The following is a 127,248-nucleotide window of genomic DNA, read 5'->3' on the forward strand; positions in this document are numbered from 1 at the left end:
TTAGTGGTCTTGACTACAACACTACCAGCCACTACAAACTGGGGGTATCCCAGTTTTTTATTTTGAAAATCTGGTCACTCTATGTAACTCCATTTGTCTTTGTTCTCTCAAATGTCTTTTCCATTTGAGAGAAGAACTCAGCCTAAATATGAAGAATTTGCCTTTCAAATGTGTGAATGAAACAAAACATTGTTTGTGGAAACAACATTAGAACATTGATCAGAAAACCACGTAATAGGTGAACTTTAAATTGCACTGAAAGCAATATCTGGCAACTACCAAAATAACTGATAATGATAACAACAGCCCTATATTGTCCTTCCTTATGGTCTTTACAGTTGCAGGACCTTGAGAATGTCATGCTCGTCTATAATGGCGTCCGGTGGGTGCATGTCTCACCTTTGTGTTGGTGCGGGTCCATGCATTGGCAGTGCCTCAGGTGACTATGGCTTCAGTCCGTGTGTGATTCACAGTTACACGTGTAGAGGGCACCGGACAGCACCAGGCAAGGGCACACCTATTATATATGATATGTACGATCAGAGGCAGGGACAGGAGCCAAAACCGTACTCGAGTAAAAGTACAAAGTAATGGGCCGAGAAGTGCCTCAAGTACAGTCCTGTAATATGCAAAATTGACTCTTGTGAGCTTTAAACCATGTTAGAATGTTGTTACCTCCTCCAAAACAGACCTGGAGTTGTGTTTAGTTACAGTTATTTGTTTCGTTCATTTTTTATTATTAGTCTACATCTCAAAATGCTTTTAGTTGTAGTTTTAGTTCAAGTCAACAGCTTCCTTTTACCTTCTGTTCAGTAGCAATTGGCAGAGGTGGGACCAAGTCTTTGACCTCAAGCCCAAGTCAAGTCCCAAGTCAAATACAGACAAGTCCAAGTCGAATCATGAGTCACTGGCCCATAAGTCCAAGTCAAGTCCAAGTCGTCTGCATTGAGCTTCAAGTCATTTCAAGTCTTCAAACCAAAGTACCAAATTTAGCTTGGATTTTTATAAATTTATATGAATTTGAAGCTAAATTGTACTTTAAAAAATCATAGTGTAAAAAAATTATGAGTATTTATATAAAAGTTGTACAAATAAATTTAGTAAATTTTCCTTTTTAAATGTCTTGACAAGATCTTAGTGTGAATCACTGCAGTCAGAACAGAAAGAATTCAGATTTAAAAGTTTTCTCAAATTACAGTCCCAAGTCAAGTCCCAAGTCATTGACCTTCAAGTCCAAGTCGAGTCCCAAGTCTTAGTCCATTTTATCAAGTCAAGTCTCAAGTCCTAAAAATAGTGACTCAAGTCTGACTCGAGTCCAAGTCACAACTTGCAAATCCCCAACTCTGGCGATTGGCAACACCAGCGCTGAAATGATCATCCTGGTGAAGGTGTATGGAGTTTAAAAACACTTACTGTACTACCACATGACATCATAAGGTGGAACAGTGTTTTCAGGTTGCAAGTTGAGAGAAGAACCTAAAGAAGCCTAAATATGCAAGGTTTGTTTTTGATTTTGATAGATCATTATAACATAGAAAAAAAGGGTAATGTGAGCACTTTAAAGGCCATGTAAGTGATTATTCCCATGTATTTGATGAAATATATATTGTATAAGCGGCTCTTTAGATCTAATTAGAATGTGTATAATCAGGAAGTGTGCCTCAGCATGCTAGTTGCTGTTTTATGGCAGTAAAGATCAGGTAGTGTATTCATCCCACAGTTTCCTACTTTCAGGGTTCTATTTACAAAAGTATACACACATTATTAACGACTGCGGCCCCAACACTGCTGATTATTCATCGACAGCTTTATTCACAGAAGTTCTACACAACATTTGAATTCATACAGCTGAAAATGTCAACAAACTGTAACAGAATGTGATGTTCTACAGTTTGGTGAGTCAAATATGGACTATGTGTTTGGAAATGTTATGACACAGGTTCATGAAGTAAGACCATTTGTCGTCTTCTAGAAGTTTGGGTTCAGAAAGTATCAATACTTTTCATAATTCCGTTAGTATTGATAGTTACAATAGCCTTCTCATTCTACTTTAAAAAATTCATGTATTATTTGTCAAAGCGTTGGTCACTTGTAGACTTCCTCAGTCTCAATCAGTGGCTTTTATTTCAATGAACTGAACCATTCACCCATTCATACATTCATACATCAGTGCACATGCGAGTACTGGTGGTAGGGCAGGTCAAGGATCTTGCCCAAGGACACAACAACATGCAACGGTCAATGAACCTTCAGCCTTTGAATGAGTGGTCGCATAAGTGCAAGTGTTTGAAAAGACTCACCGGATTAAACCTGCTTTATGTTACTTTTTGTTTCCTTGAAGAGGTTATTGTTTTGTATAGAATGTTCCACAGTACGGCATTACAGTTAGCAGCTCAGTTAGTAGAGTGCTTGTCCGTTGATCTGAAGGTTGGCAGTATGAATCCAGCTCATAAACATAAACATGATTAGAGGTCATGGAAATCCTCGAAAAGTCATGGAAATTGAAAATGGCACTTTCTAGACCTCAAAAACTCATGGAATTTTAGTATCTGTTTCACACAACTATAGTGTTCTATTAAATTCTCATTAGGCTATTCTGATTATTTCTGAATGTCTGCGTTTTTTGTTTAAAAGAGACGACAGTAAATGCACTGACAGGATTTTGAATGTTCAAAAACTATAATCCGAAACCATAAGGTGAGTGGAAAAGGTTAACATCTCATATTTAGACCTAAAACATGATCAATTCTACACATGTAGGTACTGTAAAGTCAGGGAAAATTTGCTTTAGTTCAAGAAAAAGTCATGGAAAAGTTTTGAAATTTTGTCTGTGAAAAAGAGTGGGAACCTGTGGTCAGCTTGAAAAGTGTGTGTGTGTATGCATGTTTTCATTTTTTAGTAATAAAACAGCTGTAATTGTATAAATACTCAATAGATAGGTTTAATGCCATACTGCGGAACATTCCAGGAAAAATGAAAACATCTCCATGGAACCAAACAAGTGGCTGACTTTCCACCAAGGAAGCTACTCAGTGCACTTTCAAGCTTCTTCACCGTCCAGAATGTAGTAGTGTTGTCACAATACTCAAATTTCAAACTTGATATTGATACTATTGACTCAGTAACGATTTTGATACCCAAATGATTATCTGTTGTAAAAATCTATTGTAATTTTAAATTAAGAAATCTATTGTAATTTTCATCACAAAACAACAGTATTTGTTTATTACACCAAATCTTCAGCATCAGTACTTGTTTAAATGAGTATTTACTTTAGATACTAGTTTAAGCATTAATTAAGGATCTGAATTTCTACACTCAACTTCTATAATACAGCCCTAGTATGAAGTAAATAATATCAGAAATCCCATTGTGAAACAGATTTAAATGGAGTCTGTAAAAACAATCAAGTGCTTGAATGGCTAACTAGTCACGTGGCCCTAATGCTAAGAGACATCACCGCTTTTAAGCAGCGCACAAATGAATTCTAATTGTTATTTTCGCCTGAAGAAAATGTGTCTACAAGTAATTGCCCTATCGAGTAAATGGCATTAAAACCAGCCATTTGCAATTGTAACACATCTTGCGCTAATTTGCTAATGAAGTGCTCCGAACAGGCTAGGAGAGGACGCGCTAATGTAGCGACGCCGCGCTCCTTCTACCCGCACTATCTGCAGCACTTGGGGTCAAAAGAAGTCCGCCGTGTACTGTCCACATCTAATTAAAGAAAGTGTTACAATCAGGAAGTGCACATCAGCATGCTAGTTGTTGTTAGCTTTACAGTTACGGCAAACACTGGTCTCTGAAAGTTGTGCTTATAAACTCACTGTGGTGAATAATTAGGATGGTCAGAATGCGTCAAGTGAGGAATAACTTTGGAGTAGGTAGTTTTGATCGTTTTATTATCGATTAGTATCTGATTTATGATACTTTGATAATCCTAGAATGTAGTAAAAATACCAGAAGTAAAACTGATTTAAATGGAGTCACTAAAAACAACCAATTGCTTGAATGGCTAACTAGCTATGTTATATAATTAGAAAGTGTTATAATGGAGGTGCGCGTCAGCATGCTAGTTGTTGTTCCCTTAACATTCATGACAAACTCCGCACTGGTCTCTGAAAGTCGTGGAAAGTGCTTATAAACTCATTTCGGTGAATAATTAGGAGGATCAGAATTGGGGGTGTGCAAAAAAATCAAAATATCGATATATCGGATCATTTAATGTGATGATACAGTATCAATATCGTGGGCTGCTGTACCGATATATAGCAAAGAGTATTTTTTGGTATATTTTACTCAGTTTTGTTGCTTGTTCAGAGGAAGGAAACTTGTTTACGCGACACATTTGACATTTTCACTGTTTTGATGATTAAAATGTTTGTGTTTCATATGAACTTTGCACAAGAAGTGGTTTAACAAAGACTTTTAGTATCAGCCATGATTTAGCCATTATTTTTATTGAACTGTATCGAATTGTTTTGAATTGAAACTGTATCGCAACATGTATGTATCGTGGCCTATGTATCGAGGTATGTATTGTATTGGAAACTTCTTAATGATGCCCTGCCCTAGTCAGAATGCATAAGGTAATTGAGGAATAACTTTGGAGTATCTAGTTTTGCTCGTTTTATTATCGATTAGTATCTGATCTTCGATACTTCGATAACCCTAGAATGTAGTAAAAGTATCAGAAGTACCATAATGAAACTGATTTAAATGGAGTCACTAAAAACAACCAATTGCTTGAATGATCTAATTAGAAACTGTCATAATCCGGAGGTGCACGTCAGCATGCTGGTTGTTGTTCGCTTAACTCCGCACTGGTCTCTGAAAGTTGTGAAAAGCGCTTATAAACTCATTGTGGTTAATAATTACAATGATTAGAATGCATAAATGTTAGTCAGGTCTAGTTTTGGTCATTTTAGTATCGATAAGTATCTGATTTTCGATACTTTCTCAAAACTAGAATGTAGTAAATAAAATCAGAAGTGCCATAGCAAAACAGATTTTAAGGAAAATTGTGTAACTTTTTCCAGTGTAGGGTCCGTCAAATGCGTCAGATGTTATTGCTTTGCTGGAATGTTCCACAGTATGTTATTAAACCTTTCTAGTTCCATGGAGACCAAACCAGGCCAAGTTACAAGTCAGATCTGTGGAGAGACAACCCCCCTAACAGTCAGAATGCCTGTTTCTCTCTGTATTTTGAGGGTTACATGCTGCTATTTAGACATTGACGTCTAATTGTCAGAGTAACAGCATAAACATTATTTTTCAGTAACTACTTTGACTTTCTTTTTTTTTTTCATTGTAGTGTAGCGCTACTTTAACTTTACTACTTTTCAAACATTCCGCTTTTCCGCTTTTGAACACTTGGGCCACAGAGGATTTCAAACAGTGGGAAAATGTCCTAACTGATTGCTGTGGGAAACAGTGATGCATTTTAAAAAAGAGAATAGGCCAGCCGTCGAGAAAATATCTAATCTAAAACGAAGGCTTCAAGGGGCCTTTTATCATGTAGGCGATCTGTGGAGAACACCATACAGCCTAAAATAAATAACCAATCAAGTTCATTGCAGCTCAATGAGATGACTCTCTCACAGCCCAAAACACACATCTGACTACCTACATATGACGATGAAATAACAGCGAGAGATGCGGATGGGGAGACTATCACAAATCTCAAAACAAATATATGTATGATGTGTCGGAAGAGCGATAGTAAAAAGTCTTAATACGGGCACGTCTAAATAGAGGCATGTCGTAATGAAGGGATGTTGGAATAGACGGCCGACCCCGTTTTAGAGCTATAAAACCGACTATAATTAAATGTAATATAGTGATATCATATCCATAGAAACAAGCAGGTGAACGGTAGCCTGATTCATCAGCCAGTTTCACCTCATGGAAACCATCTGACATCGCAGCATTAGAATTTGTTCATTCGACCGAAGGCGGATACTTTTTTTTTCATTTAACCAATCGCAGATATTTGGTTGTGACGTATGTAATGCACTGCTATCGAGGTTAACTGGTATATGAAGCTTTTCCCAAATCTCATAGGAAGAAGGACAATAACGTCTTTCCTCTTCATTCTCTTTGTTCCGGCTTTCTCGGGAATCGTTGCCAACACAGAATGTATGGCTCTTCGCTGACTGGCTTCAGCCCGAATTCACACTTCCGGGGTTTTTGCGAACCGTCTAGTGTATTTTGATTCCTGACCTAGTCGCTGGAGAGAAATGAAATTGAGAGGAGGCACTAGGTGGCCCCAGCCTGGCTAGGTGATGGGCCCCCGAACAAAAACCTACGTAGTTCACCTTTAAATGGAGTCACGAAAAAACAACCAACTCCTTGAATGGCTAACTCGCTCTGTGGCCCTAATGCACACAGCCACTTGCAACTGTAACACATCTTGCTCTAATTTACTAATGAAATGCTCCTAACGGGCCAGGAGAGAACACTCTGATTTAGCAATGCCGCGCTCCTTGTACCCGCACTATCTGTAGAGAAATAAAACATCAAGTCTTTTTTTTTTTATTTATATATCTGTTTTACGTACTCGAGTTGGCCTTCGCTTTGAGAGTTCTCCTCAAGATGCTTGCACGATCCGTACTTCACCACTCACGTGTTGACAAAAATCAATGCCACAGTCTGAAGAAAAAAAAAAATGAAAGAAAGGAATGGAAAAAATGCATAGCTGCGATTCCTCCGCGTGGAAAAAAAAAAGAGCAAAAAGAATTCGAAGAGCGCGCGTAGGGCCAGATTGGAGCGGCGTTGACTCCTGGCGCACAATGGAGACGCGGTGACACCAAATCCGCCTCTTAAGGAGCAGATGCTGGCTTCCTCTTGACATATGCCCCGACAAGAGAGCATGAGGAGAGGGGAGCGGAGGGAGGGCCACGGAGCCGAGCAGAATGCCAACAGCTCGGGGTGGGTTTCTACGGCGCAACAAAGTGGTAGCGGAGGAGAAGAAAGAGTCAGTGCAAGGCCGTTTTTGTAGGACTCAGTGGGTTGAAGACGGGAATTAGGTGTCGTGATTTCAGATGAAGGGATGGGGTCTGGAGAACGCTACAGGAGATTCACAGCTTTGGAAAGAAAAATCCCGCACACTGTCTTACTTGCAAAATGTGAGATTTATTAGGACATACAGCGTTTCGGCACTACAAGGCCTTCATCAGACATGGCCATCTTAAATAGGGTGTGGCAAGCTCCCAAAAGTGACTGGTCATAAAGGAACCGTATACCCAAAATACATTCAATACATAATTCAAAATACCATAAAATACCAAATCATAACCGAGTTTCAATTAACTGCTGGGTCCCCTTTAAACTCGAGGTGCAGGTGTATAGTTTCCTAAATAACCGGCAGTTCCAAATAAACACCGGGTCTAATATAGTCTAGTCCAGCAGTCTTTCTGAACTTTGTGACAGTTTTTCTTTCATGTGGATAGGCATGAATACAGAGATATGAACCAAAAGACAGTGCTTTATGTAGAACAGGGGTGTGCCATTTTTCTCATCAAGGTCCGCATATAAAAAGCACAGACAAAGCAGACGGCCAATAGACCTTTTTCACAACAGCTGTAAATCCCGTCCAGTAAGGTTGCGAACTTCCAATTAATGCTTCTCTATGGCAAAATATCTGTGGAAATGTGTCGTGTATTCTCCACCAGCTTCATAAATCTGCCTAGCCAGGCTAGGCACACCTAGTGCCTCCACTCAATTTAATTTCTCTCCAGCGACTAGGTCAGGAATCAAAATACACTAGACAGTTCACAAAAACCTCAAGGTGCCCAAACAAGTGCGAGTTTGGACATCAGCCAATCAGCGAAGAGCCATAGATTCTGTGTTGGTAACGATTCCTGAGATTGAGGATTTAAAGCTGGAACAAAGAGAATGCTTGGTGAATTTTATCAAGGTGAAAGTCCTTCTTCCTAAGGGATTTAGGAAAAGCTTAATATACCAGTTAGCCCCGTTAACGGCGCATTACATACGTCATGACCAAATAGCAGCGATTGGTTAAATAATAAAAGTACCCACCTACTGTTGAGCGATTGAATTCTAATGCTATGAGGTCAGACGGTTTCATTGAAGTGAAAACTGCTGATGAATCAGGCTATAAATCTCACAAAGGATAAACATTCTTCCATGAAGAATTTACAACTATACATGCACAACTATCAAGGTAGAAAGACAAAAACTTAAAGGAGAACAATGACAATGCATTAGTGAACTACTGAACAAAACAAACATTATGGTCATGAATAAAATATAAGTAACTTGTTCACTCAGGCTGATTCTACAATTATTTAAAGTTAAAAATCGATATTATCATAGATGGATAGATCTGTGCAGTTTAAATACAAGACATATAATCTGTGAACATCTGTCGCATTCAAACTGCACAAATCTATTCCAATATCTACATCATGAAATAAATGTTTAATTTTAATTCTAGAATCAGTCTGACTTAACAAGTAATTAATTAATTAATTACTTATTACTTACATTATTTGTTATCATAATGTTTTGCTCAGTAGTTCACTAATGTGTCATTGTTGTTGCCTTTAAGCTTTCATCTTTCTTACCTTGGTAGTTGTGGATAAATTCTTCATGTTAGAATGTTTTCTTATCATCCTTTGTGGACCTTGTTGGTTGAAGATTTGATGATGCGGCAGATTTATGAAGCTGTTGCAAAATACGTGAGACATTTGCCACAGAAAAGCATTAACCAGAAGTTCCACAAACCTTACTAGGTGGGACCAGCTGTTGTGAAAAAGGTCTAGTGCAGTAAATACAATGAATCATTGAAATCTGTGCATTTATAACAGGTTACAGTGCACCACTAGACCTTTATTTATACTTAGATCATCAACAATACACACTAATTATTTGATACCGTCTTTATCAAAGTAGATTGTCAAAAACTTGCAGTAAAAAATGCTGATGATGATAAAATGGGCCAATTCACCCGGAAACCTGAGGGCCAAGAATTAACTGGTCTGAGCATATTACACCTACTTATCTCTATCACTAGGCCAGGTTACAGGTCAGATCTGTGGAGAAGCGACGCAGAACACGTGAATTATTATTTTTTCAGAGCAACAATAACACAAACAATTGAATTAATCCAATGTGGAGGAAATGAATGCCGAGCTGAGCAAAGAAAAAAAGATGCCCATAGTGTACCATCAGGTTTTCCCGTGGTCCGTTCAGGTGTAAGGAGCATTAAACAGACGGCGTTGTGGGTCTGGGGTCACATTAGAAGCTGTGAAGCGAGAGAGAGGATGCTTTGCTGGGCTAACGGAGCACAGATGGTTTCAGAGCGCGCCGAGGAAAAGGGCCCAGCGTAAACCTTGGCACTTTTCTATTTTCTTACCTCCTTTTATTCAAGTTAATGATAATTCCTGGTGCTCCTTACTTAGAGGTCTGATTTTTTTTTTCTTACGGACATTAAAGGCAGATATTAATAGTGTTTGAATGGATTTAGATATTTCTCAGGGACACGGCGAGGTGAAAGCAAGGGTCGTGATCTGTATTCACCAAGAGATAGGAGCTTATTTCAAAGATCCAATTCCACGGTTTTATGAAGTCGAGTCCATTCAGAGAAAAATGACAAGAATTCTCTTTCCTCGGCACTGAAAGACTGACTAATTCGGTAATTTTCTTGCTATTTCTTACAGGGTTGTCAATAGCGTTCGATATTAAAACTAGAATCAAAACTAGATACTCATTTAAGCAAATATCGATACCAAAAGAGCCACATTCACGAGACAGAAATGAACCTTTCGTGAATAGCTTTAGAATGATCTTGAGGTGTGTCAGAAGAAAAATAAGAGCACATAGACTAGTATACGCCCATGGACCACTACGGAACCTACCTGGACCACTGAGGATTTAGACAGATCAGAATCAGAAGTACGACCATGTAAGAATAGAAAAGAAAGTACCATTTTTTTAAAGGTCCTATATTATGTAAAGTTGACTCTTGTGTGCTTTACGTCATGTTAGAATGTTGTTACCTCCTCAAAACAGACCTGGAGTTGAATAACCCTTTAATATTAGTCTGTCTACATCTCCGAAGCTCAAAATGCTTTTTTGGTCTCTGTGGTCATGGTAGCAGTCATCTTGTCAGTGATTCACAAGGCATTCTGGGAAATTGCTTATACCCCTGTGTTTGGTATAAAGCCCTACCACTTTCCCCTACCCTTCTGCCATAAAGGTAACTGGGACACTCCTACCTCTACAAGTGAACGGACAAAACAGAGGGGTAGTTGGGGTTCAGGGTTCAATGGAATTCAGCTGAAGAAAACTGGGCCTGGGAAGTTGTAATCGCACCTTTCCAAACATCTTCCTGGTTTGTGATGTAAGCGTGAATAGACTCTATGTAAGTTAATGGGAGCCAGAGTCAGTACGAGCCGAAAGAGCTGAATGCGAACTTCATATTTGGAACTTGGTGGCTAGCTATGTCCATTTATATCATGGATCTATTAAAATAAGTGGATAGGGGGTTGCTGCTTGTAGCTGCCTCCAGTTGATGTAGTGACACTCACTGGAATTTCAGCAGAAAAAATCCCAAAATCCCATGGACTGAGAGAGGACTTTTTTCTCATAGAGGCAATGTAATCACAAACTGCTCGTGTGTTGGCTGACAGGACAACTACAACTTTCAAAAATTTTGGATTTTTAGATGATAAACTTTTTCTTGGCTCAAAACCCTTCAGATGTCTTAAAAAACATTTTACAATTGTTTGTTCTGGCTACGCTTTGCTCCGCTGTAGCTTCTCTCGCTCCAATTGGTCAAAGCAATCATGTGATACACGAGCAAGGAAAGAGCATTACTGCACACGCTCAGTTGGCCCAAAGCCACCGGAAGTACCTAGCCAGGCTAAACGCTAATCTGGAATCATACGCCATTGAGCTCGACCCATTGACTTGAATGGGCAGCCATTTTAAACCTCGGGGCTTGAATTATATATACAGTCTATGATTACCACATGACATCACAAGGTGGAACAGAGAGCTGTCTGAGATTAGATTTCATCCTAAAAATGCAGAAATTGTGTTAAACGTGTGAATGAAACAAAACACAACTCCAGGTCTGTTTGTGATGAAGAAATTGCATTATAATATAGACCAGGGGTGCTCAATACGTCGATCGCGATCTACCAGTCGATCGCCAAGGTCATGTGGGTAGATCGCCGTGTCTCGTCTCGGACTCGATCGTGTTTGGACTCGGTCTTGTCTCTCACTCAAGGTCTGACACTCAACAAGTGCGATCATATTTCATTACGGCCGCTGCTGTGGGCAATAAACTTGTAGCGGGTGCAGGAGCGTGTGGGGCGTCTCAGTGCAGCCTGTGCGCTCATTTGAAACCCGCGGAGACTCTACGGCACATCACAAACACACACGCTCCCTATGCACGGCTCGTCTGCAACAGCGTGTGCCCTCGTGTACCAGCGTGCATCACAGGGCAGGTTCAACTTCCTAAACATCCTACCTGTCCATCTGCCTCACGTCAGCACGCCGCCCCTCGCCTTTTCACGCTCTCGCTCCTTCCTGCGTACAGCGAACACAAGCCCCTCCCACAGTGCGGCTGATTAGAAGAGCAAGACCAAACGTGAAGCAAAAACCAGTCTAAATTTGTGTTCCAGTGTTGGCACAAAGCAGGTCTACAGCATAGAGCAGATCTACAGAACAGACCTACTGCCACATTTGGCTGAAGTTTGCCTAACAAAAGTGCACAAATGCATCTGTGTTTGTCACGATGTGCGTTTGGTTTGGTAAACGTGCAGAGGCTGGTAAATATCACTGCAAAACCAGAAAAGAATGAAACTCCAGTTTGAAACTTTAAAAAACAGGAAGGGGTTCTCAAACTGTGGGTGAGGGTCCAAAAAAGGGGCACAGAGTGTTTCAGTGCAGTTTGTTTGGCTTTGTATTCGGTAGATCATTTTGACTTGGTCATTTTGTAAGTAGCTCACATGCTGAAAAAGTGTCAGCACCCCGGATATAGACCAATGGATGGCGTAATATGAACTCTTTAATGCTGAACATCACATTAAGGTTTTTTTTTTTTTTTCTTTTAATCACTGGAATCACTATTGAGTCTATTCCTTAGTAATGAAATAGAGTTTGAAATTTTAACCCAAATTTCTTAAAAATAATTATGTTCTTTTAAAAAAACATAAACACATTAGATATACAGTTGTATGCACACACTTCTGTACCACGGTTGCAAGGTGAAATCTGTTCATTACGCCGAGCAAACATGGATCCTACGTCTCTTGTTAATAAACATAAGATTTTAATTAGCGTTAGCGTGCGATAAGCGCTGTCTTAAGGACGCTCTTGTTTGTGTATATGCAGATGTACGCGTGCAGTGTAAGGAGCCATTATACACAGATCTTGGGATTCGTGGAGCGTGAAGAGGAGATACACACACAAACACACACCTATGTTGGTGTTCCGTGCTTCTTGGGGACATTATATTGACTGCCATTCATGTCCTAACCTTCACCATAATACTATATACCACTACACTACCATACCATACTAAAATACCAAATAATAGCCTGGTTTTAATTAACCGCCAGATCCCCTTTAAACGCCCAGTGCAGGTGTATATTTTGATAAATAACGGCCAGTTCCAAATAAACGCCAAGTATGTACAGAAAGCAAACTCCCATTTTCAGTTTTTTTGTGCTTTATTTAACCAAGATATCATGATTAGTGCACTGATACCATAGAGAGCCTGATGTTTACAGCCGATACAGCAGCAGTTTGACTTCACTTCAGTCCTGCCTTTACCAGACTAGTTGTGTGACTGAATGGATAAGATATATTCTCTGCGCTGTGTTCAATCAGCCTCACCTTCACTGAAAAAGTGCGGGTGAAACAGTTGATGTTGCTGTGAAATCCCTTTTTCCAAGTGACGTAAAAAGGAAAGATGAAGCAACATAGCGGGCAGGAAATGGAAGCAGTTTTTAGGAGTTTTGGAAATATTACTTCAGTTTGGCAATTCGGAGAAAGCAGTATTGTCATCGTAGCTGCTGTGGCGTAAGAGGAAAGTTGTGGCAAAGCAGCAAGGAAAGGTAGGGGACGAGGCGGCAGGCAAAGTGGTCGCCAGGACATCGTATAACAGCGACACCTACTCTATGATGTAAAAACTGTAAATTATAGTCATACTGGTTAAAAGAATTTGAGTACCATATTTTCCCAGTTTTCCTGAGCAAGATTTTTGTGCAAGGAAGGAATTAATCTCCTGCCCCAAATTGCCACCTGGTCTCAAATAAATGCCTGGTCTGTTAAGTGATTGAAACAAATAAACGCCCCAGTTATTATTTGGTATTTTACGGTATCTTAATCTTAAACTATATTAAAAGGGTCGATGTTGTGCTGTTTTCTGATTTAGGTTATAATGTTGTTTCCTTGTCACAAATGTACTTGGAGTTGTGTTTTGATTGATTCATTTAACACACAAACCCTGCAGATTTAGACTGAGTTCTTCTCTCAAACAGAAAACGCTCTGTTCCACCTTGTGATGTCATGTGGATGGATCATTTCAGCCGTGGAATTGCTCATTTTTACTGAACAAAAGGTAAAAGGTGGCTGTTAACCTGAAAACTACCGCTTCGTGACATCACAAGTTGGAACAGAGCATTTTGAGCTTTGGAAATGTGAACACAAATAATAAAGAATTACTCAAACATGAATGAAACAAAACACAACTCCAGGTCTGTTTTTGTTGAGGTAACTACATTATAACACTTTTAACGCTCTCAAGAGTCCATTTTGTGTAATATGGGCCAATTAAATCACATCTGAATTTGAAACCATAAAGGATTTACATTATGGGGACCTGACATTTGTCCCCATAAGGGCAGCGGGTCCCCCATAATATGAGTTTGTGTACAGATCGTAGTCCCCACAGTGTGATAACTACACACCGACACAGTAGAGTACACAGTGAAGATAAAAACATAATGCTGGCGGATTATACGGACAGTCTAATCGTCTTCATTAAAGTGGATTGTTGTGTGTTGAATCTGTGGCATATATATGACGTTCAAGGGACACACAGGCAGATCGAGGGCTAATTAAATCTGAGGAGTCTCTAAAGGAACAAGAGGAAGAGACTGGAACAGGAGAAATGCAGCACGAGGAACATTTGAATCTCATTGTATAGATAAATGAACATAGCAAAAGTGCACATTTGTTTATGTTTTACAGAAACTAAACTTAAAACCACATGGCTCATTTGCATAAACTATAAGCACTGAAAAAAACTGCTCGCTCCTTGTGCGCTGATGCGGTTCAGCTTCTGTTGGACTAAAGGACATGACTCTGTTGAATATGAGTTTTGTTTCTGTGACAGAGGATGCGCTGCTGATGGTGAGTCTGTTCTCTATGTATATCGCGTTCAAGACATAGAAATATAATAAAATCATGTATGTTTGTCTTTTGGATGTATGCACACACCACAGTATCCGGGTTACTATTGGAATATCCCAGCTACAAAATACTGGCTTATTCTGGATACTGACAAGGGCAAAGCTCTTCCCTCTGTGTGTTTTTGAAATATAATAGTAGTCTGTAATAGAGCATGGAAACCTGCTCAAACAACAAACAAATATTTAGTTCAGGCTCAGGTTGGACTCGGATGCATGAGCACGTCAGCTGTTTCCTGTCTACAGTAAAACCATTCACTTTGAGACTCTTAAGTGTTCAAAAGATCAGAGCTCTGCACTTCTAGTTTAGTTTAGATACATGATTTTTAAAGCATAAAACACTGGCGATTGACAGGTTCTATGGATAATGTAGATGAGATGCTGCACTTAAAATTTACCACAGGTAAATGTGAAGAAGAGAGAGGTGAAGAATAAAGTTTTCACTATATCCCGAGTTTGTATTTTGCGTTGCTGTGTCCTGAGGCCACACAAACAATATCCTACGTATGTCATTAGTAGGCCTATGAAAATAGTGATTTGAATTGTGTCGGGTTCCATCAGCTTTGGACACAAATATCTTAATGCATGTCATTCTCGGGTCGGATTTGATCACTTCTCTGTCGGACACGGGCCGAGCTAGGACAGAAAAATAGCCTGAACCACGTCTGTTGCCGTGTTTGTTATGGTTCGTTCAGGAGCTTCACCTTCGGTGATGCCCAAACCACAGTGCTGTTCTGTGATTGGTCTGAACTACTGGTGGCTTAGGCCTGATAACAACATCGAGAGCAAAGCGAAGCGTATTTCTATTTCTAATTAGTGGGACCTCTCAAATATGTTGAGAATTCATCTTTTGGCCAGATTAAGAAAATATAACCATCATGGAACTAGGGATCCCTCTATCCCTCCATTAAGGCCTCATGACATCAGGACCCAATACTTTTGATGTTTTATGGTCACATTTGTGTAAAAGGAAGGAGGCCCCGAAGAAGACCCAGGATATGTTGGAGGGACTATGTCTCTTGGCTGACCTGGGAACGCTGGAGGAAGTGTCCGAGATGAAGAAAGTCCGGGAGTCCCTGCTTAGCCTGCTGCCCAAGTGAACGAAAGAAAAAGGATTGATGGATTTCTATGTAGCGCTTCAAGTCACTCAAAGCACTTTATATCAAGGAACCACTCACACACACATTCATACACCAGTGTACGCAGACACAAGGGGCGGGGTGGGTTAAGTGCCTTGCCCAAGTACCCAACGACAGCATTCATCTGTGGGAGCTGGAATCACACCGCCAACTTGTGGGTCAGTGGATTTGACCGCTCAAGCAATTATGTTTTTTTTACGCAGTTCGAGTGGAATTCGAACCGCCAACCTTTGGATCAGTGGACAAAAGCTCCACCAACTGAGTTACTGTTCCGTGTACTTGACCCCCTGGGGACCCATGTTCTGTTTTTGTAAGCCCAACATGAACATGTGTGTGCACGTGCCATGTTTGTAAGTTTGTACATAGTTTTTGGCAGAAGTTCTTGAGGCCTTCATACATGTTTAATCCAGACATGTTCAGCAGATTGTCAGTGCATGTCTCACAGGTGCTCCATTCCGAGCGTATCCTAACTCCTCCCCGTCCTCGTCCCCACAGATAAATAAAGTCTTCCACAGCTCGAGCATTAGCAGCGGGGAGAGGAGCAGATGCTGTTAGCTTTGGTCCAGACGTCGCCTCAGATGCTCCACTCGGAGAAGGAGAGGAGCGCGGGCACAGACGGAGATCCTCGGAGACAACAGGAGAGATTGTGGGACATGCATAATGAATGAGTGATCCTTAGAGAGCGTGTAAGACATTAAATATGAATGAGACTCAGCTGGAGGGTGAACGAGGAATCTCAGAGCGATTACCTGAGAAAAAAGACACGTGTAAGCAAGGACTTCAGGACTTGTTTTAAAAGAAGGCTGTAAACTAATGTATCAGCTTAGATATTAACTTCAACAATATGTTCAAATGACAAACACACCCAAATATGAAATTACATTTTGATGGGCTGTAAGTACTTTATTTTTCGGACTGTAAGTTGCACTTTTTTTCATGGTTTGGGTGTTTCCTGCGACTTATATCTTAATATTTTCACACTGAAGCCACGAGAGGCTCTAGTCTTGTGTGTGACTATCTGCTGCTCCTGTTCCTCCTGTACCACTGTCACTTCACTCTACTGCACATGTCTCCTGCAGAAAAAGCCATTGTTCTGCTGCAAGTAGTGAAATATTCAGCCGAAAATGGTCATCAAGAAGCAAAAAGAAAGTTTGGAGTGATCGAGAAACTTGTGAAGGACTGGAGGAAAGCGGGGATGGAGAACACAGCTTCACAGCAACCGAAGGAGGATGCACCATGTAACTTTCCTTGAAGTCACTGGATGGATGGACAAAGCCTGGACTTCAGTGACACCGAAACCATCCTGTCAGGATTCAAAAAGGGTGGAATAATTCTAACTGGAACTGATGCTGAGTCTGACGACAGCGACACAGAAGAGGAAGTGGCGCTCTGTTTAACTCCGGAGGTCAAGGCCGAGTTGTTCAGAAGTGACACAGAGGATGAAGAATTGAATGGATTTAGTGATTTGGAGTGAGATGGAGAGTTTGGTTAAACTTGTTTTGTTCTGTTGTTTATGTTATAGTTTATCTGAAGAACTGTTCATATGTGACGTTAACAGTCTGTTGTTCTCTCTTCTATTGTTATTACTATAGAACTTGACTTTACACAGGAAATGTTGGTTCCTGTTCTCTAATTTTATAAAATACATTTCTCCCAAAAAGTGTGACTTTAGTCCGGTGTGACTTATATATGTTTTTTTTTTCTTATTCATTAAGCAATTTTTGACTTAATCTCCGCAGTGACTTAAGAGTCCGGAAAATATGGTACATCTCCAAAGCTCAAAATCCTCAGGTCCACTTCGTGATATCATGAACTGCTAGTTTCTAAGTTAAGAACTACTGTTTAGGTTTAGTTCAGTAGAGATTGGGAATTCAAGGGTTAAAAAAAATTATCCAAGTGATTAAGAACACAGTGGAGCTCTTCATGTATTACCACATGACATCACAACGTGGAGAAAATAACTTTACCTAAAAAAGCAGGATTCAGGGTTCCCATTCTTTTTCACTGTTCAAAAGCTTTGATTGAATTTACAAAATTCCATGACCTTTTCTAGCCAGACTGGTGCCACCTAGTGCCTCTGCTCAATTTCATTTCTCTCCATTAGACGGTTTGCAAAAACCCTGGAAGTGGGAGTTCTGGCACCATCCAATCAGCAAAGAGCTAGACATTCTGGGTTGTCAATGATTCCCAAGATCGAGGATTTAAAGCCGGAACAAAGAGAATGTTCAGTGAATTTTATCAAGGGGAAAGACGTTATTGTCCTTCTTCCTACGGGATTTGGGAAAAGCTTAATATACCAGTTAGTCCCGTTAGCGGCGCATTACATACGTCACAACAAAATAGCAGAGATTGGTTAAATAAAAAAGTACCCACCTACTGTCAAGCGAACGAATCCTAATGCTGTGAGGTCAGACGGTTTCTACCAAGTGAAACCGGCTGATGAATTAGGCTAGACTTTTCCAGGGCTGGAAAATAAAAAAAAATTAATTTCCATGACTTTTCCAGGATTTCCATGACTGTGGGAACCCTGAGAATGTGAGTGCTAAAAGTGTGAATGAAACAAAAAACAACTCTTAGGTTTGTTTTTAAGAAGAAAACAACATTAAATAGATCAATAAATAGCGTAATATGGGCCCTTTAAAGCTCTAAAAAGTTGATTTTGTAGAACAGGATTGCTTTTCTAAACTATTTATTCATCAGGAAATCTTTGCTCATGTTTTATTAAAGCTAAAATGTAGTTATTCTACAGCGCCACCAAAAACTAAGCACAAATTCCCCAAAATATCACTGTGGCAGAAGCAGAAAAACACATAATGAACCCCGCACAAACCAGAACTTTTCCAACCACATTGCGGAAATCAAATTGAATCCATCCGAAAAGTTTGTGCCTGAGTGGAGCCGTGCGCAGGGGGCTAGGCTAACTACCACTTGCACGGCGATATGGATCCAAGCGTCTCTCCGCTCCCATTACCGATGCTAAGCGCAGAGTTAGCCGCTGCCAGGTCTTGAGTGAGATGTAGCGCGAGAAGATGCAGACGTCCTATTGGCCCGCGTGTAAACAAACATGGAACACTTAGCCCAAATGGAAGCCCGCTGGTGAATGACTATCATTTACTAACAAAGACCTCAGCTTGGCGTCCCCACTTCGCTCTGTCCCTGGCCAATGGCGCTGTGTAATTTCGGACACACGTGCGCGCATACACACACAAACGAGGACGCGTGTTTAATTACTAGGAGTGAAGCAGCACTAAGGAATAATTACAGAGGCGGGTGGATGTTGTTTTTGTTGTTGTGTGTGTTTTTTTTTTTCCTCCAACAAATAAAGCGGTACACAAACAAGATGGAGGGTGACAGGCGGGTCACGCTGTCTGCACAGTGGACACACAAAAATCCAAAACAAGAAGGACAGGCTGAAAAATGAGACTGTTAAATACAATCACCTGCTTGTCCCCACAAAGATGAATAAAAACTAAAATGTCGTACCCCTCCCCACAGATATAACACTTCAGACAAAGCAATAACTCTCCACCGAGATAAGCTGGTGATGGACCCTCTCATCAAAAAGTTAGTTTGTAGTTAGTCGTAATGATATCCAAGTCTCACGCCACGATATCGTCACGATATGAACCTCACGGTACAATAATTATTGGGATATCGTGGGAAAGCTCGCAATTAGGGATGTAACAATATCCAAATGTCTCTCAGTATTAAGTTTTCACGATATAATACATCTCACGGTACGATATTCACTGAAATATCGTGGGAAAGCTCATGATATAGTGGCGAGACTCACAGTTAGGGATGTAACAATATCCAAATCTCTCGGTACAATATTTTCACGATATACATTTCACGGTACGATATTTATTGTGATATTTTGTGGAGGTAACAAAACTGGTTACAATGCTACTTTTTCCTCTTAAAATGCCTTGACAAGACTTAATCCAAAGAACTAAGACTTAAAAGTGCTAGAATTGTTATTTCTTCTTGTAGTCTGCACAAAAATGGAGCAAAGGATCACGGGGGAGGCAGTAGCTCAGTTCGTAGAGCATTTGCCCACTGACCTGAAGGTTGGCGGTTTGATTCCAGCTCTTGACATAAAAAAATCTCAGGTTGAGCGGTCAGATCCACTGACCCACAGGTTTGCTGATGTGATTCCAGATCCCACAGATGAATGCTGTCGTTGTGTCCTTGGGCAAGGCACCCTTAACCCACCTTGCCCACAGTGTCTGTGTACACTGGTGTGTGAATGTGTGTGTGAATGGGTGAGTGGTTCCTTGTTGTAAAGCACTTTGAGTGCCTTGAAGGTGGAAAAGCGCTATAGAAAAATGTGACCATTTACCATCATCTATGTAGTTCCTTCTGTCTTTTTTTAGCTTTTGCTGCACCATAACTCTTCATTTGAGACTTGTAATTTGATATATTGTGATGGACCATGATATTATTGTGAGAACTTTGACGATATCAGGATATTCCAGTTATTGTTACATTCCTAGTTAGTAGTAGTACATGACTCTTGGTCTTTTGGTCGTCCATGAACAGCTTATAGAGAATTGTAAATGTCATTTGGATATCAGACTTTGGTGATTAGATATTACTGAAAATAAAAAAATCTTTCAACTTTAAATATTCCCTCTTAGACTGAGCAGAAATGCCTACACTTCCCTTTCTAGACTTTCTCTAGCTTCTGCAGGGGTCCCGAAGCTTTCCCAGAACAACCCAAAGACATAGTGTCCAGTGTGTCCAGTAAGGTCCTCCTGATGAGACATGAACACCTCTAGAGAGTCCAATGCACGAGGCCTCAACTTCTCCTCTCAATGTGGGGGAGCAGGGGTTCCACTCCAAGCTCCTCCTGTGTGACTGAACTCCTCACCATATTTCCAAAGGAGCACCCAGTCACTCTGTGGAGGAAACTCATTTGTACCGCTCGCATCCGCGATCTCATCCTTAATCATTACCCAAACATCACGACCACAGTGAGTGTACACTGCACCGATCCACCTGTCAATCTCACACTCCAACTTTCCCTCACTCGTGAACAAAACCCTGACATACTTGAAGCAGGGATTCTCCACCACCTGCAGAAAGTGGGAATGTGTGAGTAAAACAAAACAACTCCAGGTTTGTTTTTGAGGAGGCAACAGCGTCATAACATGGCTTAACGCTCACAAGAGTCAGTTCGACGTAATACAGGACCTTTAACATTCTGACAGACTAAAAACAACTTGTGGTTCATTTGATTAAAAAAAAGTCACTACTCTCTAAATCTGTATATCCTTTATGTACCAAAATTGTGCACAAAAAACAGGTGTGCACGAGCCTGAACTCTCCTCTTTCACTTTCTCTCCTTTAATACCTCTTTATTTCTCTCTTCCTCTGTTCTAAAACTCCCCTTTTCCTCTTTCTCTCCTCCTGCGTCTCTCACGGCTGCAGTGAATCGTCCAGGGCTAGCCGCTCACCTGTGCTAATGCCAAATGGAGTGTGTGTTTTTAGCGCTGCCGTGATTGTAGGGTAGAGCGGCGCACAGAAACAAACACTGGGTTTGTTAATGTGTGATGGGCTGCAGGTGGTCCACTGAGCATGGAGCTGTGTGACCGCAGAGAGGCAGGGAGGGAGGAGGGAAGAGGGGAGGCCAAAGCTGGACTAACTTTTTATACCACAGTGGGTTTTTTTTTTAATTCATCGACTTTTGGGGTTTGATTTTAGAATGTTGTGGAAATCAGGGTTTGGTTCATATTTTAAATACATCCAAAAGCATTACCATTTGAGAGAGAACTGAAATCTGAACCGTTAATAATAATCCAAGAAGCCCGTGCATTTCAGAACATGTTTGTAGAGGTAAAAGTACACAGTTTGCAGACTCTTGGAAACATGGATAAGTTCTATGTAGAGATACTTCGTGTATTGTACCAGCCTTTCCAGCAAGATGAATTCTCGTGGCTTTTTTATGAGTTCACAAATTCTTGATCTTGAACAGCTGATCTTGAATCATTTGTGTGTGATTGGTCCTGATTGGTAGTGTGAAAACTGACCAATCACAGAGCAGCACTGTGGTTTGTGGATATTTTGTGGATGGAGATATGTACTTATGTATTTCAGCCTATTTTAAAGGGTCCATCTCATGCAAAATCAACTTTTCAGAGCTTTCTACCTTCTAAGAGTGATGTGTGGGCCTTGTATATGTCGCCAAAGTGTTTTTTAGATTGGTTCGGCGTTTTTTTAACAAATTGCAGTGTATTTCTGCCACCCTCCCATGTGACAACGAACTAAAGCTGCTACAACGATGACGTGGCAGCTACACCTATGACACGTTTGATGTAGCATAGAGCCCCTCCCCCGCTCCACCACCTTCACCACGCCTCCACCCACTCACACACCGTCCTGCGTCTGCACTAATATAAGGATGATGTTGTTTTTGAAAAATGTGCAAAAGAGCATTGTGTATTTGTGGACAGGGAAGATATCGTGTTTGTTTTTTTTTTTTTTGTTTTTTTTCTCAAATGGAGTTTTTGTTGCAGCTTGTTCCACTGTTGTGACGCTTCCACCAATCAACCTGAAGGGTTAGTTTGAGTGTTCTGATCATTCCGATCACTTTCAGTGAGAGTCGTTCCACACTGATAAGGTGTAGTACACGTGTATCAATCTGGTGTGAGCCAGGCTATTATTGTACTTTTACTTCGGAACTTTTCTTCACAAATGGACACTTGACTGATGTACTATTTACCACAGGTACTATCCCACCAAACCAACCATGCCATTCCATTTTCTTCCACTTATCCGGAGCCGGGTTGTGGGGGCAGCAGTCTGAGAAGGGCCTCCCAGACTTCCCTCTCTACACACACTTCCTCCAGCTCCTCCAGGGGGATCCCAAGGTGTTCCCAGGCCAGCCGAGAGACATAGTCTCTCCAGCGTGTCCTGGGTCTTCCCCGGGGCCTCCTCCCGGTGGGACATAACCGGAACACCTCTCCATGGAAGTGTCCAGGAGGCATCCGGAACAGATGCCCAAGCCACCTCAACTGGCTCCTCTTGACGAGGAGGAGCAGCGGCTCTACTCCGAGCTCCTCCTGTGTGACTGAGCTCTTCACCCTGTCTCTAAGGGAGCGCCCAGACACCCTGCGAAGGAAACTCATTTCGACTGCTTCCCACCAAACCAACAAAAACATAAAAACCTGTCATATAAATGTTATATATTATTTAAGATAGTCAGGCACACACAGAAACTTCTCAGATTAAGTTATATCGCTCCGTTTAAAAAGAGAAAGTATTGCCCGCCCTGTCTTTGTGAGGCTGTTTCAGACAGGAGCAGACAGAGGAGCAGATAAAAGTGTCAGATAAATGACGCGTTCAGGTACGTTTGTTTTTGTACTGGACCGTGTGTGTGTGTGTGGTGCGTTCAGGTACGTTTGTTTTTGTACCGGGGCGTGTTTCCGCATGTGTGTGTGTGTGCGTGGTGCGTTCAGGTACCTTTGTTGTCGTGGAGTGCTGGTGGTGCGTTGCAGTGTCTTTGTTGGGCACATGAAGCGTTCACTGGTCCTGGGGAATCACAGCTTGGCACTGCTCGGGCTCTGCACCACTTTCATTCTGGGCCCTTTAAACGTCTCTCTTCTCGTTCCACTTGTGAAGTTTTATCTCACTTTAGAAACTACGCACGAGTCGGTTCAGATTTGAGACGTGTTGGATTTAACAATGGTACTTCGTGCATTAGAATTTAAAATAAAATACGCTTTATTATTTTTGAAATGGAAGAAAATAGTCATAGCCAGCTAAATATGTTTGGGCATTTCGGCAAATCGAGCTTTTTCAAAACAATAAAAGGTGACATGGTGATCTAAATGTTATGTAATATCACAAAGAAGTAATACACCATCTCTTTAATGTAACAAAATGCAAAAAATAACAGTCATAATCCTTTTTCTACTATTTTTTTCAGGTCTAAATATAGCCCTGATGAGAGACTTGCAGTAATGATAAACACGTTTACTTAAGGCTGACTGCGTATGCCCCGGGCCGCCCTTTCCTCGCCAAGTTAAAGGGGAGGAACAGTCTGTCGCTCAATTCCAATTAAAGGAGAGGAGAAGAGGACACTTTGATTGATTATCGTTAGCCGCGGCGATGTGCAGACGCGCTTCAGCATGTCCTGTTTTCTCCTTGTAAAAAATCCTTATCTGGAACGCTCTTATCAATGTACGGTTATGGAGGTAAAGGAACTGTACGTCGCCTTCGCCTTTACAGTAAAAACAAGCAAATAAACAAACATTATTACACGCACAACTGAACCTGTGTTGCCAGAGTCTTAACCTGCACAAACCAACTAGATTTTAACACTGAAACTGGCAACACAAATGAAAGACTGGTGAAAGACGTGAGGGTCATTCTACTTTCTGGCTGGGTAATCCTCTTCAGAACCAAAACATCAAATTATAACATGAAATACTTGGCCAATGTTATAATGTCATGTTCAATGTTATAACAGAAGAATTTGTATTAAGATTATAAACACCAGGACCACACCAATCTCAACACAACTGGACCTTCTTGTAATATCAAAGTACATTTTAGCAATATACTGTATTTTTTGGACTATAAGTCGCACTTTTTTTCATGGTTTGGGTGTTTCCTCCGACTTATACTCCGGTACAATTTATAATTTCACATGTTTGTCATTTTTACACTAGCAGACGTGAGAGGGCGCTCTGCCGTTGTGTTCTTAGGTGAGGCAATTCACCCACATTCCCTAGTATGAAAGTGGTGTGTGCATGAGTGATGGTGGTGGTCAGAGGGAGCGATGGCTCAGATTGGCAGCCGTGCTTCAGTCTATCTGTCCCAAGGCAGCTGTGGCTACAACAGTAGCTTACCACCACTGGATATGGAGTGACTGAATAATGCTCTGTCAAGTGTCTTTGTGACAAATGTCTGTGAAAAGCGCTATATAAATTTAATAAAAAACTGACTTACTCTAGGCTTGTGTCCGGTATCTGCTCCTCCTCTTACTCCTGTACAACTGAAAATGAAAAATTTAAACATCAACTTATAAAAGGCACAATCACACTAGGACTTCACAAGCTCCTCCGTGAGTTTATTGATTTAAAAACAGTGCGGAGGAGTGAGGACAGCCAGAGGACAGAGGTGGCAAAGCTTCTGTTGCTGTCCACAGTTCTCATTGAAGGTAAGAGCGTATTCGGTGTATGTTTTGGAGTGGACTTTATTCGCTGTTTTCCTCATATGAGTAACATCAGTGCACACACAGGCTCGTATAGTAAAGTCATGTGTGTGCGTGTGCATGAGCAACCATGCCGTGCTTTGGCCCACCTCCTTAATTCATCATAAATGTATAGTCCAGTGTGATTTATATATGTTTTTTTCTTCTTCATTATGCATTTTTGGGCTGGTGCAAGTTATACTCCGGAGCAAATTATAGTCCAGAAAATACAGTAATAGAATGTAAAATATCAACAGAACAGAAGGGGGCATCAATCTACAGTAAGCAGGGACTCCCAGACTTCCCTCACCCCAGACACTTCTTCCACCTCTTCGAGGGGGACCCTGGCCAGCTCAGAGACACAGTCCCTCCAGTGTGTCCTTGGTTTTCTTAAGAGCCTCCTCCTGCTGGGACATAAACACTTCCCCAGGAGGAGTCCAGGAGGCATCCGGAAAAACTCAAGAATGTGTGCTGCCTCCAGCGGCCTCTGCACTCTCAAGTAGTATGTGACATCACACAGGACTGCTCTGATTGCAGAGTTTGAAGTGTGAACGTTTACATGAGAGCATTAATTCTGAATAAAAATCATTTAATTCTGAATAAAAATGTATTCCCCTTTAAAAAGACCATGTAAACACTCTAATGCACCTAACATTCTAATGAAAATTATTATTCAGAATTAAACTTAATTCCGAATAATACGTGAGTGGTGGTTTATTCCGATTTTAGGGCCAAATTAATTTATTCCTTGATCATGTGAACATTTATTCTTCTTCAAAATAATTGTGGTCATTCAGTGCATGCTCATTGTGTCGTCCTTCTGACACGATCCAGACGATCCGGCTCCATCAGTCCTGGCTTTGGACTTTCATCCACGTCTCTTTGGATTTGCGAGCAGGATGTGGGAGTGGGCTGAGGTAGAGCAGCCTCACACTCAGTTTGTCTTCTTCCTCCTTCTCCGACACTCTTCCCTTCTCCTCCTCAGCTCACAGACGAAAAGCGTGATGAGACAATTATCATCGGAACCACTGCGGAAAAAGTTTGGATCATTTTTGTGTCCGTAATGACAAACCGAGATGACAAAAAAAGCCAGTAGCAGCTGAAGTGTGTGTTTTCTTCTGGTTGATGTAAATATGTTGGTGTCTGTCCAATTAGAACCCTTCCCCACCCCCAGACCCTGGGTAGAATTAAATAAAGAAAACTGAACGTGTTTTCCATGTAAACATCAATTCAGAATTATTATTTATGACCAACGTTTACATGTTCTCTGCTTTCTGGTTTCAAAATCTACAACCGCTCGTGACATGAAGGACGCATAATTTCCAAAAACTGCAAACACATTCATGAACAGTGTAAAAGTACACAGATTACAAAACTAAACAATGCTAATCTTTTGCTTGCTAAACAAAGGTGACCATGGCTTATAGTAGCGTGCCAGGGGCTATCATTTTAAACCCCAACTGCCCGCGCTGTGTACAGAGGACACGGGTCGGTGAATCGCCCTCAAAAACGGCCCCCGCAACGCATTCAAATCTGCTCCGAACAAGTTTGTCTTCGCTCTTTCACGGCTACTCCATCTCTTTGTTGACTTGTATTATTTGAACAAGGATTTTTCAACTGCATCTGTCCGTTCCCCGTTGTGTTTTTTTTTTTTTTTTTGGCTTTTTTTTTTTTTTTTTTGGCCCGTCTACAAAGCATTAATCAAAGCATTTCTAGTAAACATGTTGATTTTGGAGTTTTCCGACGGGACCGGAGAGGCTTGACAATGTCGTGGAAGCCCGGGCCAGCTCTCTCTTCCCATTCTTCGCGATAAATTAGCGCCAGCCGTAGCACCGCGCTCGGTAGCTGGAGCTTCTGTGATAGCATTGTTAGCCTCTTCACCTCTCCTCACTCCAGTGCACACAACCGGCCCCCCCCTCTCTCCGACCCGACCCCGCTACCGGGAAGCCAACTCCGCCGCCTTCGGTCGCCGGTTCCGTCCAGGCCGGCCTCAGAAGGGGCTCGGCGGACGGGCACGGCGACAGGCGGGGGGCGGGCAGGGCTGGGTTGGCGGTAATGGCGGCGCAGATTAAGACCTTCTCGTGAGCGGGCACAAAAGACGGCCACGTCAGAGGCAGGAGGACATGAATAAAAACATGAGCTGTGTATTGGTCTATAGGGGCTGTAAAAGCAGAAATGTACAATTGAAGAAGGGACTAAATGAATATGGGAAAAACAGGGCTAATGAATAAAACGAGTCATTTGTGCCATTTGCGCTGTGCTTTAACTATTTGCACACAAACTTTGACTTACTTCAAGGACAGTGTTCGTTTTATAACAGTGTTTCCAAAACTTTTGTTTTTTTTCTGGGGAGTCATATTTTAAAAGACACAAACTTCTGCAATAGAAATTATTCATAAATCACAAAATAAAGGTGGATTTGAGCATTACTGAACATTAATGAAGATATTTTATTGTTGACTGAGTGATCTTGTCTCTGAACAATTAGTATTACTCAAGTTTTAAACAATGAAAAACATTAAAGCAGCAATAAAAGGATCCAGAAGTCGCCTATTTGGACATTAAATGCAGAACATTTCTTTTTCTTTTCAACATTCAGTTGAACCACCAATATTGGAACAAAATGCAATTCAATTCAGTCAATAAACTACTTACAAAAAGATTTGAACTTATACAAACATGTCTTAACATTTCAGCATGTATCAGAACTGTACATTGCAGATCTACATGCAGATTGTGACAAGGCGACCCAAAAAAATCTCTTGTGACCCCAGGATCACAACCCAGTCTTTGGGAAACAATGATTTATAATAACTATACTTTAATCAGCTTTAATAAAACATGACTTGAAAGATTTAATTCATAATAACCAAATTGTAAATTAAGAATAATTCTACACACTACAGGATTTTTCAGTCTTAAATGATTTTTAAATGTGCAACAAAAAGTGCACACCACAAACACTACGACAATCTTAAGAGACTTAAAATTTTCGATCGCACAGACTACAGCATGATCTGTGTGTGTGAACCACAGGATATAAAGTTGTGAGTGCGATGGCGTCAGCTGTTTCCTGTCTACAGTAAAACCACTCACTCTGAGACCCTTAAGTGTTCAAAAGATCAGACTCTGCACTTTTAGTATAAATACAAGTCAAACCTGTGTTTCTCTTTGTGAAATGTGGTGCAATACTTCAGATACAGGATTTTTAAAGCATAAAGGACTGGTGATAAAGGTTATGTTTATATAATGATGGTCTGAACATAAGACGCAAAAGTGGTGTCACGTCTTCACTTTTTTATTCCGCGTGCTTACCGTGACGCAAAAGTGTGTGGAATTTGATTGTGTATGCATGCCAGGCAGATAGGTGGTGACTCTAGGTCACAGGTGTCAAACATAAGGCCCGGGGACCGGATCCGGCCCTCCAAGACCTTTAATCTGGCCCTCGGCTGATTTTCTACGAAAATATTTTAATCATGTTTTCTATTAAAATCTTGGTAATTTTCTGTGGTTCCGCTGAGCACAGCAGCGTCTCCAGTGTCTCTGTACGTGGCTCCTCCCACCAGAGCAGCACAAATGAAGACTTGTCTCTTTCCAAACGCTCTTAAAGGACGATCGTTTTGACTGTTGACCGTGACACCCTCATCAGAAAAATGTCCAACATGAGAAAAGTGGAGCCGAGTGCAGGATTTTACAAAAAAATTGACTTATTCCTATTTGCAAATAAGTTCATGTTAAAACATTGTGTTGAAATTGTATTTTTTTTCATAATATTATACTATTTTGTAAAAGAAAGAGTTCATCAATTAAAAAAGATTTCTGTAATAGATTTGCATTTCTCTGCACAAATATTTGAACACATTGTTATTTTTGGGGGATATATGGCATGAGTTTTCTGACCCCTTTGGGATCAAAGTAGGTTGGATACGGCCCCCGGACCAAAATTACTTTGACACCCCTGCTCTAGGTGGTGATGTATGTAACATAAATGTGTACGTGAGTAGTGGACTTCCTCACAGTGGTAGACATCAGCTGACAGGACACGTCACAGCAACATCACGTGACCACTCGGAGGAAGAGCACTCAAAACTGTCAGGTATGAAAACAAACTCTTTGTCTGAAAAAACTAAAGTAAGGATACCAGTCTGCACCATCTGCCCCTCCCACACACACACATTTCTCAGATCATTCAGTACAAAATCTACAACTTCTATTACCTGAGATAAAGAGTTTGGCGTTTGATTGTTAATTCTGTAGAAATCTTTGATGTATGTCTCGCTGTTTGTTTTTTTTTTAATCAAATGGACCATGAATTTCTCTGATTGGTTAATCCACCTGTCAGCAGTGTTGGGAAGGTTACTTTTAAATTGTATTCCCCTACAGATTACAGATGACATATGACAAAATGTAGATTGTAACGTAATCCATTAAATTACTTAAGGTGAGTAATGTAATCTGAATACTTTGGATTACTTGATTTGCTGAAGAAAAGCAAAGACGAGGAAATCGTAACATAAGAAGTTTTGTCTGATTAAAGAAAATAAAAAAGCCCAGACTTTACTGAACCAAATTAAAAATATTATTGATTGAAGACAGGGAGACAGGTCCACGCAGCATGGTTTAGTCTTGTTAACTCCTGTTTTAGTCCTGGTTTAGTCCTGGTTTTAGACCTGTTTTAGACCTGTTTTAGATCTAGTTTAGATCTAGTTTAGTCCTGGTTTAGACCTGGTTTAGTTTCCAACAATGAGTGGAATTACTGAAAAAATAAATAAAGGGGTGTATATAGCCCAAAATGTGAAAACAGGAAAATACCTCCATGTAATCCATTTATTTCAACAAAGTAACTGTAATCCAATTACCACTCACTGAAACAGTAACTGTAACTAAATACAGTTACTCATAATTTGTACTCTGATTACGTAACTCCGGTACGTGTAATCTGTTACTCCCCAACACTGCCTGTCAGTCACGCCCTCTTGAATCAGGGAGACCGGATACAGCTCCAGACCCACTCGTCGAAAACTAATTCATTCATTCATTAACATGTTTTATACGTTTCTTAGGACGCAGATTTTTGAAAGTTTCGTTTTCAGCCGCTGTCAAACTCCCACGAGTCTGTACGCGACGTGAAGAGAAAAAAAGAAGAAAGAGAAAACACGACTTCCAATCCCAATAAGGATCAGGCTCCCGTCGTTCGCTTCAAAGAGCCGGCTCTAAGAGCCGCTTCGTTCGCGACTGATCCATCACTACTAGCGAATAAATAAACAATCGCTATTAGCCTTTAGCCGTAAATGCTGCGCGCCGCGGTAATTAATTATATGCGCAAATGTCATAATTCACACGTCTATTCAGAGCTCATTTTCAGATCAATACTGGTCCAGTAACAAATATACGACCAATATAGTCACTTTACAATAGGCCAATAAACAGCCTGTTTATGTGTGAGAGCTACAGCAGCTAATCGCTAACCTATCAGAACGAACCAAAACTAACTTCAAAGTCGACATATTTCCAACACTCAGCCTCACACAGGCTCCTCCCACATCACAAGTCTGAACTAATAAATGTCCTTTTAATCCAGACTCAAACCGATTGTCTGTAAAAAGAAAATAATCTCAGTGTTGCACGTGGATCTGTGTTTGCGGGTGTAAACAAACACATGTGACTCTGTGGTGTGTTCAGGGACAGTACGGACACACACACAGACAAATGACTCCACAGATAAATACTGATTAAAATTTGATTAAAAATTGGATTAAATGAACAGAATGTAGAGAGTCTAAGTTTTATAACGAGGTATAACATGCCCACGTGAAATATCGGCCCCTATCAGCAAGCACATCGGCCGATAATATCAACCAACCGATATATCGGTTGGGCTCTATTAAATGTTATAACATTGTAGAAAGCTTCAGAAAGTCAATTTTGCATAATATCCCCTCTTTTAAGACTTAAATATTTGCATTTCTTTAACTCAGTCTCATTTACTTTTTAGTCAATATTGGTTTGTTTTCAGCAACCACCTGAATTCATACTTTACTGAATGTTTAGTTCATTTTTGCCAACTAGATTCACCTCAACATCACAAAAGAAGGACTTATTCTTACTTATATTTGAAGAGTACTTTTTACCTCTACTTGAGTAATTGAGTCATTTCGAAGTACCATTTTTGCCTATACCACCTCTGACCGCCGCTGCTTTTTGGCCCAGATGCCTTGTAATCTCCCTCAATAAGACTTGTTTAGCTCCTGTTCTCCGGCGCTCCCCTGCTCCCCTGCTCTATACGGTACTTGTGCTTCGGAGTCTACGCGCACGCCTCGATCCCACGCGCACGAGACCCTGGAACCCTCCTCTGCGCTGAGAGCTTTTAGCTGTTCTTCGCTAATGTGGTGAATAATGGCGTCTTCTTGATGGAGGGAGCGGAGAGGAGGACGAGAGGAGGAGAGGAGAGAGAGATGGAGAGAGACGAGAGGGAGAGGGAGAAAGAGAAAGAGAGAGGAGTCCAGAAGAAGCATTATCTGATCATTATCCCTCACAGCGGCATACAGAGGCAGGTAGTCATGAGGTACATTTACTACACTGACTTCTGGGCAAATAGTACCTTTAAGAGTACTTTTACTTGAGTAGTATTCAGGTTTGTCTTAGCACTGTTCGCACTTGCACGCACACGATCAGAAACGGGACCAAACTTGGACTAAACCAGGACTAAACCAAGACTACGTCGAATTAAAAACATAAACGAAAACAAAAACACACAAAAAAAAATCTTTAAATTTTTTAAATTTTCATTGTGGTTTATTTTGTACGATCATAAACGATAAACTTTTGTGCCTTCGTTGACGTTATTATTAGTTTGTACGACCATAAACGGAAAAAAAAAAATCTTTACATTCTTCATTTTCATTGTGGTTTATTTTGTACGATCATAAACGAAAATCTTTTGTGCCTTCGTGAACGTTATTATTACTCTGTACAATCATAATACAGAACAATCCGTAACGATATCCAAATCTCTTGGTACGATATTTTCACGATATACATCTCACGGTTAACCTGATTCATTTTTCTACGAAGTGAAACCACCTGACTTTGGAGCATTAGAATTCGTTCAGTCGACGGTAGGTGGGTACTTTTTTTATTTAACCAATCGCTGCTATTTGGTCGTGACGTATGCTTTTCCCAAATCCCATAAGAAGAAGGACAATAACGTCTTTCCCCTTGATAAAATTCACCAAACATTCTCTTCGTTCCAGCTTTAAATCCTCGATCTCAGGAATCATTGCCAACACAGAATGTCTGTTTTTTCGCAGATTGGGTGGTGCCCGAACTCGCACTTCCGGGGTTTTTGCGAACCGTCTAGTGTTTACGGTATTTATTGTGATATTTTGAAGAGGCTGGTATAATTGTAGATGTGACACTTTTTTGCTTTTAAAATACCTTGATAAGATTTGGTGCGAATCGTTTCTGTCATAATCTCAAGAATTTAAGTAACAAACATATTTCTTCATGTTGTCTGCGCTGAAATGAATCATGGGATATGTAGTTCTCTATGTTTATTAGCTTTTTCTACTATCGAGCGATACACTTAAGCAAAGGAACTTGTAATTCGATATATTGTGACAGCCCACGATTTTCGGTTATTGCTACATCCCTAGTACAATACAAAAAAAAAAAAGAAAGAAATTGGGTTAAAATTATATTTAGTATGCATAGTATGTAATTTATTTTGTTGTATGTAAATATATATAAAGTTTCATCATCAATGTACAGAAGCAACGACATAATTTCAGAATTTTTGAAACTCATGAATCAAGTTGGGTTAAAATTTGTATATAAAGTTTTTTTTTCTTCCTTCCTTTCTTCTTGTTTCTTTCTTCTTCCCACTCTTTTTCTTAAAATGTGCTTTTCTGTTGTTTACTTGAACTTGAAATAAAAATGAAGCAAATCAAATGTGAAAGCAAATTTGTAAGTGACAAAAGCTGACAATATTTTAACACTTCGAATTACATTTTTTGTATTCAAGACGGGGTATTGTGCAAATTTTGAACTTTCAGCCATGTTATAGCGTTTTTCAATCATCAAAAACATGCTTCAAATTGGTTTTAACTGTCTTCCACGCACGTTTGAGTAATCTAGTGATCTCTCCCCAGGCCCTATTCAAACCCTCTTCACGGTTTAGCTGTAAAATTCTGTCCAATGCTTCGCCTGCAAGCCTACGTCACCTAAACTCACACATGACAATTCTCCATAAATATGCAAAAACAAGAGTCATGCTGATTGTGTTGTGAAAGTGCTCAGAAGGGGGAGCAACTTAGCACACATATAAAACATGTTAATACGTTGTTTCCAGTGAATACTATGTAGAATTTTCAAAACAATAAAAGGTAATATGGTGATCTAAATATGTAACTTTTTTCTCTATATGATTCACTGTTTTTATCTTTTATTATTTGTATTTCTTTGTTAAATTCTTCTTTTTTATCGTATTTGTCTATTGCTCTTTTTGCTCATTTAAATATTTGTTTTGTGAAGTGTCTTTGCGTGCGCCGAAAACCTTTAAGTGCACCTCAATTTCTGGTGGAACTTTTCCAATTTCCCTGTCTCCATGGAGATGTTACTACTTTACCAGGGATGTTTCACGGTATGTCACTGAACTTATCGATAACCGGGCCAAGTTACAGGTCAGATCTGTGGAGAGGCAACCACTCTGCGATACTTTGGAACATGCAAACTACTGTATAAAGGCTATTTGTACGGAGACAAGCTGTGTGTGTTTGTGTGTTTGTGTTGGTTTTGGGACTGGTTTAAGATCAGTTTAGTTCTAACTGGTCTGGTCCTGATCTAGTCCTGGATTAGTTCTAGTTTTAGGTTTAGTCCGAGCCTCGTCCCAGATTTGACAAGTATGAACGCACCTCGAATCCCAAATTGTGCTTTAGAGAAATTGTGTTTGCTTTTCTTTTTATCGTGGAAAGGTTCTAAAACGGTTCTCTTTTTGTTGACAATTTAGATCGGCGTCTTACCTTTTATTGTTTTGAAAATTCCCTCTTCCCTCGCTCTCTGTGCTAAGACGCCCCCCTTCAGAGTGCCATCGCAACACAATCGGCGTGCGCCCCCTCCCGATAATGAAACTATTGCAGGTTTGTCAAGTTGCGGCGTACAGTTTTGTATCAAGTTTTTATACATTTTACGGAGAATTGTCACGTTTGAACATGGGTGACGTAGGCTTGTGGGCGGAGCTTTGCACAAAATCGTACGGCTAACCATAAAGGGGGTTCGAATAAGATGAGGAGAGATTGCTAGATTACTCAGACATGCATGGATGACATTTAAAACCTCTTTAGATAGGTTTTTGATGAGGGAACAACTTTAAAACATGGTAGAATGCTACAAAATCGCATAATACCCGCTCTTTAAAGCTGCACTATGTAACTTTTAAGGTAGAGGGTCCATGGAGATGTTATGCCACAGCAGGGCGTTAAACATTAAATGTTAAACTCCCCTTGCGTTTGTTCAATTTCAGGCTGTTTCGTAGCTCAAAAATCCCTTAAAAAAACACGAAATTCTTACCGTGTGCAGGCTCGCGTCTCCATAGATCTGACCACTAACCTGTCTCCGCTGTGGTTACACTGCAAAAACTACAGTCTAGACAAATTAAGATGACATGAATTAAGAAAGTTTGATCACGGTTTGAGGCAATATCACTTGACAAGTAAAATTATCTTAGCATGATTCATCAACCGGTTTCACTTCGTAGAAACCATGTGACCATTAGGATTCGTTTCGCTCGACGGTAGGCGGGTACTTTTTTTATTTAACCAATCGCTGCTATTTGGTTGTGACGTATGTAATGCGCCAAATTCTGTAGGAAGAAGAGCAATAATGTCTTTCCCCTTGATAAAATTCACTAAACATTGTTCCGGCTTTAAATCCTCGATCTCGGGAATCGTCGCTATAAAACAGAATGTCTGGCTCTTCGCTGATTGGCTGGTGTCCGAACTCGCACTTCTGGGATTCTTGCAAACCGTCTAGTGTATTCCGATTCCTGACCTAGTCACTGGAGAGAAATTGAATTGAGCCTGGCTAAAATGATCAACCAACGGAACAAGAATTTTTGTACTTTAAATGCGAAAATGAATCTTCGCCAGCGATGGACTCTCCACCAGAAGTTTCACAACGCGTTTTTAAGCTTTGTTGCATTTTTCACTCTTACCTGACTCACCTCTTTCTTGGTTGTGTTTGCGTCACATTTTTCTGAAGCAGTATTTGTTATTTATTTCTTTCAAAAAACTCCCTTGAAATGGAAAATAAGCGGAGCGCTGAACTAGCCCTGACTCCAACCCCTTTTAGACGCAGTACGCTCTCTCCAGATACTCACGGGCTAATGACGAGCACAAATCTCGACTCCCCCGATTACACAACGTCTAATGGAGGCCGGGAGGTCAGGGCGAAGACGGTGAACAGGTGGAGCGCGCGTTGTCAATATAAAAATGATAAGGTTTATGGAACGCGGCGGAGAATATTGCGATGGCGGGGTCGCTCGGAGGGACAGACGCAATGTGGGCAGATGAAACGACTTCAAAGAATAATATTGTGCTTTTGTGTGCTGTAGAGTTATAATTTATGATACTGGTGGATCATTGTGTTATAATTTGGACATTTTAAATTGCAGTATTGATCTAAAATGACTTAAAGGTTGTATGGAGGATTTTTTTTTGTTTCAAATTGTCAATAATAGCATTATAGAGGTGCAGTAGCCTTGTAATTATGATGACCAAAAAAAAAAAAAGAATAAAAATTCATCAACTCTGGACGTGGTGGGGCTAAACATTTGCCAATAGATAACGACACTGCCTCGTTATCTGTTAGCTGACAGGCTGTCAATCAAACTCCCTACGTTTCTAGCGTAACTGACTTGCCTGCGCGCCGCCGGTACGTGGTTTACGTACGACTGTCACGCAGTCCACAGACGCAAGACGCACAGACGCTGTTTACTCCACCAACGCAACAGTTCTTAGCGGCTTTTTTTTGACCTATATCTTCCTCGCAGTTCGCACAAAGTTTGTTGCAATGGCGACAAGAATCCAGGAGCAGTTCGCCGCAAAAGAAAGTCCGTTTTTGAGGTCGCTGAAAGAAGAAGACAAGGGGAAAAGCAGCGAAGCCAAACTAAGGTGATTCTTGAAGATTCATTCCAGCGATGGCGCAACTGAAGCAGACGCAGGGTCTAAAGACTGACGCACTGGTCGCCAAATTACTCCTGGACAGGAAACTTCTGCTTATTATGAAAACGTACTTTATTTCCAAGAGTTAGACAAACGTTTTTCAGGACACGAAAGCGATATCCTGTGTCTGAAAACGTAATTTTCAAGGCAAAGAAAGAGTCCGCTTGCTGCTGCGTGTTGTAGCTAGTTCATTCGCACTGAATCTCCGTGCACTCTTCTCTGCTCCCCTTTCCTGCTCCTCTCCCCGCTGCCCGTTCCACTCTTCCCCCTGCTCCTCACTTCTCCGGGCACGGAATCTCGCGCACCGCTCCCCCCTCTCCCCTCTCCTCTCTCTCTCTCCTTCTCGCTCTCCCTCCCTCCCTCACTTCTCTCGTCCGCACACGAAATGTCCGCACCCTCCCCCCGCTCCTCACTTCTCCCGTCTTGCCTAACCAACACTGTAGTTAATTGTTTACAAGTCATGTGCAGCACCGGCTGTAAACAAACCTGTTTCTGGCGTAAGGAGGAGGGAGGAGGCGTTTCTACGTAGGAGCTGTAGGGGAGGGGGGTGGTTTCACGCATGCGCAACATTTGAAAAAGGACAAACAGTCGCTGGATTTCTCGTTCCTTGGAAAATCCTCTATACAACCTTTAATTAAAGAAATAAAACTGCTGATTTCCTTCGTTTCTCTTCCTTTCTTGGCCGCTCTTTGAAAATGTGTCTAGTTACAAAATCCTGAATACCTGCATTAAAATGTCTTTTGTAACGCCTTTTGGTACATCAGGAGAGTCAAACTTAAATTCACAGAGGCCAAAATTAAAAAGTAGGAATAAGTCGTGCGCCAAACTAAATATTTATTGAAAAATTTCAACAACATCTGCATGTTTTCTCTTCATTCGAGATATGTAATGTTAAATCTTTTCTTATTAAAACAAATGTTTAATAATAGTTTTGCTTAAACACTGAATCCAGAACAAGCAGAATATAAAATAACAAGCAAATCTTAAATAAATAATGTCTCTATAGTCGATCTGTAGCTGGCGGACCATCTCTAATATAGATTTGGTATGATCCTACGGGCCAAATATAATTATATCGTGGGTCAAATTTGGCCCCCGGGCCTGAGTTTGACATGTCTGTGGTACATGGTCCAATCAGAGTACTGCGTTCTGAATACTTTGAATACTTCTACGTCGATTTGCTTTTAAATTATGATGTTAAAATGTCACATAGTATCGATAACAATTTTAAATTAGCTTAAAACTGTCTTTAAAACATTTTCTATCATGGACGAATCACGCACACGACACTACAAGAGCAGAGCTGCGGATTTTTTTCACTTCTGAAGCATAAATTTTGTGACCAAATACGATAACATAGTCCTTCAATTTTAGAAAAGTAACTGTAGTCTGATCTGAATACCATGAAATGAAAAAGTAATGTACCGGAATACAGTTACGAAGATTTCTCGGTACATGTTTTCAGTTACTTCGCAACACGATGCTGGTGAATCGTATGTTCACAGATTAAGAAAATAAAACTACCGAAGTACGTCACAGTGGACGTGTAACAGTGGAGGTGAAAACGGAGGTAGATCGGTGCAACGACGTCTTGAATATGTGAGAATAAAAATGACTCAAACACGCATGAAACTCTCCGAAAACAACTTCAGAGGGCCATTGCGAAGGAAATAACCATAGCACGGTTAAAAGCGTAACAAGTTTGTGGATAAATAATGCTGCGTTTCAACATTTGTCGATTTTCATTTGAAATATTTCTTCCAAAAACAGTCAATCTCTAGTGGAGTTATTTCCATCTGAAACAAAATCATCCAAATCTAGAACACAATGTCTAACTCATATTAAGTACAATGTAATATCCTGCTTAAAAACTTGCAATAAACTGTAATTATATTGTACTTAAAGATCCATTACGCGAATTTTCTGGTGGAGGTCTGGTCTTCCTTTTTCTCTTCTCCATAGTACAAGCGTCACAGTAACATGAACATGAAATGAACATGAAATATTGTGGTATTGTATTGTGAAATGTTGCTCAATAATATTGTTGGCCATCACAATATATTTATTTTATTATTTATTTATTTATTTATTTATGAAAAACAAGGAGAGTGCACAGAAAATATTAATCTCAGACTGCAAAGATGCTCTGTGCCACATTGAATTAAGAATCTCCGCTTAAATAAATAGTTAAAAAATGAGGGAACTACATTCGACCATGATCCTTTACTCCATTTCAGTGCAAACTACATGAAGAAATAACAGTTCTACGCACTTTTAAATCTTAATTCTTTGGATTGTGACAGAACCAAAGTCTTGTCGAGGCATTTTAAGAGGAAAAAGTAGCGTATAAGTTTTGTTTGTTTTGCCTCCACAAAATATCGCACCGTGAGATACATATTGCGAAAATATCGTATCGAGAGATGTGGATATCGTTACATCTTGACTCCAAAGGGATGTCATTGTTTTGTCTGGAATATTTCACAGAATTGTGTTAAACTGTGTAACATTTGAAGGAAGGAAAGGTTGTGTGTTAATTTTAGACAAAAGCGTTATTACAAGCTTTTACGCAGTGCATATTTTTGTACGTAATGACGTGTGTGCAGTGTATCAAGGAATGGAGCTTAAAATGACTATGTTTTAATGAATAAATGGCACTTGCTTTCCTTCTGTGTATAGATCTGCACTTGGTTTTCCAGTTTCCATCACCGATTCATGTCTGTGTTTTCTTCTACAGTATCCTCTTTTAGTCTGTTAACATCCAAATGAACCGTGAACGAGCTGGAGAGCCGCACGAGCGCTCGGCACGGGCCAAAAGATCACGTGACCATATGTTGTGATGCCGCGCGCGTAATCGTATCCGTGCGTTCGCGCTATACTCCTTCGGAAACGCGGACCGCCCGTTCCGGTCGCTCGCGCCGTGTTCGCAACACGGCGCGGCGTGTTTACGTTTACGCGGACACTATTCAAAATACCGGGAACGTATGTGGCACGGGTCAGGGTCACGCTCGCCACGTCTCCGTCCCCCACAATCCCCCCCTCCTCCCTGCCTCCCTCGGTGCGTGCGCGCGCTTTGCCGAGAGCTATAAGAGGGGTCATCGGCGCGTCAGGCGAGTAAACACGAATACCGGTTAAACACTGACGCGCGCACTTCCTTTTACCATCTCCCATAATCAGACTTAATTTAAATTTTGATAAAACACAAGCCAGTAGATCCATTTCTAATCGTATCTCTTTATATAATTGTTCCAGGATTCCGTGTGCGTCTTAAGACTTCTTGGAGACGCGGCCTCTTTTCTTGCTTTCAACCAAATTCCATTACCGGCGTTCCGTGCGTAATGATGGCACGCTTTAGCCTTGCGTCTTTTGGCACAGGTGGCACCTCAAAACATCGAGTGAGGAGACGTGGCTTGTCACGAATTTACATTAAAAAAGAATAAAAAAGAAAAAGAAAAAGAAAGAAAGTGGAGTTTAGAAGAAAAGGCCTGTTGAAATTTCTTCTTCAACTTAGACTTAAATCTTTCTCGAACTTAATTTAATTTAAAGACAGTGTTAGCACATAGACGATTCTTTCAATTAATATCTCATTATAATATTTGGAAATTAGACAGTAGGGAATGACAAAAGATTTACAAAATTATTGTTTAATTCGTTTCAAATAGCGATGATCTCCGTGCGTAATATTGCTTCCGTGTGTGCGCTGGCTCAGATGTATTACTGACAACAATAGGAGCATTCTGTACCCAATTTGGATGACCTCGTTTGAAAACAGAAAGAGCGCGCTGCTTCACGAAAATTGTTTTATCTCAATAACTTTCAATAACACACGCGCGCGCCGTATTTATAGAACAAATGTATTTTATAAAGCGGCCTAAAGAGCGAGCGGGACGAAGGACGCGCGGTATTCAGTGCGTACCCGGAGATGGCACAATATTACTGTCTCCAAACGAGCGCAGGAGACCCACGCGAAATGTACAGATATTTTTGAACGTGTTTCGTGTTTTTGATACGCTTAGTTTCAATGGAGTCAAGTGGAGCGGTCGCGTGCGGAGAGGCTCTTCGTTAATTGGAGAACACTGTCACATTCTGTTACGATCTGTCTTTTGTGGGCTTCTCTTAATGACACGTAAAGTGCAGCACACGCACACACACGCGCGCGCGCACCTCACAGGAATAACTTAGAAAAGTCCTCACACGGGCGCGCGCCGGACCCCAGTAAAAGCGTGTGATTTTAGAGCAGGAAATATGAAAAGAATGTCGTGTGAAAATGGTACATCATAATGAGATACATTTAGATTTTTTTGTTTGTTTGTTTTCAGTGTTCTTATTGTATCTGTGCCACAGTCTCTGGAGCTTCAAAAATATGGTTCCAAAAGGTTTTGATAATCTGAACTTTTACGGCACATTAAATTAACAGAACATAATTCCTCTTTTTCAGTCCGTTTAATTTATGACATTAACATGATCAGATAATATGAATAAAAGAGTAAACGTACATGGGTGTGTGATGTGACACATGCACTTTCCTGGATTTGTTTCATTAGGTGTAAATTAATTCTAGCACATGTTTGATCATGGAAAATGAATATTGATATTATAAAGATGTAAAATACAAGTGAGATAAACCTCCAGATGCGTGTGTCCGTGCGCGCTGACCGTTTGGAGGAGCACTTCACGGTCTGTACTAAGTTTAGCGAGTGTAGTGCGCGCGGCGCGGTGTCTGGACTGTCTGTGCCGCGCGGTGCCGCGCAGTGCCGCCACAGAGTGTGATCTGCGCTCTCTCTGCGCGCTCTCTCCCTGCGCTCTGGCAGCTCGTTGCTTCGAGGCTCCTTATAAGCACCCTCCGTCGTGGCCGGCTCCTTCCTTATTGGTCAGGTGGAGCGATGACGCAGCGTCTTCACGTATCCTTCACGCGGCTCTCTTGTTGTTTCTTATTAAGAGTCTTGCCGTCGGTCAGAGGAGAAGGCGGCTTCGAGGCGAATGTGGAGAGATTGTTGGACTGAACGGTGCACTCGATACTAAACACTGCTCATCCCGGAGGAGAGCGGTGTCTCTCTCACACTGTCTACGAGCTGCTCTCTCACCGAGCACGCACGCACGCGCGCGCGCACGCACGCACACTCCGCTCTGTGCGCCTCTACTTCCCCGTAGTAAAGTCCGCACAGAGCAGTCTCCTGTGTGCGCAGTTTCTTCGAAGGAGTCGCTCCGAGGAACGAGAGGAACAAGTAAGTGCCAACTTGAACCTGTCGTGTTTTGCTTTGTGAGCCCTGTTTAGTTCCGTGTGCTTTGTGCGCGCGTGGGGGATATGTCCGTGACACCGGGACGTGTGGTTCACGGCAGACCCCGGTGCTGTGTGCACCCGGAGCAGAGCGTCATTTCGGCTTGTTATGTAAACACTTCTTGTTGTATGAAACACTTGGACAGAGCCGCGTGGTCTCCGCCGCGGAGAGACACTGGAGAAAGTTTCAAGTGAAGCAGTTTAAATGTGTGGATCTTTGTTCGTGAACTTTATTCCATCGCCTCGTGTTTTAGATGATTCTCTTTAGAGTGTGTAGTCCAGTGTCTGCTCACTGACACTTCTCAGAGTGTTTTCACCGACTCGTGTCACGAAAGCCTGAATTAAATTAGATCAACAGCAGCTTTTGTTTCCATGCAAACAGTTCTAGAGACTTTTCCTCAGTGATGTTCTGGGAGGTCGAAATCTGTGTCCGCCTGAGGTGACGGTGTGTCCCGCGGGCACAGCGGCACAGTCCGCTCGGAGCGCGCGGTCAGGGCACTGATGTTACACTCCTGCGTACTTCAGAAACACACTTTTTTTTTTTTTTACTTTTAGCTGCGATACACTTGACACATTTGAAATAAAAGGGGATACGCTTGTTTCTTTCAGTAAAATGTCACTACAAAATGTAGACTGTAGCCTGTGTGTTTCCACACCATTATATTATTTAGTGTTCACAGCAGATCACTTCGGCGCGCGTGTGTGTCATATTTTTCTTCAGTTAAAGCTTTTTGCAGTGTGTATATTCCTCTTTGCTCTTCATCACGTACATGATTTTAAACACACTTTGGCCTGTGCGTGAGGAGCGCGCGCAGAGGACGCACTGACTGGAAGTGGGTCAGTGCCGGACACCGGGCTCACCGGAGCTGCGCTGACCGACTTCACTTGAGTGTGAGCGGCCCCAGTGACAGCTCCACCGGGGAGGAGCTCTCAGAAAACACATCTGCGCTCAGAACAGGAGCCGCCAAAGGCTCTTACAGTTGTTGTGCGTAACTTGACTTCCCAAAAATATTTTCCTAAATCGATGAATTTATTCAAAACAGATGTAAAGTGGGAAAAGTCTGTCTGCATTTGCGTGTCAAGGCACAAACACACGCAAATCCGCTCTGACACGCACAAACACACGCAAATCTTTTTACACCTCTTCGCGTGAGCGGTTATTTTTGTGTCTTTAGCCAGAATGTGTTGTACTTATGAATGTGAAGTGAAACCCGCGCGGGCCTGCGGACAAACTAAAGACGCACAAATAGCGCACCGCGGTCAGAGCTCCGTGCGCACGACGAGCCGCAAGAGACGAGCCGCCAGCTGCGACTCCTCTGTGGGATTTCAGCAGCAATTTAACATTTAGACAACTGCACAAAGTTTGCCACAATAACAGCCACTCTGTATACCACTCTATGTGTGTGTGTGTGTGTGTGTGTGTGTGTGCATATGTGTGTGTGTGTATATATATATATATATATATATATATATATATATATATATATATATATATTATATATATATATATATATATATATATATATATATATTCTTTTTAATATTTTTTTCAAAACTATTATGTATTTGTTGTAATTGTAATTGTTGGCTTTAAGGAAATTTTGATTTAGAGAAAAGGACCAGGATTAAACCAGGACTGAATCAATGGGATGTGAAATGGAATAAACAGGACTAAACACAGACAGACAGACAGGTGGTAGTCCTGTTCAAACAGGGCCAAACCAGAACTGAACCAGATCTGAACCTGGACTGATGGGACAAAATCTTTACCAACAAGTTGCAAAGATTTGAACAGGGCGGGTAGGATGTACATGTGTCCACAAACCAGGACTAAACCAGGTCTAAACCAGGTCTATGCCAGGTCTAAACCAGGTCTAAACTAAACCAGGACTAAACCAGGATTAAACCAGGATTAACCAGGTCTAAACAAGGACTAAACCAGGGCTGTCAGGGATACAGTTCAAGTGAATGGTGTATTTCCTCTGTCTATTTGTTCAAAAGTGAGGATTTGATCTTGTTAGTATCCTTCAGTTGCCCATGCCTCATGACCACGTCTCCCTGTTGTTGTCCAGGACGCCCGGAGCCCTTCCCTTGGCGAGGACCCTGTGCGTGCCCATGTAGCTGCCCTGCGGGATGCCTGATCATGACAGCGCCCTCCTGAGCGCACAGACCAAGCGCAGACGAGTGGATATCGGCGTGAAGAGGACCATCTACAGCCGCGCCCGGGACTCTTACGAAAGCATGAACCAATCACACGCCGCCGAGCAGGACGGGGACTGCTCATTGGTCAGCCACGGCCACGGAGGGTCTAATGGCGACAGCGAGAAGTCCAATGTCCTCAGAAAGCTGCTGAAGAGGGCGAACTCCTATGAAGACGCCCTGATGCCCTTCCCCGGGGCCACCATCATCTCCCAGCTCCTCAAGAGCAACATGGCAAAGAACGGAGGCAGCGACTCGGGCTTCCAGGTGCACCACACTCCACTCCACTCACACACACTACACACACTACACACACACACACACACACACACACACACACACACACATATACACACTGTAGACATATGTTATATATACAGTGAATCTTATTTTCCTCACACACAACACAGACGTGTGACTAAAGCCTCTGTCCTGTGTCCTCTGTCCTCAGGGCAGTGGGGCCATGTCCAGCGGGGGCTCAGAGATCCAGGGGGAGGACGGCTGCAGTAACTCTTCCAGGGACAGAGACAGTCCGTCCGACTGCCTGTCCCCAGGTCCCCCTCTGCCCCCTTTGCCCCCTCTGCCCCCGGCCTCCTCCTCTGCCTTCAGAGGGCCTCCTCCTGCCTCCCTGCTCACCTCCCTCGCCCCCTCTCAGCCTCTGGCCCTGTCCTCCTTCGACCTGGACCGTCTGTCAGATGAGCACCTGAGGGCCAAGCGCGCCCGTGTGGAGAACATCATCCGCGGCATGAGCCACTCGCCCCTGGTGCGCTCCAGCACTGGAGAGCCGGGCAGAGACGACAGCAACGGCACAGAGCATAGAGGGGACTCCCACAGAGGGGACACCCACCACGGCTCCTCTCTCCTGGGCTCCCCGGGCTCACGGGGAGGGGTCAGTGTGGAGGTGTACCGAGAGAACAAGAGGAAACAGCGGCTGCCCCAGCAGCAGCACAGCTTCACCCAACTAGTGTGCTCCAGACAGGAGCAGAGACAGGAGGAGCGGAGACAGCTCCGACTGCAGCTGGAGGACATGCAGGTGAGCACCTGTCACACACAGGGCCCGGTCTGTGGTCCATGTGTCTGTAGAATCATGTACAGTAACACACATCCTCACACACTGTGTGTTTTTATAATCATATACAATAACACACACCTCCTCACACACTGTGTGCTTTTCAGAAACAGCTGCGGCAGCTGCAGGAGAAGTTCTATCAGATCTATGACTCGGAGACAGAGGACGAGGACACAGGAGCAGAGCGCGGAGCAGACAGGGAGGAGGACGGGAACATGTCTGAGGACAGTATCCGCTCGGACGGGCTGGAGGACAGGCACAGGGACAGCCACAGAGACAGGGGGCGCCCTGACGACCTGTCCGACCTGGACCCCGGCCTGTTTCTGGACAGAGCGCGGGCGCTGCTGCGAGAGCAGGCTCTGATGGATGGAGAGCTGGAGGAGGACAGGGAGGAGGAGGACAGGAGCAGGCTGAAGAGGAGAGGACCTGGCGGGAGGCACCTGGCAGAGACCCTGAAGCAGGAGCTGAACTGTGCGGTGTCACAGGTGGTGGACACGGTGGTTAAAGGCTTCTCCTCCCCAAAGCAGAGCAGCGTGCAGGGCTGCAGCAGCACGCCGGCCGCCCCCTCTTCCTCCACCTCCTCCTCCTCCTGTCCTCCCCCCTTCGCCCCCCTTCCCTCTCTCACGCCAGAGTCCAGGTTCGGAGGAGGTGGTCTGGGCCTGACTCTGAACAGTGACAGTAGCCCCACCCCAAACTTCCACTCGTCCAATCAGAGACTGCACTGCTTCGGAGACGTGCTGGTGCCCAGCCCCCTGGACACTTTCAGCGGGCTCAGCAGACTGAGCGCTGTGCCCACAGCCAACGACCAGACAGAAGCCCTCCCCCTGGTGGTGCGAAAAAGCGGGGTTCCGGACACCGGCGAACACTCCCTGCCCCCTCCTCCTCCCCCTCACCACCCCTCTCTCCACCCCTCCCCCCTCACAGCCTCTTTGGGCTTCAGCCCTCCATCTTTTCGACACCCATTCCCTCTGCCCCTGATGGGCTATCCCTTCCAAGGCCCCCTGGGGTCACACGGAGGCCCAGGCTATCCACACGGACCCAAGGACCACCACAGGGTCTCCCCAGACTCCCTGGACATGAGCCGGGACACCATCAGCCTGAGGACCAAGATGAACCTGGGTCTGAGTCACCATCAGCACCGGCAGAGCTCCCCTCACCCAGATGCCCTGTCACTGTCCCTCATCAAGTCTGAGTGTGGAGACCTGCAGGACATGTCTGACATCTCTCCCTACTCCAGCTCCACTGTATCCTTTACACATGATCACAGAGCGGCGCTCACACGGGGCTCTGCTGTACAGAGGGTCTTCCTCTTAAAGCCGCAGCAGTCAGTGTCTTAAATGTGCTCATTAACATGCGGGGCCCTTGTTTCCTGTGTGAGAGGCACATGAAAGGGGGCGGTGGCCGTGTGGTCGTGGGGGCACATGAAACGCCCTGCCCAGGCTCTTTTAAGTGTGCAGCAGGCTGGGCTCCTCCAGCACTCGGAGCTGTTAGCCACGCTTTCATCGCTCACTTTGTACATACAGCCTCAAAGCTAATCATTTTGGGTGCACGCCTGTCACCATAACACACTCTGAAGCACGATGTCGCCACAGACGCACACTACCAGGCCAAAGTTTGGACACACTCAATTATGTCTTTGCTTTATTTCCCTGATTATTTACACTGCACATTCTACTGAAGGCACGTAGAAACAAAAAATAAACTCAAATTACCAAAAATTATTTTGAGATTTTTAAAAATAGCCACACTTTGCTTTGAGCCCTGGTTTGCTCTTGTGACATTTTTTTGACCCTGACGTGACTTGAAAACCATTTCAGGAGACTTCATCATGAAGCTCACTGAGAGAAGGTCAAGAGTTTACAGTGTTGTCAACAAAGCAAAGGGTGGATACTCTGAGGATTTCAAAATAAAAAGAGTTATTTAGTATTTTCTTTGCTATATAATTCCATACATCTTGCTTGTAAATGCCTTTTGTGTGGATCTAAAATGTAGAAAGAAGTAAACATAAAGAAAAAGAAAAAAATAATGACAAAGTGTGTGTGCATTTTTGACCAGTAGTGTATATTGCAATAAATGATAATATGGAAAGTATTTTAGCCATTGATACAATTAAAACAAAGGAAAATAATCCCAACAAATATAATCATAATTTAGAAGTATCATTAAAAGGTCTGAGCTGAAACAAATAAATAACAGAATGAAGCAATAATTAGCCATAGAAGTGACTTATTCAACTCTCTACAGCTCAAATCTTTTCATATTGCAACGAAAATAAGACAAGATAAATAAGACAAAGAGAATTTTGCAAATAAAATGTACACACGATATATACTGAGCCCCCAAAATATATTGTTCTATAGAGCAGTGGTTTCTGGGTGGAGTTTGCGTGTTCTCCCTGTAGGTTTCCTTTGGTTTCTCCCTCTAAAATCATCACGAGGAGGGTCTGTCAGGTCTTTTGATCATTAAAGAGGCTGTATTTTACTTCTCTGGAGTATTAACGACTAACACGTAACAGATTTAGATCACGATGTTGCTTTGAAAATGTTATATTCATCAAAATCGACGCACTAACACATTTTGTCATTTTCATTTACATTTTTGACACTCTACGTCCCGCCTCACTCCCCCTTCAGAGCGCGATCGCAACGTAATCTGCACGCATCCCGCAACTGAAACTTTTGCACATCGCGTCAGGTTTGTGAAGTCGTTGCGTACGGTTTTGTATCATGTTTCTTCGTATTTATGAAGAATTGTCGCGTGGGAGGATTGGTGATTTAATCTCCTGGGTGGAGCTTTGCACAGAATCTTATAGCTATCCGTAGTAAGTCCCGGGAAAGATCGCTAAATTACTCAAACATGTATTGGTGACACTGATATTTTTTGGATCAGTATTGCAGTTTCCATTACAGTATGGACCAATGTCATCATTTGAAGGGCCTATGTTACACTATGTACTTGGGATGCAACAATAACTGAAATATCGTGATATCATATCAGAAGTCACATTTATTTATTTATTTATTGCTCATACTATTATTTTGTTGGCATCGACTTAAAGAGGACAACAACAACAACAAATCTGAAAATTAACATAAATACATACATATTTCTGTGATTTTTTGGCCTCGTCTTTGCTGCATGAACAAAAGGAACAGAAAGAAGATAAATCTTATAAACCCTGCTCCTTTCACAGATCAAAAGTTAAACATTTAGTCTCACAATAATATCGTGGGCTGTCACAGTATATCGAATTATAAGCTCCTTTACTTAAATGCATTCTGCTTTAGTAGGAAAAGCTAATAAACATAGAGAACTACATATCCCATGATTCATTTCAGCACAGACAACAAGAAGAGATATGTTTTTTTACTTAAATTCTTGGGATTATGATGGTAATAATTTACACCAAAATCATGTCAAGGTATTTTAAAAGCAAAAAAAATGTCCTATCTACAATTTATATTAGCCTCTGCAAAATATCGCAATAAATATCGTACCGTGAGATGCATATCATGATAATATCCTACCGAGAGATTTGGATATCGTTACATCCCTAATATTTACTGATCTGTTATAATGTTGTTTCCTCATCAAAGACGTACCATACCTCCTTGTGATGTCATGAAGTAATACAGGAAGTGCTCCACTGTGTTTTTAATCATTTGGATGATTTTGAGTCCTGGAATTGCCAATCTCTTCAGAATTAAAGGTAAAAAGTAAAAAGTTGTTAATGTGGAAACTGGCGCTTCATGACATCACAAGGTGGAACAGAGCATTTTGAGCTATGGAGATGTACAGACTGATAATAAAGGGTTACTGAAATGTGTGATTGAAACAAAACACAACTCCAGGTTTGTTTTTGAGGAGGTGACAACATTATAACATGACTTAAACCTCACAAGGGTCAATTTCGTGTAATGTGGGACCTTTTATACTAAACACTTCCCAAAAAACCACAGTGTTTCTTACTGGTATTAACCACTTCTGCTAGTTCTGTGTCATTTTCTTTGGAGCTGTGTGTGGAGGTAACAACATTATAAACCGACTTAAAGCTCACAAGAGTCAATTTTGCGTAATGTAGTACCTTTTATACTAAATACTTAGCGCCTTTTATATTAAATACTCCCCAAAACTTACAATGATTCTTACGGGTATTAACCACTTTATCTAGTTCCATGTCAGTTTCTCAGCAGTTGTGTGAGGAGGTAACAACTTTATAACCTGACTTTAAAGCTCACAAGAGCCAATTTTGCATAATGTAGAACCTTTTATACTAAATACTCCCCAAAAACCATTATGTTTCTTACTAATATTAATCAGTTTTTCTAGTTCTGTCTTAGTTTCTCAGCAGTTGTGTGAGGCGGTAACAATGTTATAAGTTAACTTAAAGCTCACAAGAGTCAATTTTGCGTAATGTAGGACCTTTCATACAAAATACTTCCAAAAAAACTTGTTGTTTCTTACTGGTATTAACCGCTTTTGCTCGCTCCATGTCAGTTTCTCAACAGTTTTTTGAGCAGGTAACAATGTTATAACTTGACTTAAAGCTCACAAAAGTCAATTTTGCGTAATATAGGACCTTTTATACTAAATACTCCCAAAAAAACACATTGTTTCTTACTGGTTCTGACCGTTTTTTCTAGTTCTGTGTCAGTTTCTCAACAGTTATGTGAGGAGGTAACAACATTATCATGTGACTCAAAACTCACCAGAGTCAATTTTGTGTAATGTAGGACCTTTTATACTAAATACTTAGACCCTTTTTTACCAAATACTGCCCAAAAACCACAATGTTTCTTATTGATATTGACCACTTCTGCTAGTCCTGTGTCAGTTTCTCACGGTTGTGTCAGGAGGTAACATTATAACCCGACTTAAAGCTCACAAGAGTAAATTTTGTGGAATGTAGGACTTTTTGTACTGCCAAAAAAACAAAAGGTCCCCAAAAACCATGATGTTTCTCATTGGTATTAACCGCTTCTGCTAGTTCCGTGTCATTTTCTCAGGAGTTGTGTGAGGAGATAACTACATTATAACCCCGACTTAAAGCTCACAAGAGTAAATTTTGCGAAATGTAGGACCTTTTATACTAAATACTTAGCCAGGCTGGTTCCACCTAGTGCCTCCACTCAGTTTCATTTCTCTCCAGTAACTAGGTCAGGAATCAGAATACATTAGACGGTTTGCAAGAACCCTGGAAGTGCGAGTCCAGCGAAGAGTCATACATTCTGTGTTGGCAACGATTCCCGAGATTGAGGATTTAAAGCGGGAACAAAGAGAATGTTTGGTGAATTTTATCAAAGGGAAAGACGTTATTGCCCTTCTTCCTACGAGATTTGGGAAAAGCTTAATATACCACTTAGCCCTGTTAGTGGCGCATTACATACGCAACAACCAAACAGCAGTGATTGGTTAAATAATAAAAGTACCCGCCTACCATCGAGCGAACGAATTCTAATGCTGTGAGGTCACACGGTTTCTACGAAGTGAAACTCGCTGATGAATCAAGCTACTAAATACTCCCCAAAACTACAATGTTTCTTCTTAGTATAAACCGCTTCTGCTAGTTCCGTGTCAGTTTCTCAGCATTCGTGTGTGTACGTGTGTCTGTTTCTTTCTTTTTTTTCTTTTCTTTTTTTTTTTTTTTTTTGGTCCGTGTATTTGCTGCCAGGTGTTTGGACGCACTTGTTGTCTTGATTCTCCTAACCTTCACTCACTCTCACTGAAGAACAAAGTGGAGACAATATCAGACTTTGAACGGCGCAAACAAACTACAGCAGCTGTGTCACCTTCAAAGAGCGTTTTTAGACCTGGCTTTAATTAAAAAACACGGAAAATCTGACACGCCGTTTGATCTCCCGTAGCAAAGGCCCGTCCCATTCAAACCGGGGGTGCAGCCATCTTTGAAATCGGACATTAGGATTTCAAAGATGTTTCCACACTTCAATGTAGTCTTTGGAGTGCTTTGTACGCAAAAATGTAAGCTAGCTCTTTTGTGTTGAATGGAATTTTTAGTTGTTGGTAAATAGCGGCTAAAGCGAAGAATGCTGTCCTTTCACTGCCGAACAAGTGGAAGCATGGCTCGTCATTGGGGATAACAAAACGCAAATTGTAATTAAACGTGTAAAAGATGAACAAAATCGTAATTAAAAAGAATTGTAATTATTGAAAGCTTTTCGATGCTGGAAATAGACAAAATTCCTTTCATGGGATTTGTAATTTCAAAACTGTATTGTATTGTTTTATTATTATTTTATTTTATTATTATTTTTTTGCACTTTAATTTTATAATTAGCTTACTTTTATAATTGGAAGTAATGGTTGTACTATTATTAAAAGTTTTAGTAGTTGTAGAAGTAGACAATAGTATTTAAAAAAAAAAAAAAGGTAGTAGCCTGGTTTTAAAATGTAGCCGTGTAGAAGTAATAATAGTAGTAGTAGTAGTCGTTGTTGTTGTGATTGTTATTGTCACTGTTGTCATAGTAGTAGTAGTAGCAGTAGTAGTAGTTGTTGTTGTTGTAGTAATAGTAGTAATAGTAGTAGATTATCCAGTAGTAGCAGCAGTTTTATGTAGCCTAGCAGTAGTAATCGTAGTAGTAATATTATCAGTAGTTCCAGAAGCCTGTAGTAGTAGTAGTAGTAGTAGTAGTAGTAGTAGTAGTATGATTGGAACTATGATTGGTTTACTAATGGTAATAATATTAGTAATATGAGTAGTAGCAGTAAGTAGGCAGAAGTAGTAGTAGTATGAGAAGTAGATAAAGGTAATCTGGTATCTTGGTAGTAAAAGGTAGCCTTGTTGTAGTAATAGTAGTAGTAGTAGTAGTAGTTGTTGTAGCAGTTGTTGTTGTTGTTGTAACAGTAGTAGATTAGCCAGTAATAGTAGGAGTTTAGGTAGTAGTAGTAGTTGCAGAAGTAGATAAAGGTCTGGAAGCTTGGTAGCTCGTTGCCTTGTAGTAGTAGTAGTCGTAGATTATCCAAAAGTAGTAGCAGTTTTAGGTAGCCTAGTAGTAGTAGTCGTAGTAGCAGTGTGGTTCACAGTAGTAGCAGCAGTAGTAGTTTTTGTTGATGTAGTAGTAGTAGATGCTGGTTTGTAGTAGAATCAGTAGTTGTAATGGTAATGATATTATAATAATAGCAGTAGTAGTAGAAGCAGTAGCATATAGCCTAATTGTAGTAGTAGTAGTAGTAGTAGTAGTAGTAGTAGTAGCAGTAGTAGTAGATATTCCAGATTTAGTAGCAGTAGAAGTAGATAAGTAGTAGTCAGTAGTCTGGTTGCCTGGCAGTAGCAGTAGTAGTAGTAGTAACAGAAGTCGTAATTTATTATTAGTAGATAACTACTAGCCTAGTTCTAGTTGTCGTAACAGATCAGTAGTAGTAAGTAGGCTAATAACCTATTTGTAGTTGTAATAATAGAGTGATACTACCCTAGTAGTACAAGTAGCAGTAGATTTGTAATAGTAGTAGTTAGTAAAAGTAGCTGTAGATCATTATTAGTAGATAACTAATAGTAAGTAGCCTAACTGTAGTAGATGCAGTAGTAGAGTAATAGTAGTAAGTAGTAGCCTAGTAGGTACCCTGGTAACCTAGTAGCAGTTGATTAGTAGTTGTAGTAATAGTAATAGTGGTGGTAGTAGATAGCCTAAATGTAGTAGCAGCAGTAGTTGTAGAAGTAGATAAGTAGTAAAAGTTAGTCTGATAGCCTAATAGTAGTAGTAATAATAATAGTACTAGATTAGCCAGTAGTAGCCTAGATGTAGTTGTAATAGTAGCATAGTACTAGCAAGTACTCTATTTTTCACTGTAGCAGTAGATTGATAGTAGGAGGAGGAGGAGGAAGTTTGCAGTTTTGCCATCATTCTAGTCATCTTATAGCCTAATAACAGTAGCAGTAGTAGTAGATTAGCCAGTAGTAGCATAGCTGTGGCTGTAGCAGTAGATTAGCAATAGTTAGTACTTTATTTGTGGTTATAACAGTAAAGTTAAAAGTTGTAGTAGTAGTAGTAACAGTGGTGGTAGTAGATAGTCTAGATGCAGTAGTAGCAGCGGTGGTAGCAGAAGTAGATAAGTAGAAGTAGGTAATCTGGCAGTAGCCTAACAGTAGTAGTAATAATAGTAGTATATTAGCCAGTAGCAGTAACTAGTGGTAATTGTAGCAGTAGATTAGTAATAGTATGTATTCTGTTTGTGATTGTATTAGTAGTATTAGATTTGCCAGTAGTAGTAGTAGCAGTAGTAATAGTAGTACTAGTAATAGTAGTAGTAATAGTTAGTAACAGTAAGTACTATACTTGTGACTGAAGTAGTAGTAGATTAGTGATTGCAAGTACTCTATTTGTAATTGTATTAGTAGTAGTAGTAGTAGTAGATTTGCCAGTAGTAGTAGTAGCCTAGCTGTAGTTGTAGATTAGTAATAGTAAGTACTCTATTTGTGATTGTAGTAGTAGTAGTAGTTGTAGATTAGTAATAGTAAGTAATGTATTTGCGGTAGTAGTAGTAGTAGTAGTAGTAGTAGTAATAGTAGTAGTAGTAGTAGTAGTAGTTGTTGTTGTTGTTGTTGTAGTAGATTAGTCATTTTAAGTACTCTATTTGTGGTTGTAGTAGTAGTAATGTTAGTATATTTGCCAGTAGTAGTAGCCTAGCTGCAGTTGTAGTAGAATAGTAATAGCAAATATTATAAATACAAATAGTATATAAATACTAATAGTACATTTGTGATTGTATTAGTTGTAGTAGTGGCAGTAGTAGTAGTAGATTCGCCAGTAGCAGTAGCCTAGCTGTAGTTGTAGTAGCACAATAGTAATAGCAAATATTATAAATACAAATAGTATATAAATACTAATAGTACATTTGTGATTGTACTAGTTGTAGTAGTGGCAGTAGTAGTAGTAGATTCGCCAGTAGCAGTAGCCTAGCTGTAGTTGTAGTAGCACAATAGTAATAGTAAGTACTCTATTTATGTTTTTAGTAGTAGATTGAAAGTCATAGTAATAATAGTAGTAGTAGTAGCAGCAGTATTATACACTTTTACCATCATTCTACCTTTTGTAAAACCTTTTGTATTTCGGCAGGTGTCCCCCTCTCCCCCCTCTCCCCCTGTCCCCTCCCCCTCCACCCACCCTAGCGACAAGTCCGCACACACCTGGCGGCGAGCTCAGGTTACACGCGATACCGTACGTGCCCGATCACCATCCGAGCAAACACCAGAGCGAAAAAAGTACAGAAGTAAACGTCATCCCCGAAGAGGCCCGTTTAGCGCTCGGCCCGTGTTTATGCGTTTATGCATGACGCGTTAGCCGTTAGCGGAGGGAACGGGGGCAGCTAGCAGGTTGGCATTAATGTTAACAAGGCTGTGGTGTTGTTGTCCGAGAGCTTTGACGTCGCTGCTGCTCAAGTGCATAATGGATTGCTAGCCGCGTACGAGCTAACTAACTAGGGTTTCGGTTTCTAGCGCGGTTTTTCTGTCGTTTTTAGCCGCTTTAGCTTGACTTTGTTTATCATGTCAGACTGTTAGCTGATTTGCAAAAAGAAAAACTAACACCAACAACAACAAAAAACACATCTTCATAATTTAAAATCTAAAATAGTAGAAGAAAAAATGCTAAAGAGTAAAGAGAAAAAGTGCTAATGTTGGTGTTTAAGCTCATGTCTTTGTCAGGTCAAAAAATTTGTTGCTTTGACGAACCACACTTCCATAAAGTCAAGTCAGGAATTGTGTTAAATTGTAATTTCAAGTTTTATTAATGTGCCTTTTCATACATGTCGTGTCTTGTTGTCGTAACTTATTGCTAGAATGTTTTTTTTGTTTTAAGTTAGCCATTTCAGCTAGATTTTGTTGTCCAAAATTTAGTTGCTTTTTTCAAACATATCAAAACTTAAAATCTAAAATAGTGGCGAGAAAAAAATCTAATTAATGCAATTTATGATTGCGTACATGTCAAGTCTTGTCTCAACTCTCAAATTTAGCAACTACTTTTTTTTTTTTTTTTACCAAAACATATCCCCATAAAGTAAAATCTTCAGTCGTATTTTTTGTAGTGTTATTAATCTGATAAATTTTACGGTGAGACATCTCTTAACTTTCTTCTCTAGCAATTTTATGCAGTTTTTTAAGGCAAAATTTAAGAGTGAAGGAAAAAAATTTGCTATCAAAGCAGTATACCACTCAAAATGCATTTTTATTAGCATTTTATTGTTCTTCATTGTGTCCGACTATTTGTTAATTTGCCAAAACATGTCTCCATAATTTAAAATCTAGAATAAGATTGTGTTATTTATACAGTATATTGTGCAGTTTTTACTTTTTTTGTCATGTCCATGTCATGTGTTCACCGAAACATCTCCCCATAGAGTAAAATTTACACTTGTGGAGTTAAAAAAGTACTATACATTGTACACATCCAGTCGTGTCGTGTTGTGTCCTCTTGTCGAAACTCATATTTTCACTTTTTTTTTTTTTTTATTTGCCACTTTAGCTAGATTTTCTTTTCGTTTACTGCTTTGCTAAAACTTATCTAAAATAGTGAAGAAAACGGGCAATTAATGTATTTAATTGTTAATTTTTTTTTTTACCTTAGCTCAAAAAAATTTCATTAGTTTTGCCATCAGTTTTGTTTTGTTTTCTTTTTTTGCTTGTTAAATTTGCAGCTTCACCAAAATATTTCTCCATAAACTAAAATCTACACTTGCGGTGTTAAAAAGTGCTATACATTGTACACATGAAGTCTTTTCAAAATGTTATTTTTATTTTTTTTTTCCAGGTCCTCCAGAAACTTTAATTAGAGAAAAGAAACACATGTCCGGCGATGTGTTGCTTTATTAAAAATATCTCTGCAATTTAAAACCAAAAATATTGAAGGACTAAATCTGCTATTATTAGTAGTAGTAGTTCTATATCGTAAACATTGTAACAAAATCTTAACACAGATTTTGAAGTTCTTTTTGCTACTTAACCTAAATTTCCTTTGTCATGTCCAAAAATGTCCTGTTCCACCAAAACACAAGACTATATGTTCATAAACGAATGTACACACTTGTGATTTTAAAAAGTGCTATTTGTTTTTTTTGTGTTGTTGTTTGTTTGTTTGTTTGTTTTTTGGTCTTTTTTTTTTTTTTTTCACTTCCTCCAGCCAGATTTTCTCCGCCACGTCCGACCATTTGTTGCTTTGTCGGTATCTTCACAATTTCAAATCTAAAATAGTGAAGTACAAACGATGCTACGGCGTCCTCTCTGAACTCGTACGGATCTTTGGTAGCGCGGCGTTGGCGATGGCGTTAGCTAGCCCTCTCATCTCCTGGGGTTAGGGCGTGTGTGTGTGTGTGTGAGTGTGTGTGTGTGTATGTGTGTGTGTAGTCGGTGCGCTAATTGACCTTGTAGGGGGGTTCCATTGATTGCCTCATCTTCTCTGATAGATTATGGGCTTGTTAATGTGGTGGCGAAATGGCAGGCGGCATGGCAGGGCACAGCTGTCGTACTACGCACACACACACATACACACACATGCACACACACACGCATGCACACAGGCTCACACAAACATGCATATATATACATACACATAAACATGTATACAAACCCATGCACACAGACTCACACACATATGCTCCTACACACACACATGCACATACACACACACACAAGTATACAAACACATGCACACAGGCTCATACACACATGCTCATACACACACATGCACACACACACGTATACAAACACATGCACACAGGCTCACACATTCATGCTCATACACACACATATACACACACGCACACAACACATGCACGCAACCTCACACACACATGCACACACACATGCACATACACATGCAAGCACATATAGGCATATGCACACACATATATACGCGCACACACACATACAGCATATACGCGCACGCACACACATACAGGCATACGCACACATATATATACGCGCACACACACACATACAGGCATACGCACACACATACAGGCATACGCACACACATATATACGCGCACACACACACATACAGGCATACGCACACACATACAGGCATACGCACACACATATATACGCGCACACACACATACAGCATATACGCGCACGCACACACATACAGGCATACGCACACATATATATATATACGTGCACACACACATACAAGCATACGCACACACACATACAGGCATACGCACACACATACAGGCATACGCACACACATATATACGCGCACACACACATACAGGCATACACACACACACATACAAGCATACGCACATACACATACAGGCATAAGCACACATATATATATGCGTGCACACATATATATTCGCACGCACACACGTACAGGCATACGCACACACACAAATGCACACATACGCAAACACACAAACATTCACTCACACATGCATACACACACACATACAGGCATTCACACACACAAACATACACACAAACATACACTCACACATACTCTGGGTAACCACAATTTGAATGATGATTTTTTTAAATTTATTTTGATTATTATTTTTCTTTTTTTTTTCTTTTTTGCAGGTGCCTTCGTTGATTTCGGTGACTGAACACCATTATATAATTATACACAAATTACGATATAGGATATAGAACATAAATATTTATTATAAAAGCAATGAAAATGTAAACGAAAGAAAACAAAACAAAATGAAAGTGCCTGTATGTAACTTTTATATCATTTTCTCCAGATAGTATAGTGAAAAAATGTGCAATTTAAAATTACAAAAAAAAAAAAAAAGATAAAAAGATAACATTGTTTACTGATTGCATTTTAAGACACGTTGATGTTGTTTGAAGACCTACATGTCGTAGTTGTTTCCTTCTCATTGACCAAGTTGTATTTAGATTTATTCATGCAGGTTTGAGTCGTCTTTATTCTCCTGTATTCAAGACATCCCCCCACTCCACTTTTATATTCTTAATCAGTCATTTGTGTAGGATTCTGCAGCATCGTGAAGTAATTTTGGAACAATTTTTTTTTTTAAATCTGCCGCTTACTAGTGTGATTGATGTGCAGCTATCCATCGGAGGAACCAGCAGCTGCACAGCTTTTTGTTATGATGATGTTCACAGCAACGTTGGGCACCAAAGTTTTCCAACCCAGACGTCGACGCGCTTTTTATGACTTCAAATGTCCAAATTCTTCTCTCAAACAGAAAACACACGGTTCTACTTTGTGACGTCATGTGGTAATACAGGAAGTGCCCCACTGTGTTTTTAAACTCCATACATTTTCACTAGAATCATTTGGATCATTTCAGACCTGGAATTGCCAATCTCTACAGAACAAAAGATAAAGAGTAGCTGTTAACTTGCAAACTATCGCTTCATTACATCACAAGGTGGAACAGAGCATTTTGAGCTTTGAATTACTCAACCTCCAAGTACGTTTTTGAGGAGATAACAAGATTATAACACAATTTTGCCTAATATTTGACCTTTAAACCTGGAAAACATTACAGTAAATTTAAAAATGTGTCGTTTATTACAATGATTCAGGTTTGTCGTTATGAAAAAGCGATATGGAAATGTTTGTTTGTTCGTTTTTTGCAAGGTTGGCGTTTTTAATCCAGCCATCCAATCCGCTTCCCCCGTTCGGCCTAAGTGAGCGAGCGAAGGAGGTAACGGTGAGAGCTTCGTGTGGCCAGAAAGGAGAAAGGCGTCGTCGCATCCGAGACGTCACAGGCCATTCTTCCCAAGGCCGAAGCTCTAATACTCTAATAATATCTCTTTATGAATGAGACATAATGTATCTAGGGCTGATTCAATACGGCGAGTCTGAATGGAAAACGACATTGTTCTTCGGTAAATTGGATGTATGTGGAGGATATTATCAAGGCCAGACGCTGCGATTAAATAAAAAGAAATAGATACGAAATAGAAATGTAAAAAAAAATATGTGTCACGTTTGTCATCATGTCATGTTTTCCTATAAAAATAAGAGATTTCAGGTGTAAAAACTGCAAAAATACAGTTTGGAAACATATTTTGGACGTGTGAATCTGAAATTTCACGCATCTTTTTGTTGAAATTTTAGATAAAAAGAAATTTACTGAGGATGTTTTGGATATTTTAGTTTGTACTGAAAATTTGCGTAAATTTTCAAGTTCAAATTCAAATTGGAAAAACAAAAATACATCAAATTTGGAAGTAGTTATCAGCAAATCCTTCTGTACGATCTGTTTTTTTTTTTTCTTTATGTTGTAGCATCAAGATTTAAGCAAGAAATTACGTAGCGGAGAAAAATAACTCTAAATTTGTGTTAATTTTTCGATCCAAATTGCTCAAAGTATGCGTTCTTTCGTGATTTTGATGAATCGACGGCGTAAATAGTCACAAAAGTAAAGAAAAATATTAGTTACCCCTGTACGTGTTCATGCCTGTTGTTACCCTGCTCTCCATGCACGCCCTGTTCACCTTCCATTAACGGCCCATTTGTTTTCTCGCACAGTGGAGTTGTGATAAAACGATCTGGAACTATAGGAAAATGCACAAGTAAAAAGAATCAGTAAAAGTACTCTTGTATCTGCATCTGAGTGTGTCCAAACATGTCTAGAAGTATAAATATTTTGTGAGTATTTTTTGTGCAGCTTGTTTCGCTCCTTAACCCTCGTTTCAGATTCAGGAGGGCCTCTCTCCGAACCACCTGAAGAAAGCCAAGCTCATGTTCTTCTACACGCGCTACCCCTCGTCCAACATGCTCAAGATGTACTTCGGGGACGTCAAGGTAAGACCGCCGGTCCGTTACCCTGCTCACTATGCACGCCCTGTTCACCTGCCATTAACGGCCCTTTTGTTTTCGCGCTGAGTGGAGTTTGTGTTTAATTGTCGGTGATTAAATGAGCTGGAACTATGGGGAAACACACAAGTGAAAGTAGTAAAAGGACTCTAGTATGTGTACTTTCACCGAGTACGTTTTAAAGTAGGTATTTTTCACTTGTACTTCATTTGAGAGCAGGTATTTGTACTTTCTACTCCACTACATTTTGGAACGGGATGAAAAGTAAAAGTATTTTTGATGATAGTTTGAGACCTGCTGAAAAGGTTTAACATTTTTTAACACATTTATAATTTCAGTAAACTGAAATATACAAATAAAAACTGTTACCAAAAAAAATCTGTTTTCTAAAAAAACTAAATTCAACTCAAATCTGTATCAAAATCGCAAAATTTTAATTTTTATTAGATTTCAAGATTTGCTTGTAATACTTTTACTTTTTACTCTTTAAGTACATTTTTAAACGGGTCCTTATTAATACTTTTACTTTTTTTAGTAGATTTTTTTGCGTGATAATTTTACTTTTACTTGACAAAGCAGTTTTTTGTTTCTATATGTACTTTTACTTCTGACAACAGAATCGAGTACTTCTTCCACTAATGCATGTTTTTAAGCTCTTATAACATCATCATTATTTTGTATTTTGTTTTAAATTTTTTCCATTGTTGAAATCTGTTGAATTGCGCGATTTTGGGGTCAGTTGTTCAAGAGTTAGTGGTAATGCAAACCATTGTAGTTTTCGCAGGAAGAACACCAAACTCCGAATTGAAAGGCCATACCTGTTTGGGAATTGAACCTAAAACGTCCTCATTGTGGGGCAAATTAACTAACCGCTATGACACAGTTTTTGTAGCATTAAAATTAACCAACTGTCAAATGTGTTTTCATTTTTTTGCAAGCACATTTTGTTTTCACAGCTGCTGTGAACGATTCTGCAATATTTGACATTTCGTTAAATAAATAATTTCCTTAATTTAAAAATTCAATGTGCATTTGAGGTGAAATATTTAAATAGGAAAAAAAATTTAATAAAAAAATAAACAGAAAAAAAATAAAAAACAACATGACTTTTAGTAAATGGTGTTTTCATAATATAAAAAGTAAATATATTGAAACAGAAATTTGTCTATGAATTTACAATATTGAATAGAAATAAATACATAGACATTAACCTACAATAAACACAAAAACAAAAAAAAAAAACAGACTTTTGTGTTTTTGAAAATACTATGACCAAAATAAGAGCAGGGGCAGATGGAGCAGAGCAGTTGTAAACAGGTAGCGTCCATCTTGTCCTCCTTAGATTGAATTACCCGTGTTTATTCATTCTCATTTCCCGGTCCTGTTTTTCTTTTTTCTTTTTTTTTTTTTTTTTTCCTTTTTTTCCCACAATATTTACGACTATTCCGCCTGCGCTTGTTTTTGACGGTCAAGCCGCGTGAGCCGACGGCGCAGATGGGTCCTCCGGTCTGTCACGTCCGTGGAGCATAATTAGAATGAGTGGCCTTAATCGGAGCGGGGCGGAGGTGGGTGGAGGGGGTGTGGAGGGTTCGACGCCCACTTTCCCTCTCTCACCCCCCCCCCCACCCACACACCCACCCAGCACCCAAACACCGCTGCTCCTCGTCCCCCCTCGTTTAGCTCCCTGTCTGTTCACTAATGCACTTTCACTGTTGTTTTCAGAGGCAGACTGGGAGGGGTTATAGTTTTTGTAGTTTTTGTAGTTTTGTAGTTTTTGTAGTTTCTGTATTTTTATAGTTTTGTAGTTTTTGTAGTTTTATAGTGTTTTGTAGTTTTGTAGGTTTTGTAGTTTTTGTATTTTTATAGTTTTGTAGTTTTATAGTTTTTTGTAATTTTTGTAGTTTTATAGTTTTGTAGTTTTTGTAGTTTTGTAGTTTTTGCTGTTTCTGTAGTTTTTGTAGTTTTGTAGTTTTTGTAGTTTTATAGTTTTGTAGTTTTATAGTTTTTTGTAGTTTTTGTAGTTCTGTAGTTTTTGTAGTTTTGTAGTTTTTGTGGTTTGTCATTTTTGTGGTTTGTCATTTTTGTGGTTTGTCGCTTTTGTGGTTTGTCGTTTTTGTCATTTTATAGTTTTGTAGGTTTTGTAGTTTTTGTAGTTTTGTAGTTTTTTGTAGTTTTTTGAAGTTTTGTAGTTTTTGTAGTTTTGTAGTTTTTTGTAGTTTATTAGCATGGGGATTTAGAAAGAAGAGCGTATTAATGAGTTATGAGAGAATTTTTGGGGGGGTTGAATGTTTGTGAAATAGGGTTTAAATGTATTTATTTATTTATTTTTATTTTGATGTGTGACATTTTAAAATGTACTGCCAACTTTTTTTTTTTTTTTTCACCTTTATTTTTGTCTTTGTTAAAACCAAAGATGGATTTCAGCTTTTCTAATAGTTGTACTTTTCTACACACACACACACACACACACTTTTTATCTTTTTTAGCAGTTATTGTATCAAGGGGTCGAAAGCGATGGAGTGCAAAAGTAAAACTACAATTATTATGTACAATTTTTTTTTTACGTATCTGTACTTTGCTTACGCCAGTTTTAAAGTGTATGCTTTTTACTTTTACTTCACTACATCTGAGCATGTATTTGTACTTTCTACTCCACTATATTTTACTAGAAAGTACTTTTCTTTATGGCGTGAGACCTGTTGAAAAGACTGAGACTTTTTTTTTAAATCACATCGAATTTGAGCAAACCAAATCCACAAAAACAGCGAGATAAATTAAGAAATCAATTGAATCACTTAAAATCAGCTGAATTCTTTATCAAAATCACTACATTTCATCCTTTAATTGTTCTAAAAATCTCTGCAAAACACTTTCACGTTTTACTTTTTAAGCAAATTTTTAAACATGCACTTCACTTTTACTAACGTAGATTTTTACTTTTATTTGAGTAACTTTTTGCCCTCGTATCTGTACTTATACTTCAGTAACAAATTTGCGTACTTCATCCACCACTGCAGAAGATTATTTTTTATGTAGAACTGAACTGCTTGTGTTATAGTCGTTTATTTTATTAAGTGTTTTTATTCTCTTGAAGCACTTTAAAACGTGTAGTGGTGTTGGCACTTTGCTGGGTCATGACACAACGAGGTTTTATTGTTTTTATTGCGCTTTTTTAGGATGTTTACTTTTATGTGTAGTGCCAAGATATGAAAGGCAAACAAGGCGAAGGCGTCCCCAACTGAAATCATTTTGTTTCTTTTATTTATCTCTGTAAATTTGAGGAATAGTCTCGTTTAGAATCCAGTGTGTTTTGTGTTAGACTGTGAAATGTCTCTATAAACCACAGTTGAACACACACACACACACACACACACGTGCACGAGTCTGCCCTTTGGCTCGCGTCGGCCTGCCCACTTCCTCTTGGCAGTGCCACATCCCCGGCCGGCGCCATGGCAACGCGGGCGGCTGCCTGGGACACCGGTCGCTAGGCAAACACCGGGTCGCTAAGCCCGTACCTGCCCACGGACAGAGAGAACGGAGAGAGGGAGAGAACGGAGGGAGGGAGGGGTGTAATCTGAGAGACAGAGAGAGAGAAGAGAGACAGAGGGGGGCGGTGGGAGGGAGAGAAAAAGAAGAGACTTACAGAGAGAGAAAAGAGAGGGAGACAGAGAAGAGAGGGAGAGACAGAGAGACAGAAAGAGATACAAAGTTGGAGAGCGAGAGAGAGACAGAGAGAGATACGGAGGTGGGGTGCGAGAGAGACAGTGAGAGAGAGAGAAAAGAGGGGGAGGGAAGAGACAGAGAGAGGGAGGTAGGGAGAGAGACAGAGAGAGATACAGAGAGAGAGAGAGAAAAGAGGGGGAAGGAAGAGAGGGAGGTAGGGAGAGAGAGAGAGACAGAGAGAGAAAGAAAGAAAGAGAAAGAAAGAGAGTGAGTGAGTGAGAGAAAGAGAGAGATACAGAGAGAGAAAGTGAGGGACGGAGAGACAGAGGGGGGGAGAGAGATACAAAGAAAGAGAAAGAGAGAGAGAAATACAGAGAGAGGGGGAGAGAGACAGAGAAAGAGACAGAAGAGAGAGGGACAGATAGAGAGAGATACAAAGGGAGGGAGATAACAGAGAGATGAAGAGAGAAAGAGACAGAGAGAGAGAAGAGAGACAGAGGGGGACAGTGGGAGTGAGAGAGAAAGAAGAGACTTACAGAGAGAGAAGAGAGGGAGGGGTGTAATCTGAGAGACAGAGAGAGAAGAGAGAGGGGGGAGGGCAGAGAGAGAGAAGAGAGGGAGAGACAGAAAGAGATACAAAGAGGGAGAGAGGGAGGTAGGGAGACAGAGAGAGAGATATGGGGGGGCAAGAGAGAGATGGAGAGAAAAGAGGGGGAAGGAAGAGAGGGTAGTAGGGAGAGATACAGAGAGAGAGAGAGAAGAGGAGGGAAGAGAAAGAGAGGGAGGTAGGGAGAGATACAGAGAGAGAGAGAAAAGAGGGGAAGAAAGAGAGGGAGTTAGGGAGAGAGAGAGACAGACAGAGAGAGAAAGAAAGAAAAGAAGAGAAAAAGTGAGTGAGAGACAGAGCCAGAGAGAAAGAGAGACAGAAAAGAGTGAGTAAGTGAGTGAGTGAGAGAGAGAGAAAGAGAGAGATACAGAGAGAGAAAGTGAGGGACGGAGAGACAGAGAGAGGTGGTAGAGAGAGATACAAAGAGAGGGAAAGAGAGATAGAAATACAGAGAGAGGGGGAGAGAGAGAGAGAGAGAGAGAAGAGAGGAGAGAGAGAGAGAGGGAGGGAGAGAGTGAGAAGAGAGAGGGAGAGAGAGAGAAGAGAGAGGGAGGGAGAGAGAGGGAGAGAGAGAGAGAGAGAGAGGGAGGGAGAAGAGAGAGGGAGGGAGAGAGAGAGGAGAAGAGAGAGGGAGGGAGAAAGAGAGAGGGAGGGAGAGGAGAGGGAGAGAGAAGAGAGAGGGAGGGAGAGAGAGAGAAGAGAGAGGGAGGGAGAGAGAGAGGGAGGGAGAGAGAAGGAGAGAGTGAGACAGAGAGAGAAGAGGGAGGGGGAGAGAGACAGAGAAAGAGAGAGGGAGAGAGAGAAACATAATATATATTGAGGTTTGGAAGTTAAAGAGGCCTTATGATGTTTTTTTTTTTTTTTTTTTTCTAGCTCGCTCCCATGTTATAACGTCTTTCCCTCATCCAAAACACACTCGAAGAGGTTTTAGAGTCACCCATGCATGTTTGAGTAATCTAGCAATCTCTCCCAGTGCATAGTCGAACCCTCTTTATGGTTAGCTGTAAGCTGTTGTCCAAAGCTCCGCCCACAAGCCTACATCATTCATGCTTCCTGACACGATGTGCAGTAGTTTCATTAATGGGATACACACACGTTGACTGCGTTGTGATAGCGCTCTGAAGGGGGAGTATTATCAAGTTTTATCAAGTATTTCCACAGTAATAAAGGGTAACATGTCACTTTTGTAATAGTCCGTAATATTCTCATGATTGTGTATAGATACTGTATAGATAGAAGTACTAGATATAGATTGATACTTTTAATGGCAGACTATGGAACATTCCAGGCATTCAAATCAAGTGGCAGAGCGTCTACCACAAAGGTTACGTAGTTTGGCTTTAATAGAGGTGTGAGTTCAGGTTGTGTGAGTAGGTCGATGATTTCAGCTCATGGAATCATTGAGAGTCCGTATTTCTTCTGATCAGGCCATAAAAATCAATGGGAGTGCTGTATAAACATGGGAGCGGGCAGGAGTCTGACCTGTGTTGGTGTATTTAACTATATTTACTCTTTCGTGTTTAAAGATAGACTCACTTTTGTGGTTCCGGCAACCTGCCACCTGCTTGTCTCCGTGGACATGGCGTAGTTTTGTCCACAGTATGTTTTATTTATATATTTTTATGTATTAATTTATTTTATTTTTACCACAGTATATTTGATTTTTTTAATGTATTGTAGTTATATTTATTTGTATTTATTAAGTAATTTATTTATATGTTTTAACTTAATATTTCATAAAATTTTTTTTCACAGTATATTTTATTTATTTATTTATTGTAGCTTTATTTATTTCTATATATTTCTATGTTTTTATTTATTATTTTATTTTACTTTTTCCTATTTTATTTATTTATCATAGTTTATTTATTGTAGTTAATTTATTTATATGTTATTATTGTACTTTTTTCCACAGTATATTTAATTAATGAATTATTTTTTTTAATTAGTATTTTTTATTTATTTATTTATTTATTCATATAAATGTTTTTATTCATTTAAAAAAAAAAAATCACTGTATGATATTCAGCTAAACGTCGTCACGGCGATAAGAAACGGTAACGCCACGGGTCAGATCTGTGGAGATGCGACCCCGCACACGATGCGTTTTTGTTGTAGCAACAATAAACATCTGTCACAGAAAAAAAATTAAAAAATGTAACAAAGAAAACTTGAAAAAAAAGTCTTACTGTGGAACATTTCTACCAAGGAAATAACATCACCATGGAAACAAGCATAACAGTTTGCAGTGGTCCAAAGTTTTTCCTCACTTCCTTTATGCATTCAGAGCATCCTAATTATTCATCATGATGAGTTTATAAGCTCTTGTAAGAGTTTTCTTTTACTTCCTGGTTCGCGGACAATAAAAATGCTTCGTAGATTTACTATATATGTGTACTGAAGAATAACAACTTCTTTAAAGAGGGGGTATATTACTTCTATATGGTATTAACTGCTAACACATACCATATTTAGATTTCATTTTTGGCCTCCCTTTGCTCCCTACATTAAGCCACTCCCCCTTCAGAGCTCTATGCCACTATTGAAACCACTGCACATCGTATCAGCTTTGTGAAGTCGTTGTGTACAGTTTTATATTATGTTTTCGAGAGTTTTCACGTGGGAGCATGAGTGACATAGGCTTGTGGGCGGAGCTTGGTACAGAATTTAACACCTAACTGCAAAAAGCGTTCAAATATGGCCCGGGAGAGATCACTAAATTACTCAGAAACATGTACGGATGACATTTAAAACCTCGATTTCACGCAATACCACTTTTTTAAGCTCATCTTTCTTGAGTCTGGTGCTTGTGCAATTAACCAACTAAGACATATCTGTCCGTTATGAGAAGCGATGTTTTTATTATTCACATTTTATGCAAATTATTAATCAAATTGCGTTTTAATTGCGCTTTAATCCCACTTAATCCTCCGTTCTGTAATTCAGTGTGGGCAGGACTGTATAATGCTATCAAACCCAATGAGAGATAATCCTGTTTGCGACGAGATGGGCTGTTCTTTTGGGTCGCCATGGAGACCCGGCGCCCCGTTGCCCCGTCGCCTTTGGGTGCTCATTAGCATATCGGCCAAATCCGGGTCAGTGTCTCCCGGCCTCGCCCTCTTCGCTGGGGAACAATAAGTGGCATGTGTGGAGATGGGCTACGTTCGCTGTAAGGGAATTAGGGTCCAGATGCCTTAATTGGACCTGAATGGACTTTGTCTCTGGGAAAGTAGTTCTTAAAGAGAAGGGAATTGTGGGAAGTGGGTTGATCACGCACGTATTCCGGGGCGCACGGCAGCTGACCTAACTTTTCACTTTTTAATTAATCGCATGCTTAAAGGTGCACGGAGATGTTATTGATTTGTCTGGAATGTTTCGCAGTATGGTTTTAAATGTTTTTATCTCCATGGAGACCAAGCTGGACCAAATACAGGTCAGATCTGTGGAGAGGCAACCCAGCTCACAGTTAAAATGTCTGTGTTTTTAGGTATTTTTGAACTTTAAAACCACTTATAATTGAATAAATCTAAAGTAGAGGTGTTTAATGTCATACTGTGGAACATTCCAGACACAGCAATGACATCTCCATAGAAACTAACACAGAGCAAAAAGTGGAGTGTTAAAATTGACTCTCACAGAATCAATTTTAACATTTCCTCAGGATTTATATGAGTCCAGTCTGTTCTAGGGTTAATTTAACGTTTTTGGAAATGTTCATCAACTAACATTGGAACAAAGTTCTTGTTTAACCCCGAAATCAAGAGTTATATTAATGTTTTGAGAGTAAACGGATAACACTTTGGAGAGTTATCCTGGTTTAGCAAAACAACACATAGAGGTGTTTTATTTTTACACTTCATTTGAGTTAATTTAAGATGAAACTAGAAAAGCAGTCAGAGAGCGCAGACCTCCGCCAAGGACTACCCCCATTTTTTATATAAATTGTGATAAAATCAGTCTTCTGGATCAGATCCGGATCAGCCTTTGGAATATGAAAGAGGATCACATTGTCCATCCCTGAGTCAAATTTCATGGGGTTTGGTCAATAATTAACCGAGATATTGAGAAACAAAATTTTTTGCCCCATTTACCACAATGTTAACTAAAATTTCAAAGTGATCCAGAATCCAGGATTTCTTCCGGATCAGCCCCAAAATGAAATCAGTTCTTCCTTTTCACATTTCCAACAAATCCTGAAAATTTCATCAAAATCGGTAAATAACTTTTTGAGTTATGTTGCTAACAGACAAACAAACAAACAAACAAACAAACAAACAGACAAACGCCGGCAAAAACCTAACCTCCTTGGCGGAGGTAATTATGAATAAAAATGGTTCAAACTGATCTTCTCTTGCAGGAGTTTGAAGTGGAGGGTCGGAGGTGTTAAATTAACACTAAGGGAAGTTGAATTAACACTAGAAGTTGGATTAACACTTGTGGAAGTTGAATTAACTAAGTTTTTGTTGTGCAGGTGACAGACCCTTAACCAAAACATTACATAGTGCACCTTTAAAGACCAGATTTTTTTTTCATGTATTTGAGTAAAATGTATAAGCAGCTCTTGTACTATCCACATGTAATATAAAGTGTTTTTTTATCTGACAATCAGAAAGTGTGTGTCAGCATGCTAGTTGTTGATAGTTTGATGGGAAAAAATGTGCCTATAAACTGTATTTCTATATTTATATTTCACATTTTTAGGACAGGAAAAAGTTTGGCTGCATCATGAGTTTAAAGGCAAAACAGAAGAACATTTCAGGCAAAAGCAACCTGAACCTGACACAGTTTCTGAGCATATTTCATAAATAATAAGAACACAGTTTTGACTTGTGTCTAAACTAGAAGTGCTGAGTCTGGTCTTTGAACACTTCAGAGTCTCAGAGCGACTGGTTTGACTGTAGACAGGAAACAGCCGATGTGCTCACGTGTCAGAGTCTGACCTGAGCCTGAGCATAAGTTCTTGTAGTAATTTGTTCGAACTGTCGCACTTCTGTCGGGTTTCCATGCTCTAGTGCACGTCTGTGAGTGTGTGTGTGTGTGTGTGTGTGTGTGTGTGTGTGTGTGTGTGAGAGAGAGAGACTGACTCCGTCTTGAGACACTCAGTGGAGTAATTAAGAGCTCGTTAGCAGCCGAGGAGCTCAGACGAGTAATTAGATAAAGACACTCGGCCTCTTCACTGCCAACCACACACACATACACACATACATATACACACACACACATGCACATACACATGGACACACTTTGGATTCCCGTGTGTCTTGGGGACATAACATTGACTTGTACATTATTTTCCTGGTGACGTTAATATAATAAGAATAAATCTTTATGTATAAAACACTTTTAAAAACACGGTGCTGTACAAGTAGCAAAGAACAATACAAAAAGCATTCAGAAAGCATACACAATCAGATAATGATGCAAACAATTCAATTACTTTTAATTAATAAGTTAATAAAATAGAATAAAAATAGATAAGGAATAAAATCAAGCTAAAACAAGTTAAAGGAAGGCCAACCGATAAAAATAAGTCTTGAAGATGATGGTGCGAGCTAAAGACTTATATCGCTAACTACTTCAGTATAAAGCACTTTGACTGATAATCAGGAAGTGCACATTAGAATAGTAGTTGCTGTTAGCTGCAAAACTTCACTCTGGTCTGAAAGTTGTGAAAAACATTTCAACTAATCTTGATGAATAATTAGGACGTTCAGAATGTAGAAGGTAAGTGAGGAAGAACTTTGGCCCACTGCAATTCCTTTAAAACACGTTTTCACATTTTTTAAGAATCTTTTACAATTTTAAAAAAAAATTTTAAGATTTTTGTATAATGTCAAAAAGTATTTTAAAATATAGTTATCATAGTTATCTTTTTTTTTTTTCATATTGTGCAGCCCGAGTGTGTACAGCCTCTAGTCCCCACAGTGTGCTAAATACCCTGGCACACACACGTCCGTGTTATCAGCCTCTTCGTCTCTCCGTGCACACTCGTCCTCTTCAGACTCTTCATGACATCTTGATAGCGTCTCAGCGGGAATCAATTAGTGGGTGTCTCTCTGCGCTAACCGTCTCACCAATTAGAGTTACACTGCCAATTTAACACGGGCCCAGAGTAGAGCTGTGGGTGTAACTGATTTCACTCGATCATTCCTCTGATAATATGTTGTAATAAAGAGCTAAGCATCCGTGTTTCTTACTCTAACAGGATCAGACGTGAACAGAAGCCCGGGAATTTAAAGCAGACGTGTTGTGCTTGTGTTCACTATACAGTTATAATCTACGTCTCCTGTAGATCATTATGTTATTATTTGCATATTTTAAATCATTTTAGATGAAATATTACTGTATTTTTTGGATTATAAGTCGCTCCGGAGTATAAATCACACCAGCCAAAAAATACGTAATGAAGAAGAAAAAACATATATAAATCAAGCTTTTTGGGGGAAATTTATTTGATAAAATCAAAGACCAGGAACCGACATTTCCTGTGTAAAGTCAAGTTCTAGTAAAAACAATAGAAAAGAGAACAACAGACTGTTAACGTCACATATGAACAGTTCTTCAGATAAACTATAACATAAACAACAGAACAGAACAAGTTTACCAAACTCTCCATCTCACTCCAAATCACTAAATCCAGTAAATTCTTCATCCTCGGTGTCACTTCTGAACAACTCGGCCTCAACCTCCGCAGCTGATTTTGAGCCGAGGGAGATGTCAAGTGTAAAACGTCTTTTCGTGGAGCGACGATGAGGTTTAGTTGTTACTTAGAGTAACACTGGATTTTAAGACGAGCATGGCGGCTCAGAGTGAGGACTGACTCGTTTTTGTGTCCACAATCCTTCTCGATCCACACAGCTTTGAGCATATTTGTTTACGTTTTACAGAACTGAAACTTAAAACCGCTTGGCTAATTTGGATAAATTGAGCGCTCAAAAAACAGCTCCTGTTGTGCGCTGATGCGGTCAGTGTTGGGAAGGTGACTTTTAAAATGTATTCCCCTACAGATTACAGATTACATACACCAAAATGTAGTTTGTAACGGAATCCATTAAGTTACTTAAAGTGAGTAGCATAATCTGAATACTTTAGATTACTTCATATTGTCATGCTTTTTAAAACTACATGAATGTAACAACCACATCCTGAAAATTCATGTTTGTTCTCTTCAAATTATCTGTTGAGTCCAAGTCTCCATGAAGAGGTGATTTTTTGCTGTAGAGAAGCAAAGATTATGATCTGAACATGAGATGTTTTATCTGCTAAAAGAAAATAAAAAGTTCAGTCTTTCCTTAAACAGATTAAAAATATTATTGAAAGAGAAATTATTTTTTTATATGAGATCACTGCTGCCTTAAAGTTATGTCCCCCTACTGTTAGTGTCATATAGTTTATTAAAAAATAATAATAAATCACTTTCAGTACAAACAGAAAGGTGCCAGCCCAGTAAAAATCAGTAATATTGGATGTTTTTTACTCAAAATGATGCAGAATCAGATTCTTAACAAAGATGATTATTAATGACCTCGTCCACTGTGTGACCGACGCCGACGATGTTAACAAGACCTTTACGTGCCTCTTACTTAAAAACTCTTAAATAAAACTTAAAAAATGGGGTATAGCCCAAAATGTGAAAACAGGAAAATACTGTCATGCCATTTATTTCAACAAAGTAACTGTAATCCAATTACCACTCACTGAAACAGTAACTGTAACTGAATACAGTTACTCATAATTTGTACTCTGATTACGTAACTCTGGTACATGTAATCTGTTACTCCCCAACACTGAGTGAGGTTCAGCTTCTGTCGGACTAAAGGACATGACTCAGTGGAATCTGAGTGTTCTTTCTGTGACAGAGGGGTGTTCTGCTGATGGTGAGTCTGTTCTGTTCTTCTACTGCATTGGAGATGGTTCATGTTTAACTTTTCAGAGATTATATGGTCTGTGTGTATGGTCATACACATAGATCGTATATATCAGGCATGTCCAAACTATGGCCCGTGGGTTAAATGCGGCCCTCAGACAAATTTTTCTTGGCCCTCAAGCTTCCAGGTGAATTGGCCCAAATTACCTTGCATCAATTAAAAATTCACTTTTTACTGCAAGTTTTTTGAAAATCGACCTTGATAAAGCTCATATTTAGTATTTAGTGTGTGGTTTTAAAGGTCGTAGAATGAGCCATCAATCTTTATTCATTCTAACGTGTTAAACATGCACATATATCAATGATTCACTGTACTGAGCACCAGACTATGACCCTCGATCAGCCCTCTGCTTCGTCTGTGTTTACATATGTGGCCCTTGATGAAAAAAGTTTGGACACCCCTGGTCTGTATGAATGGACATATACTGTATTTTCTTGCCTCTTAGTGTTTTGGCAGTGAATTACTTCGCGGTGCATAGACCTGCATCACAGTATCAGTGTTTTCAGGCGTCCACACAGTGCCGGATCAGATCTGTACTCAGATGAATTCATGGGAGCTGGTGACACCAGATCGTTCCCCGTCTCTGGAGCCATTTTCCATCTGCATCCGCAATGAAAACGTAGTGTGGATGGGACCCTATATTTGGTGTCTTCAAATAGAAAAAAAACTTTGACTGGAAGTGTAATTCGTAAAAAACAAGTTGTATTTTTGCTTTCCCCCCCCATTAATTACCCCTTAATTAATAGAAAAAAGCCACATTTTGGGTTTCTTAACTTAATTCATAATTTGTTGGACATAACTAAAAAAAAAAGTGTAAAATTTCTCAAACACAAGCCCTTGAGTTTTGTCGTGTCAAATCTTTTACATGACAAACGACTCCCCAAAGACAAAAGCTTAGCCTCAAACACTGCACATTTAAAAGTGATAACTGCTGATATTACGGGTTCTTGGCGCACCCCCACGCGCCCCGGGGCAAGACAGCACCCGCCGCTCACCACCCAGCACCCATGCCCACCCTTTTCAGTGGCAAACTCAAAATGGCATGCGCCCACATCAGCGATTTGGCTCCGAGGAAAATCTCCGGTCTCATCGTGGCTTTTGTCACGGCTTTTGTGATGTGCTGATGGGGCAAGGACAGAGGGCAGGTCAAAGGTTAACACACTTTCATTTTACTGTCTAAATACTGAAAAATTATTCATCGCACACAGAGTCATTTGAATTCATTTAAGATTTTGTTAAATAATAAAGTTTAGTTTTGGTCAAGTTTTAGTAGAGGAAATGCCATGAAACTCGAGGTTGTGTTCAGACTGTGGATGTCATAAGGACTGAAAATGAGATAGTAGTCGATACCAAAATCGATATCCAAACTAGATACTCATTTGAGCAGGTACACTAAGAAAAACTGAGCTGTAGAACACATCGACTAGTACATGCCCATGGACACTATGGAACCAAGAGAAAAATCCTGCACATCAGGCCTGAAGAAGGTGTAGTGCTGAAACATTATATGTCCTAATAAATCTCACATTTTGCAAGTAACTGATGTGTGAAGTTCTCATTGAGTGTGTTTACATGCACATCAGTATCCCGGTTATAAGCCATATCCCGGTTATGTCAGGATTCGGGATACTGTGTGTACATGCATGCTGAGAAACCGGGACACTCATATTCGCGTGTACATGATCAAATGGTGCGCACAGCCCATCTTGTCGCATGATCAAACTTAATTTAAGTTAATAAACCAGGAAAAATACAAACAACCATGAGCTCCTTTCACATAGGAAGCTCGGGAGGTTCTAAAGTGCAGTTACGAAAGCCCACAAGTCAGAAGGCCCTGTAGTGAGAAGGTCCACTAGTCACAAAATCATTCCCTCTTCTATTGGTTTGTCAGCAACATTTCTCTTGAACAGTTGAATGTATATTTGATGAAAGCAACAGGGAATAATCCCTGGATATCAGGGAAGAATTTGTAAACTTTTGGATGTTTACCAATTAAAAATGGCTGCAACATCAAATTTTTTAGAGATATTGACAGAAAAACACATAATCATGCATAACAGCATTAGCTAAGACCAGCATGACTTAATTTGTTGGTTTACAAACCCAACAATGCTATATTAAAAGAAAAAGATTTAAAATAAAATTGAAGTGAAGGTTGTAGAGCTCGAATTACTGAACATTTTGGAAGTTGTTGCCTTAAAATCAGACAATTATTAACCCTGTTCCACTTATGACAGACATTTCCACCCAAATCATTATTTCCCCAAACATTTTTGCTGTATTTTAAGGGTTTAATATATTTATTACTTTTAATATTTAGTTTTTAAAATATTTAAAACTTGAAATACAATTTCATTTGTAACAATTTGTAACACGACCTGAACATGGATTTTCTGACTAGAGGCTCTTCTGATGATAAGGCTGACCCCCCCTGCTATGAGGTATCCCACAATCCACTGTGCAGATCAAGTAGATTTTTGATTAAAATATTCTGCATACATAAACTCAGCTATATAACATATAAACCAGAACCACATCAGCCCGTTTGATCATATAATTCATCTTTGCCACATTTGTTTATGTTTTACTGAAACGAAACTTAAGACCACATGGTTAATTATCATAAACTGTTAGTGCCGATAAAATCAGCTCGCTCCTTGTGCCGCTGATGTGGTTCAGCTTCTGTCGGACTAAAGGACACGACTCAGTGGAATATGAGTGTTCTCTCTGTGACAGCGGGGTGTTGATGATGTTAAGTGTGTTCTGTGTGTATATCATATAGGAGATGGTTCATGTTTTAGCTTTTCAGCGATCACATGTGTGCAGGTCGTACGACTGCAGATTCGTGTGCAGGTTTAGCGCAGTCATTTCACTCATGTATGGTCACTTTATTTAGGTTGGTCACTTTATTTCTCGTGATCACTTTATAAAGCTATTGTTGTGGTGAAAAGACTGTAAAGTGTTTGTCACTCAACTTTATGTTGCAGTAACCGAGATACTGCGTATACATGCCACAGTATCCCTGTTACTATTAGAAAATACCAGCTACAGTATCCTGGTTTCTCATAACCGGGATATTGCCATAACCGGGATACTGAAACCGTGTACATGCACCATGAAGAAACCGGGATACTCAAAAAACCCGATCATAACCAGGACACTGATGTGCATGTAAACACACTCACTCTTTTACATTCCACTATGAAACCTCCCTGGACCACTGAGGGTTTACACATATAAGACACATGGAAATAGGAACTAAATGACTGAGGATTTCTACTGTCGATAGAAAAAGTGTTTCAAAGGATCATTATCAGAACCTAGTATCATGTTTATAAGCGTGCACAGCGAGATGGATTCTCATGATATTTGTGAGTTCACAAACTCAGGATCCATCATGTCGTTCCCAGTGGGGCAGTAGTGTGGTTGGTGACCAATCACAGACGAACCAAAACAAACATGACTCCACCGACACACAGACTTCAACCTGTTTTAGCAAAAACTGCAAAGACTGATTTCTTTGTGAAAAACATGGAGAAGAGAAGCAGTTTTGTGGACAGGGAAGATATTTGTGATTTTCTCTTAAACTGATGTCACTAAAGTTTGATTTTTCTGTTTGTTCCACTGTTGTGACACTTCAGTCAGATTCACAGTCTTCATGACATTTCACTGTGTCCGACCTCTGTCACTGAGAACTGTTCCACACTGATAAGTGTAGAACTCACTTCAGACGCACAGATGGTGGCACAGTGGCTGAGTGACTAGCACTCATGCCTCACAGCAAGAAGGTTCCCCGGGTCGATCCCCGGGTCGCCCGGGCCTTTCTGTGTGGAGTTTGCATGTTTCTCCCCGTGTCTGGATGGGTTTCCTCCGGGTGCTCCGGTTTCCCCCATCAACCCAAAACATGCTCCAGGTCTCCACAACAGTTGATAGTCAAGGTCAGTTAAACACAATCAATCAATGAACCTGCCCAGGGACGACAGGTGGAAATGAGCACTGATGCTACAACCTGATGTACAAACATCTCTCCTGTTAAGGTTCATGCAAAAATTGTGCGCTGTCCCTGTCTCAAATAAATGAATAAATAAATAAATAAATAAATAAATAAATAAGATCATAGTGGTGTGAGTCAGGTTCTCAAGTGTATTTCTTACAATCAAAATCAAGTTTGGAATTTTATTATCATGACACTAATGCATATTTGAAAAAAACATTTTATTACAAAACCTGGGACCAAACTGTGGTCTGGTCCAACAGGTGAAACTTTAAACTCCCCCCTCACACGTGTTTGTATCAGTGTTTGTCATGTGTGATGTCACCAGCTACTGGAAATCACCCAGGTTGACGTTGACGCAGAGTTTTTGTATCAGGCTTGTTTCTTTTTGTTTCTCTTCTTCTTTTGTTTTTCTTCTGATTCCTTCCTTTCTGTCCTCTCTGCGTTAATCGCTGAGTTTTCACGTTCCATTCATGTCGCTGTTCTTTTGTGGGTCAGAAACACAGACCCCTCCTCTCCTCCTCCTCCTCTCTCCTCCCTCCTCTCTCTCCTCCTCTCCTCCTCCTCCTCTCCTCTGCCCGGAATGTGCATTGTGAACTCTCTCTCTCCTTCTCTTCCCCTCCTCTGTCCATCCCCTCAAATTATGCTCCATTATGTCACCTCTCCCTCCCTCCCTCTCTCACCCCGTCCTCGCTGCATTCCTTTTTGCCATTTCTCTCTCTTTATCTTTCTACTATCTCTCTCATCCCTGTGACCTTTTCTTTTTACCTCTCTCTCTCTCTCTCTCTCTCTTTCACCCCTTCTTTTTTCTCCTGACATTGCTTTCTTTTTCTGTCCTCTTTCTTTCTTATCTTAGTCTTTCTCCTCAACTCTTTCCGTCCATCTCACCTGTTCTTCTTTCTTTCCTTTTTCTCTCACTCTTTCTCCTCGCCCGCTCTCCTCTCTCTTTTTACTTTCTCACTCTATTCTTCTCCTCTCTCCTTACCTCTTACTATCCACCGCTCATCTCTCTCTCTCTCTTTCTCCTCTCCTTCCATTCTACTCATCCTCTTTTCCCCCTCTCTCCTCCCCTCTTCTCTCCCTCTTTATCGTTCTACTATCTCTCTCATCTCTGTGACCTTTTCTCTTTACCTCCTTCTCTACCAAACTATCCTCTCTTTCTCACCTCTTTCTCTCTTCTCTCTCTTTCTTTCCCTCTCTCTCTTTCCTGTCTGACACTTTCTCCTCTCTCGTTCTCCCTCCATCTCACCCGTTCTTCTTTCTTCCCTCTTTATCTCACTGCCTCTCTCTCTCTCTCTCTCTCTCCTCGTCACACTCTCCTCTCTCTCTTTACTTTCTCACTCTGTTCTTCTCCTCTCTCCTTACCTCTTTCTCCTCTCTTTACCTTCTAGTCATCTCATCCTCATTCCCCCTCTCTCAATCTTTTCCCTTCATTATCTCTCATACACTGAAAAAAAAAAAAAAAAAAAAACTTGTAAGATTTAGTAGAACAAATCCTTGTAACAATTTGCACTTGTACTTTTGAAGTACATTTTACTGCTGTAATATCAGGTACTATTTACTTGTGAGTATTAAGTCAAATGTACTCACCACCACGATGAACAGTTATGAATTTACTGAGGAATAGTCACTCGAAGTTATATTTATGTAAATAAATTAAGTAAAAAAAATAAAATAAAATATAGTTATAATTAATTGCACTGCTGTGATGAAATAATTAAGTAAATATTATATGTTTGATACAGTTGGTCGTATAACACAATAGTCTGACCCTGATGATTATATTCTTTGAAAAATACCACTTTCTTTACATAACAGACAACCTGCATGGTCCTTACACTGAACACAAAAATAATCAAAACTCTGAACTCTCTGTCACATTTAGTACTTTAACACTGGTCATTTTGCTGTCCTTAACTGCACTACAGAACCCTGACTGTCACTGTTTGATCTCGAGTTTGTCAGGTGGCCAAAATTTGGCAGCAAATGTAAATACATCAGATAATAATTAAAATATAAATATAAATACTTCATATAAATATCTTTTTTTAATTGAAAAAAGATGTCAACGTGTTATTATTTGCCAAAAAGTAATAAAAAAAAAAAAAATAGGCCACGACAACTTTTGAGAATTGCCTCATGGGGCCAGTTCAAGTGGTGTGGGGCAGAGGGGCTGGTGTTCCAGTCGGAGACGTTGGATTCAACGCTACAAATCCTACATGTATTAAGAAAATGAATGAATGAAATAAGTACAACATGGTAAATAGTCACAGTTTTCTACAGCGCTTTTCCACCTTCAAGGCACTGAAAGCTCTTTACAACAAGGAACCACTCACCCATTCACACACACGTTCACACACCAGTGGTGAGTTAAGTGTCTTGCCCAAGGGCACAATGACAGCATTCATCTGTGGGAGCTAGAATCGCACTACCAACCTGTGGGTCAGTGGATTTGACTGCTGCTTTTTTTTGCCAAGAGCAGGATTTGAACCGCCAACCTTCAGTGGACAAAGGCTCCAACCAACTGAGATACAGTCGCCCCAACCAAATCCGTAGTCACTGAGTGCAGGGATCATCTAGAAAGACTCTGGTGTTACTTAGTATTTGTGGGTTTGGGAGTAGCGACTGTAAAAACTTTAAACATGTTGGTGATTGTACAGTAGAACTTACTCATTAAACACAATACTTCCACTACATGAGGACAATAAATAAGTACATTTTGTCCATTGCTATTAAAGGTTGTATGGAGGATTTTTTGTAGTTTCAAACTGTCAGTGAAAGATTAAAATACCATTACAGAGACACAGCAGCTTTGTAATTATGATGACCAAAAAAAAAAAAAGAATGAAAATCTATCAACTGTGGACGTAGTGAGGCCAGATAAACATCAGCCAATAGAAAACGAGGCTCCCTCATTTTCTATTGGCTGTTAGGTTGTCAATCAAACTCCCTAGTATAACTGACTCGTCGGAGCGCGGGGATTACGTGGTTTACGCAGCGGTTCTTAGAGGCATTTTCGAACTGTCGCTTCCTCGCATTTCACACAAAGTTTGTCGCGACGGCGGACGAGAATCCACGACCGTTTCGCCGCAAAAGAAAGTCCGTTTTTGAGGTCGCTGAAAGAAGAAGAGAAGTGGAAAAGTAGCAAAGCCAAACTGAGGTGATTCTTGGAGATCTCGTCCAGCGATGGCGCGACCGAAGCAGACGAAGGGTCTAAAAACTGACGCGTCGGTCGCTGAATTACTTCTAGACAGGTCACAGTAATTCTGAATGCGCACAAGGACTGTCGCTGTATTTCTCTTCCCTTAAAAAAATCCTCTATACAACCTTTAAATAAGTTGTAGTTCTCAAAGAATTATGTTAATTTATTGTAAAAATTACTACAGTTGATTTCATATATTTTACTATCCCCAGAAGTGATTATTTTTTTTCAGTGTACTTCCCTCTCGCTCTCTTTCTTTCCCCCCACACTCCACTCCCTCTTTCCTCACTCTCCTTTCTCTCTTCCTCCCTGCAAAATCACTCTCTCCCTCTTTTCTTTCTCACTCCTCTTCAATCCCTCTTTCCACCCAACGTCCTCTCTTTCTCCTCTCTCCAAACGCTCCCCTTGCACAGCTCTTTTCCTCCCTCTCTTCCTCACTTGCTTTCCTTTTTTTTTATTCCCTCTCTCCTCCCTCTCTGTTCCCTCGTTCCCTCCCCTTCTCTCGCTCCTCCCCTCTTGTTCCTGTGAGACAATACCGTGTCACAATACTGCGCTTAATCTCTTGTGTCAAAGTCATTTTTCCCCTTCACCGCACACAAACACACACAAACACACACACAAACACACACACAAACACACACAAACACACACACAAATACACACACACACACGCTTGTCTCCTCTCCTCTATTTCCAAAACGCAAACAAAACGCTGATACTTAGAAACCGCCGACGTGAAGAAATTTCTCTCGTCGAACATTTAATGCCGACAGTTCACTTTATTTAGCGGAGTCTTTAGCGCCGTGCGTAACCGCGGGCGACGGCGACGGCGGATCGCGGGAGCCGTGCCATCGGTCATAAGCACATTAAGATCGGATCTGGGTCAGCGTTTGACGAAGACGTTTCCAGGGACCCGTCGGATTCTCGATGACTCCCCTGCAGGCCGTGTTTGCCTAATGACAAGTGTGGATTTTAAGACGAAATTACGTTTAAATTACAAATAAAACGGCTTTCAGAGTTCATTTCTTTAACAAAAAACTATACGGACCTGCTTGTTTCGTGAATATGTCATTGCTTTGCCCAAAATGTTCCACAGTATGACTTAAACACCTCTACTTTTTTACATTTATTCAATTACAAGTGGTTTTATAGCTCAAAAATATCCAGAAAAACAGATATTCTGATGTGAGCGGGGTCGCCTCTCCATAGATCTGACCTGTAACTTCATCTGGTTTGGTTTCTATGAAGATATAAAGGTTTAATGCCATACTGTGAAACACTCCAGACAAAGCAAACAAAGAAAACCTTCTAGCCGAAAAAGTTACACAATGCACCTTTGTTTTCTTTTTTCTTAATTTTTTTCTTTCCATTTTTTTATTTATTTATTTTTTTATGCTTTTTTGTGCTGATTAACACTGAACCGACATAAGAATGAGCGCAGGAGCAGAGCTGGCAACGCAAAAACAGAAAAACATTTTAATAACATGCATAATTCTAATGGGTAAATACATAAAAATAGATTTGGGCCTTGGACATTTCTCTCTGTGATTAGTTTGTGGATAAAATAAGTTCTCACATTCTCTCTGCCTCACTCCCTCTCTCTTTCATCCCTTCCTTTTTCTCCCTCTATCATTGCTTCCTTTTCTCTCCCCACCCTTCTCTCATCTCTTTCTTTTTCTCTCTTTCTCGTTCCATCTCACCTGTTCTCACACTGGCTTCTGTTTACAGTGAACGGATCCAAAAAAGATCTGAATGCTGTAAAAGAGCTGAAAGTTGTTTCTTTTATTAAGTCGTTTTAGATCAATATTGTGATTTAACATGTCAAAACCATAGACCGTATGAGTGGACATAGTTAGTGCACTAGCCCTCATGTGCCAAATAGGAAGTTCTCCAGGAGGCTCTTCTGGCTCCTTCTGACTCTGGCTCCAATTGACACTGGGGTCTTGTCGTCCCTCTCTGTGTACCTGCTGCTGTGAGCCTCATCACTTTGGTCTTAAAATGTTCACATTAACCCGCTCTACATGATCCTGATTTTTTTTTTTTTTCCTCTATTTTGTCAAAAAATCCTACATAGAGCCTGGCTCCAGATTCACTCCTGTAACCGTGAACATCACGAGCCTCATTTGAGCAGCGGTGAACGCCGTGGGTGACGTCACACTCACTTAGTGCACTTCTTTTATACAATCTATGATCAAAACAAAATACTCCACAAGTGTCATAGATTATAACTACAACTAACTTCACTCAAGACTGTGCAGCCCTCAATGCAAAATTTGAAAAAAGTCACCAACTGGCAAATAAATTTGGACCTGGTATAAAAAATGTTATGCTGCTTATGCAGAGCTAAAGACCATCTTTCGAGGAATCTGGGTTTTCAAACTTGTTCTCCTTACGGGCTTCACAAGAGTTTTTCACGAACTTGCTCGACCTCTTCAGATGTTGATGGTACCAGATCCTTCCTCTTTACATTTTTTGTACCAAGTCCAAATTTGTTTTTCTAAATGTTGCATTGAAGCTGCACAGTCTTGGGTGAGTAGATTAGAAAACACAATATGACTTCACTTTGGGAGAACGTCTCAACCTGAAAACAGAACAAAAATAAAACATTCAATATAAAACCTTAACCTATGTCTATACATTCTGTGAAAATGTGAGGTTATTTCAACAAGAATTGCCAAAATTATTGGCCAAAATAACGTCAACTTTTTTGAGACACTCTGTACTTTAGCAGACACAAGCACAGTATGTCTATTTTAACACTGCATGAGTTGAATCCATTTGAACAGACTCTTAAGTGTTCTTTCTAATCTAACTCATTTGGATGCTACACGCCAGCCTTTGTACTGTTGATCTTTGCCATGCAGTTTTGTATATGTCTGATACGGAAAAAACAAATATGACCCGATCATTTCCATACGCGACTGAAATATCCTCGATAAAATACCAGATATTTTCATGTTGTTCTTGAATGTCATGGCCGGATGCCCCGTAGTCTCGTAATATTACCGACTGTGCACGTATCATGCAAATGGGCAAAATATGAGGCACAGGCGACCATTTAAAATCAGGTTTCATATGTCACTGTAAAAGTTATGTCTAGAAGTTTGTTTTTTATTTTGCACGGTACTTGATACTTTGTCTGTATAATGAGGTAATTCTGTGCTGAACATTGTACAGAGGTTAAAGGCCCAATATTACCGTATTTTTGAGACTATAAGGTGCACCACATTATAAGGCGTGATATCAATAATGTTGAATTCTCTTGTCTATTTTCATACATAAGTCGCACCGGATTATAATGTGCATTAAGTGAAGCAAACAGACGACAATTGATACTGATCCTTAGTCCAGGCGTCCACGATCCATCGGTAGATCGTGGCATAACTCGACCGGCGTTGCTTCCCTGTCTTGGTGAAAGTGTATTATGAATGTGAATGTGGGTGGATCATTTAAATTTGTTTATTTCCTACGAGGACGACTCAAATATACCTTGAGTAATAATGTGTTTAATGCAACTTTATGCACATATGTTTACGTTTGACAGAAATGAAACTTAAAACCACATGACTCATTTGCGCTGAAAAAAGACAGTTCGCTCCCTGTGTCCTGATGCGGTTCAGCTTCTGTCGGACTAAAGGACACGACTCAGTGGAATATGACGGTTCTCCGCGAGGCTCCTGACTACAGTAGCCGTAATGCTCCGACAATCCATCAAGTGATGCGGCTTCGTGGTTTACCAAAGTCGTATTAAAACATTTTGACAGATTTTTGAGCACCGTGTACTACATAAGATTGGTTTGAGGTCAGTAAGGCTGGGTATCATTAAGAAGTTGCCGATACGATACATATCTCAGTGCATTTTTGATTTGATACGTTATATTTCAAATTGATTCAATACAAATAAAGGCTAAATCATGACTGTGATACTAAAAGTCTTTGTTAAACCACTTCTTGTACAAAGTTCATATGAAACACAAACATTTTAATCATCAAAATAGTGAAAATGTCAAATGTGTCGCATAAACGAGTTTCCTTCCGCTAAACAAACAACAAAACTGTAGCTGTAACAAAATAATTGCGTAAAATATACTAAAAAATACTCTTGGCGATATATCGATACAGCAGCCCATGATATCGATACTGTGTCATTACATTAAACGATACAATATTTTGATATTTCAATATTTTTGCACACGCCTAGAGGTCAGTAAGTACAACCAGAATTAATACATAAGCCGCACCGGATTATAAGGCACACTGACAATTTTTGAAAAGATTAAAGGATTTTAAGTGCGCCTTATAGACTCTTGTGACCTTTAAGTCATGTCAGAGTGACTCAAAAACAAAACTTACGTGGAGATGTGTTTTCTTTCATTCACACATGTTTGAGTAATCCTTTATTATTGCCTGTTTAAATCTCCAAAGCTCAAAATGCTCTGCTCCACCTGGCATGAAGCGTTCAAGTTTACCTTTTACCTTTAGTTCAGTGGAGATCGGCAATTCCAGAGCTGAAATCATCCAAATGATTCTAGCAAGAGTGTGTGGAGTTTAAAAACACAGTGGAGCACTTCCTGTATATACACATGACGGGAACTCAGCCTAAATACGCAGGGTTTGAGTGATGGATGAAACAAAACACAACTCCAGGATTTTTTGTGATGAGGAAACATAATAACATAATAACATAGATCAAAAAATAGCATAATATGGACCCTAAAGTTGCATTGTGTAATTTTTCTGGTGGAGGGTCCGCCACCTGCTTGTTTCTATGGATTACGTCACCGCTCTGCCTGGAATGTTCCACAGTATGACATTAAACAGCTCTACCTTACATTTATTCAGTTACAGGTGGTTTTACATCTCAAAAATACCTAGAAAAACAGGTATTCTCACTGTGAGCGGGGTCGCCTTTCCACAGATCTGACCTTTAACTTGGCCTTGTTTGGTCTCCATGAAGATAGAAAAGTTTAATACCATATTGTGAAACATTTCAGACAAAGCAATAACGTCTCCATGGAGAAAAGTATTGGACGGACCCTCCACCAAAAAGTTACGCGATGAACCTTTAACAGTGTATGAAAATATTTAATAAAAACTGTTGTAACTGATTTTTTTTTTCTTTGTTTTTCTTGTGTCCAGTTCAACCGATGCATCACGTCCCAGCTCATCAAATGGTTCAGTAACTTCAGGGAGTTCTACTACATCCAGATGGAGAAGTTCGCCCGTCAGGCCATCAACGAAGGAGTGACGTCGGCAGAGGAGCTGTCCGTGAGCAGAGACTCGGAGCTGTTCAGGGCCCTCAACATGCACTACAACAAGGCCAACGACTTTGAGGTGAGTGTGTGTGAGTGTGTGAGGGGTTTGGCTGATACAAGTTTGACATTTTGGGCGATTGTTCCTGTTAAACGTTCTGACGACATTTATCATTTTAGGTAACATTTAATACTGTTGATGCGTTGTGTTTAGTGCATTGAAGTGCTCATATTACGCTGTTTTCTGTCTAGGTTTGAATGTCGTTTCCTCATCACAAACAGACCTGGAGTTGTGTTTTGTTTCATTTATACACAGTGTTGGGGAGTAACAGATTACATGTACCGGAGTTACGTAATCAGAGTACAAATTATGAGTAACTGTATTCAGTTACAGTTACTGTTTCAGTGAGTGGTAATTGGATTACAGTTACTTTGTTGAAATAAATGGATTACACAGCGGGATTTTCCTGTTTTCACATTTTGGACTATATCTTTATCTATCTATATTTTTTTTCCGTAATTCCACTCATTGCCGGACACTAAACCAGGTCTAAACCAGGTCTAAAACCAGGTTTAAACCAGGACTAAATCAGGTCTAAACCAGGACTAAACCAGGTCTAAAACCAGGTCTAAATCCAGGTCTAAACTAGGTCTAAATCAGGACTAATCCAGGACTAAACCAGGTCTAAAACCAGGTCTAAGCCAGGACCAAAACAGGATTTAACAGGACTAAACCATGCTGTATGGACCGTGTCTCCTCCTCTTCTATCAATAATATTTTTAATACGGTTACAGTAAAGACTCGGCCTTTTTATTTTCTTTTAATAGATAAACCATCTTATGTAAAGATTTCCTCGTCTTTGCTTCTCTACAGCAAATCAATTGATCCAAAGTATTCAGATTACGTTACTCACTTTAAGTAATTTAATGGATTACGTTACAAACTACATTTTGGGGTATGTAATCTGTAATCTGTAGGGGATTACATTTTAAAAGTAGCCTTCCCAACACTGTTTATACATGTTGAATACACAAACCCTGCATATTTAGGCCCCATCCATTATTCTTCTTAAAAATAATGTCAGTGGTTCAGCACATGTTTGTTGTGTCGTCCTTCTGACTTGATCTGGACGATCCACCAGTCGTGTCTTCAGACTTTCATCCACGTCTCTTTGTATTTGTGAGTGGGATGTGGGAGTGGGCTGAGGTAGAGTAGCGGTTGACTCAGTTTGTCTTCTTCCTCCCTTCTTCGACACGTTTCCCTTCTTCTCCTCAGCTGACAGACGTAAAGCGTGATGAGAGAATTCATTATCTCATCACGCTTATTATTCAGTTTCCACGAAGTGAATGATAGCCTGATGAATCAGGCTATAAGGTGACGCACCGTTATTACAAATCACATTGCGTTCTGTGTCCAATCATAACGCATTTACTGTCTGATCATCAGGAAGTGTGTGTTAGCATGCTGGTTGTTGTTAGTGTTACCATCACGGCAAAACACCGCACTGGTCTCGGAGAGTTGGGTGTTGAAAAGTGCTTATAATTTGGATGTTTCGGAAAGCTTAAGGTCAGTGAGGAGTAACTCTGGACCACCACACACTGTTTCAAATGAACTAGTTTTGTTTTTCACGTTTTAAAAATCACGTACGGCTCTTTCGAAGTGATGTAAAACGTGTGGTCCTCGCCGTGTTACAGACGTCCTATCCGCAGTCAGCCGTACAGAGCAACAGTCAGCGCAGATAGTGCTGAGGTGTGGAAGTCCCGGTGTGTGTGTGCGTGTGTGTATATATATGTATGTGTGTATGCGTATATGTGTGTGTGCGTGCATGTGTGTGTACGGGAGCGGAAGAGGACGGAGCTCGCGGCGTCGTGTCCTTGTCAAAGCCATTTACACGAGTCACATTGGGCCCCCCCCCCGCCCTCCCCCGCCTCCCCTCCCGGTCCGGCTCCGAGGGACCGCGGGGCCCTCGCGCTGCTCAGGAGGGAAAGGAGCAGCATCGTCTCAGCAGCGTTTACACGGACATTATAACGCGAGTGCTCTACGGGAGTTTTGTGCAGAGCTCCGGGAGTGTGCAGGAGGCAGACCGAGACTTAAACGTAGAGACAAAACTAAAGCGAAGGGAGACAAATGTGAAAGTAAATCCATTTGTAGATAACACAACAACTCTGAAACAACTTCTAAGTGAACATACAGTACTTTTTAAAAATTATTTTGAGGTGACTTTTTTAATATATGTTCTTTTAAATATAGAATTTACACATCATCAGAAACATCACAGTAATATTAAAAAGCAAATATTCTACCTAGTTCCTATCAAGCCCAGTGCCTCCACTCAATTTCATTTCTCTTCAGCAACTAGGTCAGGAATCAGAATACACTAGATGGTTTACAAAAACCCTGGAAGTGTGAGTTCGGGCACCAGCCAGTCAGCGAAGAGTCATATATTCAGTCTTGGCAACGATTCCCGAGATTGAAGAATCAAAGCCAGAACAAAGAGAATGTTTGGTGAATTTTATCAAGGGGAAAAACGTTATTGTCCTTCTTCTTACGGGATTTGGGAAAAGCTTAATATACCAGTTAGGCCTGTTAGCGGCGCATTACATACGTCACGACCAAATAGCAGCGATTGATTAAATAAAAAAAATACTCACCTACCGGCGAGGGAATGAATCCTAATGCTGCGAGGTCAGACAGTTTCTACAAAGTGAAACTGGCTGATGAATCAGGCTAGTTCCTAGGGTTATAATCAATATATAAAATCCCTCAAAATATTCTTAAAACAGACAGATTCTGCTAGAATCCCTTTTAAATAAATAAAACTAAAAAAAACTTTTAAAAAAAAGATGGTGTTTTCAGAGCTTTAACCATGTTATAGTTGTTTCCTTCTCATTTACCTTTTATGTAAACGTATTTGGAGTGAATACAAATACAAATACAATTTGTATTTGCACTAGTGAACAGTCCAAGTGTATGAAAACAGGTATGAAAACAAACTCTTAGTCTGAAAAAAGAACCTAATAACATAAAATATCGGAAAGACCAAATGATCGTCATTGGACTGAAAATAAAGTTGTTTTATATTCAATAAATCAGAAATTCCCAATACAACTAAACAATAACTCTAAATCAACTCCTGTTTTCACCACTACTGTTACAGCCGGGGGTGGCGGGTGGCAGGAGCTCGGTTGGTAGGGTGTTTGTCCATTGATCCAGTGGCTGGTGGTTTGAATCCCGCAAAACATCATTGGTTGAGATGTCAGATCCACTGACTCACAGGTTGGCAGTGCAATTCCAGCTCCCACAGATGAATGCTGTCGTTGTGTTCTTGGGCAAGACACTTAACCCAACTCACCCCCAGTGTCTGTGCACTGGTGTGAGAATGTGTGTGTGAATGTGTGAGTGGTTCCTTGTTGTTAAGCACTTTGAGTGTCTTGAAGGTGGAAAAGCTCTGTATAAAAATGTGACCATTTACGATGTTGTACTTATTTCATTTATTCATTTTCTTAATACATGTAGGATTCGTTAGTGTCGAATCCACAACTCGTTTGTGAAGGAATCTCCAGACTGTTGCTTGGGAGTGACTAGTAGCTCTCCATCTCCTTCCAAGCTTACCAAGAGATTTCGGTGCTGCATAACAAAAAAATGACTTGCCTATTACTATTGTAAATGTAACGTTTTGAAGCCCAACTTTGAGCACAAAAAAATGGACAATGGTTTATATTTTATAGGCATCTAACTGTATCCTAAGGCTCGCCCTCTTTCTTATAATCATCTCAACTGAGTAGCTCTCTTGCATTTTTGTTTTGTAAAGGTTCCTCACCCGGGGAAAAAAGTTGGAGACCCATGTGACAGTGTGATGTGCAGTTATAGGAGGCACTCGACTGCATGTGGGGCTTTGTTGTTATAATGTTCCCATCCCATTGGGCGAGTCACTGGATTTGTTACGTTGTTTTAGGTGAATATTGTGATGTCAAATGTGCAAATTATAACTGAATGATCCACGTCATATCACAATGCAATAACATTTTTCTTTGCTGTATAAAACTTTGAGGAAACCTAGTAATAGAAAAGCAAATGACAGATCCCTCACGAGAAAAGTAAAAAAAAAACGGATTTGTGAAGTTATCTGAAGATCTGTGGAGCTTTAACAGTGGTGTGTGTGTGTGTGTGTGTGTGTGTGTGTGTGTCTAACCTGCGGACACACACACTCTCTACACACAGACATGCAAATAGTGGAGTCTGCGTATATAAGGCTGGTTTATTTTAGGTTTCCGGGTCACGGGGTCAGTGCAGAGTCAAGGGCTTAAGGACTCAAGACAATGGAAGAAGAACAGGTGACTTTTGGACAAGACGTTTTTAAATATACACAGAGCTGGGAAAAAAAACAAAAAAAAAAAACAGTCTACCAAATATATATCCTGTTTTATCTGAAATCTTGTTACCAGCTTCAGTGAATTTCTATTTCCACGATTATTTACGTTGTAGATTCTCCCTGAAAACATCAAAATTCTGAATGCACACGCCTGGAATGTAGTGAACAAAAAATACACTTAAAATAACTCAGAATGTGTTTTAGATTTTTTGAAACAGACACCGTTTGCTTTGAACCCTGCTTTGCACTTTTGGTATTTCTTGACTGGTGGATACTTTGAGGACTTTAATGTAAAATATTAAACTTATTTATAGTTTTCATTGCTGCAGAATTCCATAAATCTCGCTTCATATATTTGACGTCTTCAGTTTGTATCTATAGTCAGATGTGTTACATTTACTTGAGTAACTTTTTAAAGTAATACATACTGTTCTAGCTGCATACTTTTACTTCTACTTGAGCCATATTTTGATTGAAGTAACAATACTCTTACTTGAGTAAAAGGTTTTGGTTTCTTTTGCTACTCTGAGTAAGTCTGCAAGTGACAAAAGCTTTTCTGACAATATGAAATTTTATATGATTTTGTTTTTCTATCATTTCTAAATTGTGAGCATTATTTTATGTTTTGTCCTTCAAATTGCTTTCACTTTAAATGATAAATCAGATCCTGACAGTTACTCTTTAAGCTATTTTCACTTGAATAGTAGTTTTCTCAAAGATTTTTTTTAGCAAGTATCTTTTTGGATCACTACTTTGTACTTCTACTTGAGCAGTATTATTTTGAAGTAATGTTAGTAGTTGAGCAGTAGTTTTCCAAAATACTTTTTCTTTTTATTCTTGATTAATTTCTTGGACCACTGCTTTATACTTCTACTTGAGCAATAGTACTTTGAATTAATCTTAGTTGATGAGGACTAGTTTTCAAAAATAAGTTTTTACTCTTATGCAAGTAATTAAGTAATTTCTTGGAGCACTACTTTGTACTTCTACTTGAGCAATATCATTTTGAAGTAATGTTAGTAGTTGAGTAGTAGTTTTCCCAAATACCTTTGTATTCTTGATTCATTTTTTGGACCAGTACTTTTGTACTTCTACTTGAGTAATATTATTTTGAGGTAATGTTAGTAGTCGTGTAAGAGTTTCCAAAAATACTTTTTTACTCTTATGGGAGTCATTTCTTGGACCACTTCTTTGTACTTCTACTTGAGCAATACTTCTTTGAAGTAATGTTAGTAACTGAGTAAGAGTTTCCAAAAATACTTTTTAACTCTTATGCAAGTATCTTCTTTGACCAGTACATTGTACTTCTACTTGAGCAATATTATTTTGAAATAATGTTAGTAGTGGAGCATTAATTTTACTTTTATGGGAGTAATTTCTTGAACCAGTACTTTGTATTTCTACTTGAGCAGTATCAATTTGAAGTAATGTTTGTAGTTGAGCAGTAGTTTTACTCTTATGTGAGTAATTTCTTGGACTACTACTTTGTATTTCAACTTGAGAAATATTTCTTTGAGTAATGTTAATAGATGAGTAGCAATTTCCAAAAATACTTTTTAACTGTTAAGCAAGTATCTTCTTGGACCACTACATTGTACTTCTACTTGAGCAATAGTATTCTGAAGTAATGTTAGTAGTTGAGTTGTAGTTTTCTCAAATACATTTTTACTCTTATGTGAGTAATTTCGTGGTCCACTACTTTGTACTTCTACTTGAGCAATATCATTTTGAAGTAATGTTAGTAGTTGAGTAGTAGTTTTCCCAAATACCTTTGTATTCTTGATTCATTTTTTGGACCAGTACTTTTGTACTTCTACTTGAGTAATATTATTTTGAGGTAATGTTAGTAGTCGTGTAAGAGTTTCCAAAAATACTTTTTTACTCTTATGGGAGTCATTTCTTGGACCACTTCTTTGTACTTCTACTTGAGCAATACTTCTTTGAAGTAATGTTAGTAACTGAGTAAGAGTTTCCAAAAATACTTTTTAACTCTTATGCAAGTATCTTCTTTGACCAGTACATTGTACTTCTACTTGAGCAATATTATTTTGAAATAATGTTAGTAGTGGAGCATTAATTTTACTTTTATGGGAGTAATTTCTTGAACCACTACTTTGTATTTGTACTTGAGCAGTATCATTTTGAAGTAATGTTTGTAGTTGAGCAGTAGTTTTACTCTTATGTGAGTAATTTCTTGGACTACTACTTTGTATTTCAACTTGAGAAATATTTCTTTGAAGTAATGTTAATAGATGAGTAGCAATTTCCAAAAATACTTTTTAACTGTTAAGCAAGTATCTTCTTGGACCACTACATTGTACTTCTACTTGAGCAATAGTATTTTGAAGTAATGTTAGTAGTTGAGTTGTAGTTTTCTCAAATACATTTTTACTCTTATGTGAGTAATTTTGTGGTCCACTACTTTGTACTTCTACTTGAGTAATATTATTTTGAAGTAATGTTAGTAGTTGAGTAGCAGTTTTCCCAAATAGTGCTCCAAGAAATTCCTCTTGATTAATAATTTCTTGGAGCACTACTTTATCTTCTTCTTGAGCAGTATTATTTTGAAGTAACTCGAGTCTTACTTGACTACACTTTTCGTTTATGCTGTATTATCTTTTTATTCTCTCAGTTTTCATTTCATCTCTTTTCTCTTAACTAAACGTCCTTAATAGAATTGCACGGCGCTGGTTCGTCCTTTGCGGCCAGCCAGCTCCCTGATGCAGCAGTCTGCTCTCCTCGCGCTGTGTCCTCTTCGCCGTTACCTCCGCGTCCTCCTTGCACTCCTCCGTCCGTCTCGCCCTCGGGGAACATTAGCGTCGCGGGGCCCTCTCTCTCTCTCTCTCTCTCTCCCTCTCTCTCTCTCCTCTGTCAAACTCTGAGGCGTGAAACCGGAACCGCGGCCGATTCAGCAAGTCTTTCCGCACATACACACACACAAAAGTCTTCTCCTTTGCCAAATTTAGCCCGTTCGCAGTTCCACCTTGGCGCGTCCCCTCCTCCGTCCCTCCTCCCTCCTCCTCCCCGCTCTTTCTTTCTTTTTCTTTTTCCGTTCTTGCTGAATGTGTCCCCTGTCAATATACGTCCTCTCCTTTGATCACTTGCTCACGCTGTGAAAATAAAGTCAGGGGTGAGGGGGCAAAAGGAAAATAAGGACAGCGTAAAGGTCTTTTTTGAGCTTTAATGTTTCTGCGTCGACTGGAGATGTGTTTTGTTTGAGTAATATTAAAGTAGGATATTTTACTTCTACGGGTTGTTAACTCCCTGCTTTAAGTTACTCCCCCTTCAGAGCGCTATCACAACACAATCAGCGTGCTAATGAAACTACTGCACATCGCATCAGGTTTGTCAAGTTACTGCGTACAGTTTTGTATCATTTTTTGTATATTTAAACTCAGATCAGTAGGTCATGGTTCGGTTCATTTTCGGTACAGCATGGGAACAAAATGCAGAAATCGTTTGTGTGTTTATTAAATCAATAATTATACAAACTGGAAAATAAAATAAATGCAAATTGGTGCTTGGTAATACTAATGAAATGTTCTCAAATAAGCAACAAATGTATGAAATATTGTAAACAATAAATTCCTTGTGAACGGTAAAGAAACCTCAAAAAGTAAAGTGCAGCACTAACAGTTCCAGCGTGAAGTTTGACTCAATCTTCATATTTTTGGCCAGAAAAAACAACTTGTCCACATTGTCTGCAGTAAGAGCAGATCTGCTGCAGTTACAATGTTCCCAGCAGTTGAAAATACACTTTCACTAGGGACAGAGGTCGCAGGTATCAGGGAATATGCGAGACGATTCTGCAATAATTTGGTGAGGATTCATGTGGTTCAATTGTTGTCAAGGTGGCCACCCTAACTATAAAGCGCTGTGGGAAACACTGCCACCCCAATCATGGACGTGAATATTTAAGAGCTGAGCTTTCCGTGTAGCTGCACATGTAGTGGCGGAATGTAAACACACACAATTTGCGCAAACTCACTTGTGCACAGCCCTGCACCGAATCGAACATCCTGTACCAAAATGGTTCGGCACGAATACATGAACCATTACGCCCCTAATATTTATGGACAATTGTTTTGTGGGAGCCTGGGTAATGTAGACTTGTGGGTGGAACATTGGACAGAATCTTACAGCTAACCCTAAGAAAGGTTCAAATAGTGCCCGATAGATATGTATGTTATTAGGTTGTTTTTTTCAGACCAAGAGTTTATTTTCATACATGACAGTTTCGACTGCTCACTAGCAGTCCCGTGGGTATGTTTCTGTATTTTGATTTCACTTCTAAAAACCGGAACGAGGGGACTTTTTACTTCCACACACCTGCGATACTGTCCTGAGGAAGTGTGACTGCAGATGGCGCTGTCATCCTGCCTCAACCGGTAGGAAGACAACGCCAAACCCTGTTTAAATCAGCTGACCAGACACGCCACAGCAACATCACATGACCAGGAACAGCGCAAGTGAGCAGTCCAAACTGTCATCAAAACAAAGTCTGAAAAAAGAACCTAATAACATAAATTATCGGAAGACCAAATGAACCTCATTGGACTAGTGCCTGGTAGAGATTGCTAAATTACTCAAACATGTATGGATGACATCTAAAACCTCTTCAGGTATGTTTTTGATGAGGGAACAACAGTAAAACACGGTAGAAAGCTCTAAAATTGTACCTCCACTATATTTAATTTTTCTTCCTTCTAAAACTCAGGACGTTTTGTCACACTGCATGATGTCATCAGGTGATCCAGGAAGTACAATTGAACAACTGCAAGGACTTATTGTCTTTGGAGTGAATTGCTTTACTCATTTTGCAAACAAATATTGTATGAGTTTCAGAGTGATGAAAACAAAAGAAAGTAACAATAAAAAAAGAAACATATATTTTATCTGTTATAGTCAAAACTCCCAAATGGCACTCATAATAAGAAACAGGATTTCTAAGTTGCTGTAAAGGCTGTAGCCAATTGTTTCATGTCAAAATGAGACTGCTGTGGGCCGTCTAGTCTTCTAATTACAGTGACGGCAAAACTCCCCTCTGACCTCTGAACATCACAAAAAGCATTTACAAACTCATCGTGGTGAATAGAGAATTAAAATGCTAGAAGTGCATTAAGAAAGTGAGGAATAAACTTAAACCACTGCAAACGGCAAAAAATAACCTTAAACCTTTTGCACTCCTCGGTACGTTTTTGTACATCTCAATTTTTTTTTTTTTTTTTTTTTTTTTTTTTGCTATATTGCACCAAATGGCAATAACATTGTCAGTTTGTGTATTTTGTGTTGTTGTTTTTTCCAAGATCACGTTAATTGAACGGTCTATAAATAAAATACTCACACCATGGTTATTAAGTTCATTTTTGTCCCATTGACTTCCGTTCAAAATGTTTTTTTGTTTTTTTTTAATGGCATAACTTTTCCAGAATATTTTTACTTTTTGCTTTATTTTTCATTCCTTAGTGTTCAAAACCTTTCAGAATATTTTAGTTTTAGTGTTCTAGTAATATTTTTCTTTTTACTGTGTAAAACATTTGTACATATGAGTCCACTCTGAAGGCCAGAGACAGATATTTGAGGTTTAAATGATATGGTTGGGTTCTAGAGGAGCCCCCAGCCTCTGATAATCACACAAACAAATGAAAATTACTTGAAATATATAGAAAAAAATCTAATGTTTTCATTTCTTTCTTACTTTTGCTGTCAAAAATGGCATTTAAGTTAAAATTTTAAAATATGATATAATATTTATTTATTTATTAAAATGAAGACAATGATATAAAAATGTTGGACAAAAATCCATACTGCTTAAAAATAGTGTAGTATTCTTTTCTAGTGTACATTTTAGTCATGAAGGAACACAGGTGTGATTATTTTAAAGAGGGGCACAAAAGTTAAGTTGCCTGTATAATAAAAAATACCATATGCAGGACTTTTATTTCACATTTACTTGTTCATATAAGTAGTTTCTTAGGAAAACTTAAATGTACTAGTGTGTGATGTGAAGTCTTGGTCAGTTGTTGAGTGATTTGTCTTTCACAAAGTTGGCGTAAACAACACGCGGCAATTATCGAAGCTTCATTAATTTACCTCCTCTTCTCCAGCCACTTCCTTTCTTTCAACCCCTCCTCTCCTCCTCTCAAACTCTGTCTATACAACAGTTTGAGCCTAATTGCCACTCTGTCCACGACTAATGAGCAAGGCGTGGGGAAGATAGGTAGCTACCGGGAGGACGGTTGGAAGAAAGAGGCAGACATCTTCAAAAACGAGGAACGAAAAAAGCAGTCGGTTTGCCAGGACGCTCAGAGAAAGGTGGGTAAGTCTTTTTGTGCCAACGGAAGGAGGAACTCGTCGTAAAAACAGATTGAATTTGACTCTGGGCACGGCGCTTGTAAGGAGTCTCCAAACAGCGAAGGTGCGTTGGAAGTTTGGGTTCAACATCTGAAAGCTCGTGCCTACTGCTACTGCCCAAAAGAACAGATTGCGAAAGCACATGAGAGGAAGAATTACGATTTGGTTTCGCAAATTAGCTCTTTCACTGTTACGATTCCAACACTATTTAAGATACGTTTGATTTGTTAACTTTTTTTTGGCTGTTTGGACGTTGAGTAAGTGATGGAGGATCGTTCAATAAAAGTACATGAAAATGATCTAGAGTAGTCTTCTGTAGCGTGAACCAAGAACTTGAGATCTTGTCTATTTGGAAGTTGTTCACTTGATTGGTTTTAATTCACTTTTACTTATTTTCACTTGATAAATAATACAGAATGAGATACTTTATACAATAGAGCGTGAAGGATGATTACCAAATACATCAATACAAACAGCTGAAGTTTACCGGGAAACGTTCTATTAAAAGTGCAGTAATTCAAAAGCAGACATTTTAAAGTGTTTTGAAACTTTGCACAGTAGACCAGGCTGCAGCTAACAATTATTTCACTAACATTTAATTTTATAATTGACTGATTTATCGTATAGAACGTAAAAACGTTACCCAGATTTGCCATTTCCAAATAATTTTAGTCCTAGACATTATCTCAAGTTCCTGGTTCCGTTTGCACATTTCCTGAGTCATTTGTACGGTAATTAGTGATCTGTCCAAGTCATAAAACCTCTTCTCTCGCTCATGGCAATGTTTTGGAGCGTGTGTAGATCAGGTAATGATTATTTGATTACTAAATTAGTTGACAGTTCATTAATGAATTGACAGTTGCATATTTGAACCCTTGAATGAAATGAAACAGTCAGATGAACACTTTAGACCAACTTTATTTCCCTTGTGGGTCAATAAAGTTTGTCTAAGTCGGAGACTGGAAGGAGACCTGAATGAAGAATAGTACGGTCAGAAGGACACCTGAAGGAGGGGTGGTATCTTCTCTCTGATTGACAGTTAGAAGAACGTCTGACAGAGAACAGATGAACACCTGAATGAGTGGGTGGAACAGTCAAATGAAGATCTGAAGAAGTACCTTTCAAGTTAGATGAACACATTTAGATGTTTACCTGAAGAAGCAAGTGAACAATTGCATGGTTCCTTCTCTCTGATTGACAGTTAGAAGACCACCTTTAGGAGAACATTGTACTTTGACTGCAATTGACAGTAGATGACCACACTTGAAGATGTATTTGGTACCTTCTATCTAAGTGACAGTTAAAAGAAACCTGAATTGGGGATTTTAATCTTATTGTAAATAAAATTAACTCCTGAATGAGTGGGTGGACGAGTCGATGAAGACCTGAAAGAGTGTCTGGTACTTTTAAGTTAGATGAACACCTGAATGAGGAATGGTGGAGTCAGATGAACACCTGAAAGAGTGTATGGGACCTTCTCTTTGGTGAATTGCATGAATGGGATGGTTCCTTTTCTCCGATTGACAGTTAGAAGAACATCTTTAGTAGAACATTGTACTTTGACTCCAATTGATAGTAGATGACAACACTTGAAGATGTTATTTGGTATCTTCTCTCTAACTGACAGTTAACGGAAAGCTGAATTGGGGATTTACAATAAGATGAACACCTGAATGAAGGGTGGAACAGTCATGAGTATCTGGTACCTTCTCTCTGATGGACCTATGACCTGAAGGAGTATTTGGTACCTTTTAAGTTAGATGAACACCTGAATGAGGAATGATAGTCAGATGAACACCTAAAAGAGCATATGGGACCTTCTCTTTGGTGGATATTTAGAAGTTTACCTGAAGGAGCAAGTGAACAATGGTTCCTTCTCTCTGACTGACAGAGGAACATCTGAGAGAACATTGTATTTTGACATATTTGGTAACTTATCTTCAATTGACAGTTAAAAGAATACTTGAGTGGGGGTGGAACAGTCAGATGAAGCCCTGAAAGGGAATTTGGACAGTTAGATGAACACCTGAATGAGCGGTGATTCCTTCTCTTGGATTGACAGTTGGAAGAACATCTTAAGGAGAACATACACTAATTGTCACAATAATTTCCACTCCTCATTCAGGTGTCTATAGACCTATAACTGCCAGAGTCTGAAGAACATTTGACATATTTGGTACCCTCTCTGATGGACAATTAGAAGAACACCAAAATGGGGTTTACGATAAGATCAACACCCAAAACGAACAGTCAGGTGAACTCCTCCTGGAGCATTTCTCTGACTGACAGTTAGATTATCGCCTGAAGGACAGTTCGGTACCTTCTCGTTAATGGGGAGTTAGAAGATGACCTGAACGAGGCGTGGTACAGTCAGGAGAACCCCCGCAGGGCACAGACTGGTCTCGCACTCACATTTCAGGACTATCTCATTTCACCTCGTGCTCTCCATCAAAGCCCGATCTTCTCACATCTGTCCGCAGCGTTTGACGTTCTTTGTCCTCCGTTATCCTTTCATCCATCCGGTTACTCGTCTATATATTCACGTCCTCTTCAGCCCCTTAGAAAAGTACTCATGCCGTTGTTTCATTTACAGTACAGCCGTTCTTTTTTTTATTTTCTTTTTTTTCCTGCTGTAAAACACTTAAGGATATTAATGGTGGTTCATTTTTAGTTTTCTTTTATTCCGAGCAGTCCTCTCCTCACCTGTCACCTTGCAGTTGTAACCTACCCACGAGGCATGAGCGCAGACCACATTCATTTAAAAGAGGCAGAATTACCAAACCTTGTCTAGCCCCGTGTCTTTGTTCTAATCCTGCGTACATAGTTTTATACACTGAACAACAAAAAAGTACAAATACAGTTTCATGGTTACAGAAAAACATGTATCATTAAAGCCTCTGTATGCAAGTTTTTCTTTTGCCAAAATATAAATGTGCATAAAAGCTTGATTTATTTATTTTCATTTTGGAGAAAAACATGTGCCGTAACTGCGATCAGGCTTGCATCTCCACAAACCTGACTCTTATCTGGTCAGGAGGAGGGTCATGGAGCTTGTTCCTTTGGCTTTAATTCAATTAAATTCAAGTTTATTTCTATAGCACATTTAAAACAACTTCAGCCGACCAAAGTGCTTCACATACAAGTCAACAACACAGAAGAAACAGTTACATATACCCAGTGTTGGGGAGTAACAGATTACATGTACCAGAGTCATGTAATCAGAGTACAAATTATGAGTAACTGTATTCAGTTACAGTAACTGTTTAAGTGAGTGGTAATTGGATTACAGTTACTTTGTTGAAGTAAATGGATTACAGGGCCGTAATATTCAGTTTTCACATTTTGGGCTAAACCGGGACTAAAACCAGAACTAAACTAGGACAAAACTAGGACTAAAACCAGGGCTAAACTAGGACTAAACTAGAACTAAACTAGGACTAAAACCAGGACTAAAGCAGGACTAAACTAGAACTAAACCAGGACTAAAACCAGAAATAACTAGGACTAAAACCAGAACTAAACTAGGACTAAACCAGAACTAAACTAGGACTAAACTAGGACTAAAACCAGAACTAAACTAGAACTAAACTAGGACTAAAACCAGGACTAAAGCAGGACTAAACTAGAACTAAACCAGGACTAAAACCAGAAATAACTAGGACTAAAACCACGACTAAAACCAGAACTAAACTAGGACTAAACCAGAACTAAACTAGGACTAAACCAGGACTAAAACCAGAAATAAACTAGGACTAAACTAGAACTAACCTAGGACTAAATCAGAAGTAAACTAAAAAGCATGACAATATCAAGTAATCCAAAGTAATCAGATTACGTTACTCACTTTAAGTAATTTAATGGATTACGTTACAAACTACATTTTGGTGTGAGTAATCTGTAATCTGTAGGGGAATACATTTGAAAATTCACCTTCCCAACACTGCATATACAGATATACAGAAAACATGTGAAAACTACAATAAAAACACCAAGATCACCTGACTTGCTTGTACTAAATGTCAGGGAGAAGAGGTGAGTTTTCAGTCTCGTCTTAAACTGTGTTCCAGACTGAGAGGATCTGACAGGAAGGAGAAGACTTTTCCACAGTTTTCTAGGCGCTGCCACAGAAAAGCCTCCTGTCACCTCTCGTCTGGAGCCGAGTTTTGGGTTCAACCAACAGGAGCTGGTCAGCTGATCTCAGGGCTCTGGATGGAGGACAGGGCTGCAGTAACTTCCTCAAATAGACTGGACCCATGGAGTGCAAACATTTGAAAACAATTAATAACATTTTAAACTGCACCCGATATGAGACAGGAGCCAGTGCAGGTCACACAGAACAGCAATGTGTTCACGTTTCTTAGTATTTGTCAGCAGACGAGCTGCAGCGTTCTGGACGTGTTGTAAACGCTGCAGGAGCCCTGGTCTAACCCGACATACAAAGAATTACAATAGTCCAGACGTGATGTCACGAAAGCATGGATAGCTTTTTCAAACTCTTCAACAGTAAAGCATAACTCGTCTGTCTGTTGTTGTTCCGCAGTATGGTTTTAACCCCTTAACACAAACATGTTAAACTCAGGCCCGGGGTCCAAATTTGACCCGTGATACAGTTATATTTGGCCCACAAGATTATATCAAATCTGTATTAGAGCTGCCCGCCGGCTACAGACCAACTATAGAGACAGTATTTATGTAAAATGTTATTATTTTTATATTTTTGTTGTTCTGGGTTCAGTGTTTAAGCAAAACTATTATTAAACATGAATTTTAATAAGAAAAGGTTTAAAATTACATATCTCAAAAGAAGAGAAAACATGAAGATGTTGTTGAAGTTTTTCCAGAAACATTTAGTTTGACCCACGACTTAGTCCTAGTTTTTAATTTTGGCCTCTGTGAATTTGAGTTTGACACTTAACACCTGGATTTATATAGATGTATGTGAAAAAAAAAAAATGTGTGTGTTGTTTGCCTTTAAGTAGATGGTAAATAAAGTTGAAATGATTAATCTGACTATAGCAAAAAAAAAAAAAAAAAAAAAACAGAGAAATTTGAGTATGTTGCAAATTTGCGACAACTAGAAACAAGTGCTTGCCAAAGGTTCCAAGGAAGGTCCTGCATATGCACTGACCGACACTGGGGGAATACAGTCACTGTCTCGGATTATATCTTGATCCAAACGGTGTTATCTTTCTATTTCCATGGAATCATGAAGTGCCGCCTCCGGAAAGTTACATACTATCAGTTTACAAATCCAAAAAACAATCTAAAAAATACTTTTTTCAAAATTGTATTCATAATTTTTGTCATTTTGAGGGAATAAATACCCAGCACATTAATAACAAAATAAACATAAGATAAAATATAAGACTAACACATATACACAAAAAAACAAAAGAACAAAAAGAAGGTGGGGGTGTTGTGTGTGGTACAGAGTTTGTCATTGCAGTGTTTGTGTGTTTGTGTGTGTGTTTATATTTTAGGGCTGTCAAATCAAATTAACATTTACATATTTTCTGTTCCCTTATATCCTTTGTTTTGTGTGAAGAAACAGATGTAGTCTGAGCACTCGCTGGATCACCGCTGAAGTGAAATAATAATCAGGTGCTCTTGGGAGATCGCGAGTGGGCAAATAACTAATCTTTTGTTTTTACTTTATTAATCCTTTTTATTAAGTACTTTTAACACTATACCACCAGTACCACACTTTTAACACTGTACCACTGGTGTTGTCACGAAATTTCAGACTAGATTTTAGGTATTTTAGATAGAAATTGGATTGATACTCGGATTTTGATACCACAATGATTTTCATTGTACATTAAACAAAAACAATTGTACTTTCTTTATGTTATGATGTGGTGACACAGAGCAAGATCATCCTAAAAGTGTTCAGGACAGACCCTATTGCAGACATGTCAAACTCAGGCCCGGGGGCCAAATTTGGCCCGCGATATAAGTATATTTGGCCCTGTGATTATATTAAATATGTATTAGAGCTGCAAAACTATTGTTAAACATTGATTTAAATAAGAAAAGGTCTAACAATACATATCTCCCAGTTTTGAATTTTGAGCCTCTGTGAATTTGAGCTTGACACTCCTGCTCTATTGTGTCCTGTTTATATGATTTTTATTTATTTATTTATTTTTCAGTGTTCTTAAAGGGCCCATAAGCTCTGTTCTATTTTGTGATGTCACGTGGTAACACAGAAACTGCTCCACTGGAGTTTTTAAACTCCATACACTTTCACTAGAATCATTTGGATCATTTCATCCCTGGAATTGCCAATCTTTACTGAATTAAAGATCAAATGTAGCTGTTAACTTGAAAACTACCACTTCATGACATCACGAGGTGGAACAGAACATTCTTCAATTTGTAGTTGTAAACAGGCTTATAATAAAGAGTTACTCAAACATTTGTGAGTGAAACAAAACACAACTCCAGGTCTGTTTTTGACGACATAACAACATTATAACATCATTATAACGTTCATTTTGCGTAATATGGGACCTTTGCTTCCTCCACAAACTAAAGTGCCAACTTGAAATCGAAGCAGTCAACAGTAGTTCTTATGTGGACATATTTATAGATTGTAAGACCAAGCGTACATCCACTGGCATGTCTTATAGCCCCCAGTGTATTAGAAACAAGCTCAGAGCTGTGAGCCCAGCCCTCATTGTGCGACTGCTGACTGACAACACTGCACACACTTAGACAATACCACCTGCCAGTTTCCGTCACTGTAATTATAGCTATGCGCTCGCGATGCCCGGGCGCGTGTCTTGGTATGGGTGCCGGTGTGGGTGCTAGGGTCCACTGGAGGAGGAAGAGGAGGGAGAGGAGGAGGAGGAGGACCCATTCTTGTCTCGGAGCCCGGCCAGAGTCACGAGGGCCGGGCTGTGTGCGCTGTGCGAGTGCGGGCCCCAGCTGTCTCCCTATAGCGTCAACAATGGGCCACGTTAACAAAGACGTAGCGTTCAGTGTCATGTGATAGTGTGGTGGGCTATTGTGCTCCAGGGTGACGAGCGCTAACTTAAAGAGACTGTTGATTGGGCTTATTGGACGATTTACATACGCAGAAAGTTAGGAGCTGTTGTTTTTAGACTTATTTACACCAATTCTTTACCGAGTTTGACCGGTTTTCGTGTTTTTCCAATCTAAAGGTTGGTACGATAATACTACCAGGGTGAGGGCAAAAGATACTATTTTAGGGTGACCGGTGGGGGTATTCGTGACTTCATCAATGTCACCTCAAACATACATAAAGGATCCAGCCCAGTAAAAATCTGTCATATTTGATGTTTTTTTTTTTACTCAAAATTATGCTGAATCAGGTTATTAACATTGACGCCGTTCATAATCACCTACAGAACATAAATCACAGACTACAACACATGAACCAGGACTAAACCAGGACTAAACCAGGACTAAACCAGAACTGAACCAGGACTAAACCAGGACTAAACCAGGACTAAACCAGGACTAACCAGGACAAACCAGGACTAAACCAGGACTGAACCAGGACTAAACCAGAACTGAACCAGGACTAAACCAGGACTAAACCAGGTACTAAACCAGGACTAAACCAGGACTAAACCAGGACTAAACCAGGACTGAACCAGGACTAAACCAGAACTGAACCAGGACTAAACCAGGACTGAACCAGGACTAAACCAGAACTGAACCAGGACTAAACCAGGACTAAACCAGGACTAAACCAGGACTAAACCAGAACCAGGACTAAACCAGGACTAAACAGGACTAAACCAAAGACTAAACCAGGACTAAACCAGGACTAAACCAGGACTAAAACCAGGAACTGAAACCAGGACTAAACCAGGACTAAACCAGAACTGAACCAGGACTAAACCAGGACTAAACCAGGACTAAACCAGGACTAAACCAGGAACCAGGAAAAACCAGGACTAAACCAGGACTAAACCAGGACTAAACCAGACTAAACCAGGACTAAACCAGGAACTAAACCAGGACTAAACCAGGACTAAACCAAGTCTAAACCAGGACTAAACCAGGACTAAACCAGGACTAAACCAGGACTAAACCAAGTCTAAACCAGGACTAAACCAGGACTAAACCAGGACTGAACCAGACTAAACCAGGACTAAACCAAGTCTAAACCAGGACTGAACCAGGACTAAACCAGGATTAAACCAGGATTAAACTAGGTCTAAAACAGCTCTAAACCAGGACTAAACCAGGGCTGAACCAGGACTGAACCAGGACTGAACCAAGACTAAACTAGGTCTAAAACAGGACTGAACCAGTCCTAAACCAGGACTAAACCAGAACTGAACCAGGACTAAACCAAGTCTAAACTAGGACTAAACCAGGCCCAAACCAGGACTGAAGCAGGTCTAAACCAGGACTAAACCAAAACTGAACCAGGACTAAACCAAAACTGAACCAAAAGTAAACCAAGTCTACACCAGGACTAAACCAGAACTAAACCAGGACTAAACCAGGACTTGTGCGTATGACAAGTTTTCAGAGGATAATACTATAATACTATCTACTACTCAATAATAATACTATCAGGGGTGTAGAACTGACAGGGCTAAAAGGTCCAAGGGCCCAGAACGCAGGGGGCCCTTCACATTTTTATTTTATTTTTTTCATGTAGTGTGGGCCCACCATGATTATTTGTACCCAGAGCTAGTACTACACCCCTGAACCCTTTTTTTGTGAATAAAACAGTTGGAATGGAATAAATTAATCTTAAGGTTTCACCAGTCAAATGGCAGTAAAAGTTAAAAGTGCTGTACCTTATTTTTACAGTTTTACAATGTAAGAAAAAGAAGAAAAAAAAACAGAAGTGATTCATTTTAAACAGTTTCCAGTGGTCCAAAGTTCTTCCTCACTTATTCATTCTGAGCATCCTAATGACTCACCATGATGAGTTTATAAGCACTTTTCACATCTCTCAGAGGCCAGTGTCATCATGGTAATAATAAAAAACAACTACCATGCTAACTTCATACTTCTCGGTTCAGGGAGGATGCTGATGTCGTCAACATTCCCTATCTCCTAAGTGAAGTGAACTGAAAGCACTACTCTGTTAGAACCTCTGTAACTCAAGTTAAACTTCAGAGTTTTATTTACACATTAACACAGTTTTTATTAACTAGTGTTGTAGTAATCGAGACCGGCCTCGAGACCATTTTTAGAGCCTATTTGGACTCGTTCTTATCTCAGTCTTGAAGGCACTTTAGCTTGGTCTTGTCTCGGTCTTAAGGGCTCTTGAACTCGGTCTTTTCTCGGTTTTAAAGGCGCTTGAACTCGGTCTTTTCTCGGTTTTAAAGGCGCTTGAACTCGGTCTTTTCTCGGTTTTAAAGGCGCTTGAACTCAGTCTTGTCTCGGTCTTAAAGCGCTTGAACTCGGTCTTTTCTCGAAAGGCTTGAACTCGTCTTTTCTCGGTCTTAAACTCTTGAACGTCTTGAATCGGTCTTTCTCGGTTTTAAAGGCGCTTGAACTCGGTCTTTTCTCGGTTTTAAAGGCGCTTGAACTCGGTCTTTTCTCGGTCTTAAAGGCGCTTGAACTCGGTCTTTTCTCGGTCTTTTAAAGGCGCTTGAACTCGGTCTTTTCTCTTAAAAGCGCTTGAACTCGGTCTTTTCTCGGTCTTAAAGGCGCTTGAACTCGCTTGAACTCGGTCTTGTCTCGGTCTTAAAAGCGCTTGAACTCGGTCTTTCTCGGTCTTAAAAGCGCTTGAACTCAGTCTTGTCTCGGTCTTAAAAGCGCTTGAACTCGGTCTTTTCTCGGTCTTAAAGGCGCTTTGACTCAGTCTTGTCTCGGTCTTATAGGCGCTTGAACTCAGCATTGTCTCAGACTCAAGGTCAGACCTTCCTTGAGTGCAATCACGTACGGCCGCTGCTGTCTGCAATAAACTTGTACTGGTGTGCGGGACCATGCGGGGCTTCTCACTACAGCCTGTGCACTCACTTGGAGCCCACGGACAAAAAAAATTCCTACCCACTTTGTTCACTTTGACGCAGTCTTCTGTGAAGTGCCAGTGGAAGCTCTCTTAAAGAGTGTTTCAGTGCTGTACAGTTTGTTTGGCTTATTTTAAGGCTAAATTAACATAAAATTAAGATATATTTATAAAAACATTGATATAATTGTGCCAAAATAACTGTAAAATACAAATAAATGTAGAAAATGACAAAGCTGGTCTCAATTTGGTCTCGATGGGCCGTGATCTTGGTCTTGTCTCGGTCTTGACCTTTAAAAGTCTTGGTCTTGTCTCGGTCTCAACCCTCAGAGGTCTTGGCCTTGTCGCGGTCTCGGGGCCCTGAGGTCTCAGACTGGTCTTGATCTCGATTAGTGCGGTCTTGACTGTGACACTATTATTAACACAGTCTGACCAGGAATAAGTGACTTGGTTGGAGCTGCAACAGGTGAACTGGTTTGTGCACTTAAACAAACTCTCGCACTAAATGTTACAGTCAAAAGCTGTTTAGAATCAGCCAACAGTTTTTCAGTTTGTCACTCTTTTCTTGAGCTTCCGGTGTTTGTTAACGTGTGGATTGGGTCGCCATGGAAACTGCTGAACATTCCAGCCAGAGAGCTACACGTGAGACGGTTTCTGCGCGTTGTTAATTGTCAGTTTAAAAGCTGCCACTGTCCGAGGCGTGGCGAGTTCTGGAGGGACAGACGAGAGGATGAGATGTGCGCAGAGGGGAGACGGGAGATAGAGGGGGCAGACACGCAGACTCGATCCCAGGACACGGGCCCTTCCTCTGGGTCACATGCGCCGCAGACACTGGGCCTATGTGCGAGGCTTTGTCCCCCGTGAGAGTGAGATCAGCGGACGGACAAAAGGACGGCACACAGAGGAAGCATATTGGGCATGTCCTGGAGGAACCTTCAGTCTGATGTCCACACACAAGAGAGAGCGGGCACATGGGTCACCACAATGATTAAATTCAACTTAAAGCTCCCGTATTACGCTATTTACTGATCTATGTAATAATATTTTCTCATCACAAACGTCCTTGGAGTTGTGTTTCGTTTCATTCACACATGTTGAACGCACAAACCCTGAAAACACCGTTCCACCTTGTGAGCAAAATCCCTCAGTCGTCCAGATTTCATTTCGTCATCTGGACTAAAGTTTACTTGGTTGAATATGTTTCGAAGCTCATCCAAGTCGCTTCTTCGGTTCTGGGACTGAAAAAGCGGCTTGGATGAGCTGCGAAACGTATTCCACCAAATAAACTAAACAAATAAACTGAATTTCTCCTTTTGCCACTGTTCCACTTTGTGATTTTATTAGAATCGTTGAGATAATTTGACCCTGGAATTGACCATCTTTACTGAACTGAACTTGAAAACTATCACTTCATGACATCACAAGGTGGGACAGAGCATTTTTTGAGCTTTGGAGATGTACACAGACTCATGTGAAAATGAAACAAAACTCAAGTCCAGGTCTGTTTTTGACGAGGAAACAACATTACAACATATCTAAAAGCTCACGAGAATCAATACAACCAACAATGAACAGCTAGTTTCAGTTTTATTTATTTTATTTTTTATATTTTAGTGTCAGAAAATATGAGTTTTAATATTTCAATACATGTGGTTGTTATCTTGTCATTGTGGGTTTGCATCGCTGCCTTGACCATTTGTTCTCTCGCGCCATTTCACCCTATAACCTTCCTGTCACCTAAAACTGATTATTATTATTTATTTTTTTTATGTTTTATTTATTTATTCAAATTGTCAATGAGTATAATCAGCTTGTATCCTGTCATTCCATCTGTTTTCTTTTATTATTGTCAAAAAGATCCACACATTTAGTTCTCAAGTCAACACAAAACAGAGATAAAAACTTTTTAACAGAAACTAGTCAATACATTTACTAGTCAATACATTTAAAAAAACTAGTAAATATATTTAAAAACTAGTCAATATATTTAAAAACTAGTCAATACATTTGCTCTAAATGTAGGTGTAGTCTCAAAATATTGTGTTCATTTTATGCATTTTTTTAACCAGTGAATTGTTATAATTGTCCTATAATCAGGGTTCCCACGGTCATGGAAATCCTGGAAAAGTCATGGAAATTGAAAATGTCATGTCCCAGGTCTGGAAAAGTCATGGAATTTTGTAAATTCAATGAAAGTTTGAGTCTATTCTGATTATTTCTGAACATCTGCACCTTTTGTTTAAAAGAGACGACAATAAATGCACTGTCAGGATTTTGAATGTTCAGAATCTATAATCCCAAACCATAAGGTGAGTGGAAAGATGGAAAATCTCGAATATAATGAACCATACAATATGCTTTAAAGGGCCCATATTAGGCTATTTTTGGATCTATATTATAATGTAGTTTCCTCATCACAAACGGACCTGGAGTTATATTTTGTTTTATTCCCACATGTTTAAGACACTACTGGAAATATTTCATATTTGGCTCTAAAAGTCTGATCAATTCTACACATGAAGGTGTCATAAAGTGATGGAAAATTCACTTTAGGTCATGAAAAATGTTGAAATTTTGTCAGTGAAAAAGAGTGCGAACCATGGCCCTTGTAAATGTCTGTGTAATTGTACAGCTAGATTCCATCGTAAAAGAAAACTGGACCAAATATTATTTTTTTTATTATTTTATTCAGAATTACATTTTCAATTGTCAGTGTAAAATGATTAAAAATGAGTACAATTCAAAGCGGTATTTCATGTCCATAAATAACGCTGTAAACATTTCAAATTCATAGTTTTGTCTTCAGTACATAGTTGCTCGAGAAATCTTAATTTGAGTCGTGATTTTTGAAAGCAGTATAAACACATGCTACAGCCCCGCTTTAAGAAGGCCCCAAAGGACCGTGAGGGGGACATTTGATTGTCGCCACGTCGATGCTTGTGTTTTCCTGCCAGGAGAGAGAACGAGAGAAAAAGAGATAAAGAGAGGGACGAGAGAAAGAGAAAGAGAGAGAGAGCGAGAGAGAGGGGAAGAGGAAGCAGATGCTCAGGACCTGGCACTCGAATGATATGTCCACTCCCCCCCCTCCTCCTCCTCCTCCTCCTCCTCCTCTTCTCCCTCCACCTCTCCGCCCCTCCGCCCCCTCCACCCTCTCCAAAACATGAAAGAGTTCCAGTATTGTCCTCGCGTACGAGAAACACGGCGCGCTGGTCTCAAGGCTGCGCCGAGTGCCGCCGAAATGTACAAACTACGGTCCGCTGAAAGAGATCCCACTGAGAGATAAACAGAATGGCACGAAGAGCAAGCGATCGATATGCACTTGACCGACAAAAAAATAATCATTAAAAAAAAAGTAAAATGTATATAGACGAGTGAGAAGACGAAGACAATGCCAGGGACCTTGTGCAATTGGATGGACGGAAAAACAAGAATCGGGCTGCAGACATTTTACACCTGAGACACATCGGGAGGGAAAATATGATTCTAATCGAAACTAGATATTCGTTTGAGCAGGTATCGATACTAAGAGTCTCATTCACAGGACTGAAACATCATCGTGGTATCGGAATCGGTATTGTGTCTATTCCTTAGTATTGAAATCAACACGAGACCAGAGGGATAAATTTAAACATAACTTATTATATAAAGGTCTATGTTTAATTATGAACTCATCTTGGAGATTACAGCTATTGCGTTTGCCTAATTTAAAGGGGACGTGTTGTGTTAAATGTACTTGTACCGCGTTATAATGCTGTTCCTTCATCGTTAGTTCACGATAAGATGTACAGTATTTGTCTCTATAAATCAGAGGTGGGGACTTGCAAGTCTTAACTTTGACTCGAGTCAGACTATTTTTAGGACTTGAGACTTGATAAAATGGACTAAGACTTGGGACTCGACTTGGACTAGAAGGTCAATGACTTGAGAAGACCTGAGAAGCACTTTTAAATCTAAATTCTTTCTGTTCTGATCATAATGATTCACACTAAGACCTTGTCAAGACATTTGAAAAAGGAAAAATTTACTCTAACTTTATTTCTACAACTCTTATGTACTCTATAAATACTCACATACAAATATACTATGAATTTTTAAGGGACAATTTATCTTAAAATTCATATAAATTGCAAAATCTAAGCTGTTTAAAGACTTGAAATGACTTAAAGCTCAAAGCAGACTCGACTTGGACTTGACTTGGACTTATGGGCCAGTGATTCGAGACTCAACTTGGACTTGCCTGTATTTGACTTGGGACTTGACTCGGACTTGAGGTCAGGGACTTGCAAAACAAAGACTTGGTCCCACCTCTGCTATAAATCTTGCATATTTGAGGAATCTTGCATTGTCCTGCATCTGAGGCTTGAGTGCTCAGAAAATTTCTCTTTCACCTACCCCCTATCTCCTCCTTCTGATCTGTACTCGCTTGCAATTAAAGAAAATATTTTGACTCTTGATCACATGTTGCGTAGCCATTTTTCCAACAATAAAAACAAAACGAATTGAAGAGTTGAGGTCATTTTGAACAAGAAGTCAATGGTTCCATTTTTAAAACTAAACACTTTTTAGATTGTCTATGGTCTATAATATCAGTAAACATCATAATATGTCTTTTTTAAAACATGTCACATCTCGGTGCACCATTTTCATGTGACTTTATTTAATTGAGATGTAAGATTTGGCGTGCTCATAAATCACTGAACAATAATTATACAAACTTTTATATTCAAATTTCAGAAGAGAGTGTTCTCACTGGTTAGTACGCTCCATAAAATTTGGGATGAAACTCTAACCTAAACTTTGACTGGACCAAGGCTGAACTAGGATTAGAGCAGGACCAAGGGTACATCAAGACCTGGACTAAACCAAGTGTGACTATAGTGGCTGGATACCAAAAAGTACAATGTTTACTTCAAATACTCTGAGTAATGGATTAAACTAAACATTAAAATATATTGATAATAAACAAATATGGGGAAAAAAATAAATAAATCTCAAACGGGGCCCCCTAGTGGATGTGGCCCCCATCCACGTGCCCATAATCTGCTTTTGGTGGAACCGCCCCTGCTTGTGCAATCGAATGAATGTTTACTCAGACTTTCTTCCTCTTCACCTTTGCCTCTGGTCGGACTTCCCCCGTTCTCCGCTCGGGCCTCGCTCTCCTGGCAACCCGGAGACGTCATGTGAGGATGTGAGACAGGAGCGCACCCCCCCCACCCCCTCCACCCCTCTCCGCCCCCCACCCCACCTCCTCCCCGCCCCCCTCCCTCTGCCCCCACTCAGAACAGCCCTAGTATAAATATTGATGATGCCCTAATTTAGAGCTCTTTATTAGACTGATTTACGGCGGCCATGACAGATTGGGGCATCTGGACGGGAGCGCGCGTGTGTGTGCGTGCGTGTGTGTGTGTGTGTGTGTGAAATCAAAGGGGACACACACTGCACTGCAAAAAAATATATATAATAGTAATAATAATAATAAGACAATGCCGGGAAACTTGTACATGTGGATGGACAGAAAACAAGAATCATCATCTAATCATTATCTATCATTCTAATTCATGATTCTGTCATTCCTAGTGAAGGTGTATGGAGCTCAAAAATACAGTTGAGCACTTCCTGTATCACCACATGACATCACAAGGTGTTTTCAGTTTCAAAGACGAACTCATCCTGTACATGTAGGATTTGTAATTGAAACAAAACTCCAGGTAGGTTTGTGATGAGGAAATAATATTAGAACTTGTATTTTATTTTATTTTTTTTTTTTTTTTTAAGTACTTTATTGTCCCCGTAATTGTCCTCTACACTTGACCTATCTTTCAAATGCCAATGGGGCAAAAGTGGGCAGTGCGTGGTGCACCTGGGGACCCATCTTCATGATGTTGTTGCTAGGCTTGGTCAGAACTAGTCAGACTGGTGCCACCTAGTGCCTCCACTCAATTTCATTTCTCTCCAGCGACTAGGTCAGGAATCAGAATACACTGGATGGTTTACAAAAACCCTGGAAGTTGTAGACCGTGCACCGTCCAATCAGTGACAAGCTGTGAAGCCCTGACGTTAAAACTCAAGCCTGTTGGGGTCCCTTTTGTGGTACAGCACAACAGTAAACAAAGTTGAGATGGATGTAGATGAAAACATTGTTGACATGTTGGCAATGATTCCCGAGATTGAGGATTTTCACTCGCGGCTATTACTTGGACACCACTGAGCGTTCCAGTGCATTATATATGTCACGACCAAACAGGAGAAAATGGTTTTATAAAAAAAGTACTCTGGATTATAAGACGCACTGTCATTAAATGGTCTATTTTTGAACTTTTTTTTCACAAATAAACCGCACTGGACTTTAAATGAAACACAGCAGTGTGATGGGTGAGTGGTTTTGTTTGTTTGTTTGTTCACGGTGACTCTGGGCTTTGTTCAGTTGTGGTGTGTAGGGAGGTGCTGTCTGGGACCAACGGATTGTCGGCGTGTTCACAGTGACTCAGTTGTTCAGTTGTGTCTAGAAGTGGCACATTGCACTCGCTTTTTCGGTTCATTCCTCCGTTCCGTTCCTCGTTGGCGTGGAGTGATGAGTGTGTCTGTGGGTGTTTGTCGCTGTGCGGTCGCTGTCTGCTCTGTGTGTGTTTGTGTGTTCTGTGGGTGGTGCGGCTTTGTAGTTTACTGAAGTCGTGCTGGGACACCCGAGTGGATTCGTGTATGGGGCGTTCTGGATTGCGGGGCGCGCGGTCATTTTTTGATGCGGTTAGAGGCTTAAGAACGCGTCTATTAAAATACAATACCCACCTGGCATTGAGCGAACAAATCCTAATGTAGGTACTACCTTAACTACCTTAGCTGGAGGACTTTTATCTATGGCACATTTTTTGTGTTGATGGGGGAAACTGGACTGCCTGAGGAAACAAACATGGGCAACCTGCAACATGCAAACTCCACAAAGAAATGCCCAGGCCGCCCGGGAACCGAACCCTGAACCTTCTTGCTGTTCTTGCTGTGAAGCGTGAGTGGTCGCCAACATGCCGCATCATATAGGCTCTTTGAAACGATTGAAACTTGAGTGTGTTCTTGTAGATGTTCTCCTTTGAGAGACTCCACTCTTCCAGGATCACACGGCTCTGATCTACTGGCTCACATTTGATTTCCTCATGTTCAAAACCCCACACTTCTGCGCCTTCAACCTCGGCCAATTCTAACTCCAACCTTCATGCAGCTGAGTAAATGTTCTTCACGCAAAAAAAAACACTGCACCCTTTGACCCTTCTGTTCCACCACTGTCAAAACCAAATTAAATCCTCATTTTCAGACACATTTTCTTGCTAAGTGCACTAACTACTTGCCCCGGCGCTGCTCTGAATCACGTGTGCTTAAGATGTGTTTGAGCGGGAGAGCGGGGAAGCTGTGCTGATAAAAAGGACAGGGCTTACAGGGCGCCCTTGACCCGACCCCGTCCTTTTGTTGCAGCGCTGGCTCGGGCTCGTCCGTCCTATGATCCGTGTGTTTTCCGAGACTTTCAGGGTGACATCCATCAGCCCTGCAGCACAACTCAAAGTGCTGAAATCAGACTACTGTGCTCTGTGGGGGCGGAGCTAACGATACACTGCAAAAAAGGAACAACTGTATTTCTAACTAGTTGTGAGTGATATGGCAAAAAACTAAATCTTTTTATATCCTCATGATTTTTATTAGATGGAAGTCTAAAACTGTAAAATAAACTCTTTCATTATGTTATGTTTCGATATAAAAACAAGGCATTTTATGTGTAAAAATTGGCAAAATTGACTGTATTTGGTTGGGACTTTTAAAACAGAACTATGAGAGGAGCCAGGTTTAAATGGCTTGATTCTTTTTGTTGACATATTAAATTCTAACATTAAACTAACTAACAAATTAAAACAAAATTTAAAACTAACAAATTATAGAGGGGTGTTTTGGATTGCTTATTTAGTATTTGAGTAAACTAAATCTGACTGACAAATTACGTAAAAGTTCAAATAGAAAACTCAGCAAATATTCTTTGGAATTACAATGTCTCATATAACTCTATGGCTGCAAGTTGATCCAATATTAAAACAGCTTTCGGTGCAGAGTTGACAAATGTGTTGCTCCCACATGAAAGTTTATATGTCAAGAGAACAAACTGACCAAGAAAAAAACATAAATAAATTTTGTCTTTAATTTCTGCTTTAATTTATATTAAAGCTCCCTGTCTTTCATATTGAGCGTGATAAAGGATGACCAATAGGAGGATTGGAAAAATGTATTATTTGAAATTAAAGGGCCCATCTCATGCAAAATCAATTTTTCAGAGCTTTCTACCTTCTAAGAGTGATGTGTGGGCCTTGGATATGTCACCGAAGTGGTTTTTAGATTGATTCAGCGCTTTTTAACAAATTGCAGCGTATTTCTGCCACCCTCCCACTTGACAACGAACTAAAGCTGCCTCAGCATAAGCTCATTGTTCTACACTGCAGTGAACATGATATAATAAGTTTATCTACTAGTGTTTATTAATACTTTACCAATCAGTCATGTTCAGCTGATGTCGCTGCAGTACTTGAGCTTCGTGCACCTCAAAGTCCTCGTCCGATTCCTGGTCCAACACATGCGGCTGAACGCGCTGTATCTCCATGATGAATAAAACTTTATTCCTACCACTATCAGGGTCACGCCTGTGTCCCCCTCCCTCCCGAGATGGGCGGAGGAAGGGCGGCTCACTCGTCGCCTACGTCACGTTTGGAGGGCGGAGCCTGTGCTTTCTCAGGACGGGCGAGGGGAGGAGCAATAGTCTGGTCTGTGACTCCATAACTATTGTGTAATGGATGTTCCAAAACCCAAATAGTGCTTGTTTATGTGCAGAAGATATAATGTGAAAAGGGTGATTTTGCACGAGATGGGCCCTTTAAGAAAACAGATACTTGCTGGTTCAGAATAAAGTTTCAAAATATTGGTAATGAACACTCTCATGTGCAGCTTGAAAAAAAAATGGACTCAAATGAATATATAGTTTCAATAAGTAGTTTTAGTATTGTTTGATCTGTGTATTGCTTTTTTCAAAGACTTGTTATCACAGGATCATATCACGATTCAGTCTGATATCATCTCTACGCGAGTGCTTAAGTGTTTGCATGTTTTTGCCACGTCTCTAGCAGGACAGTGACAGAGGAGCTCATTGAAATAACTGTGGTCTCGCGGGGCTAGCTAAAGAGAGGGGGCAGAGAGGGGAGCGGCTCACCCTGCAGAGGATGGGAGCCAGGGGAGCCGTTGGGACTGCGATTCATCCAGGCTGCTGCCGCTAACCTTGGCATGCCAGTCCACGCGTGACGGGGGCGCACCCATGTACAGCCACCCACCCACCCGGTCTGTCCTCTGCGTGGGTGCTTTGTTTGGGCGACGTGTCTGAGAGGAGTCAGTGGAAGAGGAAGAGGAGGGAGGCTGGTTCTTTAGTGCCTTTGAATGATCTTGCCCCCAGGAGAAAGGTTGGGAGAAAAGAAAAGTGTGTGTGTGTGTGTGTGTGTGTGTGTGTGTGTGTGTGTGTGGTATTGTTCTGTGTGCGACCGCTGGGAACACACACCTAGAGCGATGTTGGGTTTCCAGGCTTTGTGCGGACGTTACTTTGACTTGTATTCATTACCTGGAGACTGATTCTAGTCTTAATAATAATCACAACCACAGATGAAAAGTATATTTACACACTTGCATTTAATTGAGTAACTTTTTAAACAAATTCTACCTTTCTAGCAACATACTTTTACTCCTACTTGAGTCATATTTTTATTAAAGTAACACTCCTATTACTTGAGTGAAAGTTTTAGTTCTTTTTCCCACTGCGAGTAAGTCTACAAGTGACAAAAAAGTGTTGACGATCTGAAATGTTTTGAATGTTTGTGTTTCTTTTATCGCTCCTCCAGATTTAATTTAAATCAGGAGTGTCAAACTCAAATTCACAGAGGCCAAAATTAAAAACTGGGACTAAGTCGTGGGTCAAATTAAATATTTATTGAAACATTTCAACAACATCTGCATGTTTTCTCTTCTTTTGAGATATGTAATGTTAAACCTTTTCTTATTCAAATAAATGTTTAATAATAGTTTTGCTTAAACGTTGAATCCAGAACAAGCAGAATATAAAATAATAATACAATTTTAAATAAATAATGTCTCTGTAGTCCAGGGGTCTCCAGCCTGTAGCTTGAGAACGACCAGTAGCTCTTCTCCATCTCTTTCCAAGTAGCTCACCAAGAGATTTCGAAATTATACATAAACAAATTCCACGCCTATTACTGTTGGAAATGTATAGTTTTTAAGCCCAACTTTGTGCACCAAAAAATGAAATGAAAGTGGTGTGTGAGTGAGTGGTGGTGGTCAGAGGGGCCGTTGGCACAGATTGGCAGCCTCGCTTCTGTCAGTCTGTCCCAGGGCAGCTGTGGCTACTGTAGTAGTTTACCACCACTGGTCACATTTTTCTATAGCACTTTTCCACCTTCAAGGCACTCTACAACAAGGAACCACTCACCCATTCACACACCAGTGTACACAGACACTGTGGGCAAGGTGGGTTAAGTGTCTTGCCCAAGGACACAACAAAAGCATTCATCTGTGGGAGCTGGAATCACATCAGCCACCCTGTGGGTCAGTCCGCTCAACCTGTGATGTTTATGTCAAGAATGGGATTTGAACCGCCAACCTTCAGATCAGTGGGTGAATGCTCTACCAACTGAGCTACTGCCTCCCACCACTGAGTGTCGAGTGAATGAACAATGATTTGTAAAGTGCTTTGGTATCTTGAAAGGCGCTCTATAAATGCAACGATTAATTAATTTATTTAAAAAAATGGACATTGTTTTTTGTTTTATTGGCATCTAACTGTATCCCAAGCCTCGTCCTCTTTCTTATAATCGTCTCTCTGGCAGTTTTGTTTAATACATAGTTTAGTAGTTTTAATACATACATAGTTTTGTGTAATATATATTTGATATGATCTCAAGGGCCAAATATAATTGTATCGTGGGCCAAATTTGGTCCCTGGGCCTGAGTTTGACATGTCTTATTTTTGTGATATATCCTTTGAAAATACCAGATTTTGTCCAATATTTTAACATTTAATATCCTTCCATTTATATAAACTTCAACTACAACTACTTGAGTACAATTTTTGGTTACGCTACTCGAATCTAATTACAAGTGACCTGAACCCTAAGCTTTAAGTTTGTCCCAGATATGCAGCTATATTGTAAAAGCAGCTCTTAAGTGTCAAAATGAAACCTCTGTGTGCTGTCCATATCTATTTATTGACCTTTTTTATTGTCCGAGAATCAGGAAGTGCACTGCTAAGCACTTACTAATCCTGAACCTTTCTTAAATTATGAATGAAGTCTTTAAGTCATTATCAAGTCGTACCAAAACATTCTACAGTCTCAGCCGAATTTTACTGGAGACACTGTGCACACAATCGCAATTAAAACAACAATAATCAGTGTAATGAATTGTTAATTACGAGGGCGAATACACTCCCAGCAACCAAGCATGTACACATTATGTAAACACACACACACACACAAGACGGCGAGGTTAAATAACACTTGGATCTCGGCTCTGATCGAAACATCTGCTCACCTGCCTCTGTTACACACCCGGGAGACTAACTACACACACACACACACACACACACACAATACAAGCGCGCACACCAAACAGCTGGCTGCTCAAGAGGAAGTGAGGCTGCTTAGAAACTTAAGTACACAGACACCTGAAGAATAAACATGTCTTATTTAGGATAGTTTTACCACAAGTCAGTATCGGTTTTGTATTCCAGAGAACAGCTTCTGCTTTCTACTGTACCGCCCACCACAAGTGCTACTGAAACTTATCTAAATATTGCTCCTTTTTTTTCTTGTGTAATTATAATATGAAATAATTTTACAGCTTTTTTTTTTTTTAAATCTGTCTCTATAAAACAAATAACTTAACAATATAAATAGTCTTTTAACTTCTTATCTTTTCAGAGTGGGATTTGACCATATAGTTGGGGAGCCAGTCTCAAAAGCTCAATAAAATGGGTTGAACCTGCCATACTTTTTTTATTTATTTATTTATTTTTATTTGTATTTATTTTTTTGTTAACTGTGACCCTAAGGACCAATAATTGCAGGGTCTGCTCTTCTGGAAAAATCGCGAAAAAAAATTTTGGCCATTTTTGTGTATGTAACCTTCATTTTTTGATAGAAAAGTTTGAAAAATTATTTTAAAAATGTATTATTGGCATATTGGCTGATGTCAAAACTTGGGGGAATAGTTGATTGCCAATGAGGTAAAGACGAAAATATTGGAAAAATGGAAAAAACACCTTCTTTTTTGCATTAAATTGAGCCAAAATCATGTAGAAAAGCATTTTAAGAATTAGTTTTTCACTGTATGTTGTCACCATTACATTTTACAGGAAATTTTTTCATTTTTCAAACTTTTCTATCAAAAAATGAAGATTATATACACTAAAATGGCCACAATTTTTTTCGCAATATTTCTAGAAGAGCAGACCCTCAATTATTGGTCCTTTGAGTCACAGTTAACAAAAAAAAAAAAAAACACACACACAAAAAGTATGGCAGACGATATCAGGTTCAACCCATTTTTCAGACTTTGGCTCCCCGACTAATAACATTTTTCAGGATTTATTAAAATCTTTTTTTTATAATTTCACATATGTATAAGCTGTGGGTGGAGATAGGGGGTGAGTGAAGTTGACAATTTCTGACCATTCAAGCCTCATATCCATGCCTTGGATCCAGAACACACACTTCTTCAATACAAAAATGTGAGTTTCTGAGTTCAGAAAGTGGATTAGCCAATCAGGTACACGTGTGGTATGTCCGTAACAAAACAAATATGGCTGCTTTCGGGAAAAAAAATTAAAAATAAAGTAAAAATATATATATCTCAAAGGCCTGAAAAACATGGGAGATTTTTCCAGAATCAATGAATGGGGCACTAAATTCTGTTTGAAACCAAGCGGTAACCAATGACCTCCTTCGTTTCACATAAGTCACTGAAATAAACAAATCTGATTGGACGATCACGCTTGGTTTGTGCTCGAGATGGAGAGATAGGTGACTGAAAAAAAACCAGCCAACTCAAATGTAAGACGAAACAGGATTACTCAAACTTGTATTTTTTTTTTTTTTTGCAATCAAAGTAGTTTTCATGCCACTAAAGTTGCACTGCGTAACTTTTTGGTTGGGGGTCTGTCACCTGCTTGTATCTATGGAGATGCCATTGCTCTGCCTGAAATGTTCCACAGTATGACATTAAACAGGTCTACTTTACATTTATTCAATTACAGGTGGTTTTATAGCTTAGAAATACCTAGAAAAACAGGCATTCTGACTGTGAGTGGGGTCACCTCTCCACAGATGTGACCTGTAACTTGGTCTGGTTTGAGTTCCATAAAAATAGAAAGGCGAAACATTCCAGTTGAAGCAACAACATCTCCATGAAGAAAATCATTTGACAGATCCTCCACCAGAATTAAAATTTTTGACTTATTTTTTAATCATGTCACTTATCTTTGCCTTGTTTCTCCACCAGGTCCCAGAGCGTTTTCTGGAGGTAGCCCAGGTGACCCTCCGCGAGTTCTTCAACGCCATCGTGGCCGGGAAGGACGCCGACCCCTCATGGAAGAAGGCCATCTACAAGGTCATCTGCAAACTGGACAGCGAGGTCCCAGAGGTCTTCAAGTCCCCCAACTGTCTCCAAGAGCTGCTCCATGACTGACTAGGCCTGGGGAGGTCAACATGGACCCTCCACCAACCTCCCAGACCTTTGAAAACATTCGGAGAAAAGACTTACTAGAGACTGCAGTCGAAATTGACACGGGGCTTGTGAAAGACCAAATAAAACAAAAAGAAAAACACACAAAAACAAGAGATTTTTTTCATCCTTCTTGCACTTCTTGCAACAAAAAAAAAAAGTTCCATTCTCTTCATCCGGTTGTGGAAGAAGACCTAATCAACAGAAGAAATTGAAAAGTATATTAATCTTTCTATCGTGGATGTTTTTAAGTTAACGGACATTTTGAGATAAAGTGACGTTTCTGTATTTTTTCCTCCTTTGTATAAGCGGACTTCTCGGATCCCTTGGCCAGTTAGCGAATAGGCTACGAATAGAAAAAAAGCACAGTGCCATTCCCAGACCCTCACCAACCCTCGAACCATTTAGCTGTTGTTTCCACTCTTATTGTACTGAGAATTTTTGGGTGTTTTGACAAAGTGGCTCCCCCCCTGCCCGGACCCAGACAAGGTTGCCCCTTTTCCCCTGTGAACTTCGCCTTTTCAATCCGCCGCACAACTATACAAGTACACAGCCATGCCATGCACTCAAAATGATCACAGTTTGACTTTATTTTAGGAGATTTGACAACGTAAAGGTCCCATATCACGCAAAATTATCTCTTGTAAGTTTTAAGCAATGTTATAACGCTGTCACCTCATCGAAAACAGACCTGGAGTTGTGTTTTGTTTCATTCATTCACACAGGTTTGACTAACACTTTATTATTAGTCTTGTCTACATTTCCAAAGCTCAGAATGCTCAGTTCCACCTTATGATGTCATGAAGTGGTAGCCAGGCTGACTCCACCTAGTGCCTCAATTTCTTTTCTCTCCAGCGACTAGGTCAGGACTCAAAATACACTAGACGGTTTGTAAGAACCCCAGAAGTGTGAGTTTGGGCACCAGCCAATCAGCGAAGAGACAGACATTCTGTGTTGGCAACGATTCCCGAGATCAAGGATTTAAAGCCGGAACAAAGAGAATGTTCTGTGAATTTTATCAAGGGGAAAGACGTTATTGTCCTTCTTCCTACAGGATTTGGGAAAAGCTTAATATACCAGTTAGCCCCGTTAGCATTACATACGACATGACCAAAATAGCAGCGATTGGTTAAATTAAAAAAAGTACCCACCTACTGTTGAACGAACGAATTCTAACACTGCGCGGTCAGACAGTTTCTACGAAGTGAAACCGGCCGATGAATCAGGCTAATGAAGCGGTAGGTTTCAAGTTAACTGCCTCCAGGAGCTGCTTCATGACTGACTAGGCCTGGGGAGGACAACATGGAGTGTCCACCAACCTCCCAGACCTTTGAAAACATTCAGAGAAAAGACTTATTAGATCATTGTTTCCTAAAGAATGGCCTACGATCCTCAGGTGGGTCGCAAGAGATTTTTTTGGGTCGCCTTGATACGATCTGCAATATACATATACATACATCTCCATGCACCCCCACCTAACCAATTTTCTGTCGGAAACACTGATTATTGTTTTTCCTTGTTTAAAACTTGAGTACCGTATTTTCGGACTAAAAGGCGCACTTCTGGAAAATCGTCAGTGCGCCTTATAATTCAGTTCGCCTTATGTATTTATTCTGGTTGTGCTTACTGACCTCGAACCGATTTTCATATATTCCACTGAGTCGCAGCAGCGCGCAAGGAGTGAGCTGTTGCTTATAGTTTATGCAAATAAGCCATGTGGTTTTAAGTTTCGCTTCTGTAAAACGCAAACAAATGTGCGCAAAGCTGCATTAACCACATTATTACTTGACCTATATTAAATTAAAAAGTCTTAAGTGTCCTCGGTTTGTTTCGCTTAATGCGCCTTATAATCCGGTGCACTTTATGTATGAAAATAGACAAGAGAATTTAACATTATTGATATTGCGCCTTATAATCCGGTGCACCTTATAGTCCAACAAATACGGTAAACACAATCACTCAGTCAGCAATAAAATATCCTCATTAATGTTCAATAATGGTCACAATTTTATTTTGTGACTTAAGAATAATGTCTATGCATTTGGGTCGCGAAGAATTGTGACTGTGAAAATATGGGTCCCCAGAAAACAAGTTTGGGAAACACTGTATTAGACTGTGCAGTTGAAATTGATATGAGGCTTGTGAAAGACCAAACAAAACAAAACAAACAAAAAAAGAACACAAAAACTAGATTTTTTTTCATCCTTCTTACAACAAAAGAAAAAAAGTTTCTACCGTTAACTTTTTTGTTCAGTAGAGATTGGAAGTTCCAAATGCGAAATAATCCAAATGATTCTAGTGAAGACGTATGGAGTTTAAAAACACAATAGAGGACTTCTTGTATTACCACGTGACATCACAAGGTGGAGCAGAGCGTTTCCTGTTCGAGAAAAGAATTCAGCCTAAATACGCAGAATTTGTGTGTTAAACTCAAACACAACTCCAGGTCTGTTTGTGATGAGGAAACAACATTATAACATGATCAGAAAATAGCGTAATATCGACCTTTTATGATTTACGATGTTTGTTGAAAAATACCGTAAATGATACCAGTGGGGGTACATTTTTGCAATATTTGTTGTTTTAGCTCTAAATTATAATGGTAAAATTGTATTGTATATGTATGAAAATGTTTGGAAGTGTTTAAAATTTTACAAAACAGGTTCAAATCTGTCAGAATTCCATTTAAGTGAAAAATCCGTTGGGCCTGGACGTAGCCACAGAGCAACAGCTAGAGCCACGTCATCATTTATTAATATTTATATTGACTTTTACTACGTCTTTTCTTATTTTGAGCTTATAATCACCATCATTATTTGCAGTGTCGTAGAGTGGGTTGGGAGACTATTTACGTTTACATTACACTGTGGAATTTTTGTCATAATCTCCAACAGTTTTACTAATATATGCACTGATGTTTAGCTGTTGATTAAAAAAGGAAAAAAAAAAGTTCTTATTTTTAAACTCTGAATACATGACGTGCCATATTTTTTGACTTATTTCAATTCAATTTCTTTCTTTTTTTTTTTGCACTTTGGAACAGAAATCATGGACCCAAAATGTTGGCGTTGTATAGACTAACCAGGGCTGCTTCTAGCTTCGTGGGGGCCCCTGTGTTAAATGATGTTTGGGGGCCCCGTTTGCCAAACCATAAGAGAGTGATTCTGAATTCTTACATGGGCCACAAACATGCGTCAGTAATGTTAAAATTCATAGTTACACTTTATAATAAGTACGCCTAAAGCCACAGTATGTAACTTTTTAGACTGAAAAAAGACCAATAATAGTTTGTTTTGTTTTGTTTGTTTGCTTTTTTTGTTGTTATTTACATTTTTTTCCCTTTTTTTTCCTTTTTTTTCCTTTTTTTCTTTTTTTTTTTTTTTTTTTTTTTATTGCAATGACAAACTTATGTCCTTACTATAAGTGGTCTTGCATCTCCACAAACCTGATTCTTATTTGGCCTGGAGAAGGGCCTGCTCCCCTTTTTGGTTTGGCGTCTGTCACCTGCTTGTTTCTATGGATACGTCATTGCTCTGTCTGGAATGTCCCATAGTATGACATTAAACACTTATATTTAACCAGTTACAGGTGCTTTTATAGCTCAAAAATACCTAGAAAAACAGACATTCAGACTCAAAACGTGTCGCCTCTCCACAGAACTGACCTGTAACTTCATCTGGTTTGGTCTCCATGAAAATAGAAAGGCTTAATATCATACTGTGAAACATTTCAGACAAAGCAATGACATTTTTATAGAAAAAGCATTTAACAGAACCCACTAAACCCACCAAAAAAGTTACAAAATACACATTTACTGAAGGAAACATCCAGAAAGTTACACAGTGTTGCTTTAAGGCTAATGAAGGCATAGCTATTACAAAGTGGTACCATGAAATTAACACAATCACATATTACTGGACAGATTTTTCAGCAATGGGGCCCCCTTGGGTGTATAGGCCCCCCCCAGTACATGTCTTATATGGCTTATGTCCTGATCCGGCCCTGCTTGGCTTCGAAACGCGTATCCTCAACACTGGACTCAAGTTGCTTCTTAAGACCTGGATCACACCGGCATCATTGGCACAAACAAAAGATCATCCGCGTTTGAAGGGGGCTAATAATACTACGCTAAGACGCTAGAGCCCGGCAGCCAAACGCGCCGAACTGCCTTGCCCTCCGGTCAGACCCTTGAAGCCTCCACAGTCCTCAGAGGTAATCCGGAGTCTTACGGGGGGTATTCTTGTCCGTCACCGGGGCAGAGAGGGGTCACGTCATGTGTCAAGTATTTGAAGTTTTCACAGCAGAAAAAAAAGAGAAATTTGCTGGTATTTGTAGCTTGTATAGATGTAAAAACCACTCGGATATTGTTATTTATAATTGAGATTCCTATCAATGTTATTCCAATGATCATTATTATTATTATTATTATTAATGCTTGCTACAGATTTGACCAGTGGTTTACTCATTGTTTATCCGTCACATGAAATAAATTATTCTTAAAAAAAAAATCTGTTTTTGTGTGGTATGTAAGAATTCTTTTAAAGACTTTTTTTTTCAGGGCCGTATCTGTTTTTATTGTAGCCCTGAGCAAAAATGAAACAAAATTCAGAAATTAGTTGTTCCCAAAGAAAAAAAAAAACATGAAATTGAGATCTACACTTCTAATTTATAAAGATTTTTAAAAGTATACAGTTTTCTAAAATGGTAATTACAATTAACCCTGAAACTGAAATTATTACAGTTTCGTTTTCAGGTACAATTTCATTTTCAGTGAGAGTCCCGGGACTTTTTGCTTGGTTATTTTGGGGGCTCTGTGGTCTAGAGGATGTGGGCCACACTGTTCTGATGTTCTGCCATCTGGGACCAGGCCACAAAGGAAAATACGATATGTCTTTTAAAAGTAATTTCTTTTTTTATATTTGACCACTATATCCCTGTGTTTTACTCTGAAAACAAAGTGCACATTAACCCAGTAAACAGCAAATAACACAGTATAAAAAGCACATTTCAAACCAGGGTTAGGAGTTTTAAACACTTTTAGTAACAGTCCTAAAACCAAACATGGAAATGAAGGATCTGGTCCAAACTCCAGGGTTCACACTCTCAAAATTTCAAAACTTTTCCATGACTTTTTCATGGCCTAAAGTGAATTTTACATGAGTTTAAAAATGAATATGAAATGTTAACCCTTTCCACTCAGGTGCACACATTCAGAAATAATCAGAACAGTCTAATAAGAATTTAACAGAACGCTGAAATTGCATGAAAGAGATACTAAGATTCCATAACTTTTCCAAAACTTTCATTGAATTTATAAAGTTTTCTGAACCTGAAAAATGTCATTTTTAATTTCCTTGACTTTTCCAGGATTCCCATGACTGTGGGCACCCTGAAACACTCTGATCTGGTGTCAGGAGTCACTGATGAGACAGGAAATCTGAGCTCAGGGAGACGAAAAGCGAGCAAGTGAGGAAGATTGCATGTCTTTGTGTATGTCTTTTGTCCGTATTATTGAATTATTAATCAATCATTGGATTCATACAGAGACTTGGAAGACACCCAAAGAGCTTCGCAGAGTGTTGTTCATTCACTCCACACTCGGTGATGATAAGATACTATTACACAGAAGTGAGGCATCCAATCTACGCCATCCGACCACCACCAACACTCACGCACATCACTTTCTTTCTAGGCAATGTTTAGTTTAGTTTAGTTTATTTAATAAGACAGGAACAGTGCACAGTCTACATGAACGAGAGATGCATTTTGCGAGGTTGTAGCACTAGATGTAATTTCCACGTGTCGTCTCTGGGCAGGTTCATGTTATAGTTCATCAAATCAAACATACAATGAGAATGTCTTTATAATGACTGAAGCGTCATAACAATTCCGTATCCTCATTCACACCCAGTTCTCTCAGCATCTTAAAAACATCATCTTTTATCAAAATCATTCAGTTCATTCACTCCAGAACATCACACTCTCTCCTTACACTCATCAGTCACATTATGGGCGCAGGTTTGGTTTGAAAGGAGCCACTGTTTTGTCAAAGTCCCATAGTTTGTACATGTAGCTGAAGTGTTTTGCCTAAGGACGAGGGATGTAACCGTATCCAACATATCGTGATATCGTATCGTCAATAGTTTCACAATAACATCATGGGCTGTCACAATATATATCGAATCACAAGTTACTTTGCTTAAATTCTTGGTTTTATAATGGCAACAGCTTATGAACATAGAAAACTACTAGGGGTGTAACGATACCAACATCTCACGATACAGTATCATCACCGTATGAACCTCACGGTACGATATTTATTGTGATATCATGGGAAAGCTCACGATAGGTTGGGGAGGCTCAGTACGATATTTTCATGATATACATCTCACAGAACAATATTTGTCATGATTTTTTGTGGAGGTAACAAAACTGAATACGCTACTTTTTCCTCTTAAAATGTCTTGACACGACTTAATCCAAAAATCTAAGACTTAAAAGTGTTAGCACTGTTATTTCTTCTTGCAGTCTGCACTGAAATGGAGCAAAGGATCATGGTCTATGTAGTTCCTCTGTCTTTTTGTAGCTATTGTTGCACCATACTCTTCATTTAAGGCATGTGTGTCAAACTCATTTTGGTCCGGGGGCCATATCCAACCTACTTTGATCCCAAAGGGGCCGGATCAGAAAACTCATGTTATACAAACCCCAAAAATAACAATAATTTCAAATATTTGTGCAGAGAAACACAAATGTATTACAGAAATCTTTTTTAATTGACGAACTCTTTCTTTTACAAAATATTATATATTATGAACAACCTGAAAACTTTAAGAAAAACACAATTTCAGCACAATGTTTTAACATGAACTTGTTTGCAAATAGGAATAAGTCATTTTTTCTTGTAAAATCCTGCACTCGGCTCCACTTTTCTCATGTTGGACATTTTTCTGATGAGGGTGTCACGGTCAACAGTCAAAACAATCGTCCTTTAAGAGCGTTTGGAAAGAGGCCACGTACAGAGATGCTGGAGATGCTGCTGTGCTGAGCATCACCGAAAATTACCAATATTTTAATAGAAAATATAATTTTAATATTTTAGTAGAAAATCAGCTGAGGGCCAGATTCAAGGTCTTGGAGGGCCGGATCCGGCCCCCGGGCCTTATGTTTGACACCCATGATTTAAGGGAAGAGACTTGTAATTCGATATATTGTGATGGTCCACGATATTATTGTGAGAACTTTGACGATACGATATCACAATATTTCAGTTATTGTTACATCCCTAAAAACTACATATCCCATGATTCATTTCAGTCAAACATGAAGAAATATGTTTTTACTTGAATTCTTGCAATTATGATGGAAATAATTCACACCAAAATCTTGTCAAGATATTTTAAAAGCAAAAAAGTGTCTTATTTACAATTCTATGAGTATAGTCCATCATTACACGGGCCTGGTGCTAGCTAACAGGGGAGAGTAATAAGAAACAAACAAGCAAAGATTTCAAATGTTTATTGTTAGATGATGATGAAGTAAGGAGACCTGTAAAAGAAAAGAAAAGTAAAAATAAGTGCAGTTAAATTGAAGTAATTGTGGTTAAAATGAGTTGTACTTACTCTTGTGTTGTCTGCACCTTAAGAAGGTTCCGAGACAGGCAACCATTTTGTTAGGAGGAGGGGAGCACAGAGATATTTTAACTTTTCTATTTAGTATTTTTAAATGAATAAAACATTTTACAATTGAATAAAGAGAGATATTTTTGTATTTAGATTTGATTGAATATTTGTTGCACTGTTTTTGATAGTGAACTTTTAAAATATTGAATATAAATTGTTGAACTTACCTGCACTTTAAGTTGAGCTCACCCAATTAGAGGAGGAGGTCTATAAAAGAAGCCAGCCTCACCTCTGTCAGCAGAAGGTGTTGTGTATGAGCGCAGGTTACTGTAGTGCTTGTGGTTTTAACTTTTGTACTTTGTAAATATTTTTTAAATGTTTTTGTTTTGGTGATGGAATAAACACACTTGGGATCTGCATGACAAATCGGCTCAACTCCACTCTGTTCCTCTTTTGCCGTTAAGGTTGGTATCCAGTAGTGACGGTCGAGATGAAGCCCCATGAAGCACTGAAGCGTTCCATCCATTTGCTCGACTCTTGAGCCGATGCTTCAAGGTGTTTCATTTTCTCCACTGCGCCAACAAGTGGACAAAAAATGTATAACAGGCGGAGTGATAATAGAACAATCAACATGATCATCGAAGTTCTGATGGAAAGATTTATACTGAACAAATGAACGATTAAATATTTGAATGTTTGTGGTTTCAACATAAAGTGTGAATGCATGAACCTGGAGTCTGTGTTCATGATATAAAGGTCGGGTTAAAAGAAAAAGTAGGAACAAATTGGAGATCAGGACGTAATGTGACTGTGTTTGTGTTACTACTTTATGTCTGTGCTTATGCCACAATAAGGACGGCAAAATATGGTCATTTTATTTATTTTTAGATAAAAATATCAATTTCTCCACAGTATTTGGACTCAGATGGTTTCTTTTTTTTTTTTTTACAGAGAATTTCTCCTGCTTTTGAAAAAAAAAAAAAAACTTTCACAGCAAACAAATGAAGCAGGTGTGCTCCATCGTAAAAAAAAAAAAAAAAAAAAAAAAAAAAAGAATCTCATAGAATGTACCAAACTTGCAATAACCCAAAACCACAAAAGGTTTTGGGGGAATCCGTTGCTTTTCTTTGGCCCTTATGTTTCGAATCGCGCCACATCTGCGAACCACTTCCTGAACCAGTCACGTGGTTCAGGCGGTTCCCGGG

General features: G+C 39.8%; 1 protein-coding gene across 1 annotated transcript; it reads left to right on the forward strand.

Moving 5' to 3' along the window:
- The first annotated feature begins 40,966 nt into the window (after window positions 1-40,966).
- On the forward strand, window positions 40,967-121,663 carry LOC110165177 (prospero homeobox protein 1-like). The gene is made up of 7 exons (XM_020930346.2): window positions 40,967-41,226; window positions 43,352-43,745; window positions 43,930-44,511; window positions 44,655-45,791; window positions 59,177-59,284; window positions 83,830-84,024; window positions 118,200-121,663. The coding sequence occupies exons 2-7, from the start codon at window positions 43,413-43,415 to the stop codon at window positions 118,383-118,385; spliced, it is 2,541 nt and encodes an 846-aa protein (XP_020786005.2). The 5' UTR covers window positions 40,967-41,226; window positions 43,352-43,412; the 3' UTR covers window positions 118,386-121,663.
- The last annotated feature ends 5,585 nt before the right edge of the window (window positions 121,664-127,248 follow it).

This window comes from Boleophthalmus pectinirostris, unplaced genomic scaffold (genome assembly GCF_026225935.1).
Source record: "Boleophthalmus pectinirostris isolate CB_2022bp ecotype Guang Dong unplaced genomic scaffold, ASM2622593v1 HiC_scaffold_11, whole genome shotgun sequence".
Taxonomy (NCBI): Eukaryota; Metazoa; Chordata; class Actinopteri; order Gobiiformes; family Gobiidae; genus Boleophthalmus; species Boleophthalmus pectinirostris.

Excerpts from the sequence above, each read along its gene's own strand:
- LOC110165177 (XM_020930346.2), top strand. The coding sequence starts at position 43,413 with ATGCCTGATCATGACAGCGCCCTCCTGAGCGCACAGACCAAGCGCAGA. Across the intron at positions 44,512-44,654 it reads TGCAGCTGGAGGACATGCAG|AAACAGCTGCGGCAGCTGCA; the intron begins GTGAGCACCTGT and ends TGTGCTTTTCAG. Across the intron at positions 59,285-83,829 it reads TGTACTTCGGGGACGTCAAG|TTCAACCGATGCATCACGTC; the intron begins GTAAGACCGCCG and ends TCTTGTGTCCAG.